This window comes from Onychomys torridus, chromosome 6 (genome assembly GCF_903995425.1).
Source record: "Onychomys torridus chromosome 6, mOncTor1.1, whole genome shotgun sequence".
Classification (NCBI taxonomy): Eukaryota; Metazoa; Chordata; class Mammalia; order Rodentia; family Cricetidae; genus Onychomys; species Onychomys torridus.
Genome location: NC_050448.1, coordinates 3,404,862 through 3,549,040, shown reverse-complemented (window position 1 = coordinate 3,549,040; position 144,179 = coordinate 3,404,862).

Genomic DNA, 144,179 nt, shown 5'->3' with positions numbered 1-144,179 from the left:
TCCTCACCTCCTTCACACTCTACCCCCATCCACTCCTCAGAGTGGGTAAGGCATCCCATGGTAGTCAACAAAGTCTGGCATACCAAGTTCCTCTTAGTTTTCTAATTGAAATACTAACTGTTTTGAATTCTGTAATCATTTTGGCTTGTGTTCTCTTCAGTGTTTTGATCCCTTTATTGAATTCAGTTTTTAAATCTTGAATTTGATTATGTCTTTCAGTAGTATGTTTGCTCATCACTCACACATTTATAGTTAACTTCTTAGAGCTCAATGAAGTGTTTTTTCCTTTGTTCTTCATAATAATTAAATTATTTGATTAAGTAAATAATTGCTATTTTAAATCTGTGTCCTGTTATTCATTTAGGTAATTCTCATAAATACCATTTGTGCAGGACCAGCAGATTTGAGGGGAGACACGCTACTTTCACCATTCATGTTGTTATCTCTAAAATTTGACTTGTATGTGTAGACTCCTTTGGTTGTATGATTGATAACATGGCATTCGTTAGATTGGTCTAGTGCACAAGATGTATGACCTGAGCTAATACAGGTAAAGCTGATGGAAGAGCTGTTTAATTGGACAAGAAGATGGCTACCAAATCACATGTCTAGAGGTACGACACACAAAGGGTTCATAGCCACAAGTCAGGAACTATAATTATGAGTTTAGAGATGATGGATTGTTGAAGTTAGGTAAAGGGAAGAAGTGACTAACTCAGGAAACGTGGCTAATGCACAAAAAATTTCATGGTCTGGAACTAGGTTTGTTGGATTGCCATCACCTTGTTATTTTTGTTATTTTTGTTTGTATTTTAAATAGAGAATGATAATATTGTAAGACTTAGATGAAGATGGGGGAGAGTTGTTGGACATAGCTATTGCAATAGTAAAAAAAACACATGTTTACTTTTAAGTAGCAGTAGTGTATAAAAACCAAAAGACTCATAATCTTTGAAAATACGCAATGGGCTACTAATGTTTAGCTGAAGGTTTCCCCTGGAGTATTTATTTTCTTAAAGAAAGTAATTCAGCCTATTTGTGAACATTTTAAGCAATACTGTAACAAAGTAGACACTGACAGAAAGAGAGAGAGAGAGAGAGAGAGAGAGAGAGAGAGAGAGAGGTGCTGTGGATATCGTTCTGTATATATAAAATGCTGATTGGCAAGTAGCCAGGCAGGAAGTATAGGCGGGACAAGCAGAGTAGAGAATTCTGGGAAGTGAAGGCTGGGACAGAGAGACACTGCCAGCTGCCACCATGACAAAAGAGATGTAAGGTACTGGTAAGCCACAAGCCACTTGGCAACTTAAAGACTAACATAAATGCGGTAATTTAGGATAAAAGAAGTAGATAACAAGATGCCTGCCACAGCCATATAGTTTGTAGACAATGTAAGTCTCTGTGTGCTTACTTGGTTGGGTCTGAGTGACTGTGGGACTGGTGGTTAAGAGGTATTTGTCCTGACTGTGGGCCAGGCAGGAAAACTCTTAACTGCAAATGGTGCCCAATGTGTTGGCAAGAGTTTCTACCTAAAACCTGAGAAAAAAGATTCTAAAATGGAGCTAAAAACAGCTTCCTAGTTGTCTCTTTCAAGTTAGCAGCAGCCTGCCAGTTTGAGCTACTATGGCGGGTGTGCATTTGACCTGCAGTGTGGCGGGAATGAGGAGTCCACAAGTGGCACTTTACTCTGCAGCATGGTGGATTTAGCTTTTTTGTTTAAAAAAAAAGTTTCTGGGCAATGCGCTGCTTTGGTAGAACTGCTTCTGATAGTTGATGGTACACATAGCTCTAGACCCAGAGCTGGAGGTAAACTGTAAGACCACCACTTTGGAAACTTAGATGGGCAGAGCCAACAGCCACAGTGGAGTCTCAGTCTTACAAAGATGGATATTACACAGAGAATCTGGTTTGTGTTGTCTTTGGGATTTTTAACTGCAGAAAAAAATTTGATCATAAAAGCATCTGAGTTAAACAAATATGTAAATTTTAAAGGTAACTTGACTTCAAAATTTGGATATAAATATAAGTTGCTTTGGAAAAGAGTCTCTGCTTTTGTTTCCACAGAAAGCAAGAAGCTATGGATTTGATCCAGATTAAGATACATCAGGTTTGACCTTCCAAGACCACCTGAAAGGTCTCCGATGACACCATGGCCCAGATGATCCAACATCCAGAATGGTTTCAAGGCTCAAAAGATATACCCTCATGGACTACTCCATAATTCTAAAATTTTATTTGTGTCCTCATAAGATACAGCACCTCCTTCCAGCAGGAAGTAGTAAGAGAAACTATGCCCCAATTCCCAAAATTATCAAGCTGGCTTTGGAGATGGAATTGGCTCACTCCTTCTCTAAACCCAGGCATATTGTTAAAAAATGTTAAGAGATTCTTGTGTTACAAATCAGAAGAGCCCTCTGGTGTGGGACAGAGAAAAACCAATATTTTTATTTAAAACAGGTTGATTATAAATGTGATCTCTTTCTAAAGAAAAAAAGGAGATATGATATAGATATAATAGGATGAAAGGGTAGATTAATGAACTTACTTTTAAAGAGCAACAACTTGTTTGAAATGTTTTACATTGGTATAGATTTTAGTCTATCGATATAAAATTAAAGTTAATATTGTTATACTGTGTGTATATTTCTACTCTTAAGGTATTATGTTTGTACAGCTCATTTAAAATTGAAATATATAATTAAAAATAGATTAATAATGGTAATCATACTTGTAGCAATGTTAGTTAAGTCTTCTAGGTATACATAGATATATTTCAGATAGATAGGTAATCTTCTAATACTTCAAAGACCTACAGAATATGGCATTTACAATATTTTAAAAATTTAGACTTTCTGGACAGTGAGACATGTCTGCTCCTGGCAGTACCATTTTACTCCAGAGAGGAGGATGCGCATCAAAGACACTCTATATGGAGTTTATCTTCACCTTGACAAAAACAGCCATTTGGGCAAGAAACTGTTCTTGCCTGGACTGCTTGATCAACTGGACATGCAGGACCCATAGCAAGGTGACAAGTGAACTTTGCTTGTCAAAATGGTCCTTCAGGTTCCTGCTTCGCAGAGGAAACTGCCAGACATTCTACAAGACACTAAAATAAGTGACTGAGAGACTCGTCAGCCCTGTGGGCTGAAGACAGATGACCCAACTTTACAAAAGAACATTGGATGACTGTCCAGGCTGCCAGCTGTCTCTGTTTATTGTCACAAGACTCCCAAAAGTTGCTTGTATCCTTCTCCCACTTCTCAGGTAATATTATATCCTTCCGAGGTCTTTGATGTAGTTGAGTACTAGCTAGGTATAATTTTCCTCAGTTATGATAAAAGATAAGTTAGATATTAATTCTTAGACTCACAAATATAGGATAGATAGTATATCTTCTTTAATTTTGACAAATTCTAATAGACTAGATATTATAAATAGACTAGATATTGTAACTGTAATTCTTGCTTGATAATTATTTTGTTATCTGTAATTTTACTATATGAAAGTTGACCTTCTTTTTTAAAAAAAAAGGAAAGGGGAAGTGCTGTGGATATCACTCTGTATAAATAAAATGCTGATTAGCCAGTAGCCAGGCAGGAAGTATAGGTTGGACAAGCAGAGTAGAGAATTCTGGGAAGTGAAGGCTGAAGCGGAGAGACACTGTCAGCCACTGCCATGACAAGCGAGATGTAAGGTACTGGTAAGCCAGGAGCCATGTGGCAACTTATAGACTAACATAAATGGGTTAATTTAGGATAAAAGAAGTAGATAACAAGAAGCCTGCCATAGCCACACAGTTTATAAGTAATATAAGCATCTGAGTGTTTATTTTATATGTTGGTTGTGGGACTGCGGGGGCTTGGTGGCACCTGGAGAGAAACTCTCAAACTAGAGAGGACTTTGGCTTCTAAATTGTGGAGTGTTAATATATTTGTATAACACATAAAAATTCAGATTTATAGTCAGTAACATGAAAGAAAACACTCATCATAAAGACTGTGTTCCTTTGAACTTAGCACATAAGAATTCCAAGGATCAACAGCTCTGGAGGATACATGGAACTGGACAGGGCCCTAACTTGGTCTGTCTGAGGGGCCTCTGACAGTGGGAATAGGATCTATCCCTGGTGCATTAACAGGCTTTTTGGAGCCCATTGCCTGTGGTGGGACACCTTGTACAGTCACAGTCTTGATGCAGGGGGAGGGTCTTGGACCTGGTGCAGCTGAATATGCCTGGCTTTGCTGACTCCCCATAGGAGGCCACACCTTTTTGGAGGAGGGTATGGGCTGGGGAGGGAGGCTGGGGGGGAATTGGGAGGAGGGATATCTTTGGTTGGTATATGGAATGAATAAAAAATTTCTTAAGGATGGAGAAACAAATAAAACATAAAGGATTCTAAGGGAATGCACTAGAAATCTCTGAAGAGATGAAGGAGACAGAGTTAAACAGAAATGTTAGGTTGAAAATTTACAATGCTGTGTGGAGTCGTATCATAATTCTAAGACTGTAAAATCTACAACAGAATCATACGCCATGGATATTGATCGCTCTGTATGCTATGAATGTGCTGCTCTGATTTGGCTGATAAATTAAATGCTGATTGGCCAGTAGCCAGTCAGGAAGTATAGTATAGGCAGGACAAGCAGAGCGGAGAATTCTGGGAGGTGTAAGGCTGAGTTAGGAGAAGCTGCCAGCAGTAAGCCACAAGCCACGTGGCAATTTATAGATTAATAGTAATGGGTTAATTTAAGATATAAGAACTTGATAGCCAGAAGCCTGCCATAGCCATACAGTTTATAAGTTTTTTTTAAAAAAAGAAATTTGTATAAATACTTAAAAAGTGCGTAATATATTAAGAGCAGCGAGGAATCCCTTGTTTCCTATTAAATCTCTGTGAATTGAATCTCTTTCTAATGTCTTTCTTACTATAATCCTCTTGAACAGCCCATAAAGAGGATGGGTGTCAAATCCCATTGCTAATGACATTATAAGAATCTGGAGCCTTTTGAGGTCTCAGAGCTAAGGCAGCTTGGAAAGTTCCCTCATGCCAGAGTTTCTCATATAAAAGGAAGAGCCTAACTTCAGACTCAAAGTTATTTGACTGCAAAGGGAGTTCTTGATCATCAATAGACACAATGTCCAATGGAAATATATACAGGGCTGGAGAGATGGCTTACAACCATATGGCTTACAATATATATAGTTTCCTTAGCCTCTGTTTCTGCATGGCTTTAAATAAGTCAAATTACTTATAATTAAGATTAAAATACACGATATCTAACAACCAGTTTTCCTTGGGTACAAATGAAACAGAATGATTATTATCCAATATGTCATTACTTTGACTGTAAGACACAAATTGACTATAAAACAGATCACATTCAATCTTCTTAGCAATGTGTCCATTGAGGTTTCTAGCATGCCTTAAAGAGAATGGATAACCAATATAGATTTAAAAAGTCGGCTAAATGAAAGATTAAATGACTCAATATGGTGTATATTGCAGAAATCAGCCTCTTTAACAGATATGATGACATTTTGTTATTATTGAGAATGTAAGTTTGTAGATTTTATCCTTACCTGATAACTTTAATCAAATATGAGCAAAACATCATTTGTTTGCCTTTTTTCTTTCAGGATCTTTCTTTTCTCAGGCTGAAAGTCTATTCTGAATAGATAATGACTCAATCACTGTGCTTAAAAAAATCAGTGTTCTACTATTCTTTGATGTGCACGACTGGTTCTGGTTCTATTACACTTTTGTGTATTTTTTGTGAGTTCAATTTATTGCCACTCCCAGTCTGATGTGCCTTTAGCTTCTTGGTTACCAAGGGGATGCCAATATTCAAGCTCAGGAATCTATGCTTTGCTTATTGTGTACCTGTTATGAGATTGGTGACATAGTGTTATGTGCTTTGAGTATAATTGCCACATGATGCTAACAAGTTAATGTTTTATGAGCTTAATGATATTCAGGTCTAAAGTTGTCACCATGCCCTTTCTATCTTTTGGGAGACTGTAAGTCCTTGGAAGTTAGCTTCATCTCAGACATTTCTTAGCTAGATTCTACTACTGTATCCATAGAGACATTCACCTGTGTGTCACATGAAGCAAAACCTTTTCCATCTTTCCTTAGCACAGATTCTTTGAATGCAGAACATGTATATTATTTATCATTTTTCTGAAAACAAAATATATTGTCAGATGCAGACTTCCTGGGTTAAATATGATACTGCAATAGGAACAGCTTAGAATTTAGATTGCATTAACTTGCTTCTCTCACAGTTTTTTTAAAATCTGAATCAAATGGTATTAACAATTGATTTGTCTCATGAGTGAAGAGGACCAAGTGAGACAACATTTAGAAGGATGTCTGAAATGTAATGAGCACACAGTGAATGTTATCTGTTATTATTCTGACAGTAAATCCTGGCCAAATGAATGAAAAATAAAATAAAGACCAGAGTTTATTTCATTAGTACTCAATTCCTTCCAATGCTTCATCCAACAATTCCTAACGTTAATAAGTAAGTTTAAAAGTGCTAATTCTACAAATGTATATTTTGCCTCCTTGTGTGAAATTTAAATTCATGGGCTCTTCTATCTTTTTACCTTATTAACATGCTCTAAACAACAAATTGCTTTGAACTTCATGTTAAAGGTGTCCCTTTTACTCCTGCCATGCACTGGCCTCATGAATTGGATCTCACCACAACATGATGTCAGAGGTCATTAGTTTTAATACAACCCAAGATCAAAGGTGTCTTAGTTAGGGTTTCTATTGCTGTGGTGAAACACCATGACCAAAGAGCAAGTTGGGGAGGAAATGGTTTATTTGGCTTACATTTCAATATTGCTATTCATCATTGATGGAAGTCAGGACAGGAACTCAAACAGGTCAGGATCCTGGAGGCAGGAGCTTATGTAGATTCCATGGAGGGGTGTGGTGCTGTGGGATGTTCTCTATCCTGTGAAGGTGTTGCTCTGACTGGTTAATAAATGAAGTGCTGATTGGTTAGTAGCCGGGCAGAATGTATAGGTGGGACAAAGAGAGAGGAGAAGGCTGGGAACAGGAATGCTGAGTGAGGAAATGCTTCCAGCCACCACCATGAGAAGCAGATGTTAAGATACTGGTAAGCCACAAGCCACATGACAACTTATAGATGAATAGAAATGAGTTAATTTAAGATAATTTAATTTTAGATAGCAAGAAGCCTGCCACAGCCATACAGTTTATAAGTAATATAAACTTCTGGTGATTATTTTATAAGTGGGCTGCAGGACTGCAGGGGCTTGGTGGGACCCAGAGAGAAGCTCTCTAGCTACAGTGTGGCTTACTGGCTTGCTCCCCATGGGTTGCTCATCCTACTTTATTATAGAACCCAGAACTAATAACACAGGGATGACACCCCCAACAGTGGGTTGAGCCTTCCCCTACTGATCACTAGTAAAGAAAATGCTTTCCAGTCGGGATCTTAATGAGGTATTTTTCTCAACTGAGGCTTCTTCCTCTCTGATGACTCTAGCTTGTGTCAAATTGACATAAAAACAACCACAACAAAGACAATGGATGTGTTATTTCTATTTAAAGAGATTAACTGAAATGTGAAGTATAATAAGAAATAAAGCCCAGCCTTCAGCAACTTATATATGAGAATTCCAGTTTCTGAAAGTATAAGAAATAAATCATATAGCCAGGGCCTAAGAGAATACAGTTACAAAGTTCCAGAACACAATGCATTCCTGGGGAGCTGAATATATGCCTTTATTTTTCATCTGGAAATGTGCATTACATAGTTGTATTGAGAGTAGCCAGGTCCTTAGTTTGAATTATAATTATATTTGTGTGGGGGGTGTGTGTGCATATATGTGGGCAGAGAGTAAATTCTTGGGACATCTTTACTACAAATCCATTATTTTCATTTTGGATTATAGCATTCCTTTAAAATTGATTATTTTAATTGTAGTGCTTTGTCCTATTAATGATGTCCTTGGTCTTACAGAAACTTTTCAATTTCATGATGTCCCATTTATTAATTGTTGATCATAGTGCCTGTGCACTAAGTGTTCTATTCAGGAAATTGTCTCCTGTGCCAATGCATTCTTGACTACTTGCCACTTCTTCTTCTCTCAGGTCCAGTATATCTGGATTTATGTTGAGGTCTTTATTTTTCTTGGACTTGAGTTTTGTGCAGGGCAATAGATACATGTCTATTTGCAGTCTTCTACATGCTGACTTCCAGTTATGACAGCACAATTTGTTGAAGGTGCTTTCTTTTTTCCATTGTATAATTTTGGTTTCTTTGTCAAAAAGCATTTTTTTTTAACATTTTAGTTTTGCTCAAAGTCATACATGTACTTGCACTAGCATATGGTAAGAGATTGTTCCTGAGGGAACATTGTTAGGGACCAAGATGTCAGGAACCAAACATGAACCATAGAAAGTACTAGCTAAACCAAAGAACAACTCATAAGCCCCTTCCCAGAGCAGTAACCAGAGGCCTCCCAAGATAAGAGAACATCCCACAGTCAGGTGCCATGACAACCGAAGATAAAGAGCATTCCCGGGTCAGGCAGCCTAGCAACAGAATATACTGCCCCTGACCAGTGACCTTAGCCGATATCTCGCAGGTGCACTATCTGCCTCACATGTCTTGCACCCCTTCCATGTTCTACACGCCCCTTTTCCCTTTCCCTCCTTCCTGCCCCTTCCCCCCTTATGCTATATAAACCATGTGGAGAACAATAAAGATTGGCGGCTTGATCAGAATACTGTCTTGCTGCTGTCTCTTTGTGTCACCCTGTCCTTTCATTCTCTCCCACAGGTTGGTGGCCCCGTTGACACCCCGCTGGCCGGGGCAGAACATAATTTGCCTATAACTTGCTGGTTGGAACAAAATCACTCTACAAAATATCATTCATCCTAAGTGATAGGCATTCATTTTTAATTAAATGTGCAATCTAAATAGCTATTGTATGATATCAAGTTACTAATTTATGAAGCACTGTAGTAAAATAATGCCTTTTTAAGTATCAAAAAGTTAGGTCACCAAAGACCTCATTTGTTACTGTAATCATTCTTTATAATTTTCATTATTAGTAAAGCATTTACTTGTCTTCACCAATCAATCACTGTGACTACTAGAAAAATCAGATAAATTTGCATGTTCCAAGGAAAATATCAAATGAAATGAATTATTGAAATTGAAATTTTAATATAATATTTATATTAAGAAATAAATATGTAATCCTCTGCTAACAATGTTATCAATCCATATTTAGGATTGTGAGGGGCAATCTCTGGCACCACTGTTATGACTATTTGGAAAATTTACTATGTCTAGAAAAAGATTCAGCTCCTAAATTACTGCCCACTAGTTTGCACATTCTAAATTTGTTAACTGAATAAAGAAAGTCTTTCCAATGTAGATTTTTAGCTCCAGCTCTAGTAGTCTTTATACTATTTTCCACTGAAGCATAGTTGGAATAGTTTGGATATGCTTGGGTAAATTTTATCATAGGTAAACAACTCACCCAACTACTTTAATTAAAGTAGGAATTTCTACATCCTATACTGGGCTTTTTAATCTGTGTTGTCCTTTCTCTACATGTTGTTGCTTGACCCTTCATGGCTAGGAACGTAACTATCCTGTAGACTCCTCTCTTCATGTATTCCCTGTAATCTAGATTATATTACCTTATGTTGTCTTTTTGTCTTTACTAAATCTATATTGAGATAGAGATGACGAAAAGTTGAAAAATTAACATATAAATCCTTTTAGATAAAAAATTATATAATGAAAACCTGTGACTTATTTATTCAATATTTAAATTAAGTGTGGGAAGCTCTCACTCAAAGTTTATGTACACATAGTCAAATTAGTGATAGATATAAGTGTTAGCAAATATTTGTGTGGATATCAAATGTCTGTACTTGCTTTGTAGGCTTGTTTTCCAGTGTTATTTTGAAGGTGGTGGAGCTTTTCAAAGGCCTGGCCAGTGGAAGTCAGTAGAAACCCACTCCACAAGATATAACCCATACATGACATTGCTTGAGTGACCAAAAAACAGAGATAAGGGCTGGAGAGATGGCTCAGCCATTAAAGGCTGGGCTCACAACCAAAAAACAGAGATATGGTAGCTCAGAGACCTAAGGTCAGTGATTTATTCATTCATCAGTGAAGCTTCCTCCTACAGCCAATGGGAAGAGATGCAGAAAACCATAGCCAAACATTATGGGGAAAGAGAGTCCTTGAAACATAGAGTTCTACATGGGATATTTCTGTAATATCTCAGCCCTCAGAGCTCTGGGAACTCTGGAGGGGAAGAGGAGGCAGGAAGTATGAGAGCAAGAGGGGATGGAGCATACTGGAAGATCAAGGCCTCTGAATCAGCTGAGCAAAGCTCAGGTGAACTCACAGAGCCTGAAGGAGCAAGCCCAAGGCTGGTATGGGTTGGCACCAGATCCTCTAGATATGTTATAGATTTCTGCTTAGTACTTTTTGTAACTCCTTAGTGTGTGAATGAGTGTGTCTCTGGTTCCTGTTTTCTTGGGGCTTTTTCCCTTTTGTTAGTTTGCCTTATCCAACTTTGATGTAATTTTTTTGTTTTATCTTTTTATATTTTATTTTGTTATGTTTTGGCCTTATCTATTAGAAATCTGTTCTTTTTTGCCAAGGAAAATTTTAAGAGCCATGTCATATTGCCTGCCTGAGTTAAATTTCTGTTGTTCAGTATTGAGCCACTAACCAGAAACTTTTGACAAGCCTGGACAAGTCTTGTGTTATTAGAAAATAAGTTAACATTTCCTTAGCTTTCTGCTACATTGACCATAAGTAACAATGTTTTGTGGTTAGGTTACTTGATTGGGTTGCTTGGCAACTCAACAGTCCCCTGATCTTTTCCCAAAGGAAGTTTCCTGGTCTGCTTACTATAAAACCCACCTGAGAAAAATAAACTTTTGCAGCTTGATCAGAACACTGTCTTGCTGCCAGTTCTTTGTGTCTCTTCTCCCTTTCATCGCCATTCCCACTTCTAGGGTCTCTGCTGAAGATCCCATCCCGCTGGCCGGGACACTTTTCTAATAAGGGAAAGAAAGAAGTGGAACTGGAGGGGCAGGGAGGTGAGGAGGAACTGGGAGGAAGAGAGGCAGGGCAAATTGTAATTGCAATATATTATATAAGAATAAAATCTATTTTAAAAAAAAAATAAAAAATTCAAAAATATATTTCCATTTTGAAACTATGTTGGCATAACTATAGAGATAGTAACAGTTAGCTACTGAGGTAGCCTAGGTGAGCTAGTCTAGTCCCTGGAATTAAATCAAACCAAAGATTTTTTTTAATTTTGCATGTGAAGGTTCTTATTGTCATTCCTACTATTATTAACATCATCATTAGTAGTAGTATAATTGTGTGTGTGTGTGTATGTGAACATGGGGTGTACACATGCCAATCCTCATGTATGGAGGTCAGAGAACAACATTCAGGCAGTAGTTCTTTATTTTTTCTATGGGTTCTGAGGTTGAACTCATGTTTTCAGGTTTTTATACAAGTTTTCTCGTCCCTTTACTCAACTGTTTACTTGCTTGTTTTGTTTTTGAGATAGTGTGTCATGTAACACAGGCCATCCTTGCATTCCTTGTGTAGTAAAGAATGACCTTGACTTTCTAATTCTCCTTCATTAGCATGAGATGATAGATATATATCATTACACCCAGCTGTAAGGTCATGAGACAGCTTCAAATTTGTACAGCATTTATATTACTTAAGACACATATTACTGTAGGGGTGGTTGTCTGTACTTCGCCTCTGAAGCGCTGGCCCTAGTAGGCATCAGGTAACTTCTAGGTACCAGCTCCCACCTGGCGCATGACTGAAACGGGGACCCCTTAAGACATGAGATACATATGTGCTTGTTCTCTCTTGGCTACCTTGTGATCCTGGATGCCTTAACCAATCTCTTTGCTTGCTGTAAGTTTACCCAAAATAAACCTCTTCTGACTATCGGATAAACTATGTGGAACTGCCTCATTAATTTCTACTATGTTTGGCACCCAATGTGGGGCCTGAACCCATGACCATGGGATTAAGATTCCATATTCTACCAATTGAGCTAGCCAGAAGATAGTATATAGGAATGGATATTTCTACCATGTAAACCAAGTAAGAAGTTAGACTTTTGTAGAAAAGATCTCTGACTTGATTCAACAATGAAAATTAATACTTCACCAGTTGACAGGAATGGACCCAGTAGAAACTGTAGTACCTTTAACTAATGAAGAAATTTCCTCACTATGGAAAGATAATGAATACTGGCAAAGAGCCTCCTGTGAATTTTGAGAGAGATGAACAACTGTTATCCCAAAAGCAGGATAGTAGAATTCATAAAGAAGACTGAATGGGTCCTTCTTCACATTTTATGACAAAAGCCAATTTCTTGATTCCCCATATTCTATACTGATGCAAATAAATCAGGGAAATCAGTATACAAATCAGGAGAATTAAGTGAAGTGGTTCAAAGTCCACACAACTCTGTACAAAAAGAACTTTATGCCATTCTTATGATACTGATGAACTTCACAGAACCCCTCAACATAGTCACTGACTCTCAATATGCAGAGAGAGTTGTTTTATATAGTGAAACTGCTGAATTTATTCCTGATAATACAGAATTAACCTCAGTATTTATACAATTACAGGAAATCATCAGAAATAGGGAGCATCATATATACATATATCACATCAAATCCCATATGGGTCTACTAGGACCTCTAGCACAAAGTAATGATGAAATTGATCAGTTACCAATAGGTGATGTTCTAGAACCTCAAAATTTCATAAGAAACACCATGTAAATACCAAAGGGTTGAAGAAGGATTTCCTCATCACTTGGCAACAAGTCAAAGATACTGTAAAAAAAAAATGTCCTACTTGTTCCTTCTGTAACTGGACTCCATTACCCACAGGAAGCAATCAAAAAGGTATACAAAGAAATGGAATTTGACAGATGGATGTGTTTCATTTCATAGAATTTGGAAGATTAAAGTATGTACACCATACCATTGACACCTTTTCAGGAATTTAATAAGCAACTCCTATGAGTTCTGAAAAGGCTGATTCTGCGATTACACACCTATTAGAAGTTATGGGCATCATGAGACTAACTGTACAAATTAAGACTGACATTCCCTGGCATATGTCTCAAATGAAATGAGACAAGTTTTTTTTTAATATGATTTTGTGTTTGTTTTGCTTATTACAATATAAAGCATGTTACAGGTATACCACGCAATCTCACAGGCCAAGGAGTCATAGAAAGATTCAACTGAACTTTAAAGGATATGCTAAATAAACAGGAATAGGTAACAACACCTTCTAGAAACAGATTATATAATACTTTAACAACAATGAATTTTCTCAATTCTGATGAGAAAGGAACAACAGCTGTGGAGAGACACTAGACAACAGAAAAATCTTCTGAGCTAAACCAACCACTTTACTTCAAAGATGTGTTGAACTCAGAATGGAGACCAGGATATGTCCTAATTTGGGAAAGGGGTTTTCCTTTTGTTTCTGCATGAGAATAAAAGCTATGGATACCAACAAAATTAATAAAAATTTGATTCAAACAGGAGAAACCCCTTGATGAGGAAAAATAAAAGCTCATTCAGTGATGCAACCTGTCTACAAGATGTAAGAAAAATTTAACAAACAAGGGTTGGGGCAGGGTTCTGTTTTCTGTCTTTACAGGATAATAGACACACACATCTTCCAGAACTCATAAGGCCTTGGATACTTAGACTTACACAACAGAAGGATAAGAAACTGTTGTTATCAGTATACTCTGCAGCATAATATCTCACCACCTAACATCAATCTCTTTTTAACTATAGAAGAGTTGTGGCCCCAATTCTGTCATAATTCATTCTGGCTTTCTAGTTGGAAATGTGTCTCTCTCCTCTAAATCCGAGCATGTTGCTAAAAAGAAAAAGTTTAAGTTACTCTGTCTCATGTCAGAAGAGCCACCTGGTGTGATCTAAAGAAAATCAGTAATTTAAGGATCATTGTCATCCAGACTCTAATTCTTTCTATGCTTTTCCTTGCCTTTGAAGAACTCTCTCTCTATCCAGTATAAATCCAAAAATTTCCATCTTGATACTGAAAATGTTCAAGTTTTTTCACACACACACAAAAATAAGTCTTCCAATACCAATCTCTGAAGTCTCCAGAAGGAAGATAGGGCCCCACAACAATGACTCTACCCAATGCAGAATGATGCCATGATATTCACAAACATTACTCAGTTATCAAACTTGGACCAAAAACTTTTCAAGAAAGTTCTATAATAAGATGGTCCAGCATACTACACTTCTAGCCAGAATCTCCGGCAACCTTACTCTAAAACTGGCTCCAGAATCTATGGTTAGTCCAACTGAGACCTCACTATCTGAACTTTCTTACAGGACCCCACAGAGATGCTGTCACCCCAAAACAACAGGAAGCAATTCTAAGAAAAAGATGCCCCCTTTCCCAAATTTTTATGTTTCTCACATTATGGATGATGGTTATAAGGTTAGGGTTGAAAAAAATATTGGACTCAGGATTCTCTTTAAGAAAAGAAAAATGGGAATAGATAGGTATCGGATGTTAAGGTAGATTATTATATATACTAGTAAACTAATTTAGTGAAATATCAGCCTTAGATAAATTGCCCTGTTATGGATTCTTGTATATTGACAGAAATATAAACTATTTTTATACTCTTATTTAAGATAATTAGCATATTGATACAAATACCAAACTATATTTGTTATAATGCATGTATATTTCTACTCATATTTGAAATGTTTGTATATTGATACAAATGTAAAATTATATCTGTCATACTGTATGTATGTTCTAGCTCTGTTTAGGATATTTTGTGTATTGATACATATTTAAGATTATTGTCATATTGCATATTGCACTACACATTCCTACCTCTGCTTAAGCTACTATGTGTATTGTCACAATTTTGAGGTCATTGTCCTTCTACTGTACATTTGCTTATAGACTGTTTACCTTGTTTACATGAATCCTTAGTTGTTAGGTAATTTAGGTAGATAAGACTTACAAATTTATAGTGACCTATGCTTGTCATCTCTATAGTTATGTTAGTTAAGTTATCCAGATTTACAGATATATAGGTCAGATGGACAGGTAATCTTCAAACACATTATGGACCTAGAGAATATGGCATTTAAATAACTTAAAATTCTGTTGACATGAGACATGGTTACTCCTGACAGCACTGATTTGATCTTTAGAGAATATAGAGCTTCTGAGACATTTCTGTTTGGAAGTTTGTCTTCTTCTTGGCACAAAATGTCCTACTGGGCCAAGAACTGCCCTTGCCTCAATTGCTGACAGCATGAATACTGTCCTTTGGAATGAGCGAGATATAAGGATAAGCAAATACTGAACTCTACCAAGACAGGGTAAGACAATCTTTCAAAACACCTGCTTCTGAAAATGATCTGCCAGATACTCTAGGCTTGTAGCCAATTAGAATGCACCAACGATTCTGAGAAACTTTAGGTGACTCTCCAGGTTGCCAGCTGTCTCTGTTTACTCTTGCAAGACTCCCCAAAGTTGCTTGCATCCTTCTCCCATTTCTTAGGTATTATTATATACTTTCTCAGGTCTTTGAAGACAAACAGTTATAGTTACAATCTTCTTGTATCTTAGCTAGAACATAATAAGTATTAGATTCAGGTTCTTCAAGATAGGACACCTTTTGGAATGATCTCTGTATGTGCCATTTACCTATGCTCCAGACTTCTCTGGATGTTAGTATGTGTCTCTAGTTTGATGTTGCTCTTGTTGTTTGCAGTTCCATTTGTTTATGTCATCACCCTTTATTTCTTCATGATAATTATTCCTACTGTATATAGTTTTGTTTTAGGTTAGAACTTTCTTCCTTAGACAAATGGGGGAGATGTAGGAGTAGTTGATTGTGCTTTACCCCTGAATCACCACCCCTAGTAGGCAGCAGGTACCTGCTAGATACCTCCTCCTGCCTGGGGCATGGTTAAGATGGGGACTCCTTAATATTTGAGATGTGTTTGTGCTCACTTTCTCATGGCTACCTTGTGATCCCGGATGCTGGACCACAGACAAAGTCAGAGTTCTCCAGAGAACTGCTTTTTACTGTGCCTCATTTCTCCTGCATCCCTTAACCCACCCCTTTGCATGCTGTAAGTTTACCAAAATAAACCTCTTTGAGTATCAGATAAACTATGTGGAATTGCCCCATTATTTTCCACTACATATTACTTATAGGTATATTGACTTTTTTATCCAGGCACAATGAGAAGTGATAAAGGAAGACATTCAGATAATAGAAAAATAAGTTAGAAAAATATTTGCCTTTGAAATATGTATCATCAAATTCATGTTATAATTGATGAATGTTTTCTTACTTTGCTTTTTGCTTTTACCAACATGATAATTTCTTTATAAACCATGCATTAAAGCACAAAAATAAACTAACTTTCATATAAACTTAAGACATTTTTCTTGTTTTTCTTTGTTTTATATTACTATTTTCCCTGATCATTTCATAATTTGTGTTTTCATATAAATTATTTTAGTAGTGTGGCCTTTGTTCTTGAAGAATATCTATAAATATTCTGATGTATTTATTATTGCAACATTGTTTTCATATATTCTATCCTAAGAATTTCACTTTTATCATCCTACAAAGAAGTTATTCATAGTAAAATGTTTAAGATTTGTTCCTAAATAACAGTACCCTGAAGTCTTTATTAAGTTTAAAGAGATTATTTTTTAAGGTCTTGCAGATGAATCCTAGGAAATAAAAGAGTCATGGCAAATATTTTCAATAGCACAGTGGCTTCATAGAACATTGCATCATTATTAAGTAAACAAACTTCTCTAAATGCCCAAATGTAGGGGAACATGTTAGAAAACATGCACTTTTTCAAATAAGTCAGGAATAATCATTTTCCTCAAGGGACACCTGGAGTTAATTGTCTCTCTCTTGACAGATTAAATAGATGCAGGTCAGAGGGTTGGAATGCAGTGTAGTCACCAAGGCAGAGGACTTTGTGTTGGCTAGAGCAGTGCCACCTACATAGGTCTTTAACTGCATAAATATTTGAAGCAAACTGTCACTCTGCTGATGAAAGCTGGTATGTGTTGTTGGGTACTTGGCATTCCTCCCTTCTGTGGACTTAAAATAAATTAAAGGTTTAAAATTATTGGAAAGAAAATTTAGCTTTAACTAAACTCCCCAGATCAAAGTCTTCATGTGTAAAACAGGAAATCTAACCAACTGTTCTTCTTCCTTAGGTGGCCTCTTATTTGTTTTCCTTCTTTCTTCATATTGTTAATTCCTTTCTCTCTCTCTTTCTCTTTTGTCTATGAACAGAAATATATAAGCAAAATAAACATCATTTATGCTATCAATATCTTTAAGATAACTCAACATCAATCTTTGTTAGTTACTAACAGACTCTGAATCCTAAGTTGTAGTCCATTATTAAGTATTTATGAGAAAGGGATGAAGAAATCTCAGACCTCTTTCCCTTGTGGAATCTGTTGGCTAGAGTGAGTTTAAAGGTATCAGGAGCATAAATAATTATATCCCCCATGATGTGACATAACATAGTCTTGAAAAGTACAAAAGAATTGCCATTTGTGTTCAGAGAAGAAAGAGGACCAACGTAGGACAGTGGTCAAGATAAGATTCAAATAACTAATGTTGGCAGATGTGTCATTTTAAACCTCAACTTATCCCTTACTTGATGAAAATTGATGTCAAATTATAAACTTATATATTTTTTGAAGTTCCTTCGGAATATAGTAGTTACTGAATAAATAGGCCAAATGGAAGCCATCTTTAGTTATTAGCTTATTTTTCATTCTGACCTCTTCTGTTATTTGAATGTTTTTCTTACAAATAGTAAAATAATTTAATTAAAAAATCAAAGCCAATCTTATAACACATTCTTCTGTATCAGTCACAATAGTTTCTTCCCAATCCTGTGCTACATAAAATCAAACTTGAAAGTTACTATGGTACACATGGGTATTATGGATAAGGCCAGAGCATCAGAGGTTTAAGGTCAGCATGATCTGCACATACAAAGGCCTGTATTATTTAAAAAAATTATTTCTGTAAATGTGATTGCTGAAGAAGTGTCTTGAGGCATAATTAGAAATAAATGAATTTTTTATAGATTGTTATTTATGATTCTATATAATATGCCTTTATCTATTCACTCATTGATCAGACTCTGAGTACTGGTCTTTCAAGCACTCTTTGAAGTTCTTGGCAGTGTGGCAGACAAATATCTTTGTTATGTAAAGTGACTTTGATGTTGTGAATGTCATAGTATTTTATAGTCACATGAACAACTTAGTAATCCCGTAGTATGAAATAAAGTAGGCATGGGTTAGACCTGCACTATGAGACCAGTCTGCTGAGGGGAGCTCGATAGTCCTGCCACAGGCTTTACTAATTCCAGATAGGATCAGTTGTCACATTATGGAAGCAAAAGGAAGTTGGGTTGAAGTTAAATTATGTGCCTATAAACAAAGTAGTTGAAACATATAAGGTAGAAAAAAACCATGAGGGGTGGTAGGTCAGCACAGGATGCCTGGATTTGGGTTCTTCTTACAGAGGGGTACCATCACCATGAAATCAGGTAGTGTTCATTTATGAAAACCTTTTCACAGGAGGATAAGCATGCCATGAGAAAGAATGAATGTATGAGGAGATATTCATGACCACACTAATTAGAGCTGGAAATCCAAAGGGGACATCAATGCATTCAGGTAAGAATGTGGTCAGTAAACAATCAAAGCACTCTTGGGTAAATTATATAGGGTTGCTTGTGCAGGAAAGGTGTTATCATAGATCCCAGGAGTGTTTCCATTAATTAGTTATTAAACAGAATTTACTGTGATTATCAAACACTAGGATGAGATAAGGTTCTGAATAGATATGTGAAGTTTTGCACTGGATCTGTTATTTTGAAATATCTCTTAAATGTAGTGGCAATCTAATGTAGGTGGGATACTTCATGGAGTCTGAAAGGCAGAAACTATAACTAGAAGAAGCCCCCTTAAGATTCTAAGGAGATTAATGCCAATACAAGACAGTTAATTTTTAGTTTCTTATTAATTTTATTATTTCTTCCTGCTTTTATCACAGGGATAATGATTTGTCAAGATGAGCTATGACTACACATGTCAGTGGGTGTTCTTGCACAGGTTACCAGTCTTTACTTCTCAGCACAGAAACATCAGGGAGATTGTCCAGAACAAAACCCGGTGGGTTTTTCTCCTCTTTGGAACTCTGCTATCCTGGGTGTCTAATAATCTTACAAAAGCTTTAAATAGACCTCTTGTTACAGTCTCTGAATCCCTGACTCTATGAAAATGACTCCTTACCACCTACAATTAATATATGCTAATAAAAATTCATAGTATAAAAAATGATGTAGCAGGAATCTTAACAGGTCTTATTAATAAAATCAAACCTGTAGCCAGGTATTGGAGTGAATGCTGGAACGTCAGAGAGACAGAAGAGGCCACAGCGTCCTCACCTTGCCAGTTCCTCAGCTGATCCTATTTCCTCAAACTGGAAACCTCTGTGTCCTCATCCAGAATGAATCTCAACTGAACTGCAGCTCCAAAGCCTAAAAGCTTAACCAGCCAAAGGCTGCTAGTTTCTGGTCCTCACACCTTCTATACCTTTCTGCTATCTGCCATCACTCCCTGGGATTAAAGGCATGAGTCAAAATGCTTGGCTGTATCCTTGAACAGATGCATTTCTACCTCTGGAATTCTAGAATTAAAGGCATGTGCTACCACTGCCTATCCTCATGTTTAATATTGTGGCTGTTCTGTCTCTGACCCCAGATAAGTTTATTAGGGTCACACAATATTTTGGGGAACACAATACCACCACAGGTCTAGTACCTTTTCCTCAATTTTTTTATAGAATTGAAAGATGCTTTCAATGTTACATTCCATTATAGCCTTCAAGTTTCATTCTAATTACCATTCTTCAGTCATTTTAATATTTATTAACTTTCAATATCACTTTAGAAGCAAATTGTGAATTAGATATTTGCCATTCCAATAATTAAATTGTTTATGAGTACTAAAATCACATATAAAATTATTAAAATTAATATTTAATGGAAATATTATTAAGAAAAATTAATAATTTATGTTTGCCTAATATTACATATTTCAGAATATACTGAATGTACATGATGTATGTTGCATGAGGATGCAAAATTAACTGGAGAGTCTGTAAGTATAAAATGGAAGAAATATAGGTTAAATATCTGCATGCATTTTAAAATTTATTTATTATTTAATTAGCTTTTTTGTTAATTTGTTTCATAGTAATTATTTTCTGGTATCATTTTTTTATTGAAGTTCCATTTTTAAGTTCTCAAATTTAGCCTTGTTTGTGACTCATTTTTCATCTTAAAGCACTAATGCTCACCTGTGATAGAAATGTATTTTTGATATGCTAAGAGGAATCAAGAAATGAGAACCATGATATTTAATAAATATGCAAACATGAACAAAACATGTAGCCCTCCTCCCTCAAGAAGCTGTCAACCTAGGGATATTTTATGAATGAAAGTCAGTCACATGTCACATATTTTCTCTTACTAGACTTTCAGCCCAAGTCTAGTAAGTTATAGCCAGTGTGAGAAAGAGAAAGGATACCCTCAGAGATGAAAAACAACATTCTTACAAGTAAACATACCGCTTATATTCCCCAGGGAAGCGTTGGAGAGTAGGAGTGGGGAGAATGTTGATACAATGGTGTGGGCCACTGGGTATACACAGGTATTCATGGAAAATAAAGGTTCTCAAATGATTGTGACAGGTGACAGCCCGGAATCTGCCATGTCAAAGTATACATGGGCTATGATTGCCATTTTTTATAAGTAACAGTTATAATATCCATTTTTGTTACTACAGAAAAATAAGAGTATATTGTACTTCAAGTTTATGTAGTATTTTTCAAGTCTAAAAATTTGTTCTATCACATTTCTGAAAACTACAAATATATTTCATTTTATATAGCCTTTTTCTTCCTTCTGGGATTTTGGAATGGTGTATGATTTGTGGGTGGTGCTATATAGACATGGAGAACTGATACCCTCTGTTTTGTTCCATCTACTTTTTAACAGGCAGTAGCAGAATAAAAAAATGAAAAGCTGAATATTGCATCTGGTCACTAAAGTCTAGAAAAATGTGGATATTTGCACAGGGAGAAAGAAGGATTTATTTGGACCGTTTCAAAAGCTGAGGTAAAATCACAGCCTGTCCTCACATTCCTCACAGTTCCTCTGGGGAATCAGTGACATACTTCCTAAGAACAGGCATGCTCCTGTGCTACTCGTTTGGTTAGTTTTGAGTTAACACAAATTGAAAATATCTTTTGCAAAGAAAACTCTACTATTAATTTAATCACACAAATTAAAACTAAATCCACAACAGAAATGAAGAATCTGACCATGGACAGTTTTCAAACAAAATGGAAAACAATACAATTCAAATCATGCATGCACATCCAGATATGCAGTCATATGTGTGTCAATTGTACATATTATATATGCACGATATACATAACACATATTTTATATATATTATATAATAATATAATGTATAGCTGCACACACACACACACACACACACACACACACACACACAAGGAAAAGAAACAAGTGAATGAGAAATGAGTTCTTTCAGATTTTCAACTTCTTAGCAAAGCCCATCAGTACAAATGAACCAGCAGAATTAAGCAGAGGAGATTGAGGCCAGAGGATTTTTCAGCCTTTGAGGCTCTAGAATAAATTCATACCCTCTAGAGTGAACAATACAGTAGAAGTGTATTGTATAAATAATATCATAGAGAAAAGTTGTTAGGGATATAGATATTGGAAAAAGAGAAAGAATTCTTTGTTTTTTATTTTATTTCATAATTAATTTAATTTTACATATCAGTCACAGATTACCCCTGTTCTCCCTCCTTCCATCCCACAGTCTTCCCTCCCAATCCATCCCCAATTCCCACCTCCTCCAAGGCAAGGTCTCCACAGAAACTTACATCCTTCTCATCCTTACATCCGGGGATATGATTTGGGACAGGAAGAATCCATTTTCTTGCCTTGTGGAATTTAAGTGATATTGCTGAGAATGTGTAATTTTGTATTGCTATTAGTGTTGGTTATTTGACCATGTAGTTACATCTTCAAAACGGCCATTTCTGTTTGAGGAAACTCAGGAAAAAAGCTCTTGATACTAAAACTCACATGGCAAATTACTGATAGCAGGTGTGTGCATTATCTTTCCATTTCAACTATTGAGCCTGTCCTCACATTCCTCACAGTTCCTCTGGGGAATCAGTGACATACTTCCTAAGAACAGGCATGCTCCTGTGCTACTCATTTGGTTAGTTTTGAGTTAACACAAATTGAAAATATCTTTTGCAAAGAAAATTCTACTATGGAGCTAGCTGGCAGATTAATTACCAATTAAATAAATTGAAATGTACAATGATAATAAATGTTTCTAATTTTTAAGAGAACAGAAGTTTTTACAAAAAAATATTTTGAACTGTTTTCTCTTAATAGTTACTTACCAAGTAACTTAAATTATATAATTACACGTATGTATATGTGTGTTTGTGTGTGTATGTGCATGCACACATGAGTGCACACATATACATATGTGCAAATTTGATCTTTTTATACAAATACTTTTGAAGTCTTTTTTGGTTCATCTTACTCATTGAGTCATTGAGATTTTACATTCTAGCACACATAATTCTATAGTATCTTTATAATTAGCTGGCTAACTTCAGCCAAGGCATTACCTGAATATTGAAAGGAGACTCATTTGAATTATTTTCCTTAAAGTCTCTCACAAATGTTTAGAACTTTGCATATTTTAATAAATATTTTCTTGGTTTGGGAATATTCTGAGTAAGGTCCTCAAGGAAAAAATAGAGATATTTAGGGCAGCTTCTTCCTCTGCTGCTTCTATATCCTATGGCAGGACTTCAACACACATGGACCATGTCCAATACAGATACACTTAAGAAAGGAAGAATTGTCAGCTGAAACCAGTTGTCAGGAAGCCCTGAACATGGGGAAATCCCAGGTGTTGTGATGAACAGAAATTACCTTCAACACAGACCCAAATACTGGAAACCTAGAAAATATCAGAGACATGCTAGACAACCTTAGCCTCTCAGTCCAATTTTGTCTTGAGTTTGACACTGCTGAGGAACAGTAGCAAGAGTATAAATTTTAATTGTCTTTAAATAGAGAAATAAATTAAGGAGTATAATGCTTATGTGATAAATTTAGATCCCATCAGGTATTTTTACTCATCACTTGCAAAATGTAGATATTCATAGTATCATTCATAACTTCAAAATGCATCTACATACAAGAACAGATATTATGCCAAACAATTCTCCCTTTTTTCTTAATTGTGATAATGATTAGGCTCTTTATGAAAATATTACAGGCCAGGCTCCTTATCAGTTGCTTACCTATATCCCTCTTGATGCTCAATGGTAGAAATGGGGTAATGTCCACAGTCTGTTTATGAATACAATTTTATAACCAGTAATGCTGACACTTAATTATTTTATTCATGATTATTGCCATTGAATATAGCAAACTTTCCATAAACATGTAAACATGTTTATTTTGTGGGTATGAGTATATGGGTGTATTTATCTTGAAATATTGAAACTGCATTGAAAACCATCTAAACATCAACAGGATTTTACATGCCAACTCTGTTCCTTGTTTTCTACATAGTTTGCTCTACTCCAGGCCAGTTTTCTCAGACTGTTCCATTTCCATCTCTGGTACTCTCAGGGTTTTTGCTTCCTAAGCATTATGTTCCTTGCTTCCTATTGCAAACCTCCCTGTCATGGTAACAGTTTTCCAGATTTTACTTTTCCTAAATGGAAACTCCAATTAAAAGGTGATTATGTAAAAAAATCTGTGTATTGTAGTAAACATGACATTTCTTACCACAGTCATGTTATTTGAGTGAGTCCTTAATTTACTCATCTTTTGATATTTCACATCTTATCTCTTTATTGCTCTTATGAACTATATGTATATCACTGATTCACTGAAAAAACAAGATTGCTGTTTTGCCAAAGTAAGGTTAAAAAAATAAGAAGCTAAATGCTTTCATGCTGGACTGAACATTCCAGAATAGAGGGAAGCCTGCCCATATAGTCTTGAGAATCCTTCTGCTTTAAAAATAGACATATTCCTGTACCAACTTATTTGTAAACACATAAGCATCCATTTCTTTTATTATCAAATCACTTTATGTGAGGCTTCCATTTCGTTTTGGTAACTTTCAAAAGTTATTTTTTTAAGATGTTAAATCAGATTATCACTGATGACTTAACAGAGAACACACTTATTTTATCTGGGCACACTTGGTCTCAGATTCTCCCAGGAATTGTTCTGGAGCAGACAGTGGAAGTTGACCCATCAGTCAACTTGTACAAAATCTTCTCTGAAGACCATGAGGTAGCAGTTTGCCCTAGTCACTGAATGAGCCATTTATAGAGATTTATACGTGGGAAAAGAAACATGATCTGTTTTAGAAGCTCAGGCTGTGCATTTAGAGTATTATTCACATAGCTAGGACATAGCTACAGGCATGTTGGCTGTATGTATTAAAGTCTCTGGAAAGAGGTAAATTGCCTAATGAACTTTCAAGAATTCTAAACTTTATAGAAATCCAGAGTGAAACCAAAGCCCAATCTCCATCAAGACATCTGGGGCAAAATACCAAGGGTTCTTGGCTAAAATGTGAGTTACTAACAATCATGCGTACCATACAGACTAGGAAGATAAAGAGCAGGATTCTCAATTATGAAAATCATTGACATTAAATATTTTCTTTCCTATTTACAACTTCATCCATAAAATATGTAAAATGATTTCATAAAAGTACTGATGTTAAATAATCATGAGCAATGAAGAGAACTATTGCAATGTGTCATATTTTCTATTAAAATGAAATAAAACAGAGATTTTCTATTTTCTAAGCCATTCAGATAAATGGAAGTTTTATCATCAGATTTGTTTTAATGAATGAACTAGAAGACAGCTTTGTTTGTGGACAATTCTGAGAGGTTCAAGAGTCCTCTGGCAAAGAGAGTATTATGGTAGCCTACAAAATTTTCAATATAAAACTAATAAATCTCCCTGATAATTTCATTTTATTCAATATTTCAGATATTTTTGCTAGTTTAAAGAGCATTTTAAATCCCTAGAATGTAACTAACTAGGAAAAGTTTAGACAGAATTTTATCCACATCCAGCTTACTAAGATTTAGTTTGAATTTTTTTTTAACCTAAGGTTAATTAAACATTAGGACCCATAAACTGAGCTATCAAGATGGATCAGTAGGTCGAGGTGCTTGCTTCTGAGACCCAGCCCCTGATTTCAATCCCTGAGACTTTCACAGTAGAAGAAAGAAAACTATCATTTCTGCAAATTATCCTCTGATGACCTCCACTTGTGCACCATGCTATAGAAGTGTGAACACACACACACACACACACACACACACACACACAATTAAAATGTAACTTATGAAATGTGGTCGAAGTTTCAGAAAATATGCTTTACTTACCTGGTAGAGCTACAAGAGGAATGATTAATGGAGGAATAACAACACAGGGCTTGTGGGAACCAATGAGAATACAGACATGTCTGAGGAAAGATGTTACTAAGTCACATCTCATGAGGACCAATAAGAACACAGATGTGATTAAACAAGGATGATGCACTTGGCATTCATCACCCGAGCACCAACAGGGCTGTTTCCATTCTACCTTGTTACACATATCATTATAATCTAGAAAAAATGCAGCCCATCACTGGCACATAAAGAGAAGCCTTGGTTTTGTTCTGTTGGACACAAACAATTGCTTAACAACACCCATATCAGATGGTCTATGTTGGGTAAACTTAAAGGTGATTCAACTATTATATGAAAATTGCATATTTAAAGAGTTTGCTGACATTTCATCATATATGAGAAGTTTCCTGACATTTATTTTAACCTAGCAAAACTTACAGAAATACAAACATCACCTTGTCTCACTAAATTATTACATGCTTTCCTGTGATGTTCTTAAGAGAAAAATAATTAGTAGACATTTCTTACAGAAAAAAATCTAGTAAATGGAATTAAATTATACCCTTCCCTTGAAATTATAAAATATATGTATAAAAAGACTCTCAGAATATGGACCATAGGCAAAGGACAGAAGTATCAAAACATGGAGAATGATGAGGTGAGACTAATAGTTGTCTAGCTTCCTACCAGAAGAAAGATTTTTGGGTCATGGTGATGAGGGAGGAAAATTAAACGTGTGTTCCTGAAGTGATTGAACTAACAGTACAGAGGTCTAAGATAGGAGAGTTTATTTTGATGACATAGCTCCATGTGGGAAAGACATGCACAGAAAGCTCTTAAGAGTAGCACAGTCCTTTTTATATCTGGACACTATTCTTGACATGCTTTGAAGTAACTACCAGAGAAGGAGGCCTGATGCTAGATAATTCTAGTTTTCAAAATATAAATAAAACTCTCTAACACACATTATAATTGCTAAGAAAGCAATTGGCAAGCCCCACCCCTCAACCCTACCCCCTGCCTAAGTGCCATATTTTATGACCAGTAGATCTGTGTTTATCTTACTCTGCCATTATAACACAAATGTGATCAGCGAAAATAGACGAATGAATGGTTATGTGCCAAGAACTTTTTGTCTATCCCATCTTCTGGGTTGTGGTATGGGGCTCCAAGATCACCTAAGTGTCTTGCTGTGGTATTCAAAAAACATTAATTGCAAAATTCTCACTTAGAAATGACAAAATGCACTTTAATTGGAAAACAGGCATGATAACTGCAGATCTTCACCTCTCCCTCCATTCCTCCAAGTCCAAATCCCCAGTCACATCCCCAGAGATTCAAATACATGTCACATTTATCAATTGTTGGTCTTAATACTGGCACAGTCATGGTCCTGTTCAGAAATTCCTTTCCCATGCCAGTATGTGCAATCTTATTCTCTATTTTCTCCTCTATCCAATTCAGGGTATCAGGTCTCATGTTGAGGTCCTTGGTCCATTTGAAGTTGACTTTATGTAGAATGATAAATAAGGATTTGGTTTCATACTAGTGCGTGAAGCAACTCAGTTTGATCAGCACCACTTATTCAGAAAATTTTATATGATGCTATTAATGAATGGTCAGAAAATTATTTACATCATAATGGAAAAAATAAGTTGCAAATAAATGCAATTGAATTTCCAATATGCTGATCTTCAAGACTTATTGTAAACTTACAGTAGCATGAAAGTATGATATTGATATAAATAGTGAATTTTCAATCTTGAAAATCAGTGGTCAATTGTAATAAGCATTATAAATATGAATGGAGAAGATGTAATGAGCTATTTAATATATCCGACAGTGCTTTTCAGGTAAGCAAGAACTGCTGTTGCTACTGCAATTATAGCAACAATGCTTTGAAAGTGTTTATTTATAGTTGGTACCCTGGAGCCTACATGCCTTTATTTAGTCCTAGATCCACTACTCAGAGGTAAAGCAAGAGCATTTTTTTTTTAACCTGTTAAATGAAAACAATATTAAAAGTAAGCATTGCTTTCTGTTGTTTCTAAAATCAAATGACTTAATGCAGCCCCAGAATGGATAAAATAGACACAAAGTGCCTGGTCTGTGGTAAACACTAAACAAATGTTTTTTTTTTTTTTGTTTGTTTGTTTTTTAGGATAAGTTACTTGATAGACATACAAGCCTAATAGCACCATTTTATATGTTGAAAACAGGAACAGTGAACATCATAACAGATGAGATTATTTTATGGTTATAAATAAACATAAAATAAATTTAATTACTTTAAACTGAATAGCACTTTGACAGAATTAATAACTTTAACAAGAAAACTTTTCTAAACTTTGACACAATAGCAATATGTTTTCCAAAATCCTGAATTCAAAATGATACTAAATATACAATGCCCTTTGCATTGCTTTTATCATTTTTCTAACATATAGGCAGCCTTAAATGTGTTCATTAAAGTATATCTCCATTTTTGTTCTTATAACTAAGCTATCCAAAGTTTATCTGTAATCTACAGTAATTATGACAGAATATTTACATAAATGAAATTGTGACTCTTAACTTTACAAGCCACCAATTAATTAATGCTAGAGGCAAGATTACTGATCATGTTGATCTGAGGAATTGAGCATTACTTATTCCTATTTAAGAAAACATATTTTTAAGAAAAGGTGAAGTAGGCATATAATAAGATTAATTCTCATATGGAAGAGACACACATGTTTATTAAACTTTTATTTTCACTTAATACAAAGCTAAAAGATGTACTGTACTATTCGGGATCATGTTGATAGTCTTAAATCATACAATTATACTCCTTATACTGATATTACAATGTATACATATTCTTCTTTATACTATTAACATATGAAAATCTTTTATCTATTTTTTCTTCTTCTTGGTGATGATTATTTCTTGGTGTCATTTTGATAATATGCTTTGCAATTCCTCAATCCCTTTCTTCTCGATATAGTGTTATGATTTATGATCTTATGAGTTAAAAGACAGATTCCTACATGGAATTATGACTCCTTACTACACAAATTGTATTTTGTTTGTTCATAACAAATAATTTGGTACCAGTAAATATAAAATGAAGGCCACCTAACACTTCTGTCACTAATCATTTATTCATTTGTTCATTCACTTAGAAATATTCACTGATCACTTACACTGATGGGAACATCCTGTGCTTGAAGTGGATGTATGAATAGCCAGGGCAAATGCATTTAGAATTCTCCCTCACAACATTTTCTTAATTGGGTCAATATATACAGTTTTATAATTTTAAATATAAAGAAGGGTTGGGAGTATATATTCATTGTTGAACGTTTGCTTAGCATGGATTTGACACTGACAGTCTATTTCCAGCACAACAAAATAATATAAATTAATTACATTAAATAAATTTAAACAGTAAATAATATGGTATATTAGTCAGCAAAACCTGCCATGAGAAAAACTCACAGAAACAGGATATAAATATTCAGAAACTATTACAATACATTTTCAATTAACATTAATTCATATAAATACCTTGAAACCTTAATATCTCTAGTCCAAAACAAGCCTAAAATGAACTTTCATGGTATGAAAACTTTCAAAGCAGAATCTTTTTTAGTACTTGGACCCCAATATAGGATGGATATATTAAAACTAAAGTTATTCTTGCCTTCACGATGGTTTACTATTATTCCACTTTTAATATGATTAATTTCACATTTATGGGACTTCTCTAACCTCATTTATATCTTGATTGTGGAAATATTTAATGTTCATACAATGTGATTGGTCAAAACCTCAAAGCTGTGGCCTATTCCTGGTACTGAAGTTTTTATTGGCTAGAATGTGGTGCCTGGTTGAAGTATTGTCTGTCAATGTACTGTACCTCCATTGAAACTGTTTTTGTGTATATAAGTGTATATATTCTAGAAAGTTTCTATAGTATTCCAGGTTGTTTTATAAAAAGACATTTAGCATTAGTTGCTCCTACCCACATTGCCTCCACTAGCTGTTCCTATTTCCACTTTCAGTTAAAGGGGAATAATGGAATTGGAAGGATTAAGTTGGGGAGGTCAGCAGAAATTAATTGCAGTTAATGAGATACTGTTTATTCTCAAGTTATACAAATGTTGTAATATTGGAATATCCCACAGAAAATCTTTCTTTGAAATAGTATATATCAGACACTTCCCCATGGCATTTCATACTAGCCCACAAACACCAACTATCCTATCCTATTCACTCACTCACACAGAGGCCTGCTTCTGGGAATTCATCTAGCCATCTCATTTCTCCCATCACCATCTCTCAGCCACCCAGAGAGACTCTACGTCCCAATTAGAGCTGATGACCAAGATTTCTTGTCATTTGCTTTCCCAAGATTTTTACTCTTCACTCTGGTCAGCCTTTATAACTAAATGTTGGATCATTTAAAATTCAGTCTAAAAATACACTAGCACATTTGACTTATTGTTGCTAACTTCTTCTTGTGACTAGTTCCCTGTGTTATCCTTGTCTAGTGTTTTCTCTGCTTCATTTTGTATTTTGTGCTCACATAAAATATTTTTTAATGTTAGCCTTGAAACTTTAACATACATGCCTAGATTGAATGAAAGGATGAAAATGGAATCAAGTCCTGAGGTCTTCATTGACATTCAAGCTGCTCCAACATCAGCCAGTGTGTATGCTATTACAGCTGTTCAACTGCATCTTCTAAAAACAACTATAATTTATATGTTTTTTCATAGCATTACTTTTTTTCTTGTCTACATTTTATTAAGTTTACCTGTATCTCCTTTCTTCTTCCTTTGCTGTTTGGAGAACCTTTATGAGAGTTTTACTTTGGTTTCCTAAGGAGCCCTCAATTACCTTTAGATTTCCATTTGGAAAATAAACAGTGTAATTCAGACCCAAATACATACAGATATTTTATCTATTGATTTTTATTCACCAAATTAATCCTAAATTCAGATCAACCATATTCCCTTGTCATGGGCTCCCATATACTGAGCCAACTAACACTTTACTTAGTCATGTCATAGGTTGGGTAGTATTTACTAGAACTATGCAGATCAAGACTGAATGAAAACTCTCTTGTCTCTTAGCTTTTGGAATACTTCTACAGTATGTTAAGTCTGGAAAGGTCCCCTTAGCCACCCAAAATGTCTTCTAGCCAGAGCACCCACTCCACCATCAATATTTCTTTTTTTTTTTACATTTTCTTTTTTAAATTTTAAATTAACATTTTATGTTTAAAATTTTATATATGTTGGATGTGAAATGGGGATCATGATAAAGACTGAAGAACATCTTGCAGGAGTTAGTTCTCTCCTTCCACCATGTTGGTCTAGGATGTCATACTCTGATCATCAGGTTTTAAGACAAGTATCCGTAACCACTGAGCTATGTCTTTGACACCATAATGATTATAATTATTGTAGATAATATAGTTGAATTTTTATGATCAAAATCAAGGACAGTTAGGTTTCAGGAGCTGAATAGTTTAATTTTGCCTGTGAGTTTACTGGACCTGTACTGAATCCACCAGGTTTCAATGAATCCCCAGGGGAGTCTTGGCCCTGGAGGAGATGGGAATGGAGAGGAGGGGCTAGGGGGAGTTGGGGGTGGGGGCGGGAGGGGGGAGGACAGGGGAACCCATGGCTGATATGTAAAATTAAAACACAAATATAATAAATTAAAAAAAGGAAAAAAAAACAAGCTTAGGTAAACACATCCATCAATATTTCATTCAATTTCTCTACAATGATTCTCTGAGGTAACAGAACTTGTGAATCTGGAATCAGTAACTAGAAAATTTGTGGAATGTTTTCCTGTCTCTTTATCAGTCTTATTAAGTTCCTCAATTGTTAAAGAAGTCTCTGCACTGAGCACTGAGTCTAATATCCTGTTTGTTTGTTTGTTTTTTTGGGGGGGGGCGCTGAGGATCGAACCCAGGGCCTTGCACTCGCCAAGATCCTGTTTTTAAAAGGACATTGCCATAGAAGATTTGCCATAAAATTTCCTGTTTTCAAAATATCAAATTTAATAAATAAGCAAGTTTTCTGTTGTGTTTGTTCTTTGTTATTTACAGTGGCTGCCCTGTAAGCAGCTGCTGTCCTAAACAGAGACTGCAAATCCAATGTTAACAGCACTGGTTCGGCTGCAAAGGCTACAGCTGGAGGGAATTCTGTTCCCTCAGGCACTGACTCTTTAAAGCTATAAAGGGAATCTTTATCTAGGTATCTATTCCTCTAAAGAACTCACAATTCAAAGGTTGGGGTGAAATTCTGCTCACTCAGAAAAGCTGAATAACAAGTAGCTAACCTCCTTTTGCTTGTGTCTTCCAAAAAAATTGGGCAGTCTTCTGCTCAGCACCCACTTAAGAAACCTAGCTACCCATGGTTCTTCCCTACCACTTCCTGTCAGCTACTTGCTGACTCAGCCTCCTGCTTGCATGTAGACGAATTTCTAAATGGTCTTAATAAAAAACAAAAAAACAAAACAAACAAACAAACAAAAAACTCAAGTCAGGTATTGGGGTAAATTCTGAAAGATCAGAGAAGCAGAACAAGCCATAACTAACCTCACCTAGACAACTCTTCATCCAATAATGTTTCCATGATCCTCAGCCTGAAAGCTTCTGAGTCCTCACTCAATGGATTTCAGCTGAACTGCTGCTAAGAGCCTCAAAGCTTAAAAGGCCCAAAACGCCTCTAGTTGCTGGCTCTCACACCTTATATACCTTTCTGCATCCTGCCATCACTTCCTGGGATTAAAGGTGTGTGTCACCATGACTGACTGTTTCCAGTGTGGCTTAAACTCATAGAGATCTGGATGGATCTCAGCCTCCAAAATGCTAGGATTAAAAGTGAGTGCTCTCACTGTGTAACCTCTATGCTTAATATAGTGGCTGTTCTGTTCTCTGACCCTCCATATAAGTTTATTGGAGTGCAGAATATATCAACCACACTTGCAGATTAATTTTACTTAATAAAACAAATGTAAAACATCTTTGTGTTAACAAAAGTAGTAGGAAAAAGTGCAACACACTTTAAAATAATATCCACAGCATTTTCTCCTTTGTCTAAACAAAAATGAAAGATCTTAACTTTAACATAGTGAGTAGTAAGACTGTAGACAATAACAATTGTCAAGTAAGGATTACATTCACAATGTAATGAATTCTAGTTCATTTGTGTCTGGCAAATTTTTTGTTGCTGTGGTTTTTTGTTTTTTGAGACAGAGTTTCTCTGTGTAGTTTGTGCCTTTCCTGGGACTCACTTTGTAGACCAGGCTGGCCTCGAATTCACAGAGATCTGCCTGGCTCTGCCTCTCGAGGGCTAGGATTAAAGGCATGCACCACCACTGCCCAGCTGTGTCTGGGAAATTTAAAGAAAGCACTCCACCATCTGTCCATCTTAGTGAATCCAAAATTTTATACCTAATTTGCTTTCTATCATACCTAAGTAAAACTGAAACTAAAACTATCTAGTCTTCAACTCCATCAAAGAACCCAGAAGGATATAATAATATTGGAATAAACATAAAGTGCATTGCAAACAATTTCCAAAACTGTATAAATGACAGAGACATCTGACTGCCTGGACAGTCACCCAGAGTTCCATCTTCAGCCTATAGGTCTAGAGTATCAGGCAGACTGTTCAGAGATGCAGAAAATTTGAAGGACTCTCCTGCTTTGTATTGGCATAGTTCATCAGTTGCTTCCCTCTGTGTCCTGCAGAATATCTTGCAGAATCTTATGTGAAGCATTAATTTTTAAGGATTGTCCAGCGTTGTTTTGACAAAGTTGAATAGTCTTTTTCCTGTGTGTCCTGTATGTCCAGTATGCATAGCACATTGTTAGCATTCAAAGGCAAGAGCAGGTTCTTTGCCCAGTGGCTAAACTTGCCACAATAAAAGCAAATTCCATAGGGAGTTTCTTCAATGCCCATCATTTTCTCTGAAGTAAATTGGTGCTGCCAGGAGCAGAGGTATCGCATTGTCATGGAAAAATTTAATTAACAAAACATTTTAAATGACATATTCTATAGGTCTTTGAAGTATTTGAAGCCTATCTATCTAAAATATATTTCTATATGATCCTGAAAGTTTACCTAACATATCTACAAATTTGATTGTTATAAATGACTAGCTACTAACCTATGCTTCTTGAATTTCCTAAATAGTTTATAATAATAGCTTTCAAATACTAGAATTTTACCTTATATTTTAAAATGAACTTAATTGGTACTATACCTTAAACAAGAGTACAAACATATATACATTATGTTATAACAAAAATAACCTTAAACTCTATCAATATACAAAAATCCTTTAAACAAGAATAGAAACATTTTTTGTAACAAAAATTACCTTAAATTTGTTTTTCGTTGTTGTTGTTGTTTTTTCTTTTTTAAAATTTTTTAAAATTATATTTGTGTTTTAATTTTACACATCAGCCATGGGTTCCCCTGTCCTCCCGCCTCCCGCCCCCAGCTCCAGCTTCCCCCCCAGCCCCTCCCCTCCATTCCTATCTCCTCCAGGGTCAAGACTCCCCTGGGGATTCAGCTCAACCTAGTAGATTCAGTACAGGCAGGTCCAGTCCCCTCCTTCCAGGCTGAGCAAAGTGTCCCTGCATAAGACCCAGGTTCCAAACAGCCAGCTCATGCACTAAGGAGAGGTCCAGGTCCCACTGCCTGGGTACCTTCCTAACGGTTCAAGCTATTCAATTGTCTCACTTATCCAGAGGGCCTGATCCAGTTGGGAGCTCCACAGCTTTTGGTTCATAACTAATGTGTTTCCATTAGTTTGGCTATTTGTTTTTGTTTTTGTTTTGTTTTGTTTTTTGTTTTTCGAGACAGGGTTTCTCTATGTAGCTTTGTGCCTTTCCTGGAACTCACTTGGTAGCCCAGGCTGGCCTTGAACTCACAGAGATCCACCTGCCTCTGCCTCCTGAGTGCTGGGATTAAAGGCGTGCGCCACCACCACCCAGCTTAAATTTGTATCAATATAAAAAGACCTTACAAATACAAAATATTTGAGATAAATATTCATCTCTTAGTTTTTAATAATATACCCTATTATTTAAAGTAGATTCAATAATCTACCCTTCTATTTTATATTCCTATATCCCCCTCTCTTTTTTTTCTTTTTTGTGTGAAAGAGAACCTTAAATGTAATATCTGTATAATTTCCTCAATTTCCAATATCAGTAACAATTAATAAGCAATCCCCAAATGATGATAAGCATCCATAACCCACCAAATGGCCTAATACCATTGTCCTCACCTCTTAGGAATGTGGGCATCATGCATTGTCTGGGGGCAATAATACCCTCAAAAATCTGAATTGTTTGCCAAGTGCTGAGAAAACCAGCTGTGACATTTATTGTCCAGACTCCGTGTAATGGGAAAGTGCAGAGCTTATCTGAAATCCTGGCTAAAGTATCCTATGAGGCTGGACCCTCTTAGCAAGCAACTTTAGTGTTGCCTTGGGCAGTTTGTACTCTGATACTGATCTTTGAGTGGTGCTTGTCCCCTTAATGGCATTACTATAATCCCTATAGAATCATTATTGTGGGACCCCATCTTCTATTAGAGAAGTCAAAGGTCACTGTTATGAATGGTAATGGTTCACTGCTGAAAACTTAAACATTTTAAATGTCATATACAGAATAGTCTTATAAATTTAGAGCTAATATTTATGTCTATGAAAAGTTTTAAATTGTTAAAATAAGATGAAAAGACTATGAAATTAGTGGCAATAGAGCAGTCCTGAAATTTTGGTTTTCTTCTGTCGCATATCAGGTGGCTCTTCTGACATGAGTCAGAGATTTTGAATTTTCATTTAAAAAACCTGCTTGGGTTTAGAGAAGGAGAGAGTCATGATCCAACCAAAAGCCAAATATAAATTTTAGTTAAATTGGGACTAAAAAAAGATCATTTGTCTTTTATAGTTGTAAAAGGCAATAAAAACAAATATTTTAGGCAAACTTACAAAATTCTATCCTGTTGGTAATATATTATGCCATTAGACCAGTTTCACACTTAAGTATCTCCTCTCCCCATCAGGAAGGCTCTCCTGTTCAAACCTATTTTTAATCTATTTTGAGAATATCCATAGGCCTTCTCCTGTGAAACAAAAGCAAAACGTGTCCCCAACATAACACATATCTGAGTTTAATACATATTTAAAATACATAGGTTGATTTAGTTCAGCAGTTTTTCTATTTTCCAATGTTTCTCTGTAGCTATTGTTCCTTTTTCATTTAAGAAATTTAAAGTTAATAAAGCATTGTGTAATCTATCTAAGGGTATCCTTATTAATTCTTTTTGTTTATTATTCATTCCTTTTAAAGTTTGGTTAGACCTTTCTATAAGGGTTGTGTGGTATACCTGTAATATGCTTCATGATATAATATGCAAAAAGGCTGTTTTATTTTACTAGACATATATGCTGGAGCATTATCAGTCTTAATTTGTATAGGTATCTTAATGATGGTCATAACTTCTAACAAATGTATATTTATAGAATCAGCCTTTTCTGAACTTAAAGCAGTTGACCATTGAAATCCTGAATATGTATCTATGATATGATGCACATATTTTAATTTTCCAAACTCTGCAAAGTGAGATACATTCATTCACTAAATTGCATTTCTTTGAGCACCTTTTGAGTTACTTACTGAAGATAATGGAGTTTGATTATAAAATGAACCAGTAGGACATTTCCTTATAAATTCTTTGGCTTGTTGCCAAGTGATAGAAAAATCTTTCATCAAGCCTTGGCTGTTAACTGGGTGTTTCTTTAAAATTCTGAAGCTTCTAGCACAATTTATATCAATAGCTGATCAATTTCATCTTTACCTTGTACCAGAGGGCCTGTAAGGGATCTGATATGTGTTATATACAAGGAATAATTTCTAGAAAAATTAATTCTGTATCCTCTGGAATAAGTTCAGCAGTTTCAATATGTAAAACAATTCTTTCAGCATATTGAGAGTCAGTAATTGTATTAATAAGTTCTAAAAATCAAATAATAACATAAGAATAGCATGTAATTCTGATTTTTGAACAGAGTCAGAGGGCTTGGTAACACTTCACTAATTTTTCCTAACTTATAAACTGCCTTTCTAATTTATTTGCATCCATATAGACTGTAGAAGCTCCAGAAATTGAGGTACCTTTTACTATATGAAATCAACATCCAATTAGTTCTTTTTATAAAAGAAACTCTCTTTCTTTTGGGATATTTGTTACTTATCTCTCCCCACAAAATTACTGCAAGCTCTTTACATTGGTTCATTTTCTGCCCATAATGAAGCAATTTAAGCATTTGTCAAAAAGTACCACAATTTCTGCTGGGTCCATTATTGTTAATTAACAAAGTCTCAATTTTCCTTTAAGAATGAATCCAGGTATTTTTTTTACATAGGTCTAAAACATTAATTTTTTTACTCTGTTTGTATGATAAAAATAACTATTCTAAGATACTATCCTCTCTTTGCATCAGAATTCCTGTGAGAGAATGATTAGAAGGCAAAATAACTAAAATGCAATCAAGTGATCCATATGTACATCCTGTAATTTCTATTCTACCAGGGCCAATTTTCTCTTAGTCTCTTCTGAAATTTTCTTGCACTACTAAATCCATACCTCTTTGTATAGTTTGAAATAAATTACTTATTCTTGAGTTGTTATCCCAATTGTAGGCTATAGCCAGTTATTATCTCCCAGCAATTTTGGAAATCATTAAAGGTTTGTAATTGATATCTCCTGATTTGCACTTTCTGTGGTTGAATTTTCTGAAAAGTTATTTTATATCCTAAATAATTAATGTAGTCCCTCTTGGCATTTTTAGGACCAATTTGTAATCCATAGCAAGGCAAAATTTTCTTCACTTCTTCAAATATTTTCTCTAAAGTATCTACATTTTAATCAGCTAGTAAGTAAGATATTGTCCATAAAATGGTAAATTATAGATTTAGGAAACTGCACACAAATCATTTCCAGTGGCTGTTATATAAAATATTGACACAGGGTGAGGTGTTTAATAAGCCTTGTAGCAGAACCTCCCACTGATATCTCTCAACAGGCTGAACAATATTATAAGTAGGCACTATGAAGACAAATTTTTCTCTATCCTTTTCTTGTAAAGTTTCAGTGAAGAAAGTCTTTTAAATCAGTAACTATAATAGACCATTCTTTAAATAACAGAGGATGCAGGGGAATTATAGACTGTAAAGTGCCCATTGGCTGAATCAATTTTATAGCTCTTAGATCTCTTGCCATTCCCAATTTTCCAGATTTCTTTTTAATAACAAATAAAGGAGAATTACAAGAATTGTTTGATTCATCACTATGTTGAGCATTTAAATACTACTGTACCAGCTGTTCTAAGGCCGGGAACTTTTCTGATTTTAAAGGTCATTGTTCAACCCAAACAGGTATGTCAGTCAGCCATTTTAAAGTAGGGCTGTTGGTACCTTTGGCATAACAACAGCTGTAGTGCCATTTATGTGCGTTGAACGGCCTGAGACTGTCCTTGACAGTATCTTCTGACATTTCTCTCAGAAGCTTTCCTCATTTTATAGTTTGTTTCTGAGATTTTGGGGATGTTAATCTGAGTGTTCCATTGCTGTAACAAATCATGTCCCAATAAGTTCATTGCTATATTAGCCACATACGGCTTTATTTTTCCTCTCTATCCTTCTGGCCCTATACATTCAACCCATTTTACACTTTGTTTTTCTTGACACAAACTGCCACTTCCTAAAAGATGAACATTTATTTCCTGAAGAGGCCAACCTTGATGTCAGAATTTTGCTGCAATTAATGTTATATCTGCACCTGTGCCTACCAATCCCTTAATTTCTTTGTTGTAGATGTAACTGTCTTGTTAAATAAGAAACACAGAGCCATTTGCAGAGTTAAAAACCAAAAGGTCAGAGCAATAGCTGAGAGCCTTACCCTTCACTGCTTCTGCTGTCTTTCCTCTCTGCAAGAGACCTACTGCTGTGTATCCTGTCTTTTTTAATAGACTTTCTGTTCTGTTTTCTCATTGGTTGTAAACCCAGCCACATGACCTCCTCATCACTGCCTGTCTGTCAGACCTCCAGGTCTTCTATGGTTGGTATTGAGATTAAAGGCGTGTGTCTGCCATGCTGGTTGTGTCCTTGAACACACAGAGATCTACCTAGCTCTGCCTCCCAAGTGCTGGGATTAAAGGCATGCACCACTACTGCCCAGCTTCTGCTCTGGCTTGCTCTGACCTCAAGGCAACTTTATTAACATACAAATAAAATCACATTTCAATACAAATAAAATATCACTATACTATGTCATTTAGTCATATTTTTAACTTTGGTCTTTGATACCTAATAGAAGTTTGCAAAAATATTTGTTTTAAGGTTTATCCTAAGTATTTTATTTCATCTTCTAAAGCTGTTCTGGCATCCAGACAGCATTTTTTTAAAACAATAGGCCTTAAATCATTTACCTATTTTGTGAAGGATTTTCCTCAATGCTGACAGGGAATGACTGTACTGCATTTGATGTTGGGGCTTGCAAGAGGATCCACATGGCATTTTCCAATGACAAAGGGTTATTCTGCTTGTCCATTGTTCATTTACATTCATTTTTTCCAGTGCAGGCCTTTGCCACACATTCTGCATACTCCAGAAGGCTGAGGCCATCTGTCTGAATTATTTCTAAAATAAAACTTGTTTCCAGGAGAACCTTGCCTAAACAGACTTTTCTGATGACCTTGTATACTTCCTAAAAAAACCCTAACATTTTGATTTTTCTTCACATTTTTAGAAAGCAGTGCTCCTATCCAAGGGTCATAATTTTGTTGGCCAATATTAACTGTATTTCTGTCCATTTTTCTATGTGTGTGCTGAACTTATCTTTAAAAACTTATTCATCATTTTGCATTCTGAATTAGCATTTTTATAGTCTAGAGATTCAATTAATATTTGTCTACGTTGGGATCTGATATCATTCTATTTATAGCTGAAGTCAATCTTTGTAAAAAACAAATGACGGCTTCTTTTGGGCCTTGTACAATTTTAGTAAATGACTCAGTCCTCTTTTCTCATTCTTTAACCATGCCCCATGCACTCAAACCTGCTATATGACATAGAATCAGGGTGTCATCTTCCAACATTAACTGTCTTTGCAAATCTCAATACTGACCCACACCAAGAATTTGAATTTGGGAAATCTCATGACCTCTAACCTTACCTTTTTCTTCCAGGGCCCTGGCTTCCTCTCACCACCCGGCTCTTCATTGTAATTGAGGACCAACTTCTAATACTGCTGAAACTAAATCTTTCCAGTTTTCTGGAATAATTCTCTTCCTACTTGCATTTGAATTTAACATCTGCCTTGCAAAGGGTGAATGCATACCATAGGAAACTTAAATCTCTTTAAGTCTAACATATGTACAGGATTCCAATTAACTTGTGCATAGCCTTGGCAATACAAATCATCTGGTGGTGGTTGTTCAACAGTAACTTTAAATATTAGTAATATTAAATATTAAATAATATTAAATAATAGTAATATTAAAGTTAGTGTTCTAATAACCTTAGGCCATTCCTCTCCAGTTTCACAATGCACTGGTGTGGTAAATTCTGCTCTAAATTATTCTGTCTGTATCTGAGAGTTTTTCTTTTTTGCTAAAAATTCTTCTGTTAGTATCTGAGTATTTTCCTTATTTTCACTAGTAAGCCTTTCTAAGGCTTATATCTTATCAATCACATTTTTATATTTGGCACTCATATCAACCAACTTTTTTTGGATAAAACAAGAATTACCAAACCAATAATGATTATAACTGACATTATGAAAATCATAGCTAAGTTAATTATACCCTCATTTACTTTTTACTTTTTTAAACCATCCTTTGTGAAATCATAAAGAGACCTAATTCCCTCGATCATAATATTGCTTCCCATTTTTAATATAGGAAAATTTTTCTTTTCAATATTACTTAATTCTATTCTACTCTCCTAAAAGATTTCCCAACTCAGCAAATCTGTTGACTTTTCTGGGCAAGTGACAACCAACTGCTAGTTTGGAGAGGCCCAGATGGCAGATGCAGCCAAGCTGGCTAGAGGGATACCTTCTTCCCTGTGATCCTTACTATATGTTGGAGCACCAAATGTTGATTTATTATTATTATTATTACTATTATTATTTATTTTTTACAATGGCTTCCCTTGAAGCAACTGCTGTCCTAATCAGAGCCTGCAACTTCACCATTATGAGCAGTGGTGGAATTCTGTTCCCTCAGGCACTGACACTTTCAAAGTGACTAAGGGAATCTTTATCTAGATCTCTATTGCTCTAAGGAACTCATGCTTTAAAGGTTGAGGTGTAATTCTGCCCACTCAGAGAGTCTGAAAGTAGCTAACTTTCTCCCTTTGTTTGAATCTTCCAAAACAAACAAACATCTTTCTGCTCAGCCCCCACTTAAAAATCCTACCTCCCCATGGTTCTTCTTACTACTTCTTACTACTTGCTGACTCAGCCTCCTGTTCACAGGATAATTTTATTTAATCAAACAAATATAACACATCTTTGCACTGTTAAAACAAGCAGTAGGAAAATATGCAACACACTTTAAAATAATATTCCACAACAGTTTTCTCAGTTCATTATGACTGAATACCTCAGGGCACAAAAGTTAATTAGAACTATGGTCCAACATTATAGGATCTGACAAAACATGTATAGCACTCTATACTTTAGCTTCCCTGATAAGGGAATAATAAAAGGATATTTCTCTGTCAAATCAAATATATGATATGCAGTTGTCCAGCATAATAGATGTAAGGAATGTGTGTGTGTGTGTGTGTGTGTGTGTGTGTGTGTGTGTGTGTGTATTTCACTTTTCATATTGCCTTTTTAAGTACTTCATTGAGAAGTTATAGATAATGTCTCCATAATGCTGAGTTGAGAAATCCACAGAATGTGGCAGGAGAAGCAGACTCATGGTTTGAGTTCTAAATCCAAAGAAATAACAAAATGTTTAAGGAGGTCGGTCACCTTAGGAAAATTCAGTCTTATTTAAAAATTTTAACACATTTTGTCCTGCATATGAGACTAACTTGAAGTCACTTCTTTATTGGTTACATTATTTTCAGATACTAAAAGGAAGGGTGAGCCTCTAAGTTTCTAAGGTTCAATTAACACTAGAATGTTGTATGTCATAGGAAATGTCTCAGTGAGTTATGCCTGTTCACATATGCCACACACTCTGTCATCTACCTATGTGTCTTCCATCTATCGAACAATCATCTTTCTTCTATCATTTATCAGTTTATCTTCTGTCAATAATCTATTATCTATCCATCTCTCTATATATATCTTTCTCTCATATATCCAATTATCACCTATCCTTTTATCATTCATCTTTATTCTGTTACCAAATCTCTCCCATATTTATCATCTAAATAGCCATATATTTCCTTTATCTGTCATACATTTTATTTCAACTCACTATAATCTATATTTCATTTGTCTATCTGTCATCTAGCTGTTTTTTCTGTTTCTTGTTATTCTTCCTGTGTTCTACCATGAACTTGTGTACTGTTTATGGAGTACAAATACATTTTATGAGGCTTTAAAACAGATGCATTGAAACAACAAGTGGATTCTTTTTAACTTATATATAATGTCTTACATGTAAATGTTTATGCTTGCTTGTGTGGCTGTGTATAACAATACCAGGCATTTTGCCATGTATAGTTCTGTGATGTTGTTAAGTACTACATACTACACAGCTGATTTCTTTTACATTTTGACTTCTCCATCTTCTCTGCCTACTTTATGCAATTAATAATTTGTACTTTTAAAGCAAAAAAGTATAAAAAGTCTTATTAAAACATCTATTTCAGAAAGTTTCAGATTTTTTGTTGTTGTAAGTTTCAACTCTGGCTGAATCTGCTTCATGATCATCTTGAACATTCAAACATTGACCATTGAGATTTCTAAATAAGAAATGTTAGTAATTATTTTCTAAAGGAGCAGGAAAAGTTCACACATTCATGTGTCTCTCTATATATACATAGGTGCCAATATCTTTTCAAAAGAATAAAGGGACCCAGAGAGGCTTCCTCCTGCTGTGAAGGACAAAAACTCAAGATAGTGTATTCTGTCATAAAGTGCATTGCTTTTCCAATCTTTGAAATGTCATTCTGTGGGCAGCCTGCTGCTCTCTGCTTGGAGCCTTGGTGCCAAGACTGCTAATAAAAAAGAATAAAGGTTAATGAAGGCATTGAGTTATTTATTATCTTGAATAAAGTAGCATAGGTCTTGTCTGGTAATTTGTTCAAGACATAAGGTCTTGCCTTATTTTGAAAATTGTTTCATTCTTTATGCAGATTTCTAATTTCAATGGAATGGTCTTCCCATATTTATTAGATATGCAATTATGCAAAAATGAGTGAAAATTTTATAGAAGTAGATATATGATACCTGCTGTACATGAAATAAATCAACACATCCTTTAGAAAACTCACTTTCAGCACCAGGTGAGAGAGTTGTACTTATTAAACCTATCTATTGTCTCACAAGAACAATGAACTGAAAGAAAGTCCCAACACTGTACTTTGATGTAGAGACATACAGGAAAACTGAGCTTTTATGCAGATATATTTATTTTTGAACTTATAATAGGTTTTAGGAAGGGTTATTTTATTTAAAGATAGCAAAATGTGCAATAAAATTAGTAATCCTGTCAAATGACAAAATATAAAATGCCCAAAGTCAATCATATCCCTATGGTAGAATCTCACTTTAAAATTCTCATGTCTATTCAGCTGCACAGATCTGCAGTTCTTGGCTGGTAACAGCAGGGTAAACATTCAGAATGTGCAAACAATGAGCTATTTTTATTTCAAATTCAGGATATGAGTTCTATGAATTTGAAACCCAATGTTTAAAGTGTTACCTTTGCTGTGTATGGTTGTAGCCACCTTAGGGTTATTCTTGTTGGTATTTATTTGATGTCTCTTTTTACCTAACACCTGACCATTCCTGTGTTCCACATCCGATGTTGCCTTATTAAAATAAAACAAATCCTACAGAACAAAAGCCCAAATTCTGCTTTATTACTTTAAAGATTCACAATGTTATAGATGATGGGTGTATAAGTGCTTAATGTGTGTTTGAGATTCTTGTCTGGTTTCCTTCACTTATTTAGAATGCAATGGGAGTAAGATTGTTGATACCATCCATTCTTGAGTAAAGTAACACTGTTAATTATATTCTGAAAAGTATCCTACTACTAGATCAATTCAGACACTATTCAGTAAATATTCTTCATAGTAAATATGAGCCAGTAATGCTCCAAAATCAAAGGAATAGCCAGAAAATTCTTCTTAGCACCTGCTATATATTATATCATAAAATTGAATTATCACTCAAAAATTTGTTTTTTGAAAATTTTGTAGATAATTTACAGAAAGTGATGGATTTACACACAATGTATATCTCTATGATTAAATATGATTTCAGGTTTAATAAACAATACTAGAGAAGCAAGATTCTTACTATTCTATGAGAGAGGTGAAACAATATGGTAGATATGAGAAATGTTCATGTTTATTCTTGTTTTCCCAAGAAGGGTAGAGCTTTCCAATCACCCGGGACTTTCTGAGTAACTCATATGATTCATGGAAACTCTTTTTCCCAGGGAAGTAAGATGTTTTCTGTTGCTCTAGTGTTTAGGATTTGATATTCTCTCTATGGCTAGTGAAATGTACAGACAAAGGGGATCTAACATCTGCAAAAACAAACACCAATACAAAAAAAAAAAAAACTTCTTTATATTTCAATGGTTTGTTTTTTTGGTATGAATGTATAAAGTGACTTCACATTTAGTCCTTCTCATAAGAAGGGTTACATAGGGTACAACTCATCCATAAATGGGCCAGCTAAGATGAGAAATGACTATGTTATGCACCATGTGTGAGGATGTTGAATTTTATTAATAATACTGTAGCATTCTCCTTTCTAGATGCCCATTTGAATGGGCTCTAACAAATGTTATAGTCACAGCTAAGACAGAAAATTCCTGCTACTCCAACCACTGAAGCAGCAGTAACAAAAATACTCAGCATAACAATGAGAATTTTTATTCAAACTGCAGAATTCTCCTTTTCAAAGGATCACTATCCACAAAAGTCAGAAGTGAGCCTTTCAGTGTTACTTCCTCACACTCATCATTTTGGGAGTGGGTTCAGTAACTCTGCTTCAAAAACCTCAAATATTTGCAATTCCCATACAGTTTAAAAATCCAGTATTTTTACATGTGTAATTACAAAGCACAGAACAAAATCACAAGAAGCCATATAAATCAAATCATTCTCTTTCGCTAATAGTATAGCTCTGATAATAAGATCATACAATAATAAAAAAGTGTTCTCAGTAATTTTTATATGTGGGGAAGGTAAAATAATGGTAAAGTTTAACTTAGTTACTCAAAAAGATGCTACATAGAATGCTATATGTCTAACTCTTTAAATGACTATCTGAAAAGAAAAGGAACTTACTTTTACAGTGTGTGGAATAGCAATAGATTTCAAGTATATGACAAAACCCAATATGTTAGTGTTCAGGAAAAAATATCTTTAATCTTCACACTATCCAGGTTTTTCTACATCTAGTTATGTGATCTTTGTCTATATAGTTAATTATTCAAAGAGTCACCTGGCTCCTTTGCAGCAATACTATTTACATAATACTAATAGAAATTACAGTAGTAATAATAGTAACCATAGTAGAGATGGTAACATCTATCTTGTAAAGTTGCTATGGTCTCAAAATTTTTTTCAAAAATAATGACATAGTTTTGCACAAAGTGAATGCTAAATTAAAATTATTATCAGGCTTTAATAGGTAGTTCTAAGCCCATAGTCACAAACATAAATCAGGTTAAACCAAATAGGTTTTAAAGCAAAAATTAAAACAAAACAAATAAAAATAGACAAATAGAAATTAAGGAGATATAAGTGAAAGGGGATTATGGAAAGAACAGCTTAAAGGTGAAGAGTGACAGTTCATAGTAATCAGCTCTTTGTGTGTGTGTGTGTAAAATCATTAAACAAATTGAATAAAAGTTATAAAAATAGTGACATTCTTAAAACATAAGAAATTAAATTTTCATAACATTGTATTATTTGGGTTGAATTTTTTGATTGACACTCTCCAAGAGAAGAATAAATGTTTTTTTTCTCCACAGTGAATTTTCATTGGGTGGCATAAAAATACAAGGAATATTATTTGAAGACTAGATTACATAAAACAATTGAGAAAAGAGAAAAGGAATCGGTTCTCTATAAAGATAGGTCTTCAACAAGTACCTTTAAAATATTATCCTAGAGAGCCTTCCAGTACTGATTTAAGAGGTGAGTCTTTATCTTCATAGCCAAACACCTTAGCCTCAAAGCTTTGGGCCCATTAGCACAACCCTGTATCTCCACATCACCACCCATTATAGTCCCAGTTTCAGGCCAGTAGGCAGGCCTTTTGCAGACAAGTTGGACTACCACCATTTCCCAATAGATGCTGTAACCCTCCATCCCCACCTCCCCCAAACCCTACTCTCCCTTGAAGGCTGCAACTACTCCCTGAGCTTGCCAGAGCCAATAGGACTAAGAGCTGCTTCCTGAGACACAGAGCCCATCAGCTCTGGACCAAGAGCCCTAATTAGACCAAGAGCACCCATTGGCCCAAGAGTATCTATCATACCAAGAGATGCTCCCTCTGACACAGACACCACATGCACCTAGAGGAGGAAGCAATAGCTAGACACCAGTACAAAAATATAGTCAAAAACAAATATGGCTCTATCAGAACCTAGTGGGTCTACATCAGCAAGAGCTGAACATCCTAATACAGGAAAAAAAAAAAACAGAAAAAAATGACCTTAAAAATGACATTAAGAGATGATAGAGGCCTTTAAAGAGAAAATGAAAAAATCCCTTAAAGAAATCAAAGAAAAGACAAACAAAAATTGGAAGAAATCAATAAAGAAATTGAGGAAAAGGAAAACATAAATGGAAGAAATCAATAAATCCCTTCCAGAAAGCCAAGAAAAAGCAATTAAACAGATGAAGGAAACCATTCAAGATTTGAAAACTGATATAGAGGCAATAAAGAAAACATAAACCAAGGGAATGCTGGAAACAGAAATCTGAAAATGAACAGGAACTACAGATGTAAGCATAAGCAAAAAAATAAAAGAGATGGAAGAGAGAATCTCAGGCATTGAAGATACAAAGAAAAAAAATAGAATCATCAGTCAAAGAAAGTACGAAAGCTAAAAAAGTAATAACACAAAATGTCCAATATATTTGGAACACTATGTAAAAACCAAACCTATAAATAAGAATGTAGAAAAAGAAGAATACCAACTCAAAGGCACAGAAAATATATTCAACAAAATCATAGAAGAAAAATTTCCCAACCTAAAGAAGGAAATGAATATGAAGATATAAAACGCTTACAGAACAGGAAATAGACTGGATCCCCTGCACTCCCCACAAAAGTTCCCTTGCCACATAATAATCAAATAACCAAACATGCAGAAAAAAAAAAAGATCTGCAAAGGAAAAAGGCCAAGTAACATATAAAGGCAGACCCATCAGAATAATAGCCAAATTTTCAATGGATAATTAAATCCAGAAGGTCCTGGAGAGACATTATTCACACAATAAGAGACCATGGATGCCAACCCAGACTATTATATCCAGCAGAACTCTCAATCACCATATATAGAGTAAACAAAATATTCCATGATCAAACCAGATTTAAACAATACTTATCCACCAATCCAGCCCTAAAGAAAGCACTAGAAGGAAAAATCCCACCCTAGAAAATTAGATACACCTATAAAAACACAGACAATAGATAATCCCACACCAACAAATACCGAAAAAGAGAAACACACAACACTACCACCAAAAAATTACAGGAATCATTGGTCATTAATATCCATTAATATCAATGGTCTCAATTCACCTATAAAAAGACATAGGCTGATAGAATGGATACAAAAACAAGACCCATCCTTCTGCTGCATATAAGAAACACACCTCAAATTCAAATGCAGACATTAACTCCGAGTAAAAGGCTGAGAAAATACTTTCCAACAAATGGACTTAGGAAACAATCTGGTGTAGCTATCCTAATATGAAATAAAATAGACTTCAAACTAAACTCAGTCAAAGAGATCAGGAAGGACATTACATATTTATCACAGGGAAAATCCACCAAGATGAAATCTCAATTCAAAACATTAATGGGCCAAATACAAGGGCACCCACATTTGTAAAAGACACATTACCAAAGTTTAAATTGAACATCAAACCCCACACACTAGTAGTGAGAGATTTTCAATACCCCAATCTCACCACTGGATAGATCTGCCAGACTGAAACTTAACAGAGAAACAAAGGACCTAACAAGTTATGAATCAAATGGCCTTAAAAATATCTACAGAACATCCTACCCTAACATAAAAGAATATACATTCCTCTCAACATCCCATGGAACTTTCTTTAAAACTGACCACATGCTCGAACACAAAGCAAATTTCAACAGATATTAAAAAAAATTGGAATAATCCCCAATTTATTGGACCACCATGGTTTAAAGTTAGATTTCAACAACAACAAAAATTACAGAAAGCCTACAATCTCATGGAAACTAAATAATGCCCAAATGAATCACCAATGGGTCAAGGAAGAAATAAAGAAAGAAATTAACAATTTCCTAGAATTCAATAAAAATGAAAGTAAAACACATCCAAACTTATGGGACACTATGAAAGCAGTGCTAAGAGGAAAATTCATAGCACAAAATGCCCACATAAAGAATATGAAGAAATCTCATACTAGTGACTTAACAGCACACTTGAAAGCTCTAGAAAAAAAAGAAACAAACTTACCCAAGAGGAATAGACAATGGGAAATAATTAAAATGAGGGCTTAAATCAATGAAATAGAAACAAAAAGAACAATACAAAGAATCAATGAAACAAGGAATTGGTTCTTTAAAAAAATCAACAAGACAGACAAGCCCTTATCCAAAAGGCAGGCAGAGAGCATGTAAATTAACAAAATCAGAAATGAAAAAGGAGATATAATGACAGAACGAGGAAATCCTGAGAATCACCAGGTCATACTTCAAAAACCAGTATGCCACAAAATTGGAAAATCTGAAAAGAAATGGACAATTTTCTGGATAGGTACCACATACTAAAGTTAAATCAAGACCAGATAAACAATTTATATAGGCCAATAACCCCTAAAGAAATAGAAACAATAATTAAAAGTCTCCCAACCAAAAAAGACCAGGACCAGGTGGTTTCAGTGCAGAATTCTACCAGAATTTGGAAGAAGAGCTAATTCCAATATTCTTCAAATTGTTCCACACAATAGAAACAGAAGGAACATTACCAAACTCCTTTCACAAGGCTGCAGTTACCCTGGTACCCAATCCACACAAAGATGCAACAACAAAACAGAATTACAGAGCAATCTCCCTCATGAACATTGATGCAAAAATACTCAATAAGATATTGGCAAACTGAATCCAAGAACACATCAAAAAATTATCCACCATGACAAAGGAGGCTTCATCCCAGGGATGCAAGTATGGTTCAACATACAGTAATCTGTCAATATAACATACCATAAAAAAAATGATCACCTCATTAGATGTTGAAAATGCTTTGATCAAAATCCTACACCACTAATGATAAAGGTCTTAGAGACATCAGGAATACGAGGAACATACAGAAATATAATAAAGGCAATTTACAGCATGCTAACAGCCAATATCAAATCAAATGGAGAGAAACTCAAAGTGATTCCACTAAAGTGATTCCACTAAAATCAGGAACAAGACAAGGCTGTCCTTGTCTTTATTCAATATAGTACTTGAAGATCTAGCTAGAGCAATAAGACAACAAAAAGAGATCAAAGGGATAGAAATTAGAAAGGAAGAAGTCAAACTTTCACTACTTGCAGATGATATGATAATATATATAAATGACCCCAGAAATTCTACCAGGGAACTCCTACAGCTGATAAACTCCTTCAGTAAGTGGCAGGATGCAAGATTAACTAAAAAAAAAAAAAAATCAGTAGCTCTCCTATATACAAATGACAAATAGGCTGAGAAAGAAATCAGAGAAACATCACCCTAGCCACACATAACATAAAATATCTTGGGAAAACTAACTAAGCAAGTGAAAGACCTATATGATAAGAATGTTGAGTCTCGGAAGAAAGAAATTGAAGAAGATATCAGAAAATGGAAAAACCTCTCATGTTCATGGTTAGTTGGGATTAACATAGTAACGATGACAATCTTATCAAAATCAATCTAAAGATTCAATGCAATCACCATCAAAATCCCAACACAATTCTTCACAGTCCTGGAAAGAACAATACTCAACTTTATATGGAAAAACAAAAAACCCAGGAGAGCTAAAAGAATCCTGTACAATAAAACAACTTTTGGAGGCATCACCATCCCTAACTTCAAGCTCTACTATAGAGTTTTAGTAATAAAAATATCTTTGTACTTCATAAAAACTGCCATGTGGACAAATGAAATCGAATTAAAGACCCTGACATTAATCCTCACATGTATGAACATCTGATTTTTGACAAAGAAGCCAAAACTGTGAAATAGAAAAAAAGAAAGCATCTTCAACAAATGGTGCAGACATAACTGGATGTCAACATGTAGAAGACTGCAAATAGATCCATATCTGTCACCATTCACAAAACTCAAGTCCAACTGGATCAAAAACTTCAACATAAATCCAGTTACACTGAACTTGATAGAAGAGAAAGTTTGAAGTAGTCTTGAACACATTGATACAGGAGACAACTTCCTAAATATAACACCAGAAAACACAGACAGTGAGAGCAACAATTAATAAATGGGACCTTTTGAAACTGAGAAGCTTTTGTAGAGCAAAGGACACTGTCAATAAGACAAAACGACAGCCTACAGAATGGGAAAAGATCTTCACCAATCCCACATCAGACAGAGGGCTGATCTTCAAAATATATAAGGAACTCAAGAAACTCGTCATCAAAATGTCAAACAATCCAATAAGAAAATGGGCTACAGAGCTAAACAGAGAGTTCTCAATGGAAGAATCTCAGATGGCTGAGACACATTTGAGGCATTTCTTAACATCCTTAGTCATCAGAAAAATCTAAATCAAAACAACTCTGAGATACCATCTTACACCTGTCAGCATAGCTAAAATCAAAAACACTGAAGACAGCTTATGTTGGAGAGGATGTGGAGCAAGAGAAACATTCCTCCACTACTGGTGGGAGTGCAAAGTTTTACAGCTTTGGAAATCAGTGTGGCAGTTTCTCAGAAAATTGGGAATAAATATTCCTCAAGACCCAGCTATACCACTCTTAGTCATATACTCAAGGAGTGCTCATTCATACCAAGGGGACTCGTGCTCAATTACATTCATAGCAGCATTATCCATAATAGCCAGAACCTGGAAACAACCTAGATGCCCCTCAACTGAAGAATGGATTAAGAAATTGTGGTACATATACACAATGGAGTACTATTCAGCAGAGAAAAACAATGACATCATGAGGTTTGTAGGCACATGGATGGAAGTAGAAAATATCATCCTGAGTGAGGTAACCTAGACTCAAATGACAAACATGGTATGTACTCACTCGGTAGTGGATACTAGAAGTAAAGCAAAGGATAACCAGACTGCAACCCACACCTCCAGGGAAGCTAGTGAGCAGGGAGGACTCTAGGAAGGACGCATGGATCACCCAGTGAAGGAGAAATAACTGAGATGTACATGAGCAAACTGGGGGTGAGGGGAGGTGATGGAGGACAAGAGATAGGGGATGAAAACATAGGGGCCTGGGAGTTCGAGCTAGAACAGGGACTGAGTAGCAGAGTAAGGAAAGAGATACCATGGTAAATGAAGACATCATGGGAATAGGGAGAAACAGAGTGCTAGGGAAGTTCTCAGGAATCCACAAGGATCACCCCACTTTATACTACTGGCCATAGTCAAAAGGGTGCCTGAACTGGCCTACTCTGGTGATCAGATGGCTGAGTAATGTAACTGTCATCATAGAGCCCTCATCTAGTGACTGATGGGAGCAGATGTAGAGATCCACAGCTGGGCACCAGGCCATGCTTCAAGAGTCCAGTGGATGAGAGAGATGAGGGATTCTATGAGCAAGGGACATCAAGATCATGATGGGAAAATGTACAGAAAAGGCCAGCCAAACTAGTGGAAATGCATGAACTGTGGACCAATATCTGTGGAGCCCCCATGGTACTGGAATAGACCCTAAGGATAGGCTAAACAGTTATTTAGCTTGAACTTTTTAGGAAGCCCCCAGGCAGGCAATGGGATCGAGACCAGTCCCTGGTGCATTAGCAGGCTTTTTGGAGCCCTGTGTCTATGGTGGGACACTTTGCGCAGCCTTGGTGCAGGAAGGATGAGCTTGAACCTGCCTCAATTGAATGTATAAGACTCTGCTGACTCCCCAGGGGAAACCTTGCCTTGGAGGTCGTGGGAATGGGGGATAGTTTGGAGGGGAAAGTTGGAGGGCTGAAGGAAGGAGGAAGGTGTAATCTGTGGTTGGTATGTAAAATGAATATCAAATCTCTTAATAATAATAAATTATCCTAGATTATAAAGGTTCAGCATAAAATTCTTTTGGTTTGTTTGATGGTTTTGTGTGGCTTTCATTAATTAAATGTGTTCTTTTACTATTTTATAATTACATAAAATACATGTTAATTACTTTCACATTTTCCCTCCATCCCTAAATTCATGGCATTCTGTTTTGTGCCCAATTGTTTTAACAAAAGGCCTTTTGATTTGAATTGTTTTGAGATAGACTCATGTAGTCCAGGCTGGCTTTTGACTTGATACAAAGCTGAGACTAGCATTGAAATCCTCATTTTTCTTCCTCTGTCTCCAAAGAGCTGGCTTAACAGACATGTGTCACTAATCTTATTTTAGCTTGTTTTTTTTCTTTCATTTTACAAAATATTACATCTTCCATACTGTTTAAAACTCATAATTTTTGTGACAAATCAAGATGCTGTTGCTGTTTACAGTATGTCATAAAGTAAAGAACATCTCCAGAGTTCCTTCTGCTAGTACCTGACAGTCATTGTTGTGCACAGATTAGCACATTACAATGGTTAAGCTGATTTCCTTTTGAAAACTTATATGGACAATCACTTGACTATTTCATGGTCATTGCCCAGCTTATCATGAGGGAAAGCGCAATATATGGCACACAAGTTAATAACTAAAATTATGATCATTTCTCTTCAAAATAATTAAAATTTAAACCAACAGAAATCTACTTGACAACTAAGAATTGATAGAGAATTACATATCCACATGGTTGGGTTTGCCTGGTGGACCACCTAACTATTTCCAGTTCAGAATAGCCATCTCCGGGTCAGACATCTCGTGGGACTGGGACTCTGTGGCTTTACATGGTTGCATAAAGCGCGCGCATGCTTGGAGTACCCACACGAGTTCCTGTACGCATGCGTGAGCCCAACCTTTAAAAAGCTAGTGCCATCTTGCATGAGCCCCCTTATCTCCTCACCCACATGTGTTTTACACAGGCCTGTCACCTCTATCCTCTTTAATAAAACTCTTCTGTGGTCTTGTCGTGTTCGGGACGTGTTCCTAGCGCCGCTTATAATCTAACAAGAATAAACCATCTTAAATTTCATGGGGGTGTGTATTAATTGAGATAATGATGTTTACATCACACTTTCCTTCAAGGACTATTTATTAAGCACCTATTTACTGGAAAAAACAAGTTTTGGGAATAATGTAAAAGAGTTGGCAAGCTCTTTCTACTTTCATGAAGATTAAGCTATTTGGGGAAGATAAGGACATACAAATTTTAAGATATTGTGAGCACTATAATAGTAAGTAGATAGTAGCAGAATAGAGTGTTTTTGCATAATAGCTGAACAGAAACTATAATTGTCTATTTCAGAACTCTTTTCAAGGTTTTTGTATAGCAAGCAGCATGGGAAGATGGAGATAATGTCTTCCTCTGCATGAAAGGAAGCTGTGCTCCCCAAGTATGAGAAAAGAAATATTCTCTCCCAAGCCAAAGACAGGTTTGCTTTACATTCAGTGAAATATAATTAAATCAATAGTACATACTTCAATTGCTTAATTTAGAAAATAAAAAAATATTTACTTATGAGAGCTTGGGTATACCACTAATTTCCAGTATAACAACACAGAAGAAAGATTCTCTGCTTAGAAATGTCCAAAAGACAGTAATTTGTATTTTAGTGTTAGAAAAAAATGTGCACAAAGAAGCTCTAATTACCTGCAGGTGCAAGATGGAAGTATTCTTGGTCCCCAGTAGATTTGGAATTTCCAGTTGCTTGGGTGGATGGAGTATGAATCTGAAGGTTACCTTATATAGTGTGCTTGTTCAATACCCTTCAATGTACATACTGTGAGGGGTAAGAATGCCATGTGAGGCAGGGCTGTTGCAGCACATGCCTTTAATCCTCAGCACTCAGGAGGCAGAGGTAGGCAGATCTTTGTGAGTTCAAGGCCAGCCTGGTCTAAAGAGTGAGATCCACAGAGAAACCCTGTCTCAAAAAACAAACAAGCAAACAAAAAGAATGCCATGTGAAAGTCCAGAAAGTGAGAGTAGGGTGTGAGGGAGTGTCACCAAAAATGCCAACTAATTTATTGGTTAAGTGACAATTCCCTGACTGCTCATTTAAATGGATAACAGTATTTTTCCTTCGTCATTTTATAGGGGTATGCTATCTCAACTCAAATTTCATCCAGCCTTAATTAGTCATGCCAAATAAAAACACTTGAAAATGATCAAATCTTCCTTGATCCTATGCATTAATTAAATATGAGAAAAATTGTCATGTCGAAAGAAAAAAATAAAGATCGACATTCTAAATGAATGTTTAGTTTAGGATATTATAAACAGGATTTATTGAGACATAATTGAAAGTAGGTAAGTGTACATTCTTAACATATAAAATTTGATGTCTGACATATGTATACAAATGAAAAATGTTCCACAAAGCAAGATATCCAAGATAATCACTGTTTCCTCATGCACAACACTAATGCCACATCACTTTTATGCCCTCAAATCTTCAGCCAATTGCTTACTCCTTTTCCATCTGTATAGAGAAGTTTGTGGCAATTCGCATTTTGTATGAATTAAGCTGGATGGCATAGCAGACTCTTAGGATTTGTGACTTAATATTAGGATGTAAAAATCCATTCATGTCATTGCATTAATCAAAAGTTAATTTTTATTTATTGCTCAGTATTGTTTTATGATGTGAATTGGGTAAAATTGGTTCTTTCATTTACTTTTTTTTTTGTTTTTTCGTTTTTCGTCACAGGGATTCTCTGTGTAGCCTTGCGCCTTTCCTGGAACTCACTTTGTAGACCAGGCTGGCCTCGAACTCACAAAGATCTGCCTATCTCTGCCTCCTGAGTGCTGGGGATTAAAGGCATGTGCTGCAACGGCCCTGCCTCACATGGCATTCTTACCCCTCACAGTATGTACACCTGACTCTATCTCCTGAGTGCTGAGATTAAAGGCATGGACCACCACTGCCCGGCTCATTTACTTTTTAAAAATTAAATTTACCCACAGTTGGACAGCACCATTTTCTTTACATATATTTGGATTCTCTTGTATCTGGAAGTTTATGATACAATTGGGTATCAGTACATGTAGGTTTTTCTTTTCTTTTTCTACAAAAATAAACAAGAAACATCTTGCCAAACCAGTTTCAAAAGTTGCCATGTCTATCACAAGAATACTAGAGTTCTTCATACTCCATGCTAGAGCTGGGTCCTAAATATCCAACAAAAACCCTTTTGTTGAGGGCTAAATTCCTCATTTACATATTGAAAGGTGGTGGGATTTAAGACTTGAGGTGGAATCACAGGCTTTCTGGTTATTAAGCAGATCCTAAGATCCACATATCTCCTCTGTTTGGCCTCCTGATGAGACAGGAACAAGCCATGCTAGTAGCTGTGCAGTTGCATTTCATCATGCTTTTAATTTGTGTCATCACAAACATTAACATTTTGGTTGTTTTTAATTCTTACTTGCCATAAATCAGAATCACATAATTTGGAGCCTCACCTGAACTGTCCTGATTACCTTTAATGATTTTGAAGCCCCACAAATTGCTGGCAGCATGTGATAGCAGTCCAGATAAAGAACACAGCAGGAGAAACATGATCTTGACTTTTACTTATTTGGCCTACTTCTCTCTTAATGCTGAGTTATTTGTCCAGTTGCTGCTGCTGCTGATTTCTTAGGAACCATGAGGGCTTGAAGAAACAGTTTAGGACTGGTTAGTCTTGTGAACTGAGTTATGACTAGTTGTAAGTCTGTCACAGTCCTCTGTGCTCCCACCGTCACCAATGAGAGATAGACATTGTGGGATTACTTCCACTGCTAAGGCATGCAACTTCAAGGAATGAATCATCATTCCACTGAGGTCTCAGCTCTTAGGTGTGATTTTATTGTTGGTACTATGTCAAAGCTAAGAAAATACATTAAAATATGTAATATATTATGTATATTTCATCCTAATTGTTCTGTTCCTTTAGCGAATCCTGACTGATACAGCTAGCAATGATGAATATCTTTCCTTATGCTTACTTAAAGAAGTACTTTTGCTTTAGTAGAAAGCACATTCCTGTCAGTGGTGATAAGAACAGACCAACAGGTAGCACTGGAATTCATAGAACATGGTTGACAGTTGGCAAATCCATGCTGAGTAAGCCTTGAAGAGGCAAAGTCTTAAGGACTATGTGTCCTGAAGAAATGCTGTTATTGAGGTTAACTCTGATTGTTGCCTTCATGGTCATCACATCCTTTTTAAGGGTTGTATGAAAACTCTCAGGGGGATTCTAGTCCCTCACTGGGCAGCATTAATGGTACTTATAATAATTATGATTAACTTTTTCCAAGCATTGCTGCTGGAGTGTTAGGGACCAAGATGTCAGGAACCAAACATGAACCATAGAAAGTACTAGCTAAACCAAAGAACAACTCATAAGCCCCTTCCCAGAGCAGTAACCAGAGGCCTCCCAAGATAAGAGAACATCCCACAGTCAGGTGCCATGACAACCGAAGATAAAGAGCATTCCAGGGTCAGGCAGCCTAGCAACAGAATATACTGCCCCTGACCAGTGACCTTAGCTGATATCTCGCAGGTGCACTATCTGCCTCACATGTCTTGCACCCCTTCCATGTTCTACACGCCCCTTTTCCCTTTCCCTCCTTCCTGCCCCTTCCCCCCTTATGCTATATAAACCATGTGGAGAACAATAAAGATTGGCGGCTTGATCAGAATACTGTCTTGCTGCTGTCTCTTTGTGTCGCCCTGTCCTTTCATTCTCTCCCACAGGTTGGTGGCCCCGTTGACACCCCGCTGGCCGGGGCATCTAACGCCCAACGTGCGGCTCGACCCTTGCCTCTTCGGGAGTTGAACGTCCTTCTCCAGGAAAGTCCAGACGTCTGGTGGAGATTTAAAGCGATCACTCGTCGAGACCACCAGACTCGGCGTCCTGGTGATCCGGGGGGAAAGCGGGAAGGATGAGGTGAGTCTGAGCTATAGACTTCACCATGGGACAGGGAACTTCTCAGGACTTGTTCGTAAAGGGCATTAAAGATGCCCTCCAGACACAAGGGATAAGGGTTCGTAATAAAAAGACCTCATAAAATTCTTTAGTCACTTTAGAGGATTGTTGTAACTGTTTTCCCCAAGAAGGGACGATTAATGAAAAATGCTAAAAAAGAGAGAGAGAGAAAAGGCAGCCAGCAGCTCTGGCAGGGTATGAGTTGTGCACTGTGCGGGATGTTTGTTTGTTTGTGTGTGTATATATGTATGTGTATATATGTGCTGTGTGCTGTTTGTGTGTGTCTGTAAAAGGCGGAGGGGGAAGGGAGCTGGGAGGGCTGAGGAATGAGAGAGCGCGGCACCTCTCCTAGGCTCCTTCGCCTTGGTGGAAAGAGCCGAGCCAGCCCGAGCGCTCCGTTAAAACGGCTCAGTGGCAGCAGCGGCGGCCAGGTCCGCAGTGTCTGGTCAGTGGTGAAGTGACCTTGCTGCTTCTTTCCCCAAGGCTCCTTTTACCCTTGCACTGCTTGAAAACCAGAGCGAGGCTTGGTTTCTGAGGCTTGGTTTCCTTTGTGCGGGAGTTGGCTCCACCCACGCCATCAGTCTGGCTATTAGTGCAGCAGTGCCCCAGCTCGGCGTCACCACTCGGCCACTACCAACCACCCCATGTCCTAGATGTGGCCAAGGTTTTCAATGGGCGAGGGAATGTAAATCTAAAACCGATGTTCATGGTCCCCCGTTCCCTCCCCACCCGCTCCCTCTCCGCCTGTCGGGAAACTTTCCCTCCGCTCCGGGGAGTGCTCCATGGGGCTTCGCAGGCCACTCCCCAACTGTCTGCTCCCTCCAACAGGCAACCCCAGGCAGCGCAGGACTGGACCTCTGTGCCGCCACCGACACAATACTAGATCCATTACAGGGCCCCCAGGTCATCCCTACTGGGATTTGGGGCCCCCTGGCCCCAGACACTCATGCCCTTATCTTTGGCCGTGCCTCGTCCACCATAAAAGGTGTCCAGATCTACCCCGAAATTATTGATAATGAGTATACAGGAGAGATTAAGATTTTTGCCTCAGCACTCCAGGGTCTTGTTGCCATCTCCCGTGACACCTGCCTTGCCCGCCTGGTTACTTTTCCTGTGCTTTCCTCTGACAACCCCATTCAGTCCACCCAGCCCCAAGGAGCTGCTCAGATTGGCTCATCAGAGGCTCATTGGGTTCAGCCTATTTCTCACTCTCAACCCACACTTACCTTTAAACTAGATGGTAAAAAAGATGTCCGAGCTTTCCTTTGTTTTCCCCCCAAGACTGCCTGAGCCATGCTTTCTTTGTCCTTAACTTCCTCACCCTGGATGGTGAAGGTTGATCAGTGGCTGACCGTCATTGGCACGCCTCAGCAGATGCCAGTCACCCTTTGGCCATGTGGCGAGACCCCCTTACAGGCGTTTGGAATGGTCCAGATCCTGTACTTATCTGGGACCATGGCTCTGCTTGCATCCTTGATCAGGCACATGATGCCCCACACTGGCTCCCTGAGCACCTGGTCCAATCTGTGAATTTACCTAACATTCCCAGGGGACAGGCTGCTCCCCCTGAGGACTCTCCTTCTTCTCTTTCAGATGCTAAAGCTACCATCAAAGACTGAGACCTCAAAGAGATGGAGATCACCCACAAACCTGCCCATTGTGAGTCAGCTGGCTGCCTGGGGTCTCATACTCCTCCTCCTGAGCAACAGGATGTCATCTGGTAAACCTCCCTAGTCACACCTGGCCCTTGGTGGCCAGACCTGTTTCCGGACCTCTGTAAGCTCACATCAGGCTCTACAGCCCCTTGGGGTCTACAAAACGTCTCCCCACCTCCCCACACACCACCTAACCGCCCCCTACAGGCCTGTGCCACGCCTGGATGTAGCAACGCCTTCCGTCGCTCCCGCCTCACTAGGCCCACCCTCTATGTCTGCCCTGGTTACCATCGTCCCCGCTCGAGTCATTACACTTGTGGTGGTCACCCTGAGTGCCATTGCAAGGCCTGGGGCTGTGAAACCACCCGTGATACATACTGGGGCCCTTCCTCGTCCTGGGACTTTATAACTGTTAGGGCCAATTACTCCAGCCCTAAGAATCCCTGGACTATTAGACCTGAGTGCGTTAATTCATGGTGTCATCCTCTTAGGATCCAATTTACTGACCCCGGAAAGAAGGCTACCAATTGGGAGCGGGGCTATGAATGGGGCCTCTTACTCTACCAAGATGGCCATAATTCAGGTGTCATCTTCTTCATCAAACTTTTAAAACAGCCTGTTAATTCCCCAAATGCTGTTGCCATAGGTCCCAACTCTTTTCTTGGCAACAATGATTTTCCTACAACCAATATATCTCAGACATCCATGGGTTTTTCTCCCACGTTCCCACCTCCCCCACCAACTACCAAAGATATGATTACCACCCTTATCACAAAAACCTACCAGGTACTTAATACCTCCAAGCCTGATTTGGTTGACTCCTGCTGGCTTTGCTATCATTCTGCCCCACCATTTTATGAAGGAGTGGCTGTTGATTTAGATTTCTCCCTAACCACTGACCCACATGATTGTCGCTGGCAACAGCCACCCACATCTCGCCTTACACTCTCCCAAGTTATGGGCTCAGGCCGCTGCCTTGTCACCCAAGGCGCTATCATTCCCCCTGTTTATCAACCACTTTGCAATGTCACAGACAACCTAAGTACTTCCCTTAAGTCTGGATATCTTCTCCCTGCCAATGATACTTGGTGGGCCTGTACTGATGGCCTAGCACCATGCATTTCTCTTCATTTAAATAATCCCTCTGCCCCTTATTTTGCATATTGGATCAGCTTATCCTTAGGCTAACCTATTATTCTCCAGAAGATGGGAAGAGAAGACTCTGGCAGAGACAGCTACCCTCGCACCCCCCCATCGCTTGAAAAGGGAGCCTGTGACTGCAGTCACTTTAGCCATGCTCCTGGGGGTGGGGGCTGCAGGGGCCGGTATGGGCATAGCCTCCCTGGTCTTATCTAATCAACATTATTCAGCGCTTAGAATTTCCATAGATGAAGATATAGCACAGCTTGAGAGAGGCATTTCCACCCTTGAATCCTCCCTCACCTCCCTTTCAGAGGTGGTCCTTCAAAACCACCGAGGGCTTGACCTCCTCTTTTTACAGCAAGGAGGCCTCTGTGCCGCTCTTAAGGAAGAGTGTTGCTTCTATACTGATCACACAGGAGTAGCAAGAGATAGCATGGCTAAGGTCCGTGAAGGTTTAGAGAAACGCAAAAAAGAAAGGGACCAAGAGTTAGACTGGTTCCAAAATTGGTTCTCTGCATCTCCCTGGCTAAGCACCCTCCTGCCGTCCCTCCTGGGACCCTTGGTTGGCCTCATTCTTGTCTTGACATTCGGCCCTTGGGCTTTGTCTCGACTAACTCAATTTGTGCGCAGTCAGCTGGCTGAACTTCAGGCAAAACAAATTCAGGTTCATTACCATCACCTTGACTTCCGTGAACGAGGTCTCAATGAACCAGATACAGACTCCATATCAGCACAGACCCCTCTGCCCAGGGGAGGATGCACCTGTGCCTGGGAGCTGGAGCCCACTGCTTAGGGGATTGAGGGTGCAGCTGGGACTGCAGAAGGCAGGGAGACTAAAGTGCTCCACCATCCTGGGTGCCTTGGATGACATGCTCCATTGCACGGCGGTTATGCAGACCCTATACTCTTCCCTCCCGGATTAAAACCCGCCCCCTGTAAAAAACTGCATTGTTCCAGCTTCCTTCGGGACATGTGGGGACGCCTACATGAACCGATTGATTAACAAAAGAACTCAAACTCAACAGGGATGGAGCCTCTGTCACCCCTCCCCCATCATGGCAAAAGATTTGGGCCTCCTTTCTTTGTTTTGCTATATGTATAGAAGGGGGAGATGTTAGGGACCAAGATGTCAGGAACCAAACATGAACCATAGAAAGTACTAGCTAAACCAAAGAACAACTCATAAGCCCCTTCCCAGAGCAGTAACCAGAGGCCTCCCAAGATAAGAGAACATCCCACAGTCGGGTGCCATGACAACCAAACGTAAAGAGCATTCCAGGGTCAGGCAGCCTAGCAACAGAATATACTGCCCCTGACCAGTGACCTTAGCTGATATCTCACAGGTGTACTATCTGCCTCCCACGTCTTGCACCCCTTCCACATTCTACACGCCCCCTTTTCCTTTCCCTCCTTCCTGCCCCTTCCCCACTTATGCTATATAAGCCATGTGGAGAACAATAAAGATTGGCGGCTTGATCAGAATACTGTCTTGCTGCTGTCTCTTTGTGTCGCCCTGTCCTTTCATTCTCTCCCACAGGTTGGTGGCCCCATTGACACCCCACTGGCCGGGGTACTGGAGAAGATTAATGATTCAACTACTACCCTTAGAAAGAAGTAAGACATGCAGATGGATAGTAACATTAGGTTAACATGCTGTTGTTAATGGCTTTGAGATATAAAATCATGGGGAACAATTTAAAGTTTATAAAGACACACTTTTAATAGTTGAACAAGTGATTTGTTGAGGTCAGGGAACAGAAACATTGACAACTGGCTCTTGCTGGCTGATGTACATTTCTTCCTAGGATGGATTGGTGATGACAGGTGATGGTTAATTCCTTGTACTCATTTCTGTATTCAGCTTCCTGACATAAAAAAAAAAAAACCTGTTGATGTGTGGCTATGCATCTTGAGTATTTAAAGTAGAGCTCACTTGCTGTTTTTATATATAAAAGTTCAGATTTGTGATTCCTTTAAGATATTTTATAAGATTACCTTTTGAGACAAATAGTAAAATAATTGGTCCTTTTTTTGTAATCACAAAATGCAACCTGTCAGTCAAAGAACTGGCTAAGAAATTATCTTGCTTGCTTACACTCTGTTAATCTATAATAAGTTGCTTCTGTATGAATGTATGAGAGTTCTTTGGACAACATGTTTTTCACCTGTAATACATAAAATATTTAATCAAGGAAGGGATATGGAAAACATGCTGTTTTTATTTGCATTCATTGTAATCATTCACTTAAAAATAGAATGTAACTACATTGTAATTTTTATATTTCTTGAGAAATTCTGCTGGGGTATATAAACTGTAAGAGAAAAAATAAGAGAGAGAAAACACCAGGAAAGATATAGAAGGAAAACATCTGGAGAGATGTGGAAGGAAGACATCAGGAAGTAGAATAGAAGGAAGTTATCAGGGAAGCAGAAGGAAAACATCAAGGTAGAAGAACAGAGAGAAAAGAATAAGTAGAACAAGAATAATAAAATGAAGAACTAAAGTTTTGACCTCAGAAAAGTCCTTATGTGTCTGTTCAGTAGTTTGTCTGTTCTGTTTCTCCTCTTCAATTTCTCTGGCCAGCTGAAGATTTGCCATTCATCAGCAACCTAAGTGAGATCCAGACATTTTGGAGATGTATGTCTGTGTGTGTTTCTCATTTTTTTTCTGGCCCAAGAGAGTTGTTCCCTGCCCCACTGCCTCCAGAGAATTAAAGTTTTACTCCTTCAGATAGAAAAGTCAAATTGAGTGATTAGTTCAATGACTCTGTGGATCCCCCTCAACCCCTGAGCTTCTGATTGTTGTTCCTTATGGTAGCAATATATTACAATATTTCATTCCATTTTAGAATTACTTAATTATTATTGAAGCTTAAATTATTGGTATTTATTTGTAGCTTAAAGTTTTCCTGTGTGCTGTCTGGTCCTGCAGCCACTCAGACCCAAGTAAACACACAGAGACTTATATTAATTATGAACTGGATGGCCTTTGGCTCAAGCTTCTTCCCAGCTAGCTCTTGCATCTTAAATTAACCCTTTTCTATTAATCTATGTTTTTCCACATGTTCCATGGCTTTACTGGTCTGCTGGCATGGTCCTTTGGTGGCAGGCTGGCATCTCTTCTTACCTCTGCCTTTCTCCTTCCTTTCCTTTGGATTTTACCACTTGGTGTCATACAGCTATGCCATAGGCCAATGCAGCTTTATTTATCAACCAATCACCAATACATATTCACAGCATACAGAAAGATATCCCACAGCACGTCTCCTTTTCTATCTAATCAAAAAGGAAGGTTTCAACTCTAACATAGTAAAATTGAATGTAATAGAACAGTTATCAAGCAAGAATTACAGTTACAATATCTAGTCTATTTATATTTGTATTTGGCAAAATGAAAGAAAATATTCTACCATTTATCCTATATTTGTGAGTCTAAAGTTTTATATCTAATTTATCTTTCATGGTAATTGAGGAAAACTATAACTATTTAGTCTTCAACTACATCAAAGACCCTAGAAGGATATATTACCATGTAAATAGGAAGTACATTGTAAGCAATTTTATAAAAATCTAGAATGACAGAGCCAGCCTCCTGCCTGGACAATCATCCAAAGTTCCTCTGTAACATTGAGACATCATCCATCTTTAGCCAATAGGCCTAGGGTTTTTTGGTTGTTTCTCCCTGTGTCCTGTAGAATATTCGGCAAGTCTCCTCTGTGAAGCAGGAACCTGAACAACCATTTTTCCTTGCAAATATCAGTGGTCACCTTTCTATGGATCCTGCTTGTCCATTTTATATAACATATTACCAGCAGTACAGGCGAGAGCAGGGTCTTGCCTAAATGGCTATTTTTTCCAAGAAGATAAAGTCCATATGGAGTGTCTTCAATATTCATCTTTCTTTTGAAGTAAATCAGTGCTGCCAAGAGCAGACATGTCTCACTGTCCAGAAAGTCTGTTTTAAAACATTTTAAATGCCATATTCTGTATGTCTTTAAAGTGTCTGAAGATTACCTACCTAATTGAAATATATCTATTTATACCTAGAAAACTTAACTAACATGACCATAAGTTTGACTATCATAGAAGAATAATTATTAATCTGTATTTCTTAATTATCCATTAAAATTTAAATGAGTTACATAAACATAATACCTTAAATGAGAGTAGAAATATATATACAGTATAACAAAATTAACTTTAAATTTATAATAAACTAAAATCTATAGCAAAGTAAAATGTAATAAGATTTTAACAATAATAAATGTAATAATATAAAATAATATATAATTTTAATTTTATATAATATATTTTGTATATTTGTATAATATATATTTATATAATATACAAAAATAATAATAATGTAGTAACAATATAAAAATATAAATAATTTTAAACATGTTGTTGCTCTTTAAAAGTAGATTCAATAACCTACCCTTTTATCCTATCATATCTATATCCTACATTTCAATATCATATTCTTCTTTCTTCTTGTAGAAAGAGATTGACTATGACCAATAACAATTTGCAGCCAACAATCTAAACAAAAATAAACATTCGCAATCCTTTTTCTGGGAGTGGGGTATAGTGCTCTAGCCTATATTCCTGTTGATTGGGAATACTGGTTATCTTATGGGGACACAAAGAAAATTTTAAGATTATGGTCAAGTCCTGACTGGATTAGTCTATGGTGATGTATTCTCTGAGTCAGTTGCCTTGAAGCTGTTTTGGATGTTGGATCATCTGGGGACCTTTCGGGGGGTCTTGGATGATCAAACCATTCTAGCCTAGAAGCAATTCACAGATTCCTATATTCTGTGGAAACAAAAGCAAAACCTATTTTCCAAAGCAACATACTCTTAGACATAAAATTTGAACTCAAGATACCTTTATATATATATATATATATATATATATATATATATATATATATATGTATATATATATGTATATATATACATATATATGTTGCAGCATATATATATATGCTACTAAGTTAAACACATATATATGTTGCAGCATATATATATATATATATATATATATATATATATATATGCTGCTAAGTTAAACATATATATGTTTAACTTAGCAGCATTTATAATCAAATGTCTTTCTGCAATTAAAAATCCCAAAGACAATATAATCCAGACTCTCTGTGTAGTTTCCATTTTTATCTGCCTTATTTTTATATTACTTTTACTGTCTCTTTAAAGACTTTATTTTAAAAACTCTTTATATAACTGTCTATCCTCCTTTTCCATTCTCTTCCAAGCCTATGTGCATTTTTACACATAATGTAAACCATTTAGAAGTTTATTCCATCTGAATCTGCCTTTTTGTGAATCTATTGATTTAACTTGCAGCATGGCTAGGACCGAAGTGGCAACCTTGGATGCTGACTCTGCCACTTCAGCCTCCCAACATGGTAGAGGTAATTCATCAGCTTGGGCAGCCATGCTCTCCACTGACTCTTGGAAGCAATGGATCCAGGACTCCATCCAGCACTGTGCAGCCCAGAAACCTCATCTTTTTGTTTGTTTGTTTGATTGATTGATTGATTTTTTCTGTATTAACAAAAGCTAAATATAACTTGCAGTGCACTGTGCAGCTTGGAGACATCACTTTGTACTTCAATGGGAATCCTTCATACTGCTAGGCTTTGACAGCTGATGGCCAGCTCCATCTCACAGACAACTAGCTAATGGGAGATGAGTCTCTATGTAGCTACTGGCATAAAAATGTAAGACTAGGAAGCCTAGTGTGGCTCTGTTTCTGTGCACTCAGAATCTTTAAGCTTTTTTTTTTTTTATGTCTATGTGGATCAATGCCCAAAATGAGCACCAAATGTAAATGGAAGTTTTACTATGTCCTGCCTGGTCCTGCGGCTGCTCAGATCCAAGTAAACACACAGAGACTTGTATTAATTATGAACTGGATGGCCTATGGCTCAAGCTTCTTTTAGCTAGCTTCTATATCTTAAATCAACCCATTTCTATTAATCTATGATTTTCCATGGGTTACTGTTCTGGTGGCATGTTGCTCCTTGCACATCAGGCTGGCATCTCTTCTGCCTCTGCCTTCCTCCTTCTTGTCTCTTGGATTTTTCCACCTGGCTCTATCCAGCTATACCATAGGCCAATGCAGCTTTATTTATCAACCAATCAAAGCAACACATATTCAGAGCATTCAGAAAGACATCCTACTGCATTTATTTTGCCAAAATCAAATGAGGTTTGATTTGCACTAATTATTATGATCTAGTTAGTATACTCTATTGTTATTTCCTGATAGCTAGCCTGAGAAAACAATATGCACAGGTTCTATTGGCCATTGTTACCTGTGTGCAGTAAATACTGCCATTAAAATGTGGAGTTCTGTACAATATATGAAAACCTAGAAAGCCCAGGGTATGATTTTTTAAAATCAGTTCACTGTACACGTCACTATTACAAAGTTAAGAGATGGGTAAGAATCATTGGACATCAGTGAAATCAGGTTTCATCTATGTAGAAAACTTGCTAGTCTAGTTAACAAAGTCACCAAAAAGATCTGAAACTAAAAGGAAAGCTGTGTGGTTGAAAACAGTTTTATGTGTGTGGTAGAGCATGAAATTCAATTCCAGCCTTGGATATATAGTGACTTCCAAGTTACTGTGAGCTATATGAGAAGGAAAATATAAATGGAGTCTTTTCTGTTCCATGTCCCGCAGCTGCTTTTATATAATCACTCAGAGGCTTAATATTAATTACAAATTGTTTGGGCTATTAGTTCAGGCTTATTATAACTAGTTCTTACATTAAATTAACCCATTTCTATTAATCTATGCATTGCCATATGACCCATGGCTTACCAGTTATCTGACATCTTGTTCCTTGGGTAGCTGGGTTATGTCTCCCTGACTCCATCTTCCCTTCTCCCTCTATCTCTGTTTGGCTTTCCTGTCCAGACTTTTTCTTCTTGGCTATAGGCCATATCAGCTTTTATTATCAACCAATAAGAGCTACATACATTCACAGCATACAGAAGGATCCTCCCACAGCAAGGAGGAACAAAGGAAAAGAAAAAGGAATGGAAAACAATGGACAAGTCAAGAGAACTTTGAAATATCTCTGAAGGTTAGAGCACTTATGGTCCTATCTAGCTCTTATTATCCTTTTGGTCAGGTGATGCTAAACATGTTAGAAAACAAAATATATAGAGCTTGGAGTCTTTGGCAGAAACTGAAGAATGTTACTCAGAAGAAAATGTCTCTGGGGTTTTAGTCTACAAATGTGCTTGAATCAATGTATCATTATAGTCTATTTAAAGTAAAATTACTAGTTTATTATGGGGCACTGACTTAATGTGTCCTTGCTATGGAAGGGCATAGGGTTATTCTGAGGCCAGGATATTAGTCACACTCAAATGTCTGAGCAGAATAGAAAAGCAAAGCCCCAGGAAATTTAGAGGTGATGTACTCAAAAATCATGTGATGAGCTGAAAGCAGTGGTAAGGGGACTAAGTGCATATATGATAAGGTTGCTCATTGACTACATGGTCATTGCACAGATACCCAGAGTTGTCAATCTTCCCCAGTGTGTGTTTCAAATCTTAAGACTTTCTCCTGGCTGAGGTAAAGAAATTTGCTTAATGTGTGAAAACACAAGGCCACAATATAGGAAAATACGCTTCATTGATAACAATCAGTTCAATGCTAGATTAACAGCTAAGAAAAATGTAATATGGCAAGATCAAATACAAGTACAGATGTATAGAAAAGAACCTCTATGTATGCTAATGAAAGGACAGATGTTTAGAAAATAACCTTGCATTACCCAATATGTTACTTAGGGACATTATTTTAATTCCTAGGAATACTGCCTACAGAAATTCTTTTATGCTCATAAGAACATTCATAATAGCTCTATTGAAATGCATATGTTGTTGAGAAAATATTTTATATGAATGGTATTTGTCTAAACAGCATATGACTGCATAGGACACAGACCAGGTTTTAGCTTTATTGGTAATTTCTTTTTCCTTAACTGACATAGTAAGGATATTACAAGTGAAAGTCGCTTGGGAGATGGCTCTGAAATGAAGGGCACTTTGTGTGCATAAATGAGGACTAGCATTTAGATCCCAGCATCCATGTAAAAGCTGAGTGATGTATCTCACATGTCTGCAACCTCAGCACAGAGGGAGAGGGACACAGAGGATCACAGGAACTGGCAGACTGAAAAACTAGGTGAAAATTGTAGGTGCTGGTTCCATCAAAAGAACATTTCTCAAAGAAGATAGTGGAGAGTGATAAGGACTAAGCACTCTCTTCTGGCCTCTCCATGCACACAAAAGCATGTTCACTGATCACATACTTGAGTACAACATGAGCAATTTACATCTACACAGTACCTGCAAAAACTTCCAAAAAGGAAAATATATATAAAATAGGCATATGTATGTGGCATGTGTATATCTTAAACACACGTGAGAAAATATGCTTAAGATACTTCAGTGGCTAGTGAGATGTCTGAGCCGGTAAGGAATCATGTTGCCAATGCTGAAGACACGATGGCAGAACTGACTAATTCAAGTTGTCAGCTGACCTTGATGCATGTATTTTAGTATACACATACACACATTTTGGCATGCACATGCACTCATACATAAAATTAATACATAAATATAATTTAAAAATATTGCAAGTGTTAAAGCTGGAATGATACATGTAAAAGCAGAAGCCAGAGACACATTTCAGGAAGCTATTTATTATAAAATTATAAATAGTGTTATTGATAGCATTCCCTTAGGGAGCTATTCTCAAATATTGTTATAAATCATTTGAAACTTTTATATCATTAGAAGAAGCCAATAAAAATTTGACCTAATTATCAAAAGCCATAAATAAATGGTATAATAAGCCATCTCTGACTCTAGCCACCAATGGTTTGCCAAATTAGCAATAATTCAGATTAGTAACTACTAAAACATGGAGAATTTAAATTCTTTAAGTGTAGCAAATTTCTGTTTTTAAAGAGGAAGAAAAAGGAGCAAAAATTCTCAATTTCTTATTTCTCACAATGGAAAGAATATTGTACAAAATGTGAATTAGACTCTGACTTCTGATCTTACATTATATTATATCTTATATTATAGCTATAAGAAAGAACTAGTAACACTGAATACCCTGCCAGATGTTAAATAAATTAAACTCATAATTGGAAAACTATTCATATTAAGAGATTTTTAGGTATATGATAAATATTTATATTTGATCTGAGGAGAAGACAGACCATGGAAGCTTCTAGATTCAGATTTTCATCTGAATCATCATCCAGTAATATGAAAGGAAATAATGTGAACTTCATGCAAACTCTTAGTGGGAAACAAAGTCAGATTTATGTTTATAAACTTGCCTGGTATAAAAAAACACCATTATATCAAAACTCGACAGCAACAGTAAGAGAAAAACACTTCAAGATAACCGTAAACAAAGTGCTAATAAACAAAACCCATCAGAGCACAGCAAATTCAATACTCCCCAAACCAAAATGAGTTTATCTTATGGAACCTATGTTAAAATTATAATGTTAGTTATTTTCATTCATTACGTGCACATGAGACAAATCAAGTGATTAGTATGATTATGAGAGTTAGATCTGAACAATCTGTAGACAGCTATACCCCTGCACCAATATATGATATCAATTAAAATCTATGGAAACTATACTTACTGGCAAAATACTGAAAATGTTCCTGTGTTATAGCTTACAATAAATAGCAACTGCCATGACTACTTTTTAATAATTTAATGATATGCTGATCAGCATACAAGATGTACTAAGCAAAGGAAAAAATATGTAAGGTCTAAAAAATATATACTAAGGAAAAATATATATGGATTATGTATGTTTCATATATAATAAAAATTTTAAAAAAACCTTCTTTTAAGTAGAACAGTTTAGAAACAGTTGAAGATGTTATTGCCAGAAAAAAAAAGGTTTGCATGATTTCTCAATACAATAAAGATCATTTATGGAAAAACATTTTAAAAACTGTACAAACTATATTCAGAATTTAAAGAAACGGAGATTTAACTGTGTCAGGTTTTCATAAATATACTAAAAGCCACTGAAATCTTATTTTTAACTGTAATCTCATTTTAAAATTGAGTTTGCATGTGTACGTGTTGATAACTTTTTAAATATTTTAATTGTTCCTCAAAAATTATTATTATTATTATTAAGAAATTTTCTGTAGATGAAATTCTACACAGTCCTAGTAAATAAAAAACACAGAGCCAAATACAGAGTTAAAGCCAAAGAGATCAGAGCAAGAGCCACAACCACCTTATCTGACCACCTGGCCACTGTCACTTCCCCTGAGAGAGAGAGAGAGAGAGACCTTCTTCCTGTGTGACTTGTCTTTTTATTGCCTTTCTGTTCTGCCTTCTTATTGGCTGTAAACCCAACCACATGACTTCCTTATCACTGCCTGTCTATATAGACCTCCAGGTCTCTATAGTTGGTACTGTGATTAAAGGTTCAGGTCACCACAATTGGCTGTGTCCCTGACCTTACAGAGACTCTGCCTATCATGTGATTAGATTAAGGGTGTGTGCCACCACTGAAGGATTTCTGCTTAATGGTTCACTTTTAGCTCTGGTCTCCAGGCAACTTTATTTATTAACATACAAATAAAATCACATTTCAGCACAAATCAAATATCACCATAATTTTCTATTCATTTTACATACCAACCTCAGATCCTTCTCTTCTCCCCACTTCTGCCCTCAACCTTCCCTCCCAGCCCACCTCCTATTCCCACCTCCTCCAAGGCAAGTTCTTCATGAGGAGTCAGCAGAGCATGATATATTCAGTTGAGGCAGGTCCAATCCCTTCCCCTACACACCAAGGCTGTGTAAGGTGTCCCACCATAGGCACTGGGCTCCAAAAAGCCTGCTCATGCACCACGGTTGGATACCGATCGTACTTTCAGGGGGCCTCCTGAACAGTTCAAGCTAAACAACTGTTTCGCCTTTTCAGAGGGCCCAGTCCACTACCATGGGGGCTCCACAGCGATTGACCACTAGTTTGGCCTGGCCATCTCTATTCATTTCCTCACCATGACCTTGATATCCCTTGCTCATAGAATCTTTCCTTCCTCTCATCAACTGGACTCCAGGAGCTTGACCTGATACCTGGTAGTGGATCTCTGCATCCACTTCCATCAAGAATTTTATAAGGTGTGCTTTGATTACTCCCCTATCCCACAACTCTTCTCAGACTCACCTTCCTTTCTCTAGCCACCAAGCTTTGTACTTTTTTTTAACCCATTAAGCTCAATTTGTGCTTCCCAAATATACTTGGATATGTGAACATTTACTGGAGTGTGGTCCACTAACCAGGGTCCACTCATTTGAAAAAAAAAAACCTGACTTTCCCTTTACCAGCATCTATCAATTCCCAATTTCTCCATGACTAATGGGTGAGGTTTTGTTCCCAAACTCTTCATGCTGGGGCCTGGTCTGTCTTGTGCTTACAAAGTCTTGTGAATGCTATACAACCACTGTGAGTTAGCTACTTCATAAGTGTGCTGCCCAGATGCCTCTCATGTTTTCATAGTCACCTGCCACTTGTGACTCTTACACTATTCCTGTCTTTCTTCCACAGTGATCTCTGAGGCTTGGGAGAACAGGCTGCCATACACATGTTCTATTAAGGACAGAACATTTTTACGTTTCTTGTTTTCTGTCATCTGGCCATTTGTGGTTTCTCTTTTGATCACTATGTACTACAAATGGAAGCCTCTCTGGTGAAGGTTGGGAGGTGAATTAATCTATGGATACAGTGATAAGTCACTAGGAGTCTATTGAAAACCATTTCCATTTATCAAAATAATGACAATAGTTTCTCCTATCTAGAGAGATTCTTGACTAATAGTTCAAAGTAGGAGTTTCATCTTGTAGAATGGGGATGTAAATCCAATAAGAAAATGATGGCTTTGGAATGTTTGTGCCACTATTGTACTTGTGGGTATGTCTTTCTGGGAGAGTCATTAATATAATTTTCAGGGTTTGCAGCTGGAAAGATTAATGACTACTTTTTCTGGTAGCATGCACACACAACACTGCAGCACTGTGAATGCTGTGAAGCTTCTGGGTCAGTGCTGGCTTGACTTCTCCATGTTCTATTACTCACGTATCTTCAGTCATGCATCATGTCCTTAATAATAAGGTCTTACCCTCAAGTCCTGGAGGGTAATCAAAAGAATTGTCAAAGCTTGGATGCTTGATGATCTATGAGATCTTATAGGAAACAACTCCAGAAAAAGTAGCCCCTTTGTTTGGCACAGGGAATTGTATTTGTCAATGCCTAGTGTCTTGTAGAAACTTGGTTGCCCTGTTGTAGAATAACTAACACTTTCTAAGGTATAATCAACTTATAGTATAATTACAAAATTTCTCCTATCTCTTTCATCACTCCAAATTCTTACATATACCCTTCCACACACATCAAATAATATTATATATACTGAAAAGGTTATATTTAGGAATCTGTTTATATCTGCAGATACATATATGCATATGATAACAATAACTCATATTTTAAATTTTCTAGTACTTTACTAGGAAACTCATCATGATGTGAAGAAGATTATGATTTGATTGTAGTTAATTTTATCTACTCAGAAGTATAGTGTGAATTCACTTACAGGTACTATTTCTCTCATGTACCTCTTCTTCAGGTCATGTGCCGTGATATATTGTTCATCCCTGTATTTGGAACTTTGTCTGTGTCCTTCCTGGCCTGTGGTTGGGAAAATTCTCTCACCCACAGTCCTGCAACCTTTTATAAAATAATCACACAGAGGTTTAATATTAATTCTAACTGTTGGCCATTAGCTCAGGTTTATTGTTGGTTAGCTCTTACACTTAAATTAACCCATGATTCTTATCTATGTTTACTCATGTGGCTTGGTACCTTTTCTCAGTTCCTCTGTGCCTGTCTGGCAACTCCTCTCTCAGACTTTCTCTTCCCAGAACTCTCCTTGTCTGCTTATCCTGCCTATACATCCTGCCTGGCGACTGGCCAATCAGCAATTTATTAAACTAGTATACAATGACATTATCCCACAGCACACACCAATAAAATTTATCTGGGTATCGGAGTACAGAGGTAGCCACTAGATTAGACATTGAAGCCAGACAGTGATGACACATATCCTTAATCTGTCGCCCCCGCCTCGACCAGCAAGGATGACACAACACCGGAGCTCTTCTTTAAGCAGTTTATTCAGGACCTTGTTACAAGCGATGTCTCTCCCTGGGCGAGCCTCTCCCAGCCCTTAAGTAGGCATGGGCTGCCAACCCTGAGCAGCCACGTGGGCGCTGTCCATTGGTCCATGCAAACACAAGCAACACTCGATTCCAGCCACAGCCAAATAAGGATTTGTTTACCACTTCGAGCACTTGCCGTCTGGAGGGCAGAGGGCGGAAGCCAGCGCCATCTTTAAGGTGCGGCTGTATGCAGCTCTCTACATTAATCCTTTCACTTTGGAAACAGAGATCCACCTGGATCTCTGTGAGTTCAAGACCACACTGGCAATAGAGCCAGGCATGGTGGCACACACCTTTAATCCCAACATTTGAGATCTCATGCTTTTGCTTGGGAAAGCACATGCCTTTAATCCCAGGAGTAAGATGGCAGGGAAAAAAAAAAAGGTATATGAGGTGTGAAAAAACATGAACTCACTCTCTTTAAACTGAAGATTTCATAGATGTGAGAATTTATGGCTGGCTTGCTCTGCTTTTCTGATCTTTCAGCTTTCACCTCAATATCTGACTCTGAGTCTTCTATTTATAAGACCTTTTAAGATTCATGGTTCATTTGGCAGCCAATATTTGTGGCAGAAATTCACAAAAAAGCCACTTGCCTGTGGCCTTGTAGTCCCAGCTCAGGCCTGAGCAGAACACAGCTGGTTGTGGTGGCACATGCCAGTAAGATTTGCTGAAGGAGACAGAGGCAGGAGGATCCCAAGATGGAGGCCAACCTGGAAGGCTTGCTGAGGGGAAGCTGCAGGGCAAGGCCTTGCCACAAATGGTGGCAGAGGGCCCATGGAGGCAGTGGCTGCTGATCTGAGTTGCCAACTGCTTTTTGTGTTGATGGTGGCAGTAACATAGCTATCAGAGATGAAGGTTTTACCCCTGCTTATTCAGAGAACAATTGCCAGAACTGTTGTATTACAAGAAGCATTGGCAAAGGTTGCTTTGGAAAAGTTTTGCAAGGCAAATGGCAAGGAGAAGAAGCTGCTGTGAAAATATTCTCTTCTAGGGAAGAATCTTCATGGTTCTGAAAGGCAGAGATTTATCAGACTGTGATGTTACATAATGAAAACATCCTAGGATTTATAGCAGCAGACAACAAAGACAATGGCATATGGACTCAGCTGTGACTGCTATCGGATTACCATGAGCATGGATCCCTTTTTGATTACTTGAGTAGATACACTGTTACAGTGGAAGGGATGATCAAACTCACTCTGTCCATGGCAAATGGTCTTGCCCATCTTCACATGGAGATTGTTGGTATCCAAGAAAAGCCAGCTGTTGCTCATAGAGATTTGAAATCCAAGAATATCTTGGTGAAGGATGGAACCTGTTGTATTGCAAACTTGGGACTGGCTGTGAGACATGATTCTGCCACAGATACAATTGATATTGCAACAAATTACAGTGTAGGCATGGAAAATTTTCTGCAGTGAACAATGACCACACCTAACATCAACTTTGAAATCTCCAAAAAGATGATGGTACCCCACAATGATGATTTCATCATGATGATGATAATACTACTAACCTGACAAACACCACCCAAAGATCAGCTTTGGACTACAAACTGCTCAGGACAATTTCAAGATGGCTAACTGAGGTGATCACAGACTACTCAAGCAAGAACTTTAGACAAGCCCTACATTTTCCCAATATGCAGAATCGGGACAGCAAATGATACATCTACCTCTCCCAATACTTGACAATTAACCCAAAAAATTTATTTTCAGGATCTGCTAAACATGTCTTTGGCCCCAATTAGCATGAAGTGATTTTAAGAACACAACACCCACATCCCTAAGAGGTGGAGTGGGTATTTTTTTTTTTGTCATTCTCTTGGTTATGGATAATTTTCATTGTTTTGGGTATTTGATTACAAAGGAGATTAGATTCAGGGTTCTTATTTTGAGAAAAAAAAGAGGATATAGATAAGAGGTAGATTACTCTGAAGAAATAATAAGGATAAAAAGGGTAGATTATTGAAGCTACTTTTAAAAGGCAACTACTAGTTTTAAATATTTTACATTGGATCAAACTTTTGTATATTATACACAAATTATGTATATTGATACAAATTTGAGATTGATTGTGTTAGAAAATACTGTACATGTATTTCTTACCTTGTTCAAGGTATTGTACCTATACACTTCATTTAACAATGTAATGCAATTTTCTACTCCTTGAAAGTTATTACTAAATATTTAGGATAATAAAGGAATGCAAGTTAGTAGTTAGTCATTACAATCCAACTTATAGTCATATTACATATGTTTTGAAGGTCAGATATATATTTAGATAGGTCATCTTCAAGATTATCTACATAACATGACATTTAAGATGGTTTAACAACAATATCATGTGTGTTCCTGGCAGCACCAATTTACTTCAGAGAAGATGATGGGCATCAAAAAACTCCATATGGAGTTTACTTTCTTTGTGGCAAGTTAGCCACTGGGGAAAAAAAATGCCCTTGCCTTGACGGCTGACAGTATGCTATCCAAACTGGACAAGCAGAACACACAAGAAAGGACTGCTGAACCTTGCCAAGATAAGATAAGAAGGCCTTTTAGCAAATCCTGATTCACAGATGAGTCTGTCAGATATGCTGAAGATGAATGTCCCAAAGTTGCAGAGAAATCTTGGGTGATTGTCCAGGCAGCCAGCTATTTCTGTCATTTCTCACATATTTTGGAATTTACTTGTTTGCATTTCCTGCTTGTTCATTTATTATTTCCTTCTTGAGTCTCTGAGGAAGTTGAAGATTAGATAGTTATAGTTTTCCTTATTAACAAATTCAGAGAAGAAACTCACTAAGAGATGTATAAGTCTATAAATTTGAAAGACATCAAAAGATAGTTTTTGGTTGATAATGCAAGTCAGGTTAGAAAGTGAATTATGTACATTTTGGACTCACCAAAATGGGCTAAATAATGGAGTTTAATACCTGAATCTGTCAAATGTTAATGGACTAGACATTGTTAATGTAATTCTTGACTATATATGTAGTTAGAGTTTTCCTGCCTGACCCACAGTCAGGACAAATCTCTCTCACCCGCCAGGCCCATAGACACTCAGAACCAACCAGGTAAAAACACAGAAACTTACATTGTTTATAAACTGTATGGCCGTGGCAGGCTTCTTGTTATCTACTTCTTCTATCTTAAATTAACCCATTTCTATTAATCTATAAGGTGCCACATGGCTCATGGCTTAACAGTACCTTACATCTTCCTTGTCATGGCAGTGGCTGGCAGCATCTCTCCACCCAGCCTTCCACCTCCCAGAATTCTCTTCTCTTTTGTCCCGCCTATACTTCCTGTCTGACCACTGGTCAAACAGCATTTTATTTATATAGAGCGATATCCACAGCATGTGTATATTATATATACTTACTGTACTTATTTTATATAGTTTTTCTTATATTAGTTATAACCTTTTATTATTTTAGAAAAAAAATGGGAAAAGTGGTGATATATTGTGTACCTCAAAAAACTTATCTGGGGATTAGTGGACAGAGCCAGCCACTATATTAGACATAGTGGCTAGACATTGCTAGCACACTTCCTTAATCATATTACTGGGGAGACAGTGATACACCTGGATCTCTGTGAGTTCAAGGACACACTGGCAACAGAGCCAGGCATGGTGGCACATGGTGGCATGCCTTTGCTTGGGAAGCACACATTCCTTTAATCCCAGGAAGTAAGATGGCAGGGCAGAAAAAGTTATATAAGGTGTGAGGAAAAATGAACTCACTCTCTTTAGACTGAGGGTTTAGTAGATGTATGAACTTATGGTTAGCTTGTACTGCTTCTAAGATCTTTCAGCTTTCACCCCAATGTCTGTCTCTGGGTTTTCTATTTATAAGACCTTTTAAGATTCAATTCAAAGTCATAATTTTCTATTGTAATATTTTTAAGAAAATTCTAAGTTCCATTTTCCAATAGCCCTGCATTACATTTTGCATTTTAAGTACTTGTTACTCAGGGGTTTTTGGTTTTTTTGTTTTTTTAATAAAATCAAATTTTATTCAGATTAATTTTTTAGGTTTCTGCTATACTAATAAAATTTATTTCTTCACTTAGCTTTTCATTCATAATAAATTATACACATGCTTAGTCAAAAGGTCACCAATTAAAATGATTGCTGTAAACTCCTTGTTTAAATGTTTTCATTTTAGGATTTTGTATTGTTGAGACAGGGTTTCTCTGTGTAGCTCTGGCTGTCCTAGAACTTACTCAGTAGACCAAGTAGACCTTGAACTCCTAGGTCCTCCTTCCCCTGCCTCCTGAGTGGAGGAATTAAAGTCATGTGTCACCATGTCCAGCTCCATTTCAGGTTTTTAAAGATAATGACATTGAGATTCACACATTAACTGCTTCAGCACAAATTTGAATTAAGTTCTGTTTCCTTATGTGTCCCATGCTTCCTACTCAAAGTGATCTGGTGTCAAGTACCCCAAATTTAACTCTAATTTATGGGTAAATTTGCATTGCTTTGATCATAGCACCTTGCTAGACAGAATGAGGTTACACTAATGTGACCCCCAATATCGATATTATGTTCTTATATACATAACCTTAATTGTCCCCATGTATACTTCATAGGTTAAAAATTTAATGACTCCTGTTGTGCTTTTGGGAGGTGTGGCTTATGAGGTAACATACAAAAGGGCTTCAGAGACCTGTCTGGATTATTGCCATTGTAAAGAGCATCTTCTGCCATGAGAGATTATTTATGAGCCAGAAAGTGGGCCTTTAGTATGAACTGAATCTTATAAAACCTTTATTTTGGAGTTTCTAGCTAAATTATACTGCCCAGCCAATGAAATTATACCAGAGAGTCTGGGGTGATAATTAGCATGTATTCAGTTTAGCTTACTAGCCAAACCACAGAGTAGACATCTCTATATTATTTTTATATTTGAGTTTCACACATACAGAATATTGAGAAACTAGGTATTTTTTAAAGGTTCAGATATTTTGTTTTATTTGGAAAACAAATTGGTGGTGATATTGTGTTCCCCAAAATATTGTACACCCTAATAAACTTACCTGGGGTCAGAGGAAAGAACAGCCACTAGACACAGAGGCCAAAAAATAAAGTGGCACACACACCTTTAATCCTAGCATTCCAAAGGCAGAGATTTATGGAATCTCTGTGAGTTCAAGGCCATACAGGAAACAGCAAGGTGTGGTAACAACAACCTTTAATCCCAGGAAGTAGAAAGTTATAAAAGGTATGAGGATGAGGAACAAGAGCCTGTAGTTAGAGTTTTCCTGCCTGGCCCACAGTCAGGACAAATCTCTCTTACCTGCCAGTCCCACAGTCACTCAGACCCAACCAAGAAAGCACACAGAAACTTATATAGCTTATAAACTGTATGGCCGTGGCAGGCTGCTTGTTATCTACCTTTTCTATCTTAAATTAACCCATTTCTGTTAATCTATACTTTGCCACATGGCGTGTGGCTTACCAGTGTCTTTACATGTTGCTTCTCATGGTGGCGGTTGGCGGTGTCTCCCCCCAACCTTCTACTTCCCAGAATTCTCTTCTCTCTTGTCCTGCCTATACTTCCTGCCTGGCCACTGGCCAATCAGAACTTTATTGACACAGAGAGATATCCACAGCACTTCCCCTTTTCTTTTTTTTAAAGGAAGGTTTTAACTTTTACATAGTATAATTACATATAACAAAACAATTATCTAGCAAGAATTACAGTTACAATATTAAAGAAGATATCCTATCTATCTTATATTTGTGAGTCTAAGGTTTTATATGTAACTTATCTTGTATCATAACTGAGGAAATTATAACTATCTAGTCTTCAACCACATCAAAGACCTCAGAAGGATATAATATTACCTGAGAAACGGGAGAAGGATGCAAGCAACTTTCGGGAGTCTTGCAGGGTAGACAGAGACAGCTGGCAGTCTGGACAGTCACCTAATGTTCCTTTGTAATGTTGGGGCATTTGTCTTCAGCCCACAGGGCTAGAGTCTCTTGGTCACTTCTCTCAGTATCCTGTAGAATGTCTGGCAGTTTCCTCTGTGAAGCAGGAACCTGAAGGACCATTTTGAAAGCAAAGTTCAGTGGTCACCTTTCTATGGGTCCTGCATGTCCAGTTGATCAAGCTGTCCAGGCAAGAACAGTTTCTTGCCCAAATGGCTATTTTTACCAAGGTGAAGATAAACTCCATATGAAGTGTCTTCAATGCCCATCCTCCTCTCTGAAGTAAATCGGTGCTGCCAGGAGAAGACGTGTCTCACTGTCCAGAAAGTCTAAATTTTAAAAATATTTTAAATGCCATATTCTGAAGGTCTTTGAAGTATTTGAAGATTACCTATCTATCTGAAATATCTCTATGTATACCCAGAAGACTTAACTAACATGGCTATGAGTATGATTATCACAGATGATTAATTATTAATCTATTTTTAATTATCCATTAAAATTTTAAATGAGCTATACAAACATAATACCTTAAACACAAGTAGAAATATATACATAGTATAACAAAATTAACTTTAAGTTTGTATCAATAGACTAAAATCTATACCAATGTAAAACATTTTAAACAAGTTGTTGCTCTTTAGAAGTAAGTTCCTTAATCTACCCTTTCATCCTTTATATCTGTATCATTTTGTTGCTCTTTAGAAGTAAGTTCCTTAATCTACCCTTTCATCCTTTATATCTGTATCATTTCCCCTTTTCTTCTTTAGAAAGAGATCTCATTTATAATCAAACTGCTTTAAAGAAAAATACTGGTTTTTCTCTGTCCCACACCAGAGGGCTCTTCTGATTTGGGACACAAGAATCTCTTAACCTTTTCTTTTAGCAATATGTCTGGGTTTAGAGAAGGAATGAGCCAATTCCATCTCCAAAGCCAGCTTGATAATTTTGGAAATGTGGGCGTAGTTTCTCTTACTACTTCCTGCTGGAGGGGGGCGCTGTATCTTATGGGGACAAAAAGAAAATTTTAGGATTATGGAGTAGTCCATTAGGGTGAACCTCTGAGCCAGTTGCCTTGAAACCATTCTGGATGTTGGATCATCTGGGCCATGGTGTCATCAGAGACCTTTCAGGTGGTCTTGGCTGATCAAACCTGATATATCTTAATCTGGAACAAATCCACAGCCTCTGGCTTTCTGTGGAAACAAAAGCAGAGACTCTTTTCCAAAGCAACATATCCTTATATCCAAATTTTGAAGTCAAGTTACCTTTAAAATTTACATATTTATTTAACTCAACAGCTTTTACGATCAAATCTTTTTCTTCAGTTAAAAATCCCAAAGACAACATAAACCAGATTCTCTGTGTAATATCCATCTTTGTAAGACTGAAGCGCCGCTGTGGCTGCTGGCTCCGCCCACCTCAGCTTCCCAACATGGCGGTGGTACAGTTTACTGCCAGCTCTGGGTCTGGAGCCATGTGTACCATCAACTATCAGAAGCAGTTCTATCAAAGCAGTGCATAGCCCAGAAATCTTTTTTTTTTTTTTTAACTAGCAAAGGCTAAATCCACCACGCAGCAGAGTAAAGTGCTGCTTGTAGATTCCTCATTCCCGCCACACACAGATCAGACGCACACGCCAGAAACCCGCCATAGAAGCTCAAAACGGCAGGCTGCTGCTAACTTAAGAAAGACAACTAGGAAGCTGTTTTTAGCTCCGTCTTAGAATCTTTTTTCTCAGGTTTTAGGTGGAAACTCTTGCCAACACGTTGGATGCCATTTGTAGTTAGAGTTTTCCTGCCTGGCCCACAGTCAGGACAAATCTCTCTTACCTGCCAGTCCCACAGTCGCTCAGACCCAACCAAGAAAGCACACAGAAACTTATATAGCTTATAAACTGTATGGCCGTGGCAGGCTGCTTGTTATCTACCTTTTCTATCTTAAATTAACCCATTTCTGTTAATCTATACTTTGCCACATGGCGTGTGGCTTACCAGTGTCTTTACATGTTGCTTCTCATGGTGGCGGTTGGCAGTGTCTCCCCCCAACCTTCTACTTCCCAGAATTCTCTTCTCTCTTGTCCTGCCTATACTTCCTGCCTGGCCACTGGCCAATCAGAACTTTATTGACACAGAGAGATATCCACAGCAAGAGCCTAGTTAAGCTTTTAGGCTTTTAGCAGCAGTTCAGCTGAGAGCCATTCAGATGAGGACTCAGAAGCTTCCAGTCTGAGAATATAGGATCACCTGAGGAATTGGCAAGGTGAGGTGGCTGTGGCTTGAGCTGCTTCTCTTATCTTCCAGCATTCACCCCAATACCTCGCTCCAGGTTTGATTTTATCAATAAGAACTTTTTTTTAAAAATATAAGCAATTATTTATTCTTTGTTGTTGTTTTTCGAGACACAGTTTCTCTGTGTAGTTTTATGCTTTTCCTGGAACTCAGTAAGAACTTTTAAGATTCGTGCTACACAAATTATTTATATCTAAATTTTCTCCATAGTATCTATGGTGATTCAAATAGGAATGGCTCCATAAACTCATTTGTTTAAATCTTTGACCCAGAGGGAGTAGCACTATTAAGAGGTATAGCCTTATTGGAGAAAGTGTGTCACTATGGGGGCAGGCTTTGAAATCTTATATGTTCAAGCTATGCTCTTTGTTTCCTTCTGCTGCCTGTGGATCAAGATGTAGAACTCCTAACTTTTCCTCCAGCAACAAGTTTGCTTGCATGTCACCATGCTTCTCACCATGATGATAATATACTATACCCCTGAAACTTTAATCCAGCCCCAAATGAATGTTTTCCTGTATAAGAGTTGTGATGGTCATAGTGTCTCTTCACAACAATGGAAACCCTAACAAAGACCTTATCTGTTTCTGTTTTTGTCTATTTATAGTTGTGATATATAAAACTATACAAGTAGAAGATTCACACCAGATGCATGGTAAGTTTTTCATAATGCCATCAAAAATAGCTTACAGATGAATTAACTGATTGTAAGGATTAAACAGTTCATGATTATAGAGTGATAGAATGTCTCCTTTGTTTAATTGCTTAAGAACATGCAATAACTCCCACTTCTCCATGAAAAAAAAACTTCATTTCACATATCAAACATAGAAACCATAAAATAGCTAACCAAAACAGCAAGACTGGATCATTTCAGTAGCCAATATGCAATAGAAATAGAAGCTGACTGTAGTTTGAAAAGTGCTTTGGCAATCCTTTGGAACCAGTAGTAAGTGATCATACCCACAGAGTATATCCCAATGACATTGGAATGATTAAAAATGCATGCATCATGCTCACAAAGGATGGACACCAACAATGTTGTCTTAGTAAGTGGTAAGGCCACCAGTGTCTTTTTCAAGTTCCTACGGTTCCTCTGTATATAAGCCTTTTTGTAATTACTTCTCTACTGAGAACTAAAATGTCACTCAAATGCAATTCTGTCTATTAAAAAAATTATTCTGTGAAGAATTGAATTGGAATTTTGATGATCTTTATGTTGAATCTGTAGATTGCTTTTGGTAAGGTGACCATTTTTACTATGTTAATCCTGCCATTCCACGAGCATGTGTGATCTCTGATGTTTTTCTCCAATTCCTTTCTTCAGAGACTTGAAGTTCTTGTCATATAGTTCTTTTACTTGCTTGGTTAGAGTTACCCCTTGGTATTTTATATTGTTTTTGTCTATTGTGAAGTGTGTTGTTTCTCCAATTTCTTTCATAGCCTTTTTATCATTTGCATATAAGAGAGCTACTGATTTTTTTTAAAATTAATCTTGTATCCAGCCACTTCACTGAAGGTTCTTATCAGCTGTTAGGAGTCAGTTGGTTGAATGATTGGCATCGCAAATTGTCATTTACAAATAATGATACTTTAGCTTCTTCTTTTCCAATTTGTATCCCCCAATTTTTATCCCCTTGATCTCATTTGTTTTCTTATTGCTGTAGCTAGACATTTCAGTACCATATTGAATAGATAGGCAGAGAGTAGACAACCTTATCTTGTTCCTGGTTTTAGTGGAATTGCTTCACTTAATTTGATGTTGGCTGTCAGCTTGCTATATATTCATTTTATTATATTTATGAATTTTCCTTACATAATCCTAAAACCTTTATTGTGAAGGGGTGTTAGATTTTGTCAAAGGCTTTTTCAGAATTTAATGAGATTATAATGTGGGTTTTTTCTTTCAGTTTGTTTATATGGTGGATTATATTGACAGATTTTCTTTGTTGAACCATCCCTGAAACTCTGGGATGAAGTCTACTTGATCATGGTGGATTATGTTTTTATGTTTTTGGACTTGGTTTGTGAATGTTTTATTTAGCATTTTTGCATCAGTGTTCATGAGAGAAATTAGTCTGTATTCCTCTTTCTTTGTTGGTTTGAGTATCAGGTTGTCTGTGGCCTCATTAAAAAGAATTTGGCAGTTCTCCTTATGGTTTTATTTGTGGAATAATTTGAAGGGTACTGGTATTAATTCTTCAGAAGTCTAGTAGAATTCTACACTGAAAGAATCTGGCTTTTTTTTTCTTTTTTCTTTCTCTTTTTTTTTTTTGGTTGGGAAACTTTTAATGACTACTTTTATTTTCTTACTGTTAATAGGTCTATTTAAATTATTTATCTGATCTTGATTTAATTTTGGTATGTGGTGTCTATCAAGAATTTTTCCATGTCTTTTAGATTTTCCAAATTTATGAAGTACAGGCTTTTGAAGTAGGACCTTATGATTTTCTTATTTCTTCATTGTCTGTTATTATGTCCCCATTTTTATTTCTTATTTCATCAATTTGGATATTCTTTCTCTTCCTTTTAGTTATTTTGGATAAGGGTTTGTCTCTCTTGATGCTTTTCTCAAACAAAAACAAAAACAAAAACAAAAACAACTCACTGGTTCTCTGTACTGTTTCTTTGTTTCTATTTTATTGATTTCAGCCCTCAGTTTGATTATTTCCTGTTGTCTACTCCTCTTGGGTGTGTTGCTTCTTTCCATTCTAGAGCTTCTCAGTGAAATGTTAAGTTGCTGGCATCAAATTTCTCCAAATTCTCTATGAAGGTATTTAGTGCAATCAACTTTCCTCTTAAGACTGCCTTCATTGCTTCTCATAAGTTTGAGTATGTCATGCATTCAGTTTCATTGAATTTTATGAATTTTTAAATTTTTTCTTTATTTCTATCTTTACCTAGTTTTAATTCAATACCAAAAGAAATCTACAGATTCAGCTCAGACGCCATCAAAATTTCAACACAATTCTTTAGAGACCTTGAAGGCTCATACTCAATTTTATATAAAAAATCAAACAAACAAAACAACAGAGTAGCTAAAACAATCCTATGCAATAAAAGAACTGCCACAGGTAAAACCATCCCTCTTCTCAAGCTGTAGTGATAAAAACAGCATAGATTAGTCTGAAAAATAGACAGGTACATCAGTAGAATTGAATTGAAGACCCAGAAATAAATCCACACAGATCTACATACCTAATTTTTGACAAAAAAGCCAAAATCATATGATGGAATAAAGAAAGTATTTTCAAAAAATGGTGCTGGCATAACTGGTTGTAGGCAAGTAGGAAAATAAAAATAGATTCATACCTATCACCCTTAACAAAAATCAACTCCAAGTGGATCAAAGACTTCAACATAAATCCAGTTACAGTAAATCTAATAGAAGAGAAAGTGATAAACAGCCTTGAACACATCAGCACAGGAAACAACTTCATGAATAGAATGTCTGTAACACAGACTTTGAGACTGACAATTTATAAACAGGACCTCATGAAACTGAAAAGCTTATTTATGTAAGGCAAAGGACACTGATGATAGGTCAAAACAGCAGCCTACAGAATTGGAGGTCTAAAACACAAATTGTATATTAGGCTGAAAAGAATGTGGAACAAGGGAAACACTCCTCCATTGCTTGTGGGAGTTTAAGCAAACTTGTCAATATGATGGTTTCTCAGAAAATTGGACATAAGTCTACGTAAATACCCAGCAATACCACTCTTGGGCATGTACCCAAAAGATGCTGAATCATACCACAAGGATATTTGCTCAACTATGTTCATTGCAGCTTTATTTATAATAATCAGAACCTGGAAATAACCTAGATGTTTCTCAACTGAAGAATGGATAGAGAATATATGATATATTTACACAATGGAGTATTGCTCAGCTATTAAAAACAGTGGCATTATGACACTGGCAGGAAAATAGATGGAATTAGAAGAAAATCATCCTAAGTGAGGTACCCAGACCCAGAAGGCAAACACTGTATGTACCCACTTATAAGTAGACATAAGCTATAAAGTAAAGTACAACCAGGCTACAATCCACAGACCCAGAGAGGCTAGGTAACAAGAAGGGGCCAAGGGAGACATAAAGATTTCCTTGGGAAGGGAAACAGAAGGGATCTCCTGGGTGAACTAGGGACATGTTGAGGGGACTGGTGAGTATGGGGACATGAGGCATCCAGTTGAGGGTGAGTAGAGGGGGGAGTATTGAAAGAGGTGACTAGAAAGGGGGGCATCTTGGAAAAAATATATTTCAAAAAATCATCCAGGTGTCTTGTCTTTTTTTTTTTTTTTATTCTGGTAAGTGAAGATTCTTGCTTAATCGGTGTCATAGAAAGAAAAATACTGACAGTAAACTCTGTTTAATCAAGTCTTAGAGAATACAAGAAATTAACTGAAAAAGAGCAAATGTCATAATACAAATACTCAAAAGTAAATTAACTCCCCAAAGGATGAAATTCTTCTTGATTTTATGAAATACATTTTTTTTGAACAAAACCAAAGAACATACAAAGAAGATGTTGTGCTTGTATGAGTTTACAGGAGACAGAGAAGAGTCAGAAATTAAAACCAATGAGAGCAGCTGCCTCTGCAGTCATCACACTACTCTGTGGTTATCCCTCTGCAGTCATCACCCTGCACTCTGTAGTCATCCCTCTGCAGTCATCACACACTCTGTGGTCATCAATCTACAGTCATCACCATGTACACTGTAGTCATCCCTCTGCAGTCATCACACTACTCTGTGGTTATCCCTCTGCAGTCATCACCATGTACTCTGTTGTCATCCCTCTGCAGTCATCACACTACTCTGTGGTTATCCCTCTGCAGTCATCACCATGTACTCTGTTGTCATCCCTCTGCAGTCATCACACTACTCTGTGGTTATCCCTCTGCAGTCATCACCATGTACTCTGTAGTCATCCCTCTGCAGTCATCACACTACTCTGTGGTTATCCCTCTGCAGTCATCACCATGTACTCTGTAGTCATCCCTCTGCAGTCATCACACTACTCTGTGGTTATCTCTCTGCAGTCATCACCATGTACTCTGTAGTCATCCCTCTGCAGTCATCACACTACTCTGTGGTTATCCCTCTGCAGTCATCACTATGTACTCTGTAGACATCCCTCTGCAGTGTCATTCTTGATTCAGACTCCTTTACATTCAGGTCATTCTCACTTCTAACATACTCCTTTTTGATCTTGGTGCTCTGATGACAGTTTCTCTGCATTTCTAAAAAGCTAATGTTCAGTGTTGTAGCTTCAGTTTGGGCAGCTATTCTAAGATCTGCTACACTATTTTGAACAGTTGAATTTCCTCAAGTGAAAACAATTCTAAACTAATGAACCTTTCTTCCTTGAATTGAAGGTAACTTCAAATGATGGGCCAGTGCTCAAACAACACTGTAAAATTCAGAAAACAAATTCATTCATCTCAAATCACTCAAAAATTTACTTAAAATAAAACCAACTTTAATATTTCAATGAAAATCAATGCTTATTCAGCTACTATCAATTACCTACATGAAGAGTGTTTTATTCCAGGCTGGAGAGATTTGTCAATGGGTAAATGTATTTGTCCTGGATGCCTGACAACTTGAATTTGATTCTGGACACCACATAGAAAAGCTAAATACAGAGGCATGTGTCTGTAATCTCAGCACTCCTGTGTTAAGATTGAAGGTGAAAACAAAGAATCATCTAGAAGCTCTTGGACAACCTCATCTGGACCACACAGGCCAAATGAAACAGGAGAAACTCTTCCCTGAGACAAGGTAGATCAAGAGAACTGACTTGCTTGGGTTGTTCTCTAACCTCCACATGTGCTGCATGGTACACATTCTCATGACACCCACATACCCATGAACACATGCACAAACTCACACAAAAATCCAGACACATGTACACACAAAAAAGAGACACACTAAAAATTATTGCATTTCTAATATCTTTTTATTTATTTGTTTTTACATTTATTTATTTGGTGAGGTGCTTCTGCAGAGGTCAGAGGACAACTTGATGGAGTGACTTCTCCTCTTCCACATTACTAATTTGTAGACCAAACTTAGGTTGTCAGGCTTGGTGGCAAGTGAATTGCTCTCAGAGCCTTCTCTGGCTCCACATCACCAGTTCTCATGTGGCATGGTATTGATAGGTCTGAGAGAAAATAAACATCTGGAAAACTGTTATTTTCCATTAATAACAAAGAAGACCAAACCAAACAGAAAATGGGAAGAATTGAAAAATGTTGACATCAGTTGTATAGTAATTTTCAAACCAATCAAATAGACCATTTATTCTTAGGCAATGCTGAAACTGCATCTACGTGCCCATTTCTTTGGCTGCCTGCTACTCCTTTGGCTGAGAAGGAAAACTCTTTTTTTTTTTTTGTTTTATTTTTTTGAGACAGGGTTTCTCTGTGTAGCTTTGGAGCCTGTCCTGGAACCCACTCTGTAGCCAAGGCTGGACTCAAACTCACAGAGATCCATCTGCCTGCCTCACCTCCCAACTGCTGGGATTAAAGGCATGTGCCACCACCACTCAGCCAAAACTCTTTAGGTACTCTATAGATTCTATTTGTACTTTCCTAATTCTGCTCTTAACTATGCAGGCCTATCCTGATTTTATTCAATATTTCTTAGCTAAAATGCAAATTCAAAATGAAAATACAACTGATTTATTAACATACTTTTAAACATAAAACATTTGTGTTTATAATGTACTAGTAAACTACCCATTCTTGACTTAATTTTATTAGTTATGTCCAGAGTTTTTTTTTTTTTTAAACATGATTAACACTCCATATCCTTCTTAATGCAGGACTCCCTTTAAAATTATATAGATTGGGTAAAATGAATAATGTAATTATGTTCAAATTTATAGATTGTCTTTTTAGAGAGGCCTGATAATGACAGGAGGGTTTTTCTTGGGCGGAGTGGGAATGGGAGAATAAGGGATATATCAGAGTGACTTGATATACATCATGATTAATAAAGACTTGTTGATAACATGTACACAAGTAACATTTAAAATCTTCTCTGTGTTTCTTTTCTTTTCAAATCTTTTACAAATGTAAATGGTAGGAAAAGTTGGATTTATTTAAACCAAACATTCACTTAAACATATGCACATTTTAGAAAACTGTTATAAAATATTGTTGTATGATATTGTGTTTGTGTTCTGTCTGACAAGTAGAGCTTGCCTGGGTATCAGAGGGCAGAGCTAGCAGCTAGTTAAGTATACAGGCCGGGTAGGGTTCACTTACACTTTTAATCCCAGCACTTAGGAGGAGGTAGTAGGAAGACCAGGATTTCAAGGCTACCCTGGGCTATAAGAGACTGAACCAGTCTAAAAGAGAAACAGAGCAGGGCAATGGTGGTGCATACCTTTAATCCCAGCACTAGGCAAGTGGATACAGGATCTTGCCCCTGATTCCCAATTTGGTTGAAGGATTTGTAGAGGTAAGAACTCTTTAATGGCTGCTGCTCTGCTTCTCTTATCTTTCAGCTTTCACCCTGATATCTGAGTCCAAGTTTTTATTTAATAAAAACTAATTGGGGTCACACTTCAGATTATTGAAGATATTATCACTAGACTACATAGATAGTCATGTTCAACTGTTATTAAGACCACATATAGCTGGGCTGTGGTGGCGCACACCTTTAATCCCAGCACTAGTGAGGCAGAGCCAGGCGGATCTCTGTGAGTTCGAGGCCAGCCTGGTCTACCAAGTGAGTTCCAAGAAAGGTGCAAAGCTACACAGAGAAACCCTGTCTCAAAAAACAATAAAAAAAAGACCACATATTTTGATGCTTACTTCAAGATAAAACGCACGTGACACTTACATCCCACTGCACAATGAGTAGGTATGATTATTAATTTCTTGTTAGATGGCCTTTCTTTCTTTTTGAAGTTCCTACACTCCTGTCTCTACTGTTGCCTTGTGTGTTTAGTCTCTAATATAGGCTATTACTTTTTAACTTACCAATACAATCATGGGAGGGAGGTTGCACAAGTGTGGAGGTCTATCATATATGCTGAACTCTGGCAGCATAAAGACTTGCTAAGATTTTAATAAAATATTTTAATTATTTAAATCAATTATGATCATATTGAGGCCCATAAAAGTAACTTCCAGTGCAAGGTACCATGACTTGTTCCTAAAAAGTTTTGTTAATAGTGACTATAAAAGCAAAGCCCTCTGCTTTGGAAGAGAAGATGGCTACTTAATGTGCTTGTAGGTTTTACAAATTCTCTTCTGTCTCTGTTCCAAGATTGGCTTGCCCCATTCAGTATTCAAATCCCAAGTTAAAACATAATTAATGAAGACAGGAATTTAAAATTTATATTATATTTTCATAATTAGCTATAATAATTCTTTTTCATGCAAGTGAATTGTACTCATCTTGGAGGAAGATGGTTTCCCTTGGGTTGAAATCAGTCTTTGATATTTTTTGGGTTTTTTTTTTTTACTTCTTTTTTTATTTCCTTTTTTAAAATTTATTATATTTGTCTTTTGATTTTACACATCAGCCATGGGTTCCCCGTTCTTCCTCCTCCTGCCCCCCCCCCCACCTCCCCCCAAGCCCCTCCCCTCCATTCCCATCTCCTCCAGGGCCAAGACTCCCCTGGGGATTCATTTAAACCTGGTGGATTCAGTACAGACAAGACCAGGCCCCTCCTCCCAGGCTGAGCAAAGTGTCCCTGTGTAAGCCCAAGGTTCCAAACAGCCAGCTCATGCACTAAGGACAGGTCCTTGTCCTACTGCCTGGGTGCCTTCCAAACATTTCAAACTATTCAACAGTCTCACTTATCCAGAGGGCCTGATCCAGCTGGGGGCTCCACAGCCTTTGGTTCATAATTCATATGCTTCTATTTGTTTGGCTATTTGTCCCTGTGCCTCTCCAATCTTGGTCTCAACAATTCACACTTTTACAGTCCCTCTTCTTTCTCGGCAATTGGATTCCTGGAGCTCCACCTGGGGCCTGGCTGAGGATCTCTGCATCCACTTCCATCAGTTATTGGATGAGAGTTCCACCTCGACTGTTAGGGTGTTTGGCCATCTGATCCCCAGACTAGGTCAGATCAGGCTTTCTCTCGACCATTGCCAGCAGTCTACAGAGGATGTATCATTGTGGATTTCTGGGGACCTCTCCAGCACTCTGCCTATTCCTGTTCTCATGTGGTCTTCATTGATCAGGGTCTGTTATTCCTTGTTCTCCCTTTCTGTTCTTGATCCAGCTGGGATCTCCTGCTCCCCTAAGCTTTCTTTCCCTCAAACCTTTCCCTTCCTTACTCCCACTGTCGTCCAGGTTGTTCATGTAGATCTCATCCATTTCTCTGTCATTGGGCGATCCCTGTGTCTTTCCTAGGGTCCCATTTTCTAAGTAGCCTCCCTGGAGTTGTGTAGCAGTCTGGTCATCTTTGTTTTACATCTAGTATACTACTTTTATTTTACTTCTCTAATGCAATAATGGCTCCCTCTATTAAGATTTTTCTTTCATTATTCTTCCTCTCCATCCCTCCTCCTGCTTGACCATCCCATTCCCATGTCCTCATGTTCCCATCCCCCATCCCCATTTTTTTTCACCCCTCAAAGTTTACCCAGGAGATCTTATCTATTCCTCTCTCCAAGGGTGATTCATGTATGTCCCTCTTAGGGTCCTCCTTGTTACCTAACTTTTATGGTGCTGTGGATTGTAGCCTGGTTGTTATTCTTTGCTTAGCATCTAATATCCACTTGTGAGTGAGTACATACCATGTTTGTCTTTCTGGGTCAGGGTTACTTCTCTCAGGATGATTTTTTTCTAGTTCCATCCATTTGCCTGCAAATTTTATGATGTCATTGTTTTTTACTGCTGAGTAATACTCCATTGTGTAAATTTACCACATTTTCTTTATCCATTATTTAATTGAGGGCATCATGAAAATAGTAGAGTAAATGTTCTTGTGCTATGCTTGAACATATTTTAGGTATATGACCAAGAGTGGTATTTCTGGGTCTTGAGATAGATTAATTCCAAATTTTCTGAGAAAGCACCATACTGATTTCCAAAGTGGCTTTACAAATTTGCACTCCCATCAGCAGTAGATGAATGTTCTGCTTACTCCACATCCTCTCCATCAGAAGCTGTCATCTGTGTTTTTTATCTTAGCCATTCTGATCGGTGTAAGATGATATCTTCAAGCTCTACTATATTACTATAGAAATACAGTAAGAAAAGTAGCTTGGTATTGGCACAAAAACAGACATCTGGATCAATGGAATAAAATTGGAGACCCTGACATTAATCTACACACCTATGAACACCTAATTATTGATGAAGATGCCCAAACTGTACAATGGAAAAAATAAAGCATCCTCAACAAATAGTGCTGTGATAAATGGATGTCAACATGTAGAAGAATGCAAATAGATCCATAGCTATCTCCATGCACAAAATTCAAGTCCACATGAATCAATGACATCAACACAAATCCAGTTACACTGAACTTGACAGAAGGAAGTTGTCTTGAATGCCTTGGCACAAAAGACCATTTCTTAAGTATATCGCACACACACCAAGAGCAACAATTAATAAATGGGACCTCCTGAAACTGAGAAGCTTCTGTAAGGCAAAGGACACAGTAAATAAAACTAAATAGTAGTCTACAGAATGGGAAAAGATCTTTACCAACCCTACAGATAACAGAGGGCTGATCTCCACAATATATAGAGAATTCAAGAAACTAGACATTAAAATACCAAATAATCTGACAGTTAGGGTGTTTGGCCATCTGATCCCCACAGTAGGTCAGTTTGGGTTTTCTCTTCACCATTGCCAGTAGTCTACAGTAGAGGTATCTTTGTGGATTTCTGAGGACCTCTCTAGCACTTTGCTTCTTCCTGTTTTCATGTGGTCTTCATTTATCATGGTCTGTTATTCCTTGTTCTCCCTCTCTGTTCTTGATCCAGCTGGGATCTCCCACTCCTGTAAGGTCTCTTTTCCTTGAACCTTGCCCTTCATTACCCCCCCACACATATAGGTTGTTCATGTGGATCTCATCCATTCTCTGTCATTGGGAGATCCCTGTGTCTTTCTTAGAATCCTGTTTCCTATGTAGCCTTCCTGGAGTTGTGAGTAGCAGTCTAGTAATCTTTGTTTTACATCTAGAATCCTCCTATGACTGAGTACATACCATGGTTGTCTTTCTGAGTCTGGGTTACCTCACTCAGGATGATTTTTTTCTTGATCCATCCATTTGCCTGCAAACCTCATGATATCATTGGTTTTCTCTGCTGAGTAGTACTCCATTGTGTATATGTACCACAATTTATTTATCCATTCTTCAGTTGAAGGGCTCTCATCCAATAACTGATGGAAGTGGATGCAAACATCCTCGGCCAGGCCACAGGTGGAGCTCCAGGAGTCTAATTGGCAAGAAAGAGGAGGGATTGTATGAGCGAGAATTGTTGAGACCAAGATTGGAAAAAGCACAGGGACAAATAGCCAAACTAATGGAAACACATGAACTATGAACCAAAAGCTGAGGAGCCCCCAACTGGATCAGGCCTTCTGGGTAAATGAGACTGTTGAATAGCTTGAACTGTTTGGGAGGCACCCAGGCAGTGTGACCCTGACCTATCCTTAGTGCATGAGCTGGCTGTTTGGAACCTGGGTCTTATGCAGGGACACTTTGCTCAGCCTGGGAGGAGGGGACTGGACCTCCCTAGACTGAATCTACCAGGTTGAGCTGAATCCCCAGGGGAGTCTTTGCGCTGGAGGAGATGGCAATGGGGAGGGTGTTGGGGAGAGGTGGGAGTGGGGATGGGAGGGGGGAGGATAAGGGAATCCATGGCTGATCTGTAAAATAAATTGTATATATAAAACCAAATAATCCAATTTAAAAAATAGGGTATGTATCTAAACACAGATTATCAATAGAATAATCTTTTATGGCCAAAAGACATTTGAGGAATTGATTAGCATCCTTAGTCATCAGGGAAACTCAAACCAAATTGTACTATTTTTAATCTGTGCAATTTCAGAACTGCCTCAAGATGTACAAAAAAGCATAAATCTTCCAACACTGCCATTCTCAGAACAACTTGTCAGTAGCAATTATCCATTATGCATCAAAATTGGCCAAAAGTGTTTAGAAGTTTCCTGGAAGGTAAACTGAAAACAAATGCTCCCATGATTCTGCGATATATCCCTGGACATTAAATTTATTTTCACCAATTCATTCAATATTAATATAGTCATTATATTAAATACAAAATAAAGTTTAACATGTGCATTTAAATTGGACTTCCACAGTTTGAATTTTATTATTATTATTATTAGCTTTCTAGAACTCTGGAAAACTAAAGTTTCCTGTTTTAATATGTCACCTGCAAAAACATTAATAATATCTACCTTCAGCATTAAAATGATTAAAAATAATATATAAATATAAAATGTATATGTATGATACCTTGCAAAGGTAGTGGGATGAAAGAATTTTTTTCCGTAGAGATTACCCTGAGTGTCTATCTAATAGTTTAGAAAAGTAAGACCTGATATAGAAAGTTAAAAACTGAATCACATTAGCAGTTTATAGAAAAAACTAGTTTTGTGTTATTTGGATGTCTTTCTCATTTCCTATTTGTTCTTGCCATTCTCTAAGTGCTTCCAAGAGAGCTCTAGAGCTCCACATTTATAGATGTTGCAGTCAGATTGGTGTGGAGGCTCATTTTGTGAGTGCTCAGCAAATCTGCTTCTCTGTTGAATTTGCTTTAATGTTTATTAAGTGGAAATAATTTCTGTCATTAGATTCATCACACCTTCAACACAAAGAGATCTCCACTTGTTAAATTATATATTTAAATGAATAACTTAAATAGACTCTCTGTTAACACATTGTTATTTACAAAATCGTAAGTAGTATGAGTGATTGTGGTTCTAATGCTGGCTCATCACCACTCTGTGAAGTGGCACAATTCAACAAGTACTATTGCTGCAGCTTTTACATCTGTGTCTAGATTCTTGTTCTGGAAATACATATTTAGTATTTCTGACTTACAACAATAACATCATAAGAAAAGGTTTAAAAATTGACCACACTATACCATGTGGTCATGTTGCTGTCCATGTTTGGAGCAGAATGAAGAAGCATGTCAGTCTAGATCAGCTAACCCTTATATGCCTCAAAATGTGTGAGTGAACTGTGATGTGGGATGTTCTCTATGCTGTGAATGTGTTGTGATGATTGGCCAGTAGACAAGCAGTAAGTATAGGTGGGACAAAGAGAGAAGAGAATTCTGGGAAGAGGAAGCCTGAGTCAGGAGATGCTGCTAGCCACCACAATGAGGAGCAGGGTGTAAAGTACCAGTAAGCCATAAGCCACATCGCAAGGTATAGATTTGTAGAAATGGGTTAATTTAAGATAGAACTATATAACAAAAAGCCTGAGCCACATGGCCATACAGTTTATAAATAATATAAGCATCTGTGTGTTTATTTGGGTCTGAGCAGCTATGGGATTGCCAGGTGAGATTTGTCCTGACCTTGGGCCAGGCAGGACCAGGAGATAACCCCAGCTACAGAACTGAGCTAAAGCCAGTGACTCACCAAACAAAATCCATCATGTTTGTGAAAGCAATGGTAGCTTTTACTTTAAGCCACTGAATTTTTGGCATCAGATGTTCCAAAACTGCCTGTTATTCGAGAAAAAGTCTCATTTTTTTTCAGATATAACATTCATTCACAAAGTTTGGTTAGCATTTTCCAGACATTAGAAGAATATCCATGAAACAAGCATGTGAATGGAAAGAGTAAAAAAAAAATCTATTTAGCTGAGGGGAGGAAATGTGATAATTTTACAACAAAAACCAGACTGCGTGTAAGATGAAATTTATGCAACCAGATTTTTAAAACATATCAAATAAAAGACATTACAGATCCATATTTAGAAAACACTAGTATTCTGGAATCCCCAATAGTCATTTCTGCCTGTTGGCTTTGTGTCAATATTTAGGCAAAATTTCATTTTCTTTATGTTCCATGTTCTTAATTTCATAAATATATAATTTCTTAATTCTGATCCACAGGTGGAGCTCCAGGAGTCTAATTGGCAAGAAAGAGGAGGGATTGTATGAACAAGAATTGTTGAGACCAAGATTGGAAAAAGCACAGGGACAAATAGCCAAACTAATGGAAACACATGAACTATGAACCAAAAGCTGAGGAGCCCCCAACTGGATCAGGCCTTCTGGATAAGTGAGACTGTTGAATAGCTTGAACTGTTTGAGAGGCACCCAGGCAGTGTGACCCTGACCTGTCCTTAGTGCATGAGCTGGCTGTTTGGAACCTGGGTCTTATGCAGGGACACTTTGCTCAGCCTGGGAGGAGGGGACTGGACCTGCCTAGACTGAATCTACCAAGTTGAGCTGAATCCCCAGGGGAGTCTTTGCCCTGGAGGAGATGGGAATGGGGGATGGGTTGAGGAGAAGGTGAGGGTGGGATAGGAGGGGGGAGGATAGAGGAATTCATGGCTGATATGTAAAATTAAATTAAATTATAAAATAAAGAAAGAAAAATTATAATGATGATAAAATAAAAATTGCTCATGAAAATGTAGTTGCAGTATATAAGAAAGCAAATTTAACCTCATTTTCCCAAAAGTTTGATAGATGATATTTGCTCTTGAGTCTGGGAATTAGAAATGTGTTCAATCCTCTTAGACAACTCTCAGAGCATTCACTAGTTGCCTAAAAGGTAAAGATAAAACCTTCTGCTTGCTGTACAAGAGAAAATGGTATTGAGGAGTCACTTTCTTGTGATGAATCCATAATAAAAAATACCACAGCTAAATTAAGGTAGCCATCTAAATGCTTGCCCAAACTTTATATCTTAGCACATGTTTCAACAGTTATAATGACAGTTCTGATGCCATGTACGTCATTTATGATTTTAAACTTTTACTATCAATTATATTTTAAGCACTATCCACTACAAAATAATTAAATAATGACAAAATTGAAACTAGAAATACAATTAGCTTGATGTCCTCTTTAATGACTCATATGTACTTTTCCCTGCCTCCATCATTCAATAACACCTAATATTACCATTTTGTCTCTTTTCTACATTTATACCCATATGACAATTATTTGCATGTATACATTATAGGCAAGGGTATACATATGAAAGAAAATATGAAGCCTTTTTATTCTGTGTTTTAGTGACCATGATGTATTATACATTTTAAGTCCATCAAATTTAAATTAAACAACATAAAAAGAAAATCAATTAGGAAAATAAGAGAAGCAATCAAGACAAGAGCAGGAGGGTACATGACAAAAATCTCCTAAAGCACTGTAGTCACAAACAGGTCACCTGCCTATGTACCATAAATGTCTTTAAAGAAAGAAAGGCATGACTCAAAGTAATGTAATTTGCTAAATGAACCAAAAGGAGGATTCTAAGAGAATGAAGAAAGAAATATATCCAAAATTGCAAATCATTGATTTTAAAAAAATGGTCGTATAATTACTATAAAAGAGAGTCTTGAAACATTTAGAAAAGAATATTTTTCTTCCATTGCCCTGACAAAATGGCTACATCCTGAATGGCCATGATTATTAATTCAGCACACACACCAGGAGCTAAAGACACACTCCACAGTAAAGTCCTGTAAGCTCTTCTCTTTCTCCATATACTTGTAAACCATAAAGCATCTCCTTCACAATGCATGTTAATGGATTTTATGACATTCTTCACAAAGTTATCAGAGAAGGGCTAGCAAGAGCTCTGATTGCTGTAATCTCAGAGTCTCCAGTGGAAAACAGGCCAATACAGGCTTGAAGGGGTTAACAAATCTTTTAAAACCAAGGTAAACTTGCTAGTAATTCATGAAAATCACAACAATAGTTTATGATTTGGATTCTTTGTGTTAGGCTTTTGGAGATCAGATATTTCAGAGGGAACATTTTAGTGCTGAAAATCAAAAGCAGTGTTCTTTAAAATAGTTCTTATAATACAAATGTACTGTAAGTAGATAGTATATATTACTATATACAAAATGGCTTACAGAGTGTTATAATTGAATAAATCAAATACTGGGGTGAATCTTACAATCTAAATTAAGACCATAATTTATATATAAATCACTCATTCCAATTTCAAGTTTTACACTTTCTACTACACTCAGAGAGATAAACTACAAGCACAAAGCAGTTTAGTTAATGTATGTCACCTGCTAAATAAAAATCTAAAGATTATTCTTATTCTAGAAAGTTCAGTAGAAAACAAGTTCCTGACTCCCACTAGTAAAGCCAAAGAGTCTGTCTCTTTCCCCACATGAAGCAGGGAAAATATTTAAAATTTTTTCTGCAAATTTTGATGCTTCTTAAAACTTGAAATCCTAGAAATTAAAATCTAGTAGGAGTTATGGGGAGCAGAAAGGTAAGATGAATTCACAGACATGATATTAGCAGTCTAACTGTATGTCAGGAGATGGTTTAGCAAGATTGTTTTCTGAACAAGCATAAGGTCCTAAGTTCAGATCTCCAGAACTTACTCCCATAAAATGCTAGGGATTGTTGTAGTAACACTCAACGGAGGAATGGTGAGATATACTAGTTACCAGCCTAGCTCTAGGATCCAAGGTCAGTAAGATATTTTTGTGTTACAGTAATAAGGTGGGAAATGATAGATGTTCTCTGACTTACGTACATTCATAGTATGTGCATGCACCACATACATACATTCATACATACATACATACATACAACATACATAATCTATACTGTAGTTGGAAAGCTTCTCTCCAGGTTCCACCAAGCCCCCATGGTCCCATAACCCATGTATAAAATATTCATACAGACACTTATATTATTTAAACATGGCTTGTGGCTTACCAGTGTCTTTACATGTTGCTTCTCATGGCAGTGGCTGGCAGTTTTCTCCCAGACTTCCTGTTCCCAGCCTTCTCCTCTTTCTTGTCCTGCCTACCTTACCCTTCCTGCCTGGCTACTGGCCAATCAGCACTTTATTTATACAGAGTGATATCCAGAGCACTATACTTCCTCACACCCATGTTAAAGCAAGCCTAATTGTAACAAAACTAGCAAAATCTATCAACTGTCAGCTTTCTTCTCATCCAAGGAGTTCTTATGAAGAAGTAGATCATGGAATAAAAGCTCTTTAAATAATACATTTTGTTCTAGTCCATTTTTTTTTTTTGCTCTGTGCTTCTTGTATTCTGTGTAGGTGAACACACATTACAATATACCACCACCACTATGATGTTTTGTCAAAACATATGGGCCCTAGCAACCATAGACTGCACTCTCTAAAAGTTTGTATCAAATTGAATTGTTCTTTCTTCAAGATGTTTATGACAGGTATTTGTGGAAGATTTGTCAAAGGAGAAAAAATGTTCCTGATCATTGCCATTGTTAAGGACAAGTATATTCTCACATTATGTCCTGTTGAAATCTTATCCTCCATGTTCTTCAAAAGAGAGAATATTGAGGAAGGGATGTGATGATATTTTATTTACACTGAAATGTGATATTATTTGTATATTAATAAAGTTGCCTTGGGGTCAGATCAAGCCATAGCAGAAGCTAGGCAGTGGTGGTGCATGCCTTTAATCCCAGCACTTGGGAGGCAGAGCTAGGCAGATCTCTGTGTGTTCAAGGATACAGCCAGCATGGAGACACATGCCTTTAATCTCAATACCAACCATAGAAGACCTGGAGGTCTGTTCAGACAGGTAGTGATGAGGAGGTTATATGGTTGGATTTATAACCAATGAGAAGGCAGAACAGAAAGTCTATAAAAAAGAGAAAAACACAGGAAGTAGGTCTCTTGCAGAGAGGAAAGAGAGAGCAACAGTGAAGGGTAAGGTTTTCAGCTCTCTGCTATTGCTCTGACCTCTTGGCTTTTAACTCTGCAATTGGCTCTGTGTTTCTTATTTAACAAGGTGGTTACATCTACAAGGGGAAAATAGATGATGATGATCTGTGTCTTACATGGATCTCAGGGATTCCTTAGCTTCCTTCCATTAGTTGAGTACCTAAAATGTTGAAAGCCTATACCAAGAATTGCAAAGAATAAATTTCTGTTATTTGTCAGCCATTCAGTACAAGCTATTTATGCTGTAGCTACTTGTACTATCAGAAAGCATTATGGTTTAGCTCTCCATCTGACAATTCAGTCTTCAAAACCTCTGCAATTACTTGGCCAAAACCACAATCTGAACATACTACCAATTCCCTTTTAGCTAATACCCTATTTTTGTTATATTTTTGCCATCCAGCATTTTTGTATTTATGTATTATGTATTATGTATCTTTGTATATTTGTATTGTTTGACCTTCCATCAGCTGGTGTTGACTATGTTGAGTCACTAAGATTGAGAAAAGAATCTTACATAAATCCAATACACTTCACATGACAAAGAGTAACAAAGATAGTGCAATAATTAAACAATGACAGAGTCAAATTCAAAATCCTAATAAGTCAAAGCATTCAGAATGGTACTCTGCCCGTTTGGCAACTGGATAATATTTTCTGATTGTACTCCTTTTAGATTAAAGTCGTTAGGAAATTCTAACTTAATTATATCCAAGCTTGCAGGAGTTTAGCTGAAATCCATGGTTTGTTGTAATTCATCAGCTACATTTATTCCCATTTAAATGTGTCTAGTGTAGTAAACAGAGGGGGCAGCTAATGCCAGCCTTAATAAAAAGCATACATGCAGGCTTGAGGAGCAGGGTCAGACAACAATGTCAACATGGTGGAGTAAGCCAGAGTGAGAATACTCAAATGTGTAAAGCATCTTCTTTTGTACTATACTTTTGTCAAGGTCAATTGTGTTGTTTCAAGATTAGAAATGAAATCTAGAGTCAGAGCTACCCGGATATTTTTTACTATACACTCTGGGGAATACCAGTCTAACTGGGCCCCAGGTTCTGGCCATAGGACAGGACACCCCATCAACACCGGGAACGTTCCCTCTCTCCAAGACCCTCCAGGTGGACCCTACAAACTCCACGCCCTGCCCCCATACCTATCTGCCAGGGACCCCAGCCACTTCCAGAGACTCAGAAACTAGCCCCCAGCTTCCATCCTGCCCCAGAACTCCCATCTGGACAAGAGGTGAGTGAGTGGGTTAGAGTCAGAGAGGCACCCACCTATGGGCCCCACCCCTGGGCACCAGCCATTCTGGGGAAGACCTGCCCAACTTGCCCCCAGTTCGCAGCCATTCCGCAGGCACTGCGGGAAGGCTCCCCTTTTCAAAGACTGCAGGCAGACCCTACAAACTCCACACCCTGCCCCCTCAACCATCTGCCCAAGACACCAGCCACTTCCTCAGACTCAGAGACCAGCCCCCAGCTTACATCCAGCCCCAGAACTCCCATCTGGACAAGAGGAGTTCCCATATGGACAAGATAAGGAGACCCCAAGGACTTCCTGAGATTCAGAGTCCAGCCCACAGCTCCCATCCGGCCAGCACTCTCATCTGGACCAGAGCTCCCATCCAGGCCAGAGCTTCCATCTGGACCAGAGAGAGGCTCCCTAATCTGTCAGCTCTCTCTGGACCAAGTGCATATACTTATTTTGTGGAAATGCAGTACCTCTTAGGCAGGTGTAGAATTCAAAAATAGGATACTGGAATTGGATGCAGGAGTAAGATAGAGAAGTAAGATAGAAAAACAGGATAAAGGAGTAAGATACAGGAGTTGGATGCATGAAAATGTGAGTATATCAGAGCAAGATGCATGAATAAGTATAAGGAAGTAGATGCAAGAGTAAGATGCAGGAGCAGAATGCAAGAACAAGATGAAGGTACAGAATACAGAATACGGTATAGGATTCAAATGCAGAACAGGGACACAGGACCAGCATCAGGATTGCAGGAGTTGGATGTGGGACCAAGATACAAGAGGAGAGAGAGGTGAGTGCCTGGAGTCACAACCAGAGAGGCCCGCACCAAGGTCCCAGCCCTGGGCACCAGCCACTCTGGGGAATACCAGTCTAACTGGGCCCCAGGTTCTGGCCATAGGACAGGACACCCCATCAACACCGGGAACGTTCCCTCTCTCCAAGACCCACAAGGAGATGGGCAGACAGAAGTCCCTGAAAGAAAATCATGGAAAAGCAACGAAACAGATGAGGGAAACAGTCCATCACCTGAAGAGGGAAATAGAAAAAATGAAGAAGACAATAGCAGAAGGAATGCTGGAAATAGAAAATCTGAGTAAACGAACAGGAACTTCACATGCAAGTATAAAAAACAGAATGGAAGAGATGGAAGAGAGGATCTCTGGTGTTGAAGATACATTAGAAGAAATAGATTCATCAGTCAAAGAACACACTAAAACCAATGAATTCATGACCCCAAATTTCCATGAAATTTGGGACACCATGAAAAGACCAAACCTAAGAATAATAGGAACAGAGGAAGGAGAAGAATACCAACTCAAAGGCATGGAAAATAAATTTAATGAGATAATAGAAGCAAACTTTCTCAACTTAAAGAAGGAAATGCCTAGGAAGATGAAGAAGCCTATAGAACAACAAACAGACTAGAACCCCCAAAAAAGTCCCCTCACCACATAATAATTAAACAATTAAATGTACAGAATAAAAAAAGAATATTAAGGGCAGCAAAAGAAAAAGGCCAGGTGACTTATAAAGGCAAACCCATCAGAATAACACCTGATTTCTCAATGGAGACATTGAAAGCCAGAGGATGTGGACAGATATAATGCAGACACTAAGAGACCATGGATGCCAGCCTAGACTAATATACCCAGTAAAACTTTCAATCATCATAGATGGAGAGAACAAGACCTTTCAAGCAAAACCAGATTTAAACAATACTTATCCACAAACCCTGCCCTACAGAAAGCACTAGAAGGAAAATTCCAACCTAAGGAAGGCAGATACACCCATGAAAACACAGGCAATAGATAACACCACAGCAGTAAACCCCAAAGAAGAGAAGTACACACACACTACCAACAAAAAATAAAAATAACAACAGGAACAAACAACCACTGGTCATTAATATCCCTTAATATCAATCGACTATATTCACCTATAAAAAGACACAGACTAACAATGGATACAAAAACAGGACCCATATTTCTGCTGCATACAAGAAACACACCTCAAATTCAAAGACAGACACCTCCTAAGAATAAATGGCTGGGAAAAGACTTTCCAATCAAATGGTCTTAAGAAGCAAGCTGGTGTAGCCATCCTAATATCCAGCAAAATAGACTTCAAACTAAAATCAATCAAAAGAGATGATGAAGGACATTACATACTCATCACAGGATAGATCCACCAAGATGAAGTTTCAATTCTGAACATTTATGCCCCAAACACAAGGGCACCCACATATGTAAAAAAAAAATTACTAAAGCTTAAATCACATATAAAACCCCACACATTAATAGTGGGAGACTTCAATACCCCACATTCACCTCTGGACAGATCAGCCAAATTGAAACTAAACAGAGAAATAATGGACTTAACTGATGTTATGGCTCAAATGGACTTAATCGCTATCTACAGAACATTCCATCCTAACAAAAAAGAAAAATACCTTCTTCTCAGCACCCCATGGAACCTTCTCTAAAATCGACCACATACTTGGCCACAAAGCAAAACTCAACAGTTACAAAACAATTGGAATAACCTCCTGTAATATATTGGACCACCATGGTTTAAAGTTAGCTGCCAACAACAACAACAACAACAAAAAAAAACTACAGAAAACCTACAATCTCATGGAAACTGAATAGTGCTCAATGGGTTAAGGAAAAAGTAAAGAAAGAAATGATAGACTTCCTAGAGATCAATGCAAATGAACACACCACATACCCAAACTAATGGGACACCATGAAAGCAGTGCTAAGAGGGAAATTCATAGCACTAAATGCACACAAAGAGAAGTTGGAGAAATCTCACACTAGTGACTTTACAGCACACCTGAAAGCTCTTGAACAGGAAGAAGCAAAGTCTCCCAGGAGGAACAGACGCCAGAAAATTATCAAACTGAGAGCTGAAATCAATAAAATAGAAATAAAGAGAACAATACAAAGGATTAATGAAACAAAGAGTTTATTCTTTGAAAAGATCAAGAAGATAGACAAGCCCTTATCCAAACTAACCAAAAGACAGAAAGAGAGCATCCAAATAAACAAAATCAGAAATGAAAAGGGGGACATAACAATAGACAATGAGGAAATCCAGAGAATCCTCAGGACATACTTCAAAAACCTCTATTCCACTAACTGGAATATCTCAAAGAAATGGTTAATTTTCTGGATAGGTACCACATACCTAAGTTAAATCAAGACCAGATAAACCATTTAAATAGTGCAATAACCCACAAGGAAATAGAATCAGTCATTAAAAGTCTCCCAACCAAAAATCCCCAGGACCAGATGGTTTCAAGTATAGAATTCTACCAGATCTTCAAAGAAGACTTAATACCAATACTCTTTAAATTGTTCCACACAATAGAAACAGAAGGAATATTTACCCTAATTCCTAAAACAAATAAAGATGCAACAAAGAAAGAGAACTACAGACCTATCTCCCTCATGAACATTGATGGAAAAATACTCAAGAAAATACTGGCAACCAGGCTTCATCACAGGGATGCAAGGGTGGTTCAACATATGAAAGTCCATCAATGAAATACACCATATAAACAAACTCAAAGAAAAAAAAACACATGATCATCTCACTAGACACAGAAAAGGCATTTGACAACATCCAACACCCCTTCATGATAAAGGTCTTGGAGCCATCAGGAATACAGGGAACATACCTAAACATAATAAAGGCAATTTACAGCAAGCCAACAGCCAACATCAAATTAAATGGAGAGAAATTCAAAGCAATACCACTAAAATCAGGAACAAGGCAAGGCTGTCCACTCTCCCCATACTTATTCTATATAGTACTTGAAGTTCTAGCCAGAGCAATAAGACAACATAAGGAGCTTAAGGGGATACAAATTCGAAAGGAAGAAGTCAAGCTCTCCCTATTTGTAGATGACATGATAGTATACATGAGTGACCCCAAAACTTCAACCAAGGAACTAATACAGCTTGTAAACACCTTCAGCAACATAGCAGGATACAAGATCAACTCAAAAAAATCAGTAGCCCTCCAATAGACAAACAGTCTGAGAAGGAAATCAGAGCTATATCACCCTTTACAATAGCCACAAATGATATAAAATACCTTGGGGTTATTCTAACTAAGCATCTGAAGGACCTATATGACAAGAACGTTAAGTTTCTAAAAAAGGAAATTGGAGAAGATTTTAGAAAATGGAGAGATCTCCCATGCTCATGGATAGGCAGGATTAACATAGTAAAAATGGCAAACTTACCAAAAGCAATCTACAGATTCAACACAATCCCCATCAAATTACTAACACAATTCTTCAGAGTCCTGGAAAGAATAATACTCAACTTCATATGAAAAAACAAAAAACCCAGGATAGCCAAAAGAATCCTGTACAATAAAACAGCATCTGGAGACATCACAATTCCCAACCTGAAGCTCTACTATAGAGCTACCATAATAAAAACATCTTGGTACTGGCCTAAAAACTGACATGTGAAAAAAAAAATGACATGTGGACCAATGGAATCGAATTGAAGACCCTGACATTAACCCTCATACCTATGAACATATAATTTTTGACAAAGAAGCCAAAAATGTACAATGGAAAAAAGAAAGCATCTTCAACAAATGGTTCTGGCATAACTGGATGTCAACGTGTAGAAGGCTGGAAATAGATCCATATATGTCACCGTGCACAAAACTTAAGTCCAAGTGGATCAAAGACCTCAACATAAATCCAGTTACTCTGAACCTGATAGAAGAGAAAGTAGGAAGTAGTATTGAACACATTGGCACCAGAGAGCACTTTCTAAATATAACACCAGTAGCACAGACACTGAGAGAAACAATCAATGAGACCTGTTGAAATTGAGAAGTTTTGTAGATCAAAGGACATGGTCAATAAGACAAAGTGACAGCCTACAGAATGGGAAAATATCTTCACCAACCCCACATCTGACAGAGGGCTGATACCAAGAATATATAAAGAACTCAAGAAATTAATCATCAAAATGCCCCAACAGTCCAATTAAGAAATGGGCTATAGAACTAAACACAGAATTCTCAACAGAGGAAGTTGAAATGGCTGAAAGACATTTAAGGAATTGTTCAACATCCCTAATTATCTGGAAATTGCATATCAAAACGACTCTGAAATATCACCTTACACCTGTCAGAATGGCTAAGATCAAAAGCACAGAATACAGATTATGCTGGAGAGGATGTGGAGCAAGGGGAACTCTCCTCCAATGCTGGTGGGAATGCAAGCTTGTACAGCAACTTTGGAAATCAATATGGTGCTTCCTTAGAAAATTGGGAATCCATCTCCCCTAAGACCCAGCTTTACCACTCTTGAGCATATACCCAAGGAATGCTCAATCATGCCACAATGGCATTTGCTCAGCTATGTTCATATCAGCATTGTTTGTAATAGCCAAAACCTGGACACAACCTAGATGCCCTTCAACTGAAGAATGGATATAGAAAATATGGTACATATACACAATGGAGTACTACTCAGTAGAGAAAAACAATGACATCATGAGGTTTGGAGGCAAATGGATCTAGAAAAAAATCATCCTGAGTGAGGTAACCCAGACTCAGAAGGACGAACATGGTATGTACTCACTAGATGTAAAACAAGATGACTTGACTGCTACACAACTACCTAGAAAATGGGACCCTAGGAAAGACACAGGGATTGTCCAATAATAGACAAATGGATAAGATCTACATGAACAACCTGGATGATAGTGGGAGTAAGGAAGGGCAAGTTTCGAGGGAAAGAAAGCTTAGGGGAGCAGGAGATCCCAGCTGGATCAAGAACAGAAAGGGAGAACAAGGAATAACAGACCCTGATCAATGAAGACCACATGAGAACAGGAATAGGCAGAGTGCTGGAGAGGTCCCCAGAAATCCACAATGATACATCCTCTGTAGACTGCTGGCAATGGTCGAGAGAAAGCCTGATCTGACCTAGTCTGGTGATCAGATGGCCAAACACCCTAACAGTCGTGCTGGAACTCTCATCCAATAACTGATGGAAGTGGATACAGAGATCCTTGGCCAGGCCCCAGGTGGAGTTCCAGGAGTCCAATTGTGGAGAAAGGGGAGGGACTGTAAGAGTGTGAATTGTTGAGACCAAGATTGGAAAATCACAGGGACAAATAGCCAAACAAATGGAAGCACATGAATTATGGACCAAAGGCTGTGGAGCCCCTAGCTGCATCAGGCCCTCTGGATAAGTGAGACAATTGAATACCTTGAACTGTTTGGGAGCCACCCAGGCAGTGGGACTGGGACCTGTCCTTAGTGCATGAGCTGGCTGTTTGGAACCTTGGGCTTACACATGGACATTTTGCTCAGCCTGGAAGGAGGAGACTAGAGCTGCCTGTACTGATTCTGCCAGGTTTAAATGAATCCCCAGGGGAGTCTTTGCCCTGGAGGAGATGGGAATGGAGGACAGGGGCTGGCGGGAAGGTGGGGGCGGTGGCGGGAGGGCAGAAGACAGGGGAACCCATGTCCGATGTGTAAAATTAAAACACAAATATAATAAAAAAAAGATATAAGTAGAGAATAAGGAAGAAGGATGCAATAGTCACAGTTAATCAGCTAATGATATGTGACTGGTGGGAGAAATACTGAGAAACAAGGGGCAGTTTAATGTTAGAAATCACAAGAAGAGAGAGACACTTGAAAAAAATAACATAGGCCTTTTTTTGGAAATGTTTTTATCCTCAGCTTAGTGTCTTAAAGCCTGCTGTTAGAGTTGTTTAAGCTGATAATTAGTCTTTTAACCTTTAAGCTGAAGGAAGTTTATATTACAGCTGCTCAGCTTCAACCCCTTTAGTTGGTTGGAACCCTCCTTCTTTTGCACTACTGTGGCCTGCTCAAATTTTTGAGGTTCCTTCAGATACTACCAATACTTCACTGAAAATTTCCTTGCAGTTTTACACCAGCCAGCAAAGCAACAACATTTACCAATCTTCCTCCCAGTTCTTCAGCATCCACCTGTGCTTGTCCTCTTTCTATACTGTCTCCTTATCTTTGTTCCCTCCAATTTATTTTCTTTTTATTTTCTCTGATGAAATATTTCTAATGAAACACAACTCATTCAATTCACCATCTTCATTATTAACCCCTGATGCCAACAACTAGAATCCTCTCCTTTGGACTGTCTGGCTTTCTTTATGCTTATCAATCCCAGCCCATGATATTTTTCTTTAGATACTGTCTAGATTAATTCATATTCATAAAATATCTCAAATAAAGCAGTGCAGAAATAAAATGAACCCAGTGGCCATAGCATTTTATTTCTAATACGTATTCTATAAACATTTGACTGATTGGTGAAGTATTTATCAGGGATTGTCCAAAGGATAGGAATTAAGTCATTTAAGCTATTTTATTTATCTTTGTCTAAAGGAAAACTGCATCTGGTATCAGACTGCCACATATTTAGTTGAGATCCACAAAATTCCTTTTACTACAGAACTGAAGGAAATATCAGATTTTCAAACACAACAGAAGTGCATATGGAAATGTGCTTGTCAGTTCTTGGAATGGAGCAGATACCTAAAGAGTAGTCATTCTGGAAGAAGGAGAGATAAGAATGGAAGAAGGAAATATCTATTTTTACATTTACTTCTATTTTGTTTCATTTTTATTTATTTATTTATTTATTTATTTATTTTTTGTGGCTCTCCTCTTTACCTCATGATCAAACCTTCATTAAAATATCTTTATAATACTATCTAGTTCTATGTTATTTTCTGTTGCAAAGCCACAAATTCAGATTTGGCCTGAGTTGAGGTCCATAAATGCTTAGGAAAACTCATTGGGCTGCTGAGGATGACAACATACAGATATGACTCCCTTCCATTAGCATTTTGGAAACTGGTGCTGGGATCTACCTTAAACATTGTTTGGAAATTTGCCAGATTTCTCCTTGGTGGATCTACCTTGCTAAACATAGCAGATGTTATCCTGAGTTCCTTTGCTTCTGTTTTTTGGCTGCAAACCTCGCTTACTGTTTGACAAATGCCATTGAAGGTAAAAATCCACTCGACTCATGCATACCTTGTTCTTAGGCAAAATAAAAACAAAACATGGCTCCTTCATAAGACATCATTATAATGGCTGACCCCCAATGTGTTCTAAGTGATTCTCTATTCTATCATAGAACATCCCCCCGCATGCAAGAGGGCCAGTCCCCCAGCTATACATTATAAGCTGAAACACATTAGGAATGGTGCAGTGGTGGAGACCTAAAGACTGAATTAGATGTAGGTCACCAGAAGGCATTATGACAATCATCAGTAAGAAGAACATAGATCAATCATAGTCATTGTGAGATACAAGAAGTCAATCAAAAACTGAAAGTCTGGGATAAATATGAAATAATGAAAACAAAAACAGGAAAATTAAATTTTAATTTTATAAAACAAATATAATCAGATGTAGATACTTCACACTTATGATAATTTTCCTAGTGGGAATGCAGACATTCAAAATATATTTATTAATTCTAATGTCTAATTGTTAATTAAGTCACATTTGAGCCATAAGGGTCTGAGATGTAGAATGTCCCTTTAAATTGAATTTAATTATGTAAGCTCCAGTCCATCATCTTGAGAATATAATTTAATTTTCATTTCATAATTAGAAAATGTAATGTTTTAATTTCTACAGCTTTTATTGAGAACTTTAAGATAATACTCAAGTAAGTTCAGGAGTGCCTATAGACAAATATGGTCTCTCATTGTATTACATTAAATACACTGGAAAAAACAGAAATATTCTTACCTTTTTCATTTTATATTCACATAGCTTCAGGGAAATTTAAGAAAACTGGACTCAAGGATATGTATTCAAATGAGAAGGACATAATTGAAACATTTGGTCACCAAATGGATTTGGTGAAAAGACAAATAAACCCAAACTTTAAGAGATAAATTTGCTAAAAAAAAAAAAAAAAATTATACCCACCTTTGGCTTTGTGAAGTGCTAGCCTGACAGGCAGTCATTAAGATTCATTTTCAAATGAAGGTGTCCCAGTGGATACCAGATGTAAATGAGTCCAGTTGTTTCTCATTTGCTATAAATGACTAAACACTGGACAACTGAAGTTTTTTGTTCTTACCTGACTCAGCTTAATTCTATTGCTTCGGTACTTTGCAGTGAAAAGGTACATACATCAAAGGAAATGGACATGATTTGACTTAGGAATTCATCAATACCTTTCATTCAAAAAGATTTGTGAAAACATGTATTTCAACATATGTGAAAACATACATTCATTGACAAGATTTTGACAACCTCAGGCAGACCAACTTACATTTTTCTCCTTTATTTTCAATATTTTGAATTTCCCATATTCTATATATCAGGAGATCATGTGAATTAGTCAGTTTTATTATGAACCTGATATGCCAGAAGACAGCTTTTCTGTTCATAAAATATAAAAAGTTTTCTTTGTCCTATTCCTCAATTTCTCTCATCTACTTATATATACAAGAAAAATAATGAGTTTCTCCTGCTATTTTTTTCCTTTAAAGACTGAATGTGTTAGTCAAAAGTACTGACACCAGCCTCCTGGCTCCATCTTCCTTTGGATGGGTAGATAGGATGGCTACAGAATTATGCATCACTTTCCAGTATTCAGTATGAAGGTGCTCTTCTGAATTATCTGTCTTTTTACCTGCTTGCTGGAAAGTAACCTAAAGTAGATGCCTGGGCCTACAGAAAAGTTTTCATTAATCTCTACTCCCCAACTTTATTATTTTTCCATTTTCCATTAATGGAAAGGCAAATGTCCATCCTTCTAAAGAACTACAATATCATGAGGAATATACAGCTGAGTCCTGATGTCACATGTGTGTTCATCATACTGACTACAAATAGGATCAGAGTTAAATGTCTTCTTGATATATTTATTTTAATCACCCATACATCTAATTGCCCAAAGCCACATTAGTTTATTATATCTATAAGTTTCTTTCCTCTCCTAGTAATGTTTCAGATTCTTTGGGCTTACTTATCCCAGAGGAGAAATCATATTTACAAATGCCAAATCATAGAATCCAGTTGGGATATATGCTGGGCCCTTTCATTGTATGTAAGATAACAGGTCACAGTAGTTAACTCATTTGCAGAAAAAAATAACTTTTGTCACATGCATGAATCATTTGTTACACAAATTCTGCCTAGTAATTTAGTATATAAATTGTATTTATCTAACAAATATATATTTGTATTTTAAACTAAAATCCCAATGAAACTAGAAACTACCTCACTAGTACTTTCAGGAAAATTATTGCTTAAATGAACTATGTCCATCATATAGAAGATCTATAGAGTCATTTAAAGTTAAGTAGATATTACTCCATGGACCAATAGCTGTCATATTATTCATTTGCACATATTTAGAGAGGCATAAACAAAATGGGTTAATACATGAGTGCCTCTTAAGCATTACTCAGGAAAACAAGGAGAATGGCAGGCAAGTGATTGAAAGGGATATTTAAAGTTTACATGCTCTTAAAAAAATTATAAAATGTTTTCATTAAGTAAAAGAAATAAAAGAGAAAGATAGAGCCTTAGAAAAACTATTTATAAAGCAATTGGAAAAAGATAAAAACCAGAGTCCCTTCATAATCAGAATCACTGACAGGCTCAAAAGGAAAAGTGATGTTGAACATCATTAAACCATTTGATCTAACTATCAAGTTATAGAACATGTGGAAAGTCATAAAGAGTGTACAAAACTGATGAATAACTAGGTCAACTCCATGAGAAAGCAGTCGATTTCACAGCACAGACACTTTACAGTAAAAATGACCAGGCTCTGCTAAAAAAAATAATAAAATAAATATAAAAACTGAAAACAGACTACAAAACAAAGAATTCTGAGAGACACAAGAATAAATCTTTATCCATTATGTTTAGACTCTTACTGTTCAACAGACTGAAATCATATATGCTTAGAAAATACTTTTTATTGAGGAGAAAACTCTTCTGTGATGTGGGGAGGCACTACCAGACTAAAAGCAATTAAATGAATTTAATGATGAATTATTTTTATTTATTATTTATTTACCTACCTTTTATTTATTTATTTTGGTTTTTTAAGACAGCATCTCACTATGTAGTTCTGACTGTCCTGGAACTCACTATGTGGACCAGGCTGGCCTCGTCTCCCAAGTGCTGAATTAAAGACATGTACCATCATGCCTGACTAATGCTAAACTTTTTATTCAACTTGCCAAAAAGGGATGAAAGCTACAACAGCTGTACTTATATTCTTAGGGCTGTTGAGAAAATGTGGGAATGGGCATTGTTAGAAAATTATTGTTAATTTTCTCAGGAGTGGTCCTGATAGGATGAAACCCCCTTGCTTATCAGTGGTCCATAATACTTGCTATTTACTTAGAATATGTATTACACAATTCAACACAATTAGAAAAATAATTCTAACCATAGAAGATATTAAAAAATTATTGTCAATTTAGTTAGGTATGACAGTCTTTTATGTAACCAGAATTACCTTTCTAAATTTATAAAAGTTTTGGAAAAAATTAATCATATACAATCACATACTTCTCATTATTTCACTTATCAATACTCTAGTGTTCATATATAACACAGAAAAACCATGTTATCATCAAATTGTTCATTATAATGATTTCTGTTTCACATATACTGAAGTGTCATTTATACTTAGGGTTTTTTTCAAAACTGCAAACAAGTTCTAGATACATCTTCCCTCTGTCTTCAACCTTCTCCATTTTTTATCTTCCCTTCTTCCCCCTTGTGTCTCTTGGAAACAACTCAGAGTCACACACATATTATGAAATTAATCCACCACTAGCTATCCCACAGCCATGTACCCATTTATATATCTTGCACTGAACTTGTTCCTTACCTTTTGTGACTGTTGCAACCTCAATGGAATACTCAGGATTCTAAATCTTCAGGGTTTGCAATATTTTATCCTGACTTTAGTAAATGTCAATTCTATTGACTTCAATGCATCCTTAACCTCTTTCCATAGTTTTAATAATTGCAGAAACCTGCAAAGTTGTCAAAGTGTACCTCTATTGCCACATATCATCATCACTGAGTAGTCAACAAAGTCTGGCATACATGTTGAAAAAGGGTCTGGTCCCTCCCCCCTGCATCAAAGCTGAACAAAGTATCCCACCATAGGAGGTGGGCTCCAAAAAGATAATTCATGCCCCTGGTACAAGTCTTTGCCCCACTGCAAGGAGTCTTACAAACAGTCTGCCCTGATTAGAGGAAGAGGGACCCCCAGAAGCACAGATTCAACCTGCATCAATATAATACATTTTAATATAATTAATTTAATTTAGTATTAAATACATTTAATATCCACCTAAAACTGTTTTATGTTTCAAATTTCTCAAGTGTGTTCTTCTATCATAACTTTGCAATCAATCAATTCAAATTCAAGAAACAAATATTTATCTATACTTATGCTAAATTAATAAATTCTTCAACCTTAATACTTTATTACACTTTGACTTCTTAACCAATGATATAGTATCTTTTCATTGTTTCAAAGACATTTTTTGATCCAAATTTTTTTCAGTGACACATGTTGTGATACACATCAGTGATGTGAGAACATGAGAATCTGAGGCAAGGAAAAGTTAATGAGTTTGAGGACAAGCTGGGTTACACTGAGTTCCAAGGCAGCAGCAAAGGCAGATGTAGAAAAAGTTATAGTATAGATAGATAGATAGAGAGATATATAGATTATAGATTAGATATAGGCATACAGATTAGATTGATAGATGATAGATAGATAGATAGATAGATAGATGACAAATAGGTCAGATATGGATATAGATAGACACAGACAGCTTGGCCTGTGTGTGAAGGTCAGAGGGCCTTTGCAGGAGGTGTTATTCTCTCTTTACCATGTGAATGCCAGGGTTGGAATTCAGATCAAATACGGTAGCTGGCAGCTTTGCCCATTGATCCACCATGCCACTCCTATATTTGATCTCATATTTACTATTTTGTAACTTTGTATTCCAAATTATTTATTTTCCTGTTTTATTTCTGTTATTATATATGGGATATTATAGTTCAACATATATTTCAGCTAGTTTGTGTTTCTATGCAATGAATCTATTGATTTATCTGTAGTTATTTTATATCTGTTACTTCCACAGTCTCTGGTTTGTTACTAACTCAAGTTTTCCACTTATTCATTGTTTCTTCAGCAATTATTTTGACATTTGTTTCCTCGAGTCCCCACGCCTGTGGCACTCCCACTGTCTCACTGTCAGCACCACACACCTGAAGAAATGCTTCTGTCCTTTGCAATTGACTTCATTTTATTTGCAATAAAGGGTAATATTAAATTAAAATTTAATTTAAATATTTTAACTAAAATACAACCAGGAGAAAGAATTTGACATTGGCAAATGCCCTCCTATGTGAAGAAAACTACGTGATTTCACCTCAGTGTGGTAAAAGTGTTTTCTGATACTGAGTGATCCCTGAATTTTTGTTCTAATTCTTCCCACATTAGATTATTACTTACTGTTCAATTACATTATCTAGTAACAAGATAGAAACAATAATTTTCTTGTGTTCCTGTGGATACCTTACTTGCTTATTTTTATGTTTAGATTATGATAAGAATTAGGGAAGCTATTTTGGATGTTTTGTAGGATTTTCATAAAAATTTTCAAATGTACATATTTTATATTGATCATATAATCTTACACTGTAGTATAACATTGCACACACATATACAATTAGTTAATGTAAGCATAAAAGTATTTTGTTAGGTGACTCTCAAAATTTTCTGTGTTTGAAAATGTTGAATTTCCCCTTAAATTTTCTTTCTCTGAAATTTTTTATTTGTGAAAATAAATAAAACATAGTTCTTTAATAAATTAACAATCTCCACACAATATAGAGAAGAAAAAAAGTAAAAATCTAACAAGGAAACACCAAAATGCAGTAGAGCTGGGTGTTGGGGCACACACCTATCATTTCAGAACTTGAGATGCAAAGGCTGAGGATTGCTGCCAGATGAAGGCCAGTCTTGTCCACATAGTGAGACCTGTACTCTCACCTATCCCTCAATATATATTGTATGGATATGTGTAGTCAGAAGATTTCTTGTATCCCGGCCTGCTGGCAGTTGGAACAAATCCCTCATACTCGCATCCCCCAAGTAAACACACAGAGACTGATATTAGTTATAACTGCTCAGCCATTAGCTCAGGCTTCCTACTGACTAGCTCTTACACTTAAACTAAGACCATTTTTGTTAATCTATATGTTAACCTATATGTTTTCTGTGGCTTTACCTGTGTGACATTACATGCTGCTTCCTGGACAGTGGGCTGGCATCTCCTGACTCAGCCTTCCTCCTCCCAGAAGTCTCCTTTCCTGCTTATCCTGCCTATACTATACTTCCTGCCTGGCTACTGTCCAATCAATGTGTTATTTATCAACAAATCAGAGCAACACATATTCACAGTATACTGAACATCCCACAGCAGATATGTTATTAGCTTTATGTACACAGATTGCAATTTATTAATTCACTTTTAATTCTTATTATTTTATGAGATTTAATTTTGTTTTGTTTTTATTTATTCTTCTCTTATACAATACATACCAACTGCAGCATCCACTTCATATACTCTTTAGGATTCCCCCCCAACTCTCTACTCCCCCAGTTCCACTGCTCCTGCATTCCCTACAGAAACAAACAAGCCTCCCAGGGATATCAACCAAACATGACATTACAAATGCAATAATATGAGGCAGAAACATTCATATTAAGACTAGATGAGGCAATCCAAAAGGAGGGTTCCAAGAGCAGGCAAAAGAGTCAGAGACACCCCAACTCCCACTGTTAGTAGTCCCACAGAAACACTAAGCTAAACAACCATAACATACATTCTGAGAACATAGCTTAAAACTATGTAGGCTCAATGGATTTTGCTTCAGTCACTGTGAGTCCCTATGATCTCTGTTTAGTTGATTTTGTAGACTATGTTCTCCTCGTATCCCTAATCCTTCTGGTTCCTGCAGGTCTTTCTCCTGTTCTGCAGGGTTCCCTGAGCTCCATCTAATGTTTGGCTGTGGGTTTCTGCTTCTACTTCTGTTGGGTGCTGGATAAAGATCCTCTGATGTTGATTGGACTAGGTACCAATTTATGAGTTTTAGCAGCATATCATTAGGAATCATTTCATTGACTTTTCTTAGCCATTATGTTTGGTTCTACCCTAAGTCTCTGGGGAATCCAGATTCCAGTCCTTGGACAAACAGGCAGTGTAGGGCATGGACTCCTTTTAGTGGCACGGTATAGCAGGAATCTTAACAGCTCTTATTAATAAGAACAAACCTGAGGCCAGTTATTGGGGTGAACTCTGGAAGATCATAGAATCAGAACAAGCCACAGCTTCCTCACCTCACCAGTTCCTCAGCTGGTCTTGTTTCCTCAGATTGCATGCTTCTGAGTCCTCATCCAAATGAATCTCAGATGAACTGTGTTGCTCCAAAGCCTAAAAGCTTAACCAGCCAAAATGCTGAACCAGCCAAATGCTTCTAGTTTTCGATCTTCATGCCTTATATAATCTTTCTCTTTCTGTCTCCACTCCCTGGGATTAAAGATGTGTGTCACCATGCCTAGCTGTTTCCAATGTGGCCTTGAACTCACAGAGTGCTGGGATTAAAGGCGTATGCTACCACTGCCTATCCTCATGTTTAATATTGTGGCCATCCTTTTCTCTGACCCCAGGTAAGTTTATTTCTGGGAACACACAATACTTTGGGGAACACAATACCACCACAGCATGGGCCTCAAGTTAGACTAGTAATTGGATGGCCCCTCCTAAATGTTCTAAGCCACCATTGCCCCAGCTCATCTTGAAGTCAAGACAGGTTGGCGGTCTATGGGTTCTGTTTGGATTGTTGTCCCAGTTCCACCACTAGGAAGCCTTGCCTGTTTAAAGAAGAAGACAGGTTCAGGCTCGGTATCTTCCATTACTAGAAATCTGCTCTATGGTCTCCCTCATTGGTTCCAGGAAGTTTCCACTGCACTAGGTGTCTAGATCAGCCTCAAATGTCCCCCATTATTAGTTGGCTCTCCCAATAGTCAATTCCTCTGCCCCTCCCTACCCCACTTGACTTTCACTTGTCCCCAGTCCAAACACAAAATCTATTATATTTCCCTTCCAGGAAGACCCATGCATCCTCTTCTAGAGCCCTTCTTATTATATAGCCTCTTGGTGTCTGTGAATTGTAGCATGATTATCCTTTATATAACAACTAATGTCTACTTATAAGTGAGTCCATATCAATTTTATTTTTCTGCATTTGGATTGAATCACTCAGGGTGATTTCCTTCAAGTTCTGTCCATTTGTCTGCAAGTTTCATGATATCATTTTTTAACAGCTGGGTAAAACTCCAGTGTGTAAGTGTACCACATTTTGTTTATCAGTTCTTTAGTTAAGGCACATTAGGTTGTTTCTGGTTTCTGGATATTATAAATAAAATCCAACACACTTTCATGAGAGACTTTTTATCCCATGCCATGAGAGAGAGATCATACAGTACACTGCCTAGATGTCCAGGAACTAGAAGCTAGAATGCCCCGAGACCTAGGGTAGAATCAAACACAAGCCTATAGCCAACATCTATTTAAAAGGAGAGAATCTCAAAGCAATTCCACTAAAATCAAGACAAGGAAGGTTATCTACTCTTTCCACAACTATTCAATGTACTATTTGAAGTTCTAGGTGAAGCTGTCAGACAACTGAAGAAGATCAAGGGGATAAAATTTGGAAAGGAAAAATTCAAAGTATCATTATTTGCAGATGATATGATATATACATAAAATTCTACTGGGGAAATCCTACACCTTCAGTTAAGTGGCTAGATACAAGATTAAAAAAAAAAATAAAGTAGCCCTCCTAGATAAAAATAACAAGTAGACTGAGAAAGAAATCCAGGGAACAATACCCTTCACAATAGCCACAAACAGCATAAAGTATCTTGAAATAATCATTACCAAACAAATGAAAGACTTCCATGTCAAAAACTTCATGTCTGAAAAAAATAAATTGAAGAAGGTATCAGAAGATGGAAAGATATCCAAAGCTCATGGATCAGTAGGATTAACATAATAAAAATAGTCATCCTACCTAAAGCAATGTAGATGAATTGCTAAATGGTCATATTAAATAAACAACAAGGAGCCAGATGTAGCAGGTAAATCCTGAGAGATCAGAGGAATAGCAACAGCCACATGTTAACCTCACCTCACCAAATCCGCAGCTTCCAAAGTCGGGTTACTTCCTGTCTACCCACGCCTATATGCCTTGCTGTTCTGCCATCTGATTTGCTCTCTGTCCAGCTACATCACTTCCTCTTCCTGCCCAGTTCTGTCACTTGCTGTCTGTCTGTACAAACCTCCAGACCTCCATGGTTAACTAGTGATGGAATTTACAGCATGTGCCACCATACCTAGTTCTGTTTCCAGTGTGGCCTTGAACTCATAGAGATCCAGAAAGATCCCTGCCTGCCAAGTGATAGGATTAATGGCATGTGCTACATTAACTGACTTCTTTGTTTACTTATAATGACTGTTTCTTTCCCTCTGATCTCTAAGCAAGCTTTATTTATTAAAGTAAAAATAAAATATCACCACATTTCAGCCCAAGTAAAATATCACCACAAAAACAATATACAGGTTCGACCTAATCATCAAAACTCTAGCACAATTCTTTATAGAACTTGACAATACTCAATTAAATATGGAAAAGCAAAAGTCAAATGGTAGATGAAACAGTCTTGGACAATAAATGAACTTTCAGAGGTATCACCACCCCTGATTAAAAAGTTATATTAATAAAAAGCACATGATTTTGGCATAAAAACAGACACATTGATCAATAGAATTTAATTGAAGACCAAGACTTAAATTCACACACTTTGCGACGCTTGAATTTTTATAATGAAGCTGTAAACACACAATGGGAAAAAGGAAATATCTTCAACAAATGGTGCTAGTCAAACTGGGTGTCTTGTAGGTAGAAGAATTTAAGATAATCCATATGTATCACCCTGCGCAAAACTAAAGTCCAAGTGTATTAGTGATCTCTACATTTAACTAGACAAACAATGATAGAAGAGAAAGTAGGGAACAACTTTGAATGCATTGGCATAGGAGAAAACTTCTCAAACAGAACACCAATAGTATAGGCAGGAAGATCAACAATTAAGACATAGGACCTCATGAAACTGAATTCTTCTGAAAATCAAAGGACACCATCAATAAGACAAAATGACAGTGTACAGAATGGGAAAAGATCTTCACCAACTCCATGTCCAAGAGAGGACTAATATTGTAATATATAAAGAACTCAGAAAAAAAATCAACAAATGAAACAATCCAATTTAAAAATGGGGTACAGATCTAAACAGTGAATTCTTAATAGATAATCCTAAAAAGCCTGAGAAACACTTTAAAAATGTTCAGCATCATTACCCTTCAGGGAAATGCAAATCAAAACTATAAGATTCCATCTTACATTGGTCAGAATGACTAAGGTCAACAGTACAAGTGACAGTTCATGGTGGCAAGGATATGGAGCAAGGGGAACACTCCTTCATTGTTTGTGAGAGGAGAAACTTTTATAGCCACTATGGATATCAATATGGAGGTTCCTCAGAAAATTATGAATTGATGTTTCTGAAGACCCAGCTATATCATTCTTGGAGATATACTAAAAGGATGATCCATCCTACCACAAGGACACTTATCCCCCCACCATGTTCATAGCCATTTTATTCATAAATTATATTTTCTTAGTTCTTTTAGTCCAGCAAGAATTTCAAGTATATCAACAATGAATCAATCTAAAAACTTGATTTCTCTTGGAAAAATTTTTTATGCTAGCTATGTTTTACTTCATTTTCTTATTATAATGTATTTAATTTATCCTACAGTATAATACCCTAATACACCCACTGCCAAAAGAACCTCTTAGTATTTGAAAGTGTTTTTGTCTGCTTAGTTCATGGCCCACCTCAGATATGCCTGGCTTCTGTTCTCCTTTATTGGAAACTGGTGAACATTTTCAGAAAAGATATTAGGAGAAGCATGCCTTCCTCTTAGGGATTTCTCATCTATGTGGAACCCTGTTTCCTGAAGCCCTGTGAGTTTAGTTGCTCTCTGTGGCTCTAAATTCCTGGTTCTTAAACTAGTGGGTATTTTTTAGCAGCTGATTAAGTATTTAAAAAAAGAACACATTAAAGCCTGACAGAAAGTTTACTGGAGTGCAAACTCAGGTTAGTGGTCTTTCTGTTTTGTAATTTGTCATGTGCAAGCAAACAAATTGTCACTATCAAAGGAAACTAGAGCATATTATTTTATCATCATATCATTCTAGTAACTTCCTCATGGTTCATAATGTGCTTCCCATGAACAAGGCTTAATCAACCCCTTGGTATTTTTTTCCATCCATTGTGTGGCCCATAAGTCTGATATTCTTCTAGACTCCTGTTTTCCTTACTCTGTGTGCTGAAACCCTCCAATGTCTGTCTTTTCAATGGGAGTACTCCATTTTAATCTATATCTTAGCTCAAATGCCCAAGCCAACCATTGGCCATTGATTACAGACCACTCTAATGTAGCTTTTACTCTAGTCACTTCAGTGTGTTTTATTTTATTTTCAGAAATGATAACATTTAAGTTCCATTTTTAAATTCATTTGAGAAGCATGAGGAACATAATTGGTCTTTTCTTTGATGTTTTTAAAGCATTGGTAGACTACAAGGACAAACATAAATGCACAAGAAGAAAATGTGAGAAAAAAAAAAGGAATGCAAGAGAGCCAGGCTGAGGGGGCACATGCCTTTAATCCCAGCACTCAGAAGGCAGAGGTAGGTTGGATCTCTGTGAGTTCAAGGACAGCCTGGGTTACAGAGTGAGTTCCAGGAAAGGTGCAAAGCTACACAGAGAAACTCTGTCTCAAAAACAAAACAAAACAAAACAAAAAAAGAATGCATGAAACATTGATGTCATCATAATTGATGGACTATAAACAGAGCATAAAAATATTTGTGGAATTTGAGAAAATTACATTTAAACATGTTATTTAGGATCAGTTAACTTTCTACATCAATTTGAACAAATTCATTTTTAATGGGTTTCTTATTATTTTCAGCTATATAATAGAGGTTGAAAAGAATGCTTAAAATTTTGACTATGAAAATCTATTTTATTTTCTAACTTCTAGAGCTCTACTGTAGAATCAATGTGATCATACATATCACAACCTTGTTCCTTTTTAAAAACTTGAAATATTTAATCACTTACTGATTTTAACTGCTTTAATATTTAAAATAAATTCATATTATTTCCCAACATAATTGTCTTCATTTTAATATCAAGACTGTTTATATTGTGCATGAATATATATATACATATATATATAATACTATATATATGTATATATATATATATATATATACATATACATATACATATATGATGCTGTGTATAAAATAACAATGTCTTTGGTGAAGTTCACCAGAAAACTATAAGCCTTACTATGAGTATCATAGGAGAGATACAAACAATATGAAACTACCTTAGTTTCTTTTTGGCATGCTGAACTATGAGTTTTCCCATGAATAATGAAATGTATTAAAATTGATGGCACAGTCCTCTTTTTTAGAGAAGTCATCTGATGAAAAGAGAAAATCAACAAGGAAAATCTACTTAAAAAATTCACATCCCCAGTGCTCAGAAGATGAAACATGTATCTCAACTTTCTTATCTGCCTCTAGTGTTAAGAATATTAGATCATATTTCTGATCCCACTGATAGTTTCATAAGACAGACTATTTTTGATTAGCTCTAGCATTGCTGCTATAAATGTGAAAATATTTATGAATTCATTTTCACATTTAAATTACAAAATCTTCTGGTACCTCTGAAATTTCATCTTTGCAGTTAAATGGAATATTTGTCTGGAGACATCACCATGTTTTAGAACACAGATTAATGTGAGATGTCTTCATCTGTTAAAAGGTAAACAAAACTATATTGACAATTAGACTTCTGGGTATATTACAAAAGAACAAAATAATCTCCCTTTGCAGCTATTATAAATATGATAAAAATCAAGCTTGTTTCTTCAAATCTTACAATGTACATGTATAATATACATTTATGACTAATAAAATTTTATTATAGTCAAAATATTATACCTATAGGGTAGTTAAGCCATTAATTCCACTCAAGGTCATAGATCTACAACAGAATATTAACCAGTGCACATAAGTTTCTAGTGATGAAACTGCAATTGGAAAGTTGCTGAAGACTGCTACAAATGATTTGTTAATGACTTAGATGGAAATTATTATTTTGCCAAATTATCTGAAGCATGATATGAACATATTGCCATAATTTACAGTCAGGAAAATTCTTTTAATGATAAAATCACTATTGTTTCATATGATTATGGAACCATGTACTAAAATTAAATTATTGAAGCATCAGTTACAGATTAGCAGGTGAACTTCTTTTGCAATTCTGATCACCAGTGGAAGGAAAGTATTCTTCAGGCATTTGAGGCATGTTCTCTTCAAACTTGCTTTTGTAAACTGCAGGTGGCAACATTCAACTGACCTGGGACAGCCTTCTCTCATTGCTGCTTCACAGTTAAATTTCACATTTAAAGAGAATTTTCTGTAAGTGTCCCTGTCTTCCTTGCACCAGGGAAGAGGAGAAAATATTATGACCAGTGCTCATGGGTAGATCAGTCATGGTGATACACTGTGACCCCATAGATCAGAAAGGTGAGAAATAAGCTCACAGGTTTTTTTTAATGTATTCAAATGTAAGTCTGACCAATCATTTGTGGGGTGTGTGTGTGTGTGTGTGTAAGGGTTGTGTTGTGGTGCGTACAAGAGTGTATAAGAGGAGGCCAAAGCAAAACCACTTTTGACATCTTTCTCTGTACCCTGTCATATTACCTAAAGAGTGAATGTAAGATCTCTCACTGAATAGAAGGAAGCTCCTACTTCAGGTTAGAGGACCTAAGATGATTTCATGATCCCCTTGCCTCTATCCTTAACATTATGATTCCAGGCATATATGTAACTTTGTTTGGCTTCTCAAGTTAATACTGGGGTTCAAATTCAAGCTTTCTGAGAAAGTACTCTTAACAACTGAGCCACCACTCCAGCCCCTACAAAGCATTTTGAAATCTTCTGTCTCACTAAATATCTAGACCACATGATTTTAAAATACAAATATATACACAAGAGTTGGGGATTTAGCTCAGTGGTAGAGCATTTGCCTAGCAAGCGCGAGGCTCTGGGTTCGATCCTCAGCTTAAAAAAAAACAAATATATACACAAATACATATGTGCATATATGTATGTATGTGTGCATGATTGCATATGCATGTGTCTATGCTATTTTGTACACCTCAGTAATAGTTCACTTATCTAGCTGATTATTTTTGTTTGAAGGTGCCTTTCACAAATGTCTGTAAGTGAAGCATTCAATTGGGCCTTTAGATAAAACTTTCAAACAGCTTCCTAGTTGTCTCTCTCAAGTTAGTGGAAGCCTGCCTGTTTCAGCTACTATGGCGGGTTCCTGGCGTGTGCATCTGACCTGCATTGTGGCGGAAATGAGGAGTCTAAAAGCAGCAGTTTACTCTGGTGCATGGTGGATTTAGCCTTAAATAAAAAAAAAAAGGGGGGGGGTTTCTGGGCTATGTGCTGCCTTGATAGAACTGCTTCTGATAGTTTATGGTACACATGGCTCCAGACACAGAGCTGGGGGTGAACTGTATCACTGCCATGTTGGGAAGCTGAGGTGGGTGGAGCCAGCAGCCACATCAGCGTTTCAGTCTTACAAAGATGGATATTACACAGAGAATCTGGTTTGTCTTGTCTTTGGGATTTTTAACTGCAGAAAAAGATTTGATTGTAAAAGCTGTTGAGTTAAACAAATATGTAAATTTTAAAGGTACCTTGACTTCAAAATTTGGATATAAGGATATGTTGCTTTGGAAAAGAGTCTCTGCTTTTGTTTCCACAGAAAGCCAGAGGCTGTGGATTTGTTCCAGATTAAGATACATCAGGTTTGATCAGCCAAGACCACCTGAAAGGTCTCCCATGACACCATGGCCCAGATGATCCAACATCCAAAATGGTTTTAAGGCTCAGAGGTTTTCCTTCACGGAATACTCTGTAATCCTAAAATTTTCTTTATGTCCCCATAAGATACAGTGCCCCCCTCCAGCAGGAAGTAGTAAGAAAAACTATGCCCAATTTCCCAGCTGGCTTTGGAGATGGAATTGGCTCACTCCTTCTCTAAACCCAAATACATTGTTAAAAGAAAAGGTTAAGAGATTCTTGTGTCCCAAATCAGAAGAGCCCTCTGGTGCAGTACAGCGAAAAACCAATATTTTAATTAAAACGGGTTGATTATAAGTGCAATCTCTTTCTAAAGATAAAAAGGGGATATGATATAGATATGATAGAATGAATACATTTTAGTCGATTGATACAAACTTAAAGTTAATTTTGTTATACTGTATGTATATTTCTACTTTTGTTTAAGGTATTATGTTTGTACAGCTCATTTAAAATTGTAATGGATAATTAAAAATAGATTAATAATTGGTCATCTAGGATAATCATACTCATAGCCATGTTAGTTAAGTCTTCTAGGTATACACAGAGATATTTCAGATAGACAGGTAATCTTCAAACACTTCAAAGGTCTACAGAATATGGCATTTAAAATATTTTTAAAATCTAGACTTTCTGGACAGTGAGACATGTCTGCTTCTGGCAGCAGCAATTTACCTCAGAGAGGAGGATGGACATTAAAGACACTTCATATGGAGTTTATCTTTACCTTGGCAAAAATAGCCATTTGGACAAGAAACTGTTCTTGCCTGGACTGCTTGATCAACTGGACGTGCAGGACCCATAGAAAGGTGACCACTAAACTTTGCTTGACAAAATGGTCCTTCAGTTTCCTGCTTCACAGAGGAAACTGCCAGACATTCTACAGGACACTGAGAGAAGTGACCAAGAGACTCTAGCTGTGGGACCAGGACCTGTCCTTAGTGCATGAGCTGGCTGTTTGAAACCTTGGGCTTATACAGGGACACTTTGCTCAGTCTGGAAGGAGGTGACAGGACCTGCCTGCACTGAATCCACCAGGTTTAAATGAATTCGCAGGGGAGTCTTCATCCTGGAGGAGATGGGAATGGAGGGGAGGGGCTGGGGGGAAGGTGGGGGGGGGGGCAGGAGTGGGGAGGACAGGGGAACCCATGGCTGATGTATAAAACTTAAAACACATAGTAATAAAGAAAAAAAATGAAAAAAAATTTCTATCCACTAGTTTTAGATAGCTCTTAAGAAATAAAAAAACAAAATCACCTTAAATTTCAGAATAATAAATAATTAACAATTTTTACAATTTTGTACTAAATGTTTACTACTACTGAATTCATACCAATAAAAAGTCCTTATCCTTACAACTGCATGGCATTATGCAATTATTAATAACTAGCTCCAAATACCATAACAAAATAAAAGAATCCTATATTTCATAAAAAAAGAATTAGTCACTGACAGACACAATGAATTATAATGAAATGCTCATGTTAAATGAATGAAAGTCACTCAATGTTTAAATTGTCATAGCATATTAATTATCACATATCAGCTCTGGTGGGCATCTTCGATTGCCTTTCTCCTGTGTGGTAATGTGACTGTTAGCTGTGCTGACATCATTGGGGAAAGTAAGGGCAGCAGACTGTATGTGAATTTACATCTATTTTTTTTCCAATGTTGTCATCTACCTAAAAATAATCTAGTTTAAATATTCAGTGTATGACAGTAGTCATGATAATAAAAAAGGCATAAAATGAACAAAGAATTCCTGGAGCATGAACATATTTAAAAACAGTTGTTATCCACCTTTTCTTTATATGGTTATATAATTCCTTTAATGTCATTTCATCTCATTTTTTACTCTCCTATTATTTTAGATAACAGTTTTACCATTATTCAAATTTGAACCACTTTAATGAGATAAATAAAATATATATGAGTGTAGGTAAATTTAAATTCTCACAAATAACAGGCATTTGTTATCATATTTTTGGGAAAAAATATGTAATTTTTTAATTTGATGTGTACCATGAAGTTGCTTCATATTCATCATAATTATATTGTTCATGGTGTTCAATAAGTGACATTAGGAAGAAACTCAAGAAGTATAAATAAATGGTTATATAAACATATATCTTATAATATATGCATACAAATCTTTTACCTTCTGAACTTAATTCTCTTACTACATACACCTGTACAGGATGCAGGTTTGTGGGCTATTGTGGAGTTTTCAGTGATAAGATAATGTTTAAAGTGACAAAGTCTTTGCCAAGGAGTTCAGAACAAATTTTAATTTGTTTGAAGTTGTTCAGAACAAGGTACCTTTTCTCTTGCCAATGGCACATACAAGCATGCCCCCAGTGTGTTACCATGGGAATGTCCTGGGGTGGAAGCTGGAAACATCATGGAAGCTACTCAGAAGGAGAAAATGTAGTTCATTTCAGACCACTGGGTGCTCTACTAAGTATCTAAAATTGTTTGCTCTATCTATGAATTGAGGCTGTGTTAACTTCATTTTATTGTTTCTAGAGTTTTTGTGTGTTTGTATTTGACGAATTTGTGTCAGAATTCAAATCATCTTCTCATTCTACTTTCACCTCAAAGTAGAAAATACTTGAGGAAAAAAACCCTAATGATGTCTTAGCATATCATGTACATTTTAATACAGTGATTTAAATAAAACAGAGTAAGGAGCAGAATGAGAAATATAGTTATTAATATAGTTCTTTTACATTTGAAAATGTACACATGTATACAATTAAATATGATCATATTTAGCCCTTTAGTTCCCCTTTCTAACTCCTCCTCTGTTCCCCTCAAAATATTTCTGCCCAAGTCACATCCTTTTTTTATAACTCTAAATCCCATTAGTGTTACCATATGCATGTACAGTGAGTGTAGCCATTCTACCAGTAACCACGTCATCAAAACAAGAATGAGTCTTTCTCCTCTGGCAACTCTGTACTGACAAGAACTCATCAATGATTAATGAGGCCTGGAAATCATCTATCCTATCTAGACAGGGATACTTTCTGGCTTGGTGTCTTGTGTAGGTAACCACACAAGATCTAAGGTAATGACTCAAATAGCTATGCCATAGCCAGAAGACAGCAGTTCACAGCACTGTTCCTTATCCTGTAAATCATATCTTCTTTCTATCTTCTTCTCCATGATGTTCCTGGAGTCTTAGTATGGTGGAGTTAATGGGTGTCTTACATTCATGGCTGCACACTTATCTCTTAGTCTCAGCATCAGGATCAGCTCTGCATCTTTCCACTGCCTGCTGCCCATTGATAAAAGAAGCTTCTCTGACCAATGTTGAGAGCAATGTTGAGGTCTATGTATATGACTGTAAATATTTAAACTGCAATTTCAAAGCATGACTATATACCAAAATAACAATAACAGTTTGAACCCTAAGGTCAATGAGCACCCTAGCCACAGAATTTTGACTAGCCAGCCTCAAATTAAATTAGAAAGTGGTTAGTTACTCAAAAACAGTGCACTATTACACTAGTAGGAATGTCCTATTGGCAGCTCACTATTGTTGCTACATACAGGGTCCTTTTCTGGGAAAAATCACTGATATGTTTACTTTCTGAGAATCCTACACAGCACCTTCCAGCACTATGAAAGCTAGAGGACAGAAGCTTCCCAGTCTGTTTAGACTGGTGTACTGTAGTGGGAATCTTAACAGGTCTTTAATGAAGTCAATCCTGAGGCCAGGTATTGGGGTGAATGCTGCAAGATCAGAGAAGCAGAACAAGCCACAGCCAACTCACCTCACCGGTTTCTCAGCTGATCCTGTTTTCTCAGACTGGAAGCCTCTGAGTCCTTATCCAAATGGATCTCAGCTGAACTGCTGCTCAAAAGCCTAAAAGCTTAAGCAGCCTAGTTCCTGGTCCTCATGCTTTATATACCTCTCTGAAAGCTGCCATCACTTCCTGGGATTAAAGGCTCTTGTTACCATCCCTGGCTGTTTCCAGTGTGGCCTTGAACTCACAGAGATCCAGGCAGATCTCTGCCTCTGGAATGCTAGGATTAAAGGCGTGTATGCCACCATTTTCTGGCCTCTATATCTAGTGGCTGTTCTGTTCTCTGACCCTAGATAAGTTTATTAGGGTGCACAATATTTGGGGTAACACAATATCACCACAATGTATCTGTGTCCTGAAGCTAAAGTTGTAGTACCTTCAGCAACAGGATCTTACAATGTAGCTATGGTGGGTAACTAATGGCAATGGTTTGTTTTGAGGCCCTACTAGGGTCTCCCTGAAGATTAACTTTGTATTGCAGTTTTTACTTAATAATTTATGCCATCAGGGAGGAGTCTTGTTCTCTCATGCAGGATAATTCCATTTAAACTCTTTTTTAAAGTTATATTTTGAAACTAGCTGAGTAGCTAACTGTATTTACACAAGGCTTTTACATAGATCCTTAGTTTTTGTTAACAAATCCACTACCATGTTTCCTCCTTTTTCCCCTTGCCACAATCTTACTTAACCACTTAAAACTCAGCATTACCTCCTCTTCCATTTCTCATGTGTCCTAATAGCCTTCTATTTACATTTCTCAATCAGGCTCTGATTACTAGGCCTCAATATGGCATACATACACAGTCTCAGGGCTAGAGCAGCCACTACTCTCTAACTTTTGGAAAACAATGAATACCTTTGAAATTTTCATTGCATATGAATTACTGGTGCACCAGATATTTATTATATTTCTCTTCTGTGCTACACTGTTATGATTCTTGTATGTAGTCTCCTATAGCAGGTGATCCCATGAAACACTCATCTTACCATGAAGCTTCAGTCTTCCATGGGTAGAAGAAGAGGACACCAAATAGTGGAGCAATCACAACTAAATGCACTGCCTGGGAAATAACATGCAGAAATTCTGTCCACACTTTACAGACAGACTAGCCAAAAGTTCATACCTCTTCTGAGAAGCAGAAAAATCATTCAGTTCTGTAGATTATTGGAAGCACAAAAGAACAAAATCTGCTTGTTAGTTTTGCCCTAACTTTTGGATACTGACATGTAAAATAAATGAAAATCACTCGACATTTAACTTGCTACCACATGCTGACCATACTTGTATCAATCCTTATTCTTGATCTTTGGGGCTTCCTCTGAGTATCCATTATGTTGACAGCATTTGAAGGATTGAACAACATAGACTTTAAATTTATTTGTATCTACATTGTTTTGGACCAAAGTGTTTTTTGTTTTTTGGTTTTTTTTAGTAGCAGCAAATGTTTCATTCTCATTATGTTTTATTGCTTCTGTGCTGTGACTTGTATATGTGTATGTTGATATTGTCCCAGAAGCATATGGTGTTTATCAGAATTAATAAAGTTTCTATCTATTTTATATTAGAAGTAATCTTACTATGGTCTTTTATGATGGCATATGTTTAATTGAAGTTTGAGATAACAAAGGACACAAAATAAGACATATATCATTCATTTCTCCATACTTCCACATCCTTTTAATTCTTTTCAAATGTAGCTACTGACAGTTTCTGGAAAGAACAGGTTGAGAATATCAACATTATCCTATTGTTCAGGGAGATTGTGTAGATTATGTTGATTTCTTTGTCTTGAAATTGATTTTCCCTAGCTGTAAATGACACCGGCCAGTTGTTCAAACTTCCAGCTCATTTTTCAACATACAACAATAGGGTGTAAAACTCCACTCTAGAGTTGTTCTAAAAACTAAAGTTAAACTTCAAAAAAACTTCACATAGGCCACAGCATTTTCAGCAAAAATATTAATATTTCAGTGAGTTGATATGTAACATGTTTGTTACTATCATGATCTTTATAACTGAGCTAATAAAATTTATCTTATGAAAATATCTAACATCAGAGTTTGTGTTACTATTGCTGCAATGAAACACCATGACAAAAAACAACTTAGGGAGGAAAGGATTCATTTGGCTTTGGTTTCCACATCCATAGTCCATCACTGAAGGAGCTAAGACATGAACTCAAACAATGAGGAATCTGGAGGCAGGAGCTGAATCACAGGTGAAGGATGGATGCTGCATAGGGGCTTGCTTCTCATGCCTCTCTCAGCCTGCTTTCTCATAGAATCCAGGACCACTAGTACAGGGATGGTAGTAACCACAATGGACAGGTCCATCACACATTGATCGATACCTAAGGAAATGCCCTATAGCTTGATCTTATGGAGGTATTCTCTCAACTGAGATACCCTCATCTCTGATGACTAGCTTGTGTCAAGTTGGCATAGAACCAACCAGTACATCTAGAGACCATCATATTTTAAAATATCACTACTGTCTGTAATAACCCAGCTAAATGATGTCAGTTCTAAGCACATAGAAATGGTTATTCAGTTTGCTTTTGTGTTAAGTAGGGATTGAAATTCAGGCAGAAATCAAATTATTTCTGAGTCAAGTGAACTTCCAGAGCAACTCAGAAATGGTTTGCAGTGAAATAGAAACAAATGTCTATTATCCCAATCCTGGCCCCTTTATCAGCTAAAATAACTCCTTATTCCAGGATTCATTTCTAATGAATGAAACAAGCATATTGGTGCAACCCAAAAATGTCACAGAATTCATTTATCTCACAATAGGGTACAATACTGAAAAAAGTGTAAACACCAAAGTAATTATTTCTAATGTAAAAATGAGAGATCCGGAGATTGTTCAACATATGAAAAACAATAAATATAATGCACTATATAAATAAACTGAAAGAAAAAAGACACATGATCATTTCATTATATGTCAAAAAAGCCTGACAAAATCCAACTCCTTCATGAGAAAAACATTAAAGAGATTAGGAATACAAGAGACATATTTAAACATAAAAAAGGCAAATTACAGCAAACCTATAGCCAGTTCAAATTAAATGGGGAGAAACTAAAAGCAATTCCACTGAAATCGGCACAAAACAAGGATGTCTGTTCTCTCCATATCTATTCAATATAGTACTTGAAGTCTTAACTCAAGCAATAAGACAACTGAAGGAGATCAAGAGGATGCAAATAGACAAAGAAGTTGAAGTATCATTATTTGCATATAATATGACTATACAAAAATTACCATAAAATTTCTACCAGGGAACTCCTAACACTAATAAACACCTTCAATGAATTGGTCAAATACAAAGCTATACCACAAAAATCAGTAACCCTCCTGTATACTAATGATAAATGGAATGACAAACCAGAACACACTTTTATTTTGAAGAACACCCTTTACAATAGCCTCAAATAATATAAAATACCTTGGGTAACTCAAATGAAGCAAGTAAAAGACTTTAAAAACTTCAGGCCTTTGAAGGAAGAAATAGAATGAAATGTCAGAAGATGGAAAAATCTCTCATGCTCATGGGTTGGTAGGTCTGACATAGTAAAAATGGATATCCTATCCAAAGCAATATACAGATTCAATGCAATCAGGAGCAAAAATCTAACACAATTCTTTATATAACTTGAAAGGAGAATTCTCAACTTCGTATTGAAAAAGAAACCCAGGATTGCTAAAAAACAATCCAGAACAATAAAATAACTTCCTGAAGTATCACCACCCCCTATTTCAAGTTGTGCTATGGAGATATAGCTTTTTTTTAAAGCATTGTATTGGCATAAAAACAAACACATTGATAATAAAATTGAATTGAAGACTCAGACATAAATACACACACCTAGGGACATCTTACTTTTTATAAAGATGCCAGAAAACACAATGGAAAAAAGAAAACATCTTCAACAAGTTGTGCTGGTAAAACTGGATGTCTGCATGTAGAATAATTCAAATACATCCATATTTATTACCCTGCAAAAAATCCAAGTCCAAGAAAAATCTAAGATATCTGCATAAAACCAGACACAATGAACCGGATAGAATAGAAAGTGGGTAACAGCCTTGTATGCATTGGCATAGGAGAAAACTTCCTGTACAGAACACCACTGTGCAGGCATGAAGATCAAAAATTAAGAAATGGGACCTCATGAAACTGAAAATCTTCTAAAGGCAAAGGATACCATCAATAAGACAAAACAACAGCCTATGAAATGGGAAAAGATTTTTTAACCAACGCCAAATCTAATAGATGTTGAATATCCAAAATAGATAAATAACTCAAGAAACTAGATGTCAAAAATAATCCAATTTAAAAATGAAGTGCAGATCTAAACAGAATTCTCAATAGAAGAATCTCAAATTGCTGTGGATATCGCACTGTACAAATAAAATGCTGTTTGGCCAGTGGCTAGGCAGGAAGTATAGGCGGGACAAGAGAGAAGAGAATTCTGGGACGTAGAAGGCTGGGGAGAGACCGCCAGCCGCCTCCATGAAAAGCAACATGTAAAGACACTGGTAAGCCACAAGCCATGTGGCAAAGTATAGACTAACAGAAATGCGTTAATTTAAGATAGAAAAAGTAGATAACAAGCAGCCTGCCATGGCCATACAGTTTCTAAACAATGTAAGTTTCTGTGTGCTTTCTTGGTTGGGTCTGAGTGACTGTGGGACTGGCGGGTAAGAGAGATTTGTCCTGACTGGGCCAGGCAGGAAAACTCTAACTACATCAAATAGCTCTACATCCTTTGCTACAAGCCACACAAATATATAAAGTAGGACTTCAGTTGATTATGACAAAGTTAATACCTGGAAGAAGCCAAGGGCCTTTCATAGGTCAAGCTGAGGCTCAAGGAGCCTTGGTGATATTTGGCTTTTGATTATCAGCTGTTTCCTGCTATGAGTTTCTTGTGTGCTATTGTAGCTTTTCCATAATTTATTGAGCACAATTTCCCCTCTACTAATGGTATATTTAGATAACCTTCTGTGCTGACAGTTATGCACAGCCAGAACCCTGGTTCAAGCTTCCCTGTAATTACTGTCATTGGCACCATCTGGCCAGGACCATCCTCAGAGGGATGAAAGTATCTTATCAGACATACCTCTGTAATCTCTCAGAACAGGCCAAATGAAACAACATCTGTCTCCTAGGCCAGGTGGATAGCTTTATTTCTTGTGCAATTTAGGTTGAGATCCTCCTTTCTTACAGCCTTCCTAATAGACTTCTAATTTCTTACCTAACCACTTCTAGGAATGTATACTGAGCACATAGATCCCTTTCTCGATATACTAACCAATCATTAACTCTCAATTGATCTCCTCCTTTAGCCACTCAATTTTCAGGTTGTAAGAGAAAGCCTGAAGTTACTGCCTAAGGAAAATTCTTACCTGCCTTTATGACCCCATAAGAATTCAAGCCTGGTGACCTTGCTCTGGCAGAAGATCACTGTTAATTGAGTTTATAACTGAACACCTCAGAAACTTGGGAGAACTTAGAGGTATAAGGAGATGGAGAGGAAGACAGGACTGGAGAACTTGGGGACAAGATGGAAGATGAGGAGGAGCTAGATGGGGAAGAATGAGATGGGCAAGAATGAAATGAGAATGACCTACATGAAGCAGAACTAAGAGGAGAGAATTAAGACAGAACTTAGAGGGGAGTAGATAAATAGAGAGAGAAATCAGGCAAGAAAGGAGCTAGGCACAAGAACAGAATTCAAGCTTTGTAGATAGATTTTATCCCAGAGGAATAAAGTAGATGGACAAAGACCTTGGTGAACTTAGATTCATTTCTTGAAAATAATTCTCACCACCTGTAGTTTCTCTTATGGGCCCCTGGGAAATGTATTATTAAGCCTGGCTCTATAATAATATACAAGAATACTTAACCATCAGAGAAATGCAAATCAAGACTACTTTGAGATTCCAACTTATACCTGTCAGAATGGTTAAGATCAGTAACACAAATGACAGCTCATGCTCACAAGAATGTGAAGCAATGGGAACACCCTATCACTTCTGTTCAAAGTACAAACTTGTACAGCCACTATGGAAATCAATACCATGTTTCCTCAGTAAACTGGAAATTGCTCTATCTCAAAACCAACCTATACCACTCTTGGGCATTTACCCAAAGGATGTTTCATCCAATCAAAAAGGATGCTTGCTCTATGTTCATTGTGGCTTTATTCATAATAGCCAGAAAGTGGAAACAAATTAGATGTTCCTCAATTGAAGAATGAATAAAAAAAAATTTTTCTCAGCTGGGGGTGAATCATGAAATTTGTAGTCAAATGCATGGAACTACAAAGAAACATTCTGAGTGAGGTTAAGTTCCCAAAAGATAATATAATATGTATTCACTTATAAGGGAATATTAACCATTAAGTAATTGATAATAAAGCTACAAAACACAGACCCAGATAGGTTAGGTAAGGAGGATAATTTCAAGGTGTAACCATGGTTCTCCCTGGAAAGGGGTACTAGAATAAATTCTACAGGTTGACTGGGGACTGGTGGATATAGGAATGGGGGAATGAGGTTGGAGAAGAGGGATGAAAGGAGAGAGTATGGGAAAGACGACTACTTGATGGGTGGTATGGAAACCTAGTTCAGTGAAAACATCCTGGAATCTGTGAAAGTGACTAAAGAGGACTCCTAGTAATAGAAAATACAGAGTCTCAACTGACCTTTTTTTTTTTTCTTCCAGTAGTGAGACAGGGTTATATTCTGTTGAGTTGTTGGCCGAGGAGGTCCCATGGGGATACTTACATAACCCAGGCTGATGCTAGGACAGAAGGGCACTCTCTGAAAACTGACAGTGGGGCCTCTTTGCCAATGACAACTTCCACAAAGCTCATTGAATGTAAAGAAGTCAAGCTAGTACCTGCATCCAGTCTTCACCTCTATGTTCTAGTTGCTTTGGTGTGAGAAGGCACTACACAGGTTATAGAAAAAGAGAACTGGACACCAACCCAGCCATAAAATCCCCATGTACAACCTGCCACGTCTGCAAGATATACTGGAGCAATGATGATGCAGAACTTGGGGAGTGGACAGCCAATATTTGATTTAACTTGAAGACAATGTGAGGAGAGAGAGCCCATGTCCTATACTATTTGTATTGCCAGAAACTACGGGAGATTGGATAGTCCAGAGACCTGAGGGAGAACCCAATACACCTTGCAAAAAGAATCAATAAAATGATTACTAATAATATTTTGCTATTCTGCTCTATTCATATTTCATTGCCTTGTCCAGTATTTGTCTGAGAGGCTTCCTGCAGCAGATGGGAGAGGGTGCAGGAACTCACACCCAGATATTATACAGAGAGTCTGAATTGGAAATCTCTGGATTCTTCCCTTTGGAGATTGTGGAACCCTGAAGAACAGGAGGAGGAAAGATTGTAGGAGTCAGAGGAGATGGAGGACACCAGGAACACATGACCTCCTAATCAACTAAGTGGGACTCATATGGCCTCACAGATACTGAAGCAATAAGTATGGGACCTGTACGAGTATGCACCAGGTCCTCTGTGTATATGTTATGGATGATAGCTTGCTGTTTTTAATGGGACTTCTAAAAGTGGGAGTGGGTGTATCTCTGACTCTTTTGCCTGCTCTTTGGTAGGGATCTCTCCTTGTCTTATTGTATTTTGTTTTGTCCTGTTTGGCTGTTGTCCCTTGGAGGCCTGCTTTTTTCATAAGAGGAAACAGGGGGGAGTGGATCTGGGAGAAAGTGAAGGTGATGGGGAGCTAGAAGTGGAGAGAAGGGAAACTGTGTTTGGGATGTATTATATGAGAGTAGAATCTATTTTCAATAAAAAAAATACTAACTGATAAAACAAAGAAAATTCTGAAACAAATTTGTAGTTACATTTTTAGTGCTCCTGTGTTACTCTTAAAGGAAAAGTACTAAGAGAAATCATTGGGAAAATAAGTCACTTACTAGAAGAGCTTATTATAAAATCTTGAGGACCTATATTCAGATTTTCAGGCCCCTTGCAAATAGCTGGGGGTAGCTACACTTACCTGCACTTTAGTATTGGGGTAACAAACAGAGCTCAGAGCTTGCAGCAGGCCAATCTAGCTGAAATCTGACAAGATCCAAGTCCAATTAGATGCTCTTCTCCACAGAAATAAAGTAGACAGAAATAATGAGCCACCGAATGCTCCTCCCTACCTCACAGGTACCAACACACATATAGAATTTGAAAGCAAATACACAAAAGTGCTGTTGAAGAGTGATCTAGTGGGCAGCTGTTCCCATATCTAGTATAACTGAATTAAAATATAAAATATACATTTAAAAAGACATTGTATTAGGAATAGTCTCAGAACATAGAAGAAACACCAATGTATCTGAACTGTTTCAAATCATCCCTCAGATCTATTGACCATTATCCCAAGCTGTACTTTACCATGCATTTGTTTTCTTTTAATAAGTGAAATAACTCCAATAGACCATATTGGGTGTTATTAATTTTAAGAAAAATATATAATTCATATTTTATGAGCTCTATTTGCAGAAAACATATAAGTGATTTTTTTTTTACTACCTAGTAGTTGACTTCATTCTGATTCAGAATTATCTAAGGATAGTGTCATGCTCATATCTGTTGAACAGGCAAAAACCCTTTTCTTTCATTGTGGGGGTTTACTTGCATTAGTTATTTTATAAGCTTGATTTCATTATTTACAAAGTACAAAAATAGCAATTAGTCCTAGAACTGGTTGACTATACACACTAAAAGGAATCTTTCATGTTGTGTGAGGTGATGCTCTATTCTTCGTGCCTGAATGCACCTTAATTTTCACTTGAAGGATAAATGCCTCTTCAGTAGCACTTCAACAGCAAGTCAGCATTCGGGAAGCTGTGGTGTGAGTGTTAAGAATGATGTTGGTCATGTTTACTAAATACTGGAGAATCACAGAGTTATATAGAAACACTAGTGAAGTATTGGTAATTTTCTTCTTTAAAAAAAAAAGCCTAATCATTTTATAGAAAGAAGGAAATTTAGAGACTTATTATTTCAAGTTATACATTCGTAAAATGTATGCGAAGGGAGTCTCAAATTAGTATTTGCTCAAGACAAAAAAAATCAGAAGAGCTTGAACTAAAATTAGAGCTTTTGATTGACAAAGTATTTTCTTATCCAACTTCTCCATAATTATTCATAGAATATGGGTAGCTGATCTTGTTAAAGAATGGAAGCAGGCTGATTCTCCTTCACCCAGCACCCATTAATTTCTTATAGCTCTTCTAGGGGAAAGGTTCTGTTAGATTTATCCCATCTATATCATCATTCAAAGCTAGTATTGTCATTATGTCAGTCTTATTGAATCTACTACATTGTTGAGATTCCATAAGTTCAATTTACTTGTCAAAAATAGAAGACACTATCTCACAAAAGACATCTAGGTCCTCTGACTATTGTGGTCTTCCCACCACCATCCCCTCTTCCACAATATTCCCTCAGCCTTTAGTTAAGAAGTTTTGTGCTGGCTTGTTTTATGTCAACTCAAAACAAGCTAAGTCATTTGAAAGAAGGTAACCTCAATTAAGGAAATGCTTAAATAAGATTGGTTTGTGGGCAAGTTTGTAGGACATTTTCTTAATTAGTAATCAATGCAGAGGGTCCATCCGATTGTGGATGATACCACTTGTGGGCAGGTGGTCCTGGGTTTTATATACAAGCAACCTGAGTCAGCTATGAGGAGAAATCAGTAAGCAGAACTACCCCATGACCTCTGCATTAGCTCTTGCCTTCATGTTCCTGCCCTGCTTGAGTTCCTGCCTGCAATGCTTTTAATAATGAACTGTTATGGAACTGTGAGTGAATTAGTCCTTTCCTCCACAAGTTGCTTTTGGTCATGGTGTTATATTGCAGCAACAGTAAACACAACTAACTAAGACAGATTTCATTTTAGATATATAAATTGGGACTGGGCATACAATGGACAATTGTTCTTTCTCTGCATTTTGATCAACTGTGAATTTCTTCAATAGTCTTCATTTCAACATAAAAATAATATTTAACAAGGGATAAACACTAGACTTATCTGTGTGGATAAGAATATGTTCTTTTAGAATTCACTTAGAAGTTATACTGATTTAGAAAAGTAACATTAGTAGGTTTGTCTCTAGGGTCCATGACCTCACCAACCATGGATAAGTAACATGAATTTCCTCCTACTGAACAAGTCTTAAATCCAATTAGGCAGCTATTGGTTACTCACAGGATGCAAGTGCACTAATGCACCTTGGAAATAACTTATCCAGGGACAAGCCCTTGATAAATTACCAAATTCCAAGTGACCTTCCTTGAACACATATACATAAAAGAACAGCATTAAATTTACTCAATAATTTGTGTTCATGTGTGTGTGTGTGTGTGTATGTGTGTGTGTGTGTGTGTGTGTGTGTGTGTGTGTGGTGATAATTAAAGAAGAATGCTCCTGTCCTGACTTATTTTGATGATGAATTGTGATGTGGAAGAGTTAGCCAAATAAATTCTTTCCAACAATAAGAACAAAATAGTAAGTATCACAAAATATTTTTAAAACTTATATACTGAACCTTTCCATATATTACTAAAATAAGTTAAATGTTTAAATAATTGGGCAATTGTACTATTTGTAGCTATCAAGAGGTTCATTCTAAATTTCATATAGGCATAGAAGTACCTAAAATATAAAGAATTGTCTTGAAAAAAGAATAAAGTTTTAAGGCTTAACTTATAAAGTTAAGACCTCTGTATTAGTTATGAACTTCATGAGTCAGGGCAATATAGAAGGGCATCAAATCAGAGAAATTATTTTAACTAAAATAAAGACTGAAGCCAGAAAACATTGGTTATCAACAGAAATCTCCAAACAACACAGTAGCTAAGATGGCATTTTACAAAGGGATGCTGAAAAAATGGATTAGCTAAAATTAGATTTTTGTGATGTCCAAAAACTAATACATAATTGGAATAAATGTAAAATATGAAATTACAAATTCAAGGAGATAATTATATGGTTGGGGATCTTTTAAATATTTTGTGAAACTAAAACAGAAGTGTACTCATAGAAATGGGATATAAATTGTAATCTAACAATGTTAAGATTTTTATCTTTGAAATTCTAAGAAACTATTGATCGTGAAGAAACATTTCTGAGGCACATATCTGGTAAGACTTTTATAATAATGCAAGTGGCTCTCAAAATTCTTTGAATAAACAAAAAAATTCCAGGCATGATAGTACATACCTTTACCCCAGAAATCAGAAGATAAAGGCAGGCAGATCCCTGTGAGTTTCAGGTCAGCCTGCCTTATACAGTGACATCTGCCTTAAGAAAAAAAAATGAAGACAAATGAATAAACATTCTGAATAATTATTTCATCAAGCTCATGAAAAGATATTCTGTATCAGTAGTCATTAAGGAAATGAAAATTAAAATCACCATTAAATGCTGTTGCCCAAGTATGCAGTCATTTAAAATTATTTAAAAGCACTAAAAATCATGAAGACAGCAAGTGTTCCTGGCATGTGTCTTGTCTCTAGGAATGATAGTTCATCAGCCTATTGAACAATGGAAGCCATGTGATGCAACCATCTTAACGTATTCAATAAAAATTATAATATATAATTAGTTTGAAAAGCTAATGGTTCATAACAATTACCCATCTATAGTTGATGGGTGCAGCAATATTGGAGTCAGAAACAACACAACAGAATATTAATCTGTAAGCTAAAAAGAAGAGATACTGATAAGTGCAATGGTGTGAAAGAATGTAAAAATGATTTAGTTCAATGAAAAGTTTAAGAAAATACTCTATGAAACCATATATTAAAAAATGTCACAATGGGAGTTAATATGTGACAGAAAGCTAATCTGCCATTATATCTTCAGCACAGAATTTGAGAAAAAAATTATAAAGGGTATAAGGGAATGTTTTGAAAGCAAAACACATATTCATTATCTTACTGTTTTTATGATCTAACTTTATGGGTATGTGTTGAAAGTCATTAAATTCTAACTTAATAAAAAAGAACAAAACAAGAAAAGCAGGTGGAAAATAACATTAATACCATGCACACATCATTTTCAAGTGAATTTAGACTATTATTGAAGCATCAGTTTTGACAATATTGAGTCCCAGAAGAAGAAGTAGGCAAAAGCTTCAGCACCATTCTGTCATCACTGCTTATCACCAGTAGGACAACAGAAGAACACAGATTGCTCCATGTGCAAGTCTATATGAGAGGATAGAAGAGAAACACTTATGCAGTCATGAGGGTGAAGCCAAGGCCAATCCTCACTAGTCTCTTTTCTCACAGGCTAGCCAATGCCAAGCAATTGAATGCTTCTTGGAAAACTCTGCCTAAGGAATCAAAGTTAGGTTCGAGGAAAAAGTAGCTGAAAATAAAAAAAGAGAAGATGGCCTCAGGAGACCTATCAATAAAATGGAGAATATTGGATAAACAGAAATGAAGAATATTAATTTCAAAGGGAATTTTCTGTTTGTTTTGTTTGCTTTATGTTTAGTTTCTCCTCTGGTAGTCTTGCTATTTTGGTGTTGAACACTGACTCTTTCAGAATATCACACTGCTCTTGTGAAAGGAGAATAAGAAAAACTTTCTAGTTAAAAGTTAGAGAAAGACAGCTTTCCCCAAATACCTTTTTTTTTTTTCTTAATATCTACTGTTCAAGAAATGTCAAGGTACATTTATCTTTAAGTTGTAAGTAATGCAGTATGGAAATATATGTCAATGATGTAATTGTCTGAGAAAATCTGCCACCTTGAAGAGGTGAGATTAATTTTCACTAAATCGTTATCTTTCCTGTTTCAGGCAGATGTTGGGGTTGTGGTGCTAATGAACTTTGAGTTCTTTCTATTCACAGATCAGAATCCATCTCTTAATAAATTCAGAAGCTAAGCTCTAACCCCTCCACTGCAGATCTGTTTTCTAATTATCCTAGTAATAACTCTCAATTACTATTCAATGTAGGTCTGCATCCCACTGTTAGTGGGTCAGAAGATCCCTCAGGATTCATAATTTTTTTCTGTTTTAGTAAATGACTTGCCACCTGCAGGTATTTCAAGTTCAATGTATAGCTTTTACTAATAAGATCAACATGTTAGAAATCTGGCACCACATTTGAAAGTCTAAACTGAATTAATATATAGATCCATAAATTACTTTCTAAAATTTATTGTCTTAATAAAACTAAACTAAAAATAGAACAAGACAGAAAGCATGGGGAACTGCTCTTTTAAAAAGATTTGTTATATTTTAATTGTATGGGTATATGTGTGTGTGTGTGTGTGTGTGTGTGTGCATGTGAGAGAGAGAGAGAGAGAGAGAGCACATGTGTCTATGTGTGATCTTTCTAGAACTGGAGTGGCAACCTGTTGTGATATACCCACCTCGGGTGCTAGGAAGCCATCTCAGGTCATTTGCAAGAGCAATATATGTACTTAAGCACTAGACTATCTCACCATCCTCAATATTGGTAATTTCATAACATGTATATTTTCCATTCTGATTTTACTCCCAGTCTGATGTGTACAACATTTCTATAAGATGACTTTGGATATGTTATAAGAAAATTACATAAAAGAAAGGATAATACAGCAATCACTTCTGAATTGTAACAGTGCCTCCTGAAAGGAGGATGGATGCACACAAGACTTGGGAAGTAAAAGAAACAAGCCATGGGATCTCCTGAAGTTTGCAAGCCAAGCAAGGCTCCCATCAAGATCATACAGCAGTAAGCAGTGCAGGGGAGAGGAAACTACACAGCTGCTAGAAGATATGCTGGGAGATCTAGGGATGCCTCTCTCGCATGTTGTCACTCATGCTGGGGTAGGTTTTAGTTGTGTGGTTTGAGTCACCCATGCCTCTCTCTGTAAGTGACACCAGTAAACTGTGTTCGCTTACATAGAAGTGGGTGGTAGCAGTTCTTTGGTCTGACACTAGCATTCTCTCTATGGCCAACAGTCATTTGTTAAAAAAAATAAACAAGAAGGCAACTTAGTGGAGACCTGGGTCAGAGAACTGTGTCATGACACCAGTCTGACAGAGGCAAACTTTTTGTGGCTGGTGTCACTTCCCCTCTGTATACCACAGTCCAGAAGCACTAAGAAGTTCTGCATTTTCCCCTGTCAGTTCTGATATTTGGATGCTCTGTTATGCAGATAGTTCATGACTTTGACAAAGACACACAAATATGCTAATTGAAGGAAGATTAGAATAATAGCCAGGCTGTGGTGGCCCACACCTTTAATCCCAGCACTCAGGAGGGAGAGCCAGGCAGATCTCTGTGAGTTCAAGGCCAGCCTGGTCTAAAGAGTGAGATCCAGGACAGGCACCAAAACTACACAGAGAAATCTTGTCTCAAAAAACAAAACAAAAGAAAAAGTATAATAAAAAATAATACTCTAAATTTCTATGAATACAGAAAACTTTGGATAAATAATGGTACTAAATGTACTAATGTAAAGTGGAATAATATAAAGCAGTACAGATCATATTTTAACATATTTAGATAAAAAATCATAACATATAACATAATATGTTATAATATGGAAAATAACATATTACATAAATATACTTATGCATGTATCTATAACTATAATATACATTTCTGATAATTACTATATCAGGTATTTGCTTTAAAAAGTTTTTTCTATGTTCTTTGATTTTTTATAACCTTAGAGAATCTAAAAATATGAATGAAAAATTCAAGAAGTAAACAATTCTAATTTTCATCTCCATATCATCCTGAGAAGTCTGGTGAGTCATGTGACATCCAGCTCTGACACACTCCATTTTGCTAAGAAGAAGCTATCCCACTGTCTGGCATGTGGACACTTGTCTATCTCATACAGTGTTTTCAGTGTTAGTCCCATAACTACCATCTTTTTGTCATAACAACTGTCATCATATCTTACAATGCTATGCAAACACCCTTTATTCCACTTAGTAATGGTCCTGCCCACCCCCAAAGAGAGTGATGGTTCAGATGACTGTGACATATCAAAAACAGAAGCCATGAAGTATTTACTTTCAGTAAAATGGTGTAAGGTCAGGAAAAATAATCATATGATGTGGTGCTATGATTGACAGGAAGGTAAGACTTGTACCTATGACAGCAGTGCCTTTGCTGCTGTTCCTTAAAATGCACAATGAGTTTAGTGAAGAGGGGAAGAACATTGAATTATAGGGTATGGTACTTGTATCATCCCAGGCATGCCCTGGGGTTCTCCAACACATATTTTGTGAACAAGGGTAAGAAATACTATTCAATGAAATGAGAAAATAGTGGATTTGCTTCAAAGTATGGACTATCTTTAAAGTGATAGTTCCTACATAGCACATTGTAATGATGATGATCATGACAAAGTATGTTTTTAATATTGCATGCACTAGAGAGGGAAAAGTAAAATAAAGACATTTCAAACCAAGCACTACATTAAACATAAAGTGTTAGAAGTGAAATTATCAGTGTATCAGCATAAATCAACACAGCAAAACTAATGGACAGTAGAAAATCAATCAATTAACATTAGATAAAGTGAATAAGATCCTTCAAAACCTCAATTTTTAAAATCTGACACAGGAGTAGAAAATATGTCTGACATCTATCAAAGAAATTAAATCATTAACTAATAGAAATAATAGCCAAACCCTTTGGGGAAGATGGAGGCAGGCCTGAAGGCAACATCCCTGGTGTAGAGCAAACACAAAATTAATGGCAGATAATTCATTTTCCAGAAAAATAAGAAATTAATGTACCCACTACAATTCATCTTCTGAGACCAGGATCAAATAGCATCAAACCTAATAAAGATTTCAGTTAAAATATAAATTTGTGACAATTTTCTCATATCAGCACAACATGAATAATCTGAACACAAACAATTAAGAGCTGTAAATAGTTGGAGATGATGGTAACTCATAATTAGTGATATTTTCTGATATACAGAGTGATTTAACATTTGATATTCAAGACAATGCACCACCTTACCTTTCAATAAAAGAAAATTATAATAATTGTCTAAAGTATCCAGAAAAATCCAATGAACATTCAACTAAAATATAAATAAGCTTCAATAATCTGACAGTCTAAAAGAAATACACAGGAAAATCCATTTCATTT